Source organism: Thunnus maccoyii, chromosome 6, assembly GCF_910596095.1.
Source record: "Thunnus maccoyii chromosome 6, fThuMac1.1, whole genome shotgun sequence".
NCBI classification, from domain to species: domain Eukaryota; kingdom Metazoa; phylum Chordata; class Actinopteri; order Scombriformes; family Scombridae; genus Thunnus; species Thunnus maccoyii.
The window spans coordinates 7,782,738-7,889,961 of NC_056538.1; the positions used below are offsets into that span (position 1 = coordinate 7,782,738).

Genomic DNA, 107,224 nt, shown 5'->3' on the forward strand with positions numbered 1-107,224 from the left:
ATAGCAGCATGATCTGTGATTCTCTGGGTAAGTCAGCTGGAGGCCTATCTCATATATCTTTATCAGTAAATGCAGACATGATGGAAGTAATGATGTGTAGCTATCATATGATTGGGTTTTCTTCTGACTCCCCCCACCCTTAGTTTGGTAAGGGTACTGGACACACAATACAAAAGGAATTGTCATGAAAAGATTATAAACTCCATGTGAATCAAAAACTCAGTCAAGATATATTAACATCTCTGTTAAGGGTCTTTATATTACCAAAACAACTCGACAAACAAAGGCAGCCTGTACCCTCCCACCCCCTAAACCCTATAATCCTTGGCTGCAAAGAGAAAAAGAAAAAAAATCTATCGTATGATTGTTGATGGAAAAAACCCAACACCACTGGTGACAACTACCTCAGTTTGACACTGCAAGAGTCTGTTAAGTGTTTGACTGGAAAGGAACAAACTGTAAAGCTTCATGCCAGTAGAATCTAAGTCTACTCCACCATGCAGGATTTAAATAAAACATTTGGATTCTGTAATTCAATCTATCTGATTATTTGACAGTGAAAGGAATATGTTTACTGCTACTGCAATCAGTTAGTAGAGGCTTTGAAATGATCCAGGCGCATTACCAATATGAAACCTTTATGCAGAAACAAGACCTCCTCCAACAACAGCTGGTTCACAAACAGTAGCTAGACTCACGATTACAATTCAATGCGACAAAACCTCAAGAAATGGACAAACAGTTTTATGATGAATACTGGCAAAACAGGATTAAAACACACACTTATTACAGTATTACCAAATTATGAATATGGAGACTCTGATGTCATTGGTGAGTTTAATATACTGTGTATACTGTATACAGCAGAAGAGGCATTTGTGCTCTTATGCTCACAATAGATCACAGAATTTAAATAATATAAAAAATGTATTAATTAAACTAGAAAAGCACCTATTTGTCCTGATGAGTAAAAAATACAACATATCTATAAGATTGCATGCTCACCCATCAGCACCTGCTTTGGATTACTGTGTTCATCATCATATGATTTTGTTTTTCATTATCACTATTGTGTTTGTGTTTTGCAGCAATGTTTAATACCAGAGTAAATAAGGCATATTAAGGAGAGAAGAGAGAGAAAGAGGGGGAGAAAGAAATGCAGTAATTGACAGAAAATTGTCTTTATTTGGACCAGCCTGATTTAAGAAAGAAAAGAAATTAAGATTGTCAGTTGCTAGATTTCACAGGCAGAAAGCAAAACCACATTAATGCATCCAGTATGTTATGCATAGAAACTTCCTGTGACAGAAAGTGTTAATTTCGCATTAATGTGTTTACAATTTGTATTTTATACGGCAAGTGATTCAACAGGAGTTTCTTTCAAATATCAAAATAAACCAATTATCCAGTCTAGTGCAGGTATTCATCATGTGACAAGAGCTTTCTGAAGCATCAGTGGCTCAAGCTTAGCCACTTGTTATACAGTAATAACCTCAGACAGGTAAATTATAATCAGTACACAGGTATTTCCATACATTGGAATGTCTATGTGTTATGCTAAAGATTTTATTTTCCTATACCACTTCACGATACAACTGTAAGAGTAATAAAAGCGAGGCTGTAAATTATATTTCTTGATAATTAGGCACAAATATTGTCATTAATTCCTTGCACATGTGGGAGAATCCCTTAAACAAACCTTAGGGGCTTCAGAACATGGGACCACACTTTCTGCCCCGAGTAAAGCGGGCACCTGCAAACTTACATTTGCCCCAAAAGTCTGAACTGCTTTATGTTTTGCTCCTAAATTCCCTCCACAATTTTCATAATCCTCCTTTCCAGGATCTGCAGGTCAGAGATGCTTCAAATGAAGATTGTGACTGTGAGGAAGATAAAAAAGCGAACACCTCAAATGATCTCCACTCTTCTGAAGGCTTTAAAACAGAATCAAATAAGAGTCAATGCAGGTGTTTGTAATGTCTTGATACTTTTTGAAACAGAAGTTTAAAAACTCATATCCTAGTAGTTTAAAATCTCCAACTATTCCCAGTAGATCCTTTTCCTGGTTTTTGTGTCATTTTAGCCCAAATATCAGTCAGATGCAGGATTATGGACACTTCAGTGCAGAAGAGTTCAAACTCCTGTTGTCATGACAATGGAGGGGGCATCTTCTTTTTTCCTGTCAGTTAAAAAACACGTGTCCAGCTTTCCATTAGTGCAGGTTTGACTGATCAAGTGGGGCTGTAGTGTAGATGATCGCTGATCTGTGATGAGTTTTGCCTCATAACTGATGCAGAATTAGTTGGTCAAGTAAGTCAGATGAGATGGAAAGCAGATCCTAGTTTTAGCACTGACAAAACACAAGGTCTGGAGACCAGACGGTGACCATTTTAAGCATCTGAGTAGTTTGTCGTTTCATAAAGGCTGATTCCAGTTCAGCCATTTAGGGCTATACAGCCAACACTGGCTGCCAGGATTCACAGTGTTTTTGTGGATCATCTAAGGAAGACTGAGTGCACTTTGAGAAGTTCTCCTGGTAGGAATGGTTACAGACTATCCGTGCGGGCGTGGCAGCTGTTGCACACTCTGACTGGGTGATCCCAGCCTCGGGAGGGTACAGGCTTGACGTGTGTAGAGCAGGGACCGCACACACCCTGTCCACAGGCCCTGCAGTGGTGCTTGGACATCACCGGAGTGAAGGTTTTGGAGCACTGGTGGCACTGAGTGATGTCCTGGTCTGGCACCCAGTAGTCTGGTCGAGCCACATCCTTCACAAAACCTGAGGGGAGTGGACGTAACTGTCAATATCTCATCTAAGATGTTTTTCATTAGAAAATAAATATCTATATCCTGAACTGAACATGCTATTAGACTGCATAATATTATACACAGATTGGCTGGTGTGAATCACTTCACAGGCTCACAAGCTTCATTAATTTCTATGGAGTAAATCTCCATACATCCATACATAAATATCTCAGACGGATAGATAGCATCTAAGTCATTAGATGTTTATTTATGCTATTTATTCCTGGCAGGTGAGCCATCAATTCAAAGTGGACACATGGTACAGCATGTCCACCTCATTTGCCAGAATTTAGAGTCCACTATTTATTTTTATCCACAAAAATTGTGGGTTTGTTGCAACATGACTGCCATGGCGTGTTCCTACGCAACAGGAAGGCCATGTGAAAAGCTGTGTGGTTGGTTGTTGTTTCCTCCCCTTAACAATGTTGCAGACTGAAAATCTGCATGAGTTAACTTTCAATTCAGTTCATCTAACAGACAAAAAATAAGAATTTTGTTTAAAACTATTTCCACCCATGATTGTGCTGGTGAATCGCAGTTTTGTGCATACATTAGTTTTATCCTTAAAAACAACATCTGTCTGTTCAAATGCTATTTGAGCCAGAGATAACGGCAACCAGCTGCTGCATGTATAATACAGCTGCACTCACAGAGAGGGTAGTCCACAGCTGTGGTGACCATGTCCAGCGTAGACTGAGCCACCTCCGTCACCCTGCGAGCTATTAGACCACGAGGCTCCACCTTACACACTGAAGAACAAAGGTGTGTATATATGTGAGAGAAAGATACATGTCTCTGCAAAAGCAGATGCCAGCAGCTATCACAGATACAATCAGCATTTAAACACAAGAAATAACCGTCTCCTTTCCCACTGTACAGTCTGCATTTAGCATTCTTTAAATATGTAGAAATGTGACTATGATTTCTTACTGTTGATGACTTTAACACATTTTACAAAAGAAAAAAGTTGTAGAATCAAAAACTACAAATTGAGAGGTCAAGCTTCACTAAGTGGGTGTATATGTCTCACCCTGGCTGTTGGTATCGGGTGGCCCTCCCTGTTGGTAGCAGGCCTTACACACCCTGACAGGGCCGCTGCCCCAGCCCCTCTCTGGCACTGGCATCCTGTGGCTGGAGCAGGGATGGCAGAAGCCTTCACCGCATGAACGGCAGTGATGCTTCCTCTCCGCCTCCTCAAACACCTTCTGACAACCATGACAGGCCTGAGGACCACAGGGGAGAGGAGGAGGATACGATGATTGAAGGACAGATACATAATACTGAGTGAATAATTTGTTCAGCAATGTCAAACATCTGTGTGTTAAGATGTAATTTTATCCAGGGAAGCCTTGTTGTCTTCATCGTTATGCTGAGTTTGTTGTATGTCTCAGCTTCAGTTCTTCATACTCACAGTGATGTCTGTGTTGGGTCTCCAGTACGGTGGTGCCACCTGGTCAGTGAGCCAGGCAGCTACAGCTTTGGTGGGGCCGGTGCTGTACTCCGACACTGACTGGATCACGTAGTTCATCCCATCCAGGACCCTCTGGGCGGCGTTCTGGTGGTTGGTCAGGAAGGTGTCGGACTGAAAGAAGAGAGAGGGGGATGTGTGAGGTTTCATATTTTATATTATCTCAACTTTTAAAATGTTCTGGTCTGGCCTTGGGGAACAGTTATTTCTTCATAATCTAAACCATCTGCTGCCTTAACAGTAATTTCAGTATTGAGTCATTTTGTTGGACAGTCTGACACCTAAGGATGCGTTACAGTTTTGGGCTGTGGCTTGTTTGCTTACATTTGTAGAAAAGCCCACAATAGTGAATAAAAAGATAGAATACATGAACATTAAGATAAAGTAAAATAAAAATGATCAAATCAAATCTAGAGTGTATCTCTGAAGATTAAAGGGAGATATATGTATTTAAAGTGTGTAAGTGAATGTTTAAAAAAAAAGTGGAGCAACAGAGAAAAGCTTGGAGTACCCACCCCCTCCCAGACGTGCTTGACCTCAGATCGCACCACACCGCTCTCTGGGTCCTGGTTTCCCATCCAGTACTGTCTGCTGCGGTAGATTACACCACAGCTGGCACACTCCAACACATAGCTGAGACAGAGGAGAGGGGCAGAGGGCAACACACTGTCAACATGAAATGACTGGATGAATGGGAATGAAAAGGTGTGTGTGTGTGTGTTTGTGTGTATGTGTATACCTACCCTGACCAGGCGTATTTTGCGAGTCCAAACCACGGGTTATCAGAGGAAGCTGAAGTCTTGGGCACAACAATCATCTCTCTGCCTCCTTCATAGCACCTCTGAAGACACAACACACAGAAAGGAATATAGAAAATATATTTTAAAAAGTACATACAGAGTGTAAACAGACCAATACACAGCCTGTAACAATAAGTTTGGATGATGATATTGGTGTCAGGAGCTGTTCTTACCTTACAGATGAGGACCTTGTTGTTGAACTGGTGTGCATACTGGCACAGTCCATCTGCCATGTGGGGGACCCGATCTCTTAGGTGGTTCATTCCATTCTTACAGCGAATACTGAAGGACAAACAGAAAACCAAATGGTTCAGACCAACATGGCAGACTCCAGGGTCAGTGATGCGGGCAGGTTCTTGTAAAAGTCTCTGAACTATGTTTACAGTCAACCAGTCCAGGACTGAATCCTTTCAGAAGCAGTGTTATGATTTCTCACACTCAGTCTCCTCTCAGCTTTCCATAAAGAATAAATACAAGGAGCAGGGGAACGCCATTTCTCCTTCCAAAAACATGGAAAAGACATCAAGTTTTATGTGTCCCGCTGGGCAGAAAAGTTAACATCCAGAAGAACAACAATAGATTTCTGCTTCAAAAGAATAAATTCCAATTCTGTGACGACTGGACGATTTTTGTGTTTGTGTCTGTTTTTCTTTCCATCAGGCTTCAAATAAAAAAGGATTTCCTTCATGAAAATTAACATATGTACCTTTTATTGCATTTTAAAAAGATCTGCTATTTAGCGTGGAAATGTTTATTTCTAGACAGACTCCAGAGTGGAAAACGGAGGTGAAAGGGAGGATAAATATCCTGCATAAAACTACCGACAGGTCACCATAGTGAAATTCTAAATATTGGAAGAAATGCTGTTAAAATTATGAAAACTGTATCTGCAATTTGCTGAGAGGATGCGAAGGATCAATGCACAGATCCTTCAACCTGCTGTAGTTTGACCATGAGGAAAATAAAAGCTGGGGCAGCAAGGTTAGATGTCACTAAGGTCAAATTGGAAAATGCTTTTAGGCCAAAAGTCCAGGCTGTCTGAACTGTCTTAATGTCTTGAAGGCTGAAAGAACACTTAAAATTCTTGGGGAGCAGGGCAGTGAGTGACTTCTCATAAAGCATCGGAGAACTCTAAGATTTGCATAAAATTGTGTTCGGTGGTGTTAAACCGCTAATCCCTCACACTACTGTACCACATCTCCACTAAGCCATGTAATTTTTAAAACGCTGTTTTCATGTGAAAACAACTTGTTTGTAGAGACTTACTTGCAGCTGAGGCAAACAGCAGAGCAGGTAAAGTACTCATCAGGAAAGAAGGAGTACAGAGTCATCTTGTCATCTGACAGTTCCCCACAGAAACGCTCACTTAGGGCCTGACGTAACGTAAAGCGGAAGGAAAAGAAGGATGGTCAATAAGAAAAGTGGACACTAAACAAGATACCAACTACCAACAAGACTAACTCAAACAAAGAGCAACATTCTTCAGTTCTCTGTCACAGTAAGTAATACTTGTACTTGATGTCTATCTTACACCAAAGGTAACAGTCCACCACTTACTTCCAGAGCATGAAACACTATCCCAGGCTGGCGGGGGGAGCGTGTGTGAGTGTTCCTCACTTGTTGCTTGACAGCCTCCAGCAGACTGTTGTAGTCAGTGGGAGGTGTGATGGTCTGAGTGCCTACATACTGCACTGAGCTGAAGGCCTCAGTCCCCAAGCCCAGATCGTGAAAACGCTTCTGGAGCTGCGTGTCAGCCTGGCCGGCCATCTTAGCGTCTGCAACAGATGGGAAAGTCACAAAACAGGGGACGGTAAGAAATTAAGAATGACTGAGAAAAAGAATTAGTTAGTAAGTTAGTTCCTTCCCCTACCATGACCCAGCAACTGGGTGTGTGTTGTCTCCTGGAAGACGATGACAGCAGGCCCAAGACATGAGAGGGGCACGTCCAGACCGCAGCGGGTGGACAGGGCCCTCAGCTCAGGGGTGAAGTGCTTCAGGTAGGCCCCTGAGGCACTGCTCAGGAACTGGAACATATCGTTGTGGAGGCGTTCGGCTCGTGTACGATAGACTACAATATCTGACACTGCCAATACCTGGAGGAGAGGGGAGTTGGGAAATATAGGACAGAGGTAGCATCTATGACTATTATCAAGAAAACAGGACATATAAAGAAACGAAACAGAGATGAAAGTGTTCAAGGGTTTGCTGAAAGTGTAAATATAAAGAACACACAATATTGCACAAGACAGCAGCAAGTAACTTGGAGCAATCTAATACTTTGTTAAGCACACAATAGCTGAAAACTACTAACATTCACCACACACTTTCAACATTTTTCCAATAAACTAAATTTACACGGACATACTTGCTATGTGTCCAGTGTGCACCTTCTGTGGTTAAAACCAGCGATCCCAAAAGTGTGTAAACCTTTGACACCTGTATGCTCCTCACTGTAGTGCATTAAAGTGCAATTAAATTTAAATGTGGCAGCATGGTGGCTCAGTGGTTAGCACTGCAAGTTGGTCCTGGGTTTGAACCCCGACTGTCCTTTCTGTGTGGAGTTTGCATGTTCTCCCAGTGTTTGTGTGGGTTTCTGCTGGTTCCCTCCCACCATCAAAGACATGTATGCTAGGGTTAATACTCCTGTCAGTGATCCTGGCACACCACTGGAAAAAGAACTGGAGCTGGTCCCCAGGCGCTGCACTGTGGCTGCCCACTGCTCCTAGTGTGTGTGTACACAGTATGATGGGTCAAATACAGAGGAACCCAAGGGGATTAATAAAGTACTTCTTCTTCTAAAGATTTATAAAGAACTTTAATGGGCCTGTAAATAATAACTAGCCTCCCAAGTGTCTGATACAACTCCCACAAGACATGGCAACAATATATCAGCATGCTATCCCTCACCCTAATTACAAGTCAGACAACTGAACTGAAGTGCAGTGAACTGTAGACTGTGTGATGAACATTTTCTGTGTAAACATATCCAACTGTCAGTTCATGCAAACAAAACCAACCAACTAAAATTACCTTCAGCAGCAGCCGCATTCTCTGGTTCTGATTGGCTGCGGCCCCGAGCAGGCCCTCAGTATCCAGGGCGACCAGACTGAGGTTGGGGTCATAGGCGGCCCACACACCCACCGTACATGAGCTGGGGGATTTGGAGGTATAAAACACAGTCTCGCCATTGAACAGGATGTGATTGAGGGTGTGGGACTTGCCGTCACCGGTGTTCCCAAAGATGGAGATGACTTTGACGCCAGCCACGTCCCCACAGCTGAGCCTGTCCACAAACTCAGACTCATCACGGACCTGGAGGGGGGGAAAGAGGGGACACCGAGCGGAGAACCATTTATGAACAGAGAATTAATTGCTGACCTGTCTTAACATGATATCATTGGCTCCCCTTCACTTGGCTCCCCTGCTGGCTTCACTGAATCAAGGAAAAAGCTTATTGAATTTGAACACAGGGAACCATAACAGATGAAAACATAAAGCTCTAGATTACCTATATACAGATACATGTATGTTCTATTATATTTGAGACTATTTTCATTTAGCAACAACTAAGATGAGTGTGCACACAACCTAGACTAGTTGGAAAAGTCTAAAAATAATCATTAAGGACTGCACTTTGTACTGTTGTGACAATAACACAATGAGAGGGTCAGCTGTGCAGTATGACTCGCCAGGGACTTTCCCAATGTGAAACATTTGCAACTGCAGTTTATGCCTTTCATTTGTTTGAGATATCGGGAGCCTTGTTAGCAAAAACATATCGATGTGACAGATGTGATAGATGTCACAAGTAACATAAAGCTATTAGTTATATTAGCAAAGAGACAAAAGAAAGCTGACTCAGGCTCATTTTGTTGGGTTAAAAAATATCTCCGTGACTTTAGCTCGGTGTTTTATAGCTATCTAATGTAATTTATAAATGTTAGGGTTAGTGGCAACAGGATAGTTTATGGCAATCGTAAGAAATTGTTGTTGTGAAATTTGTCTTCCTCTTCTTAGCTTAGCAGCTAATTATTAGCAACCGTTAGCTCAGTTGACGTCAGCTAACTTTACCTGCAGGTTTTCTTGTTCGTCCACCAACAGGAAGCTCCGCACACCGCCCGCATGCGCCTCTGGCTTCATTGAACTGATCGATATGCTCTCCATTTCCTTCATCAGAATTTCGGACATCGTGGTTTAAGTTAATGCATGTGTTTGTGACGACGGAGAGCAAAACGAAAGTTCGACATGACTCCTGCCTGTCGGTCAATCACAACAACAGCGCGTGTACTGCCGACGCTGCCGGAAGAGTGACGTAGGACGTATTTTGTGCACGTTTGTTTGGTTCGGCGTCTTGGCTGCGGTGCATCAGCACCACCTTGTGGTTAAAACGCAGCATAACATTAGAAGCTGCCATTCAGCAAACTTCCAACATGGGAAAAAGAAAGAATAAAATTAGACGAGATGATGTTCTCACAGACTCATATATTCTGTGTATTCTGTAGTAGAAGTCCCAGATTGAGATTAATTAGTCCTATGCAAACTAAACAAAAAGTCCATATATTTGTTCCACAAAGTAAAGTAAAATTATGCATATTTTAAAACAGCACTTCATAATCACAGCACTACAGCCAGAATCAAAGTTTCCATTTAACTGGCAGAGAGTGTTTTATTGGAGCAGTGCTGCCATGTAAGAGCTGCTTGCTAATGTTCATTAAATATTTGTTAGCACAGATCTATAAATATCACATGTCACTGAATGGCTTCAGAATGGCGCCACTGCTGCTAACATGACATGGAGAGAGAGAAATTCCAGCATTTCAGCTCTACTGTCCTGGCTCTGCTCCATCTGGCCGGCTGTTCTTCCTACCTTCCTTCCCTCCTTCCTTTCTTCCTTCTTTTCGTCCTTCCATCATTCCTTCCTTCCTTCCTTCCTTCCTTCCTTCCTTCCTTCCTTCCTTCCTTCCTTCCTTCCTTCCTTCCCACTGATTGAAAATGAACGTCCAGGTTTCTTGGGAAGAGGTTTTAGACATACAAACAGGTGAAACAACTCAAATATAATACATTCGCCTGTGCAGAAAATAATAGGCAGCCACCTGAGGTATAGCATGTTTAAGGAGGATTCAGGAAGAAAAAGCAGATGGAAAGGAAGGAAGAAAAGAGGGATGGAGTAAAGGATGGAGGAGTGAGGGGTTTGGAGAGGGTCCCAGCCTTTCTCCGGGCTCAACCATGAGAGACAAATGTCTGAAAGAATCAATTATAGGCCTACTCCCAACCCATCGCCCCTGATTAATGAATAATTAAAGCTGCTCAGTGCAGGGCTACCTAGCACAGATAATATAAGATTAACCATGGGTCTATCAACATGCCACCACTAATGCAAGGTCATGTAGACACAACGTCTCTTAATTTGACTTTAAATAGACAGCATAAACTTGCGACTAAAGGGTAACAGTCTATAATTTAATATAATAACCGTAACAAAATCCACCTGACAATGGTATTCTTTCTGGTGTATTAATTTTTTTTATACGAGTTAGTTTATCTAGTTAGTTGTTGTATATAATTTAGCCTTTAATTGCATTTGTTTCTTTTAACTTTTTTAACCTCATTGTTTTTTTTTACCTCATTGTTGGCTATCTATCTATCTATCTATCTATCTATCTATCTATCTATCTATCTATCTATCTATCTATCTATCTATAGTTTATCTTATCAACTTTTCTTTAGGCTGTGACTTTGACTGTAGGGACATTAAGCAATGCTTTTATGAAAATACTGCCTAATAATTATTCCCTATAATAAGCACACAAGTAAGGCGATATCTGGCCTCTATATCTCACTAAATGTATACTCACATTCACCTGCTATCCCTCTGTAAATGCAAACACGCCTATGGATATGTAAAGAAAAACACAACATAACTTCAAAATATTATTTTCACTTTAAAATGAATTCATCATCAGCTTTCAGTATGAAATGTAACAATGCAACTTTGGGGCAGGTAAGTATAGATTCAACCCTCACCCATCATCAGCCAGAGAAGACAACAATGCATGAGAGAAACTGGCATCCAGATTGACAGACAGTCCTGCAACCCAACCTTGACATAACTATAGACGTTTATATATATATATACATATATATAAATTCTGTTCTGGGGGGGCTGGCTTTGCCCTTACAGGTCCGAGGCGGGACTGTGGTACACTTAAACCGCTATCCCCGCTGGTACTTGTAGTGCGCTCCTCCTCGGCATGTTTCATGTTGACATGCGTAAAAAACTACACTTCCCCAAAGCTGTCACAGAGCGCTCCCGCCTCCCATTGGCTGGTCGCTCCAGCCGCAGCCCCAGAGAATGAATGAAATTGAAATAGCTGCTACATTACATGTACAATACCGGGCTCTGCAGTGTTGCATTCTATCATACTATATCAAAATGGCCACAGCGGTACAGAACCCCCTCAAATCGTAAGTACAACACATTTCCGAGCGATTGCGCTTTTTCTATTTGTGCATGCTGTCAGTGCAATTTAAGACCTTTAAATTCCCAGATAATTCTCAGCATGATTACCAACACATCTATACATGCAATGCATTCAGTAGAGATAGAGATAATGTCAGGGGATGCGAATCAGCCCTAAGAAAAGTTACATTTAAAACTGACGGGGGTTTCTCTCTTTTTTTTTTGGCACGAGGGGATTATTGTGCGCTCCGATGCAATTCATATTATCATTTCCCTGAGCCAACAGCAGCGTGTGTGCAGGGATATGGAGGAATGCTGGAGGTAGATTTGGGTGACCCGGTATGTCCCTTGCCAGTGTAGCCAGCCAAGATCACGGTCAAAGCCAGGCTGGAGTGGCAGGCTGGCCGGGAGGCAGGGAGCTTAGATGGCTTTACAGTAGCCTACCTGTGCGCACATTTTTGGACAGAGAGGGGGGAAAACAGGTAGGCAGAATTAAGCTCACTGCTCGGGTTTTAGGCTGCATCGTTACCTTTACTGCCGGACCTCTCGGATATATATAAGCTGAGGTAAATACACTGGTGTAGCCTACGGCTTCAACTCCGAGGCTTGCTTTCATCTTCAGCGCCTGTAATAAAGCCTTTAATAAAATCTAAATTGCAATCCGGTGTTTTGCCTTTAACCTGTATCTTAGCGGATATTTACACCAAGTGGTCTTTAAAGCGGTCGATTTGCCGTGAAGTTTCTCCTTTGTGCAGGTTTTTTTTGGGGGGTCTTTTTTTTTTGTTTTTCTGAGACTGGTTTCAGCGGAATGCAGACGCCTGCTGCCCGCCTGGGCTCCCGGCCAAAAAGGTGGCTGATGTGCGTCTGTCAGCGGGTACTTACAGAGATCTAGCCGGGGAAAAAAGCACAATAGCTCCAATATAAACATACAACCGAGGAGTGTTTGAGCACACAAAAGATCCAGCTTAGGCAGTTTGAAACAAAGAAAAGTCATAGACCTGTGTACAAGGCAGGGGCGCACATCGGATGCTGCACAGGTTCTACCTGAGCAGGGATATGGGATATAGGCTGCCTGTCTGTCTGTCTCCCTGTCTGTCTGTCAGCCTCTCTGAGATGCAGACACAGGCGACATTTCGTGCAATTCCATGAACGACTGCCCTGTACGTGCTTGCATTGAAGAGGACTTCACAGGAAAGAGGAATTGCAATGGTACTGATTGGGCAAATGCGTGCAGCTCTGATTGACTGTGATGGTATTTTTATTCTATTTTGTTTTGTTCAAATATATTTTACTTCTACATTCAGTAAACAAACATCAGTATTAGTCAAATGAAGTGTAAAGTTAATAATTCTAAGATTCAGATATACTCCAATAAATCAATATCAAGTGATGTTCAGAATCATAATCAGAGATACTTTATTGATCCCTGAGGGATAATTGGGTATGTTATGTGATGATTGGACAGGAATTGACAGGTGGGCTGGATGGAGGCTGCAATGTTGGACCGTAGAGTTCCTCTCCTCTCTTTACTTCTCATCTTCCTCTTTTCCTCTTTGGGATGTTCATCCAAGCAAAGCCAAAGTGTGGACAGATTGCTCCCAGAGGCCCCTGGTGACACCACGTCAAGGGGATTAAATTGACTGATTTGCATGGAATATACCAATGTGGTACCAGGACAGAGAGAGCAGAGGGTGTGAAGATAGTGGGAGAGGAAAACAAGAGTATGAAGTAAATGGTTAAAAAGAGGCTCATGGCAAGTAACTGACAAACTAGTGTCAACATTTAAACGTAGGTGGCCTTAGATTTGCATTTTTTGTGCTTGGAAAGTCAGAAAAAAAGAGGAAATATAACGAAGCAGCAAAGTTATCAGCCAGACTCAGTCCTGCAGGGATGCTGGCACAGTGTTTCACTAAAGCATCTGACTCTATGTGCTGAAATAAAGCTGAATGTATTTATTATGCAGGGCCACAGCAATCAACACTGCCTTTAATATCTTACCAACTGTATAAATGCCATCGTTACGCAGTATGGGTTTAACTACGTTCTAGTTACCACACTGCGATCGGCTTTTAAACAAGCCCCAGTAATTAGCATGTCTACAAACAAACTTGCTATTAGAAGCGTACAAATTAGAGGCCTATCCAGTAAAATGGGCCAAACAACTAGCAGAATTTGGTTCAGTGTTTGTCCTAATAGGGTGGCTGGCTGTGTGCCGGAGACAATGCCTGGTGTATCCCTAAATGTCCTTAAACCTTGTTGAATCTCAGCAGTAAATTATAATGAATTCAGTGGATGTAAATTCTGTGGGAAGCATTTACAATTGCTGCCCATTGCCCAGCCAAGTGTGAGTGGGACTTGCAGTGTACAATGCAGTGTGATAGCCAGTTGAAGTGTGTGTGTGTGTGTGCGTGCAAGTACAGTGGAGGGTTCATTTGTGTGTGAAGACAAATCAGTGGAGGAGGGCAGCTAGCTCCAATCTTCTGGGCACTTCCCTACCAGCCCTCTCTCTGTCTATCTCTTTTGGATTAGAGACTTGTTTAATCTCTCTTTCTCCGCTTCCCTCTCCATCTCTCTCTCCGTCTCTCTCTCCCTCTTATTTCCTCCCTGTCCTCCGATCACCCCTGACGCTCCTCTTCCACGTTCCCTCCCTCCTTCATCACTTTCTCCATCCATCACTCTTTTGCCATCTCCCTTTTGTTCAGCCATTTCCTCTCTGTCTTGCTCTCTGTTTTCCATTTTCCTTCTTTTCGGCCTCAAACCATCTGAGCCCTCCAAGTCGCTCACCCTCTACCCCCCAACCCTCCCTCTCCCTCCCTCCCCCCCCGTTTCCCTCCACACTTCTTTACATTGGGTATCACGGCATGTCACTACTTTAATATTCAGCAAAAAGTACTGAAGGAAATTATCTGTGCATTTTTATTTAGATCCCTTTAAATCTAGTTGGATAGCTAATTTCTAAGAGTTCCTTTACAGGGATTTACTGTAGATTTGGACTACAGAAAGCATTTATAGTCTACTGTTCATACTAAATTATATAATCTTTCCATTTGTGCATCACACCGTTGGCATATTGTTTGCAGAGAAGATATGAAGCTCATTTTTCCAAATGGTTGCATCTATTCTGAGTGTTTCCAGCTCATAAAAAAAGATGATAAAATCCTTAAAAATGAAAATATTTCAGGAACAAATGCCTTAGATATTCAGTAAGTTCAATTATATTCAGTTAAAAGTGGGACTTTCACTTGACGGCGATCATTTCAAAGACACAGGTGGCAGAATTCCTCAAAATGGCAGTTGATGTGGCGTATATTCCAGTGATATTACTTTTTTGTGCTGGTTAGAGGGGGGAGATGTAGATAATAGTGTGCTGTGGTATTGGCAGCGGTCGTGGCAGGGCCTATACAATATTATTTCTGCCCTGCCTGACTGAGCCGAGCTAAATGAGTTCCATGTAATAACCGGCTCTGTGTGCAAACAGCCCCGTGTGATGGCTGAACCACAGCCTGAGCATCCATTTCTAGATCTTCCTCTCCCTTTCAATCTCTCCCTTTCATTCCCTCACTCGCTCATTTGTGCCGTATCACCCGTGTGGATGGGGACAGACAAATACACTAACACACACACACACACACGGGGAAATGCACACAGTTGCACTCATTCTCTCATTTCCTTACTTGCCCTTAATTTTTTTTTTCATTCGTATAGGAAAAAGCCTGAGGTCTGATGTTTTTACGGGTATTTCTTTTTCTGAGTTATTCCTTTCATCATCCTCTTATTTAGACTTTCTATCTGTTTTACTTTTTTTTAAGAAGACAGTATAGAGAGAGACCGAGAGAGAGAGAGAGAAAGAGAGAGACATAGATAAGTATTTTTAGCTCAATGACCTATTTCTTTAGTGCTACCTAACTGACTGTCAGTCAGCTCCACTGCTTTGGGACCTTGCGTGATTTCCATCCAGGAAATTTGGAATCTGTAGTTCTGTGGGGGCTCTAACTTGTAGTCCAAAGGAAAAGAAAAGGTGTGGTGAGAGAGGCAAGAGAATGAAGCAACTCAAATCTCTCCTCTCCTCTCCTCTCCTCTCCTCTCCTCTCCTCTCCTCTCCTCTCCTCTCCTCTCCTCTCCTCCTCAGCATTATTTCTTCTCTCGTGTCATTCCCCATTTATATTATTCCCAGTGTCTGTGCGTGTCCAGTGGATCTTTATCAGGAGTTGTCGAGGGTGGAGTTAACACAAACCAATGGCTGCTTTTCTCTGCAGCACTTTAATAAGGATGCAGACTTGGAGGTGGGGGGTGAGGGGGGTGGCAGCTAAGAAAACACACACACACATGCACTCACACGTGCACGCCCAGATACAGAGGTAGGGAATCCATCGCCATAATAAGAGGCCAAGTGCAGTGGTGATAAATCTCACCTGAAGGAGCTGTTCAGAGGCAGATTGCCTTACCCTGATGTACTGCCCTCAATACACACTGCAGCTAGCTATGGGCTATATACACCCACACACACAGACCAGATATGCATGCACACACACAAATACAAACACTCATACTCAGCATGCATAATAGGTTCATAATACGTTCATGCATATGTAGTGTAAAAAGATGCAAACCCACAAACAGGAGATGTTCACACATACATACAGGGAAAAGCCCATGATTCATAGTTTTAAAGTGACTCCTGGATTACCACACCCAGTGGACATCGTGAGATACACACACAGGAAATGATGAACATGCTCACACACACAGCACTTCATTAAAATCGCACAAAGCAGGTAACACAAAGCGCTGACAGGAATGACACAATCTGTTGCATGGCTCTGCCTCTGTCTACCTTCCTCACGCTTCCTTTCTTGTCTGTCACATCTCTCGTCATGTTCAAATATGCAAACAGTCAGTTGCAGATACACACACATGCGCAGACACAGTGCTGTGACAGCGATTTCGGCAAACTGACGTTTTCCAGCTGGTAGTGTGGCAGACGTCCACTCCTGCGCAGACACTGCTACACACACACACACACACACACACACACACACACACACAAACACACACTTCTGTCTGTCACTGTCAAACTGAGTGTGTGGCCTCTTTGTGTTTCTGACCGACATGCACTCAGTCACTACACACACACACACACACACACACACACACACAAACACTAAAACACAGAGGTGTCTATACCCATTTAATTACCCTTAATTCACTCATACTGTAGGAGTTGGACTGCATTTACTCCAACGTGTGTGAATGTGTGTGTTTCCCTCTTTTTATTGTAGAACTGTGTTTGCCATTTTAGTACTCTCTCTCTCTATATAAATATATATATGTATATATATATCTCCCTGCCACTGCAGCCTAGCAATCTTCAGAAGAACAGGAAAATGTGTTCACATGCACACACACACACACACACACACACACACACACACACAGATTGGGGGAAGAGAGAAAAAAGACAAATCATTTCACTGAGAGTGAGAGAGAGAGAGAGAGAGAGAGAGAGAGAGAGAGAGGAGGAGAGTGGAGAAGAAATTGAATTGAGGGTGGTGTGGATGGGGGGAGGTGGAGGGTGAGGGTGAGGAGGAAGCGGGATGAATTGGTAAGGGTGATATTGCATAGTTTAATCTGTTGAGTTCAGCCATGGAAGGACTGTGGTGGGGGGAGGGGAGGAACAGTACAGTAGGCCGCCTGATATTAGTTCTTCACTGTGTGCGCGCGCGCGCACACACACACACACACACACACACACACACACACACACACACACACACACACACAAAGCTCCTTCGGCCAGAAAACACCAATATGTGTGTCTCTATATTATGCATCTCTGTGTGAGTAACTGCACAGATGGACAATGGTGGATGAGACAGGTGTCTAGACCAGGTGTACAGACTAGGCACAAGTGTTTTTTTCAGGCTAAGAACGAACCCATATACACACACACACACACACACACGCACACACACACACACACACACACACACACACACACACATGCACACACACATGCACATAGCGCTAACAGCCATAGTCTCGGCAGCATTTGCTAACAAACCTAAAGTACAAAACACTCCCATACAATCTGCCCTCAGCCCTCATAAAGCCATTAACATGTGGACTACTTCATTTCCTTCCAGTTTAATTACCTCATTTCACCCAGTTGGAAACCACCATTGAAATGAAATCCTTTGTTGGCGTCAACATTTTTTTTGTAATTGTGGACTAATTTTTATAATTCCCTCATATTTCTCATCAGATTTTCCAATGATGTGATTTCACCTCTAGGGGGAGCCCTCTGTTTCTCTTTTAGTCGGAGAACAAGCTAATTGGTGTGGTTAATTGCACCGTAACCAGAAACTGCTGCCGGCAGTGAATGTGTTTGTGTGTGTGTGTGTGTGTGTGTGTGTGTTTAAGTTTTAGTGTGGATGCAACACCAGGCTGAGACTCAGTATGTGCTGAAGTGGACTGCTTCTGCTGGATGGGACTTGAGGGATCACCCAGAGATTCAGACAATAGCTTACCCAGGGTGGGCCTGGTGGGGTGGCTGTGCTTTTTAGGAAGGCTGTATGTCTACTGTCTGTCAGCAGCGCATGTGTGTGTGTGTGTGTGTGCGCTCCAAGTGATACCAGTTTCTACGGTGTTTTCATGGAGGCCTCTCCCTCCCTGCTGTTTGCTTAGTGCAGGCTGAGGCAGACTGCTCAGTGTGGGCTTCAGGATTCATACTCATATACACACACAAACACACACACTACAAGCTCCAGGCATTCTCATTCCCTTTCTTCATCTAATCTTGATTTGGTGTGTATGTCTGTGACGGGAGGTTTATGTTATTGTCTTTACTGTATGTGCAAACATGTATTTCTTTGTTATATTTCTGCATGCATATTAGTGTATGTCCTCCTTGCTGTGCCTAAAGACTGTTTGTACAAGCGTGAATTTGGTAGCATACACTGGTGCGCCCATGTGTGTGCACATGTATGCAGCACGCGTGTACAGAGGTGTCCTTTGTGTTGTTTTTGTGCCCTTGCACAGTGCAGGTCTGTGTGATTGTCATTTCTGTCATGTCTGCCTGGACATTTTTGGTAGTCAGCTCCAGTTTGTTGGAGAGTTGGCACCATGCAGTTAATTACTAAAGCTGCTAGTATTTCTCTCCGGGGGTGACATGCAAGCCAAAATTCTGGGGGTGGGGTGCACAATTAGAGCGGGGGGCATGGGGGTCCTACCCCAGAAAAAAAAAGAAAATGATGACGCAATTTTCTGCAATTTGACATATATAGGACTTTGGGGGAATTATTTTAAAACTTCACTAAATAAGTTTTTGTGACTCAGTAACATCTCACTTTATATTAGGGTAAATGTTGTATATTTATTTAAAGATTTTCATGTCAATTATTTGTCTTGTTACAGTTAATGAAAATGACACTCACTTATTCAATCGCTTCTACACTGCTGCCACTTTTCTTGAAAAAGAGCTAAATCTTGTCTGCTTCACCCCAAAATTTTAAGGGGCATAAATTCACATAAAATGACTATATCCACAATGCAAATTAATTTAGAGAACATAGATAATAAAGCCACAGATGAAATGAATCTGCCAACATGGTAACAGCTGTATTTTCAAACACAATGCAAAGGAAGCAGCATGAGTACAGATGAGCCTGTGCTGACATCCCATAGCAGCGTCTGCTTCATTGCCAATAAAAGCTCAGACTGAGCAGTAGTAACCTATTTTTCAAACTGCTTGAAAAATCCATCATCACCACTAGCAAGTACAAGTACATATAACCTGTAATCACACCTACACACACTGATATAACTAGGGAGAGCGAGAGGGGGGAAGCAAAAATAGCCAAGTGTAGGATTTTCTTGCCTAACTAAAATCTGTCTGCAAGACTCCAAAAGGAATCTCTAACTCTCCCCAAGTTCACTTCCTGGGTTCTCTCTGCCTCGACTGCAATGACCATCAGATCAGTCATCCTTTCTCGCAACATCGTGGTCTGTGGTCTGCTCTTTCACAAGTCACGACTAGCTAGTGAGCCAGAAGGCTAAACAACCAGATTGACGGATGGCTACTAGCTTTAGCTGGTACTAGCCAACCATCTCGCAAGGCAAACTATTCTGATATTTCTAAAATGCAATTGTGTATAACTAATTGCATTTCATTTTCACACATTTGAAAAAGGGGATTGATGCTCTACTAACCACTTCAACAACACACCGTTAAGCTAGTAGCTAGTAGCCTAGCCCCAGCAAACACTGACACTGACATTTGAGCGTTCAATCAAGACGTCACGTTATAGTTCAAAACTACTTCCAAAATGGAAGCTGCGCCGACATCTGTGATGTTACCTGGCCATCGGCTGGACAGGCAAATATTGCTAGCTACATAGGTAATCGTTTATTTTAGCTAAATCCCACATCCATTGGCCAGTTAATTATATTTACAGTAATTATTTTCATATTCCTCAACCCACAACCCAATCCCAATTCAATTTCCAATTTGATTCAATATCGATTCCGTTTTTTATATTTCAGTTACAATACAAATTTTATAAAATGATCATAACTAAATATTGTAAAAAATTAATAAAAAAAAATCTAGATATTCTAGATAATCTGAATGTTGATAACATGGCAAAAATGAAAATGACAGAAAGTGTAAGATTTCACTCTGAACATGTTATGGTTCTGTTCACAGTCTGACTCTGTGTCCCTAGCTATTCTCCACCACTCCTCCAGAGGCCCTCAGACTTTTTTGCCTTTTTGTTTGGACTGGGCTGAGTGGCAGAAAACTGTTTTGAGTTGTATCTTTAAAGACTTTTGGCATGATATCATTTAAGTTGCCTTTATTAGTGAGACTGTATTCATTGTGTTTCTGGGTTTTTGGTTTTCTGTTTGCTCTGGTTTTTTCCTCCTGTGTTCATGTACTCCTCCTCAGGCTGCTCTTCCCCTCACACCTACCCTGCATTCAGTCTTGTTAGCCCTGCCCTGCTCCCCGTGTCTTCCCCAGCCAATCAGCTCCCAGCCTGCCCTTGTGTCTTGCCACCTGTTCCTTGTTGTTTCATTAGTTCAGTTTGTACTTAAGCCCTGGTTTTCAGTTCAGTATTGTTGGCTCCTTTGTTCAGTTTGCTCTGTTTTTGCTGCATTCTGTTTCAGTTTTGCTTTGACCTGCCAGCTTTGTTTATGCCTGCACAAGTCTTAAATAAAGAAGTTATTCTTCAGCCTCGCTCAGCCTGCAGTTTCCTGCATTTGGGTCCACCTGTTCTACCTAACAGAATGATTGGTTTGCCTTCTGTTTGTGTGTGTGTGTGTGTGTGTGTGTGTGTGTGTGTGTGTGTGTTGGTGTAAAATTAGGATTCAGCTTTCATTCATAGGATGTGTGGTTTGATGATGGGCAGTTTGGTTTCTCGATGCCTCTCTCTGTGGTCTGTGTTTTCAGCAACCTGCGCGGCCACAGGCCAGAGTGGTGCAGCTGTTATAACTTCTCCCTCTACCTAGAGGAAAAATCCTCTGTGCTGACATCTGTATGGCTGAGCCTTTCTTCCTTGTCAATGTTAAAGGAACAGTTCAACATTTTGGGAAACACGCTTATTTTCTTTCTTGCAGGGAGTTAGATGAAAACATTAATGGCGCTCTAAACTGTGCAGTAAATATAAAGCTACAACCAGCAACCAGTTAGCTTAGCTTAGCACAAAGACTTGAAACAGGGGAACAGCTAGCCTGGCTCTGTACAAAAACCTATTTAAACAAACAAGATATAACATGTTAATTAGTGAGCTTTGGAGGGGCTGGCAGCTGCATTTTGTTACCTTTGTACAGAGCGAGAGTGGTATTAATCTTCTCATCTAACTCTTGGCAAGAAAACAAATAAGCATATTTACAACAAAATGTCAAACTATTCTTTTAAGTCTCTGCTACATTGCCACATGTAAAACTGACCAGCATTTAGCTGGTGCTTTGATGCTTTCTATTTACATTTTGACAAGTTGTTCAAGAACTCAGCATTATCAGGGTGTCCCTTGCTGAATTACCAGGGAAGGGCTGGGACAAAAGTATAACTTTTTTGTATTTCCCTCTTTGCACAGATATGCATTTATTTAGAGTAACCATATTTTTATTTTGAGCAACATACACATGTCCTCTACCAATATCAATCTTTTTTTATTTTTCATTTTGGATAAATGCGTCGGACGCAATTAGACCGGAAATTGACATTGCGCATTGCTGCTTTTGGCCCTCTCTGTTGGGATGAAAGAAACACAGGCATGGGACAAAAGTAATGGTTGGATAAATCGACCACAAAACAAGTAAGTACTTAATATTCTGGCATATAACGCTCATTAATGCTTCAGTTAGTCATCCAAGCAAATAACTATGTTACTCTCAAATCAGTTTATCATTAAATGTTGCTATTGTATGAAATTAGTGCAATGCATCAAACTCACCTTAGTGCATAATCACCATTTTCTCCTATTAATAACATTGGATTGGAATTTAAGATGTTTAAACTGTCACAAATCCTTACCCATCATGTGCACTCCATCTCCAAATCATGCATTTCTCTTTTTCATGAACAGCAAGAACAGTCAAACCAAACCGACCAGCAACTTCACTTGAAGTAAGTTGTTTCAGGTAATGTTTTTTCTTAGGCTCTGTCCACAAGACATTTTGACTTGTCATAGAGGGTTAATCAGGTGTAGCTATATAGAATAATGAATAGTTAATTATTTTTTAACGGTTACACCTGTGTTTATCCATTTATGACATGTCAAAATGTCTGCAGTGATAAGGGTCCATTATCCTATCAATGTCAGTAGGATATAGGCCTAGACACAAAGATAATCAATTAAATAAATGGACCAGAGAACTTTTTTTTTTTTAACCTATTAACCTATTAATATCAGTTGTGTAGACACAAAGATAATCAATTAAGTAAAACTGATCAACTGACATTTTTCAGTCACTTGTTTAGAACATGAGCCTACATTAAAAACTAATACATAATAGCCTTGAACAATGGATGGTGCACAAACATGTCTATGTTGTACGTGATCCACCCTCTAACGGGCTTTGCTATTGGTTTACCCTACGAGGCTCCGCCTTGGCACCTGAGAAATGTCTTGCACTCACCGCCCATTTGGGGTGTAGCAACCGCGTAACACCCTCTACCTATAAAGCCCAGTGCACTCGCTGCTCATCTCCATTTTCACTCAGCCACTTTTGAGAATGAATCATCACCTGTGAACTTCATTTCACCATCCAGTGTCGCAGAAGAAGTCATCATGTCTACTAGCAAGTCCTGCATCTCGTATGCCTCACCTATGCCGCTGGCAAATTCTTACGAATCCTGTTTCTGCTGCCTGGGTTGGCGGCACCAGGCTGGGGGTGACGCTTTCTTCACCTGCCTTGCGTGCCCCCAAGAGGAACTCAAGTGGCGACACAAATTCACCGAGTCCGTCTGGTCCTGTGCCAGTGGTGGAGAACACAACGACTTGGTCCAAACCATGGGATGAATACGATGAGGAGGATGAATGTCACATCTATGAGGAGGAAGACCCTGCTTCCCTATTTAAAGATGATGACCTGCCAGCAGCCCACCGCTATCTGCTTGACAACCTGCCCTGCCTGTTTGCCTTGGCCCCTGTCAGGATGGTGACTCCGCTGCCACCACAGCCGCCCTCCAAGGCTGCTACCGAGGATTTCACCACAGGCCTCCTGGCCTAGCCATGCGGGAAGCCTCGCCCTTGTGTTGTCATTGCCAAAATGGTGCCCATCTTTGGCTATGCGCAGCGTGAGTGGGCGACTCCGCTGTCTGCTAAGCCCCTAGTGGCTTACAGTCCGGATTCCACTGTTGAGGGCTGGGAGTGGGAAAGGGGAGTGCCTCCCCTCTGCCTCCCTTTGGCCGGGCGGGTGGCCATTGCTCCTGTCTGAGAGGGACAATGTAATGGCCAGCTTCCTCCCAGAGCCCTCTCTGGTTCTCCCTGATGGCAACCGACAACCCCCCCCGCTGGGGGTGGATACGCTAGTCCACCCAGTTTGGCCCCCTGGCCTGCTATATGTCTTCTCACCCCTTTGACTGATGATGCAGCTACACCACAGGGCCTGGACACAGCATCCATCCATGGTAGTCATGGCACCAGAGAGTCTGGGTGTCAGGTAGTTCCTGGACCTTCGCCTCAGGTTTTAACCAAGAGCTAAGCCTGTGTGCCGACTCTTCACAGAACACGCACTGCACCCAAACTTTACCTGGCCTGGAGGAGATGAAGTCACACCACAAACAAGGCATTCTGATTCTTTACCTGCATGAGGAAGACCACTTCCTTGCTTGGTAGGCTTGACAGGCTCTTTCTGTCTGCTTCCACTGCTTCCATCCACTTTGCCTTATCCTCCCACAAGACTTACTGCACAGGGGTGTCAGTGAGGATGGCGGTTGATCTTTTTCTCCCCCTTCTCTGCTCCTTTCAAGGTCCAGCCATGGGGAAAGGCTGGAGCACCTCTGGACTGAAGTCTTCATCTTGAGCCTCAGCAGTGGAGTGGAAAGGACTGGCTGAGATGAGTGATGTGGTTGGTGCTGGTTCATCCTGGGCAGGTGGTGCTGGCTCCATAGTGGTTGATGGAGAAGGTCTATCCATCACATAAGCAGGTGAGAAATCTCACTGAAGATGTTGGAGATAAAGGGCCAAATTCCTGTACACCTGAAGCCAGCTGCTGTGTTGGATAGTCTTGCAGCAGATGGAAGCGCTGTTGCCACAATACCTGGTAAGTCATAAATAGTATTGGTTTTTCCAGGATTTCCCAACATCCAGCAATCCATAGCTGTGTTGATGTATCTTTTCAGGGGGCTGAAAAGACTGTGATCGAGGGGTTGGTACTAGTGGGAGCAGTGGGGGTGGAGAGGTGGGGAGTAGTAGCACTACACTGTTGGCTCTGCAATACTCGATGCCTTCCAGCAAGAGGTGTCACAAAGTGCTTCAGGAATGTCAAGAAATCATTTTCCTGCATCCACCCTGACCCACTGCATAAGCCAATGCAGCCTGTGGGCCCATCACAGACAAAGTGGTCGTGGGAAATCTTGTGAGGAAACACAAAGTGGGGTGGTATGCTGTTACCCTGAATATTGACCGCTAATGCCATGGTGACTAATGTACCTCTCTCCACAGATGTGATTGCTTCAATCTGCTTCATTCCTAAGCTGGCAATTATTTTTTTGGGCTCTTGAACAGTGACTGTGCTGGTCTCATCAACATTCCACACATCTTTTGCTTGGAAACAGTGGTGGTCCAGGACTTTGGACAGGTTTGAGAAAAAGGTTGACACATTATTTGGATTGAAGCTTGTCGCCCCCGAAAGGCTGGTGGCCTGAGGATGATGAATGGAAAGATGGGGATTCTGCTCTAGGAAGCCAGTGAACCAGTTCTTCCCAGTCATCTAGTGGGCATCCCAGGTCTTCGGATAACTGATACATTCATGCCTCTTGGCCAGCTGGTAGGCAAGCCTACAAACCTGAGGACATTAAAGGGCCACAATGAATTATTAACATTTTTGACCCATGAACTATATGTGTTTTTGAACCTAATTATCTCAACTTATTAATTATTTATGCATTTGACAACATTTTTTAACCTATGAACTGTAATATCTATTTATTGTTTTTAACTTGTGACTTTAATTCAATCAATCAATTACTTATGAATTTGCATGAACTTAGGCTAATTTATGAATGATTATGAACTTTGTCATTGAATTCTGAAGACATGAAATTGATTTCATATTTGGTATTGTGGTATTGTAGCCCTGTAACTTGGTGCATGTGCAATGCTGACCCTGTTTTTTTCTCACACACCATGAGCCTTAGCAATAAAGCCTGACATTCTCTAACATGAACTGTCACAATTATCTAAGCTTACCTCATGAGGACTCAGCCCATAGTACATATCTGCAGCCTTTAGCAGATAATCTCTGAGCCTACCCTCTTGCTCCTCAGAGAACTCCCTATTGTGAGCCCTGTAACCTGGAGCATGTGCAGCGCTGTCCTCATTTTTCCTCTTTACATGTCTGTATAATGTGGTGGTGCATACTCCATGAGCCTTAGCAGCACCTCTTACAGACTCTCCCTCAGATAAAACAGCTTGACATGCTCTAGCATACACATCTGGACTGGTTGGATCTCTGTTGTTCTTCCTCACCCTACCCCTAGGCAATTCCTGCAAACATAAAGAGTAAAGAAATACATCTTTAATACAGTAATAGCGTGACAAAAGTAACACCATGTTACTTTTGTAACACCATGTCACTTTTGTCCTCCCAACTTTATCCTGGTTAGCACCAAAGATGGGCTAGCATGATATATTAAACCTTCAGTGATACTTAGCCTACGGATAGGTCTACAGGTTTACAATTTTCAACAAATAAACATTAAAAACAGAAAACACTTCTGTTTTGTATTTTTTACTTACCAAACGAAACTGATCAGATTGAGCTGATTTTTGGCTGCAGACTCAATGCCAGGGTGTACCTCGTGTGTACTTGCATGTGTCTGACTTCTGTGTTACAAGAGAAAAGGTCGGTGTTGCAACCGTCCCCCTGATACTTTTGTCCCAGCCCTCCCCTATTTTACTTAGCAAAATGGCAAGCAGATGAGATAGCATTTGAGAGAATGTTTGCTGATCACGCCCTTTGCCATCCCCACAATGCAATGTTAAACTGAATCAAATCTGAGAGCAGAAGATTATTAATTTCAATCAATAAATGTTGTCTGCTTTTTCTCTGATGGGTATTTGCAGCTGATTTAGAGCTTTTATGGTGCAGAAAAATGTGTTTGCAGCCCTCTCTTAAATGACAGAGAACTCAAAGATGAAGAGTTATTAGTGAGCCACGTCCTTGAAGAGGAACGAGCTTTTCACAGGTCACCCTGCTCTGTCACTCACTCTACCTTCTTCGCTCTTTGTCCATCATCTGTCTGACTTTTTGTCTATCCCTTCTCTCCTTGTCTATTTGTATTTCTGCCTCTCCTTCTGTTTTCTCCCCCTTCTCTCTCTCTCTATACCGCTACTGCCTTTCTGATTCCCTCTTTCCTTCTCTCTTTCTTCACGCTTCTTCCTCTCTTTGAGTATCTCCCTCTCAGCCTCCACTTCTAGTCCTTCAGCTCCTCTCGTGTACAAGCCTCCAAATGTGCAAACAGTCATGCAGCTCCCCTATCACAATATGAGATTGGGAGCACCCAAATTGAAAGAAGCCATTTTCTACAGCCGTCAACTTATTATCGAGGGGGGACCAACTTATTCCAATACCTCTAAAGGCAGCGGAGGAGAGAGGGATGGAGGTGATGGAGGGATGGTGGAGAGTGGATTTGAAGTGAGAGGGTGGTGAGGGAGGAGGTGGATGGGGAGCTCAGTGGTGAGCTGTTTTACATTTTGAATGTTTCTTTTTTTCACTCAGTCTCTCTCTCTCTCTCTCTGGTATTTCAGTTTGGTCACTGGTGTAGCCTTGAAGTCTAAGTCTTTTATTCACCATGTTCCACTTAATATTTAAAAAAAAACAGCATGTAAGGGTTTCTGGGCCTCTGCTTTTTTCAATGTATGTGGGTGTTTCAGCACCCCTCAGTGTGTGTATGTTTTTATTCTCCCTCCTCATGACTATTTATATGCAAACAGCAGGTATAGTTGTGATGACTTTGATGGCTGCCTCTCAGATGACCAGCCTTCTGGTGGTAAAAACTCTTATATGAAATTCAGGCATTTAGGTATTGCTTTTATCCGTAGCACCTTATGATTGGTGAGCAGGTCAGGGGCTCTGGATCTAACCTGCTACTTTTTTGGAGAGACCTCTATTCCACTGCACTCTTCATACACAGCACTAAAACAAAGTGAAATGAGGAGAAGAAAAGTTTTGGTGATGCACCTCCAATGCAGCCATAAAATACTCTAATGGTCAAATGCGCAACCAATTGCAGGCGCTGAGCCGTAAAGGAGCATACAGTATTATCTTCGACAGAGAAGAAAGCAGCTCAGTCCCAACGACACATTAATGGACATGAGCGCAGCATGCCCCACATATTGTTGCCCTGATCACATCCTTTAAATGTCATACGTCTAGCGTTGGCCCGCGAGATTGCAGAACTGGTTTAGGAGGTTTTGAAGATGCCAGACACAAGCTGTCAGACCTCACCAGCATCTGCTGCATCTGATGGTAGAGTTGAATTTGTCCTTATTTCCAACCAGGACAGTTGATTCTACTTGACATTTTCACAATAGGATCTTTTCTTCCCCATCTTCCTTTATGTGAAGAAAAAACTGTTTTAATCCAGCTTTTAAGGACATTAAACTTGAAAATAGTTTTCTTTTTGTTCGAGCGTCTAGTCAAAAAGTCATATCTTTTCAAACATAATTTTGTTTTTATTCCACTCAATGATGAATATGTGCTCATTTTTATTCTTTTACAGTGTGTTGCGGTTTAATTAATCTAATTAGCAGATATCTCAAAAACTATTTAACAAATTTCTGCAAAATTTTGGCCTTGGGCCTAGAAAGAACTGAAGCATTTCCATTTCAGCTTACAACCCCCACATGTGTATTTTCTTGGATTCCTTGGATCAAGATGAATCTTTCAGCACATGCAATGCTTTAAGAGTTAGTTTGCAATTTAGAATTTTTTTGCAAAACTATCCTTTGAACAACAAATTTAATCTGTCCTTTACTAAACTTTGTACATGATGGATGGGAAAAAAGTTTTAAAATTTGCTTTTTGACATGCCATACTGCCGTTGTTTACCCCCCTTTTTAAGGGTCAAACTGCAGCAACATGAATACTAGCAACACTAATATTACAGGTTTTCTCCTCTTGCTTATACCTATTTTCTGCATATGAGCACAATTTCCAAAACACATACCTCTTATATCTCATCTCTAAACTTGCTCTGCACAACACTTAACACATTTCAACAATTGCACTCTCACTGCAAAATTCAATTTATTTGCCCTTTGCCCTTTAATTTATTTGCATGTATTTGTGTAATGAAAAATCAATAACTCAGTAGTGTTAAACTCTCAGCACACCACAAGTAAAGTGATCCTACAATGAATTCATCAAAAAGAAGTGTTTTATAGTACGTCTAAAAGGTATTTCTTTTAATTTCTAATGTCTAAAGTCAAACTTTCTTACAAATCATGTTGTGTGTAGTGTTTTGGTGTTTCATCTGTTCTGTAATACACTATATATCTTCTCTCTGTGCCTGTCTGTGCTCTGACCATCAGCCTGGGACATTTACCTGTCAAAACTTCAGAATACAGTAGAATACCTACAATCATAACCTGTGAACTTTACTTCATTCCAGCATCTATCTGTTGGATTTACTGTAGCTTCTCCATCTGATCACCAGTAATGGAAGACAAGGGAAGTGAGTGTGTGTGGTTTGATGGTGGCAGGCCATTATGGTTAGTGTGTGTTGGGTGAGGCATGTGTGTTTAAAGATGAAGTAGTAATAATTGATTGTGCTAAAAATTTTGGAACGGGTGTTTACTGTATTGGTAACAGCGTTTTATTCTGGTGGGCCAGTGTCACATGGGGGTGGAGCAGGTGAGCCCAAGTGCTGACACTCAGAGGTAAGGAGACAGGAACATGGTTGGACAAGGTATTTATTGCAAGGAGGGAGGAAATGGGATGTAGGCCTGGGGAGGATTGGGCTGGAAGCTGGGAACCTCAGGGTGAGGCTTGGGCTTGGAGTTGGGAATGTGGGGCTGAGGCTTACGGGACTGTGGGGAACAAGAAACGGATGGGAGTCAGAGCAGACGGGACTGCAGGGAACAGGAGACAGGGTTAGACCAGGAACACAGGCAACAACAAGATTACAGGATAAATGCAGGAGAAATAGACTGACTGAGCAGAGGCTACGATCTGACAGTGTGGATCTGACAGGGCTGAGTATGAGTAGAGGTCTTGATTATGGAGCAGGTTGCAGCCACTGGGAAAGTGGCAACAGGTAGGGAGACACGGGAATCGTGACAGACAATATGAAATTTAGTGATATTGGTGCGTATTTTGGGGAAACGTACATGCAGTTTGTAACTTTGCATTTGTGGTTAAGCAATGGAGAAAAAACATAATTTATGATTAGACCCACAAGTTCTTTTGTTGCCTCTTTGTGCAGTTGCAGTCAAATTTTGATGACAGAACCACAACATCTTCTCTGCGTGTTCCTGCAAAAGGCTGCATAAACCAAATTAAACAAATCTTTACTAGCGCCAGCACTGCACTGTTTTTGTGAAGGTGCCGTTGGCCCAGCTCTGTAGCACTGTAGCTCTGTGTGTGTATGTGTGTGTAGCTCTAGTTTTGTGTGTTCTGTATCTACTGTCTGTAGAGCAGAGTGACCTTGATGTCTGCACTCAGCAGGAAGACACAGGAGAGGAGCGATTAACAGGAGAGAGACAAAGAGAAGGGAGGGAAATGCAAAGAAAGGTGAAAATGGGAAAAGAAGTGTGGGAAGAAATGGACAGAGTGTAAAAGTTAAACATACACCCAAAAACAAGGAGGAGTGAAAGCGAGAGTGAAGGAAAGATGTTGAAAAAGAAGCCAAGCGAACGGTGGAGGGGAGAGAGGAAGTAGGGTGGGGTTGAGGAGTGACTCACCACACATCCGTTGGTTTTTTTTTTCTTCTACTTCTTTTCTTCTTCTCCCTACAGGCAATCTGGAGGTGCAGTCATCAAGAACAGGTAAGAGCGAGTATGAGACATTGAGGGGAGAGGAGGGAGGAACAAAGAGAAGAATATTACACTGAATGTTAATTAAACTCACACTCGTACAGGTGAGAAAATACAGCGCATACATTGTCCTCACAGTGAAAAATGTGTTACAGACTCTTTCACTGTGCTGCGTGTATGTGTGTGTGTGTGTGTAGTGGCCAGCTCATCTGCTGCGCCCCAGGTTAATAGGACTGTTCATCATCTACACACACACATAAAAACCTGCCCTACACTTGTCCATGAAAGTCCACTTGAAGCCCCTCCTCTCTCGACTAACACACATACAAGCATGCCTGCGTGTGTTTGTCATCTTATTTTGCTGCTGATGTTTGACTTTCTGTATTCCTTCTTTGTCCTTCACCTGTGACCCACACACACTCCCTCCCTCCTCCCTATTGTCTCTCAGTCTTGGTGAGGAGTTCTACAAGGAGGCCATTGAACACTGTCGCAGCTACAATGCCCGTCTGTGCGCCGAGCGCTCCATGCGTCTCCCCTTCCTGGACTCCCAGACCGGTGTGGCTCAGAGCAACTGTTACATCTGGATGGAGAAGAACCACCGTGGGCCAGGTGTGTGTGTGTGCCTGTGTGTAAGGTGTGTGTTTGATACCTGGACATGATAAATGATGGTGGGTGGGTGGCTGGCTGAAGCTCGAGGAGCGCTCCTCCTTATTGGTGTGTGTGTTGTTTTTGCCAGCTGTTGTACCACACAAATGATTCTCACCAGTCATTTTATCCCGCGGCTTCCTTCCTTCCTCTGCTCTGCTTGTTTCTGTCTCTCTTTCCTTCCTCTCTCCTCTTTTTCATTTCCTCATTCTCTTCTCGAGACCTCTGTCTACCTTTCTCAACTTTTTTTTTTTTTTTTTAACTTTCCCCAAAGGGTGTTTCCTCATTGCTTTCTGTTTCTCTGTAACATCAGTGTGTTTTGGCAGTGAATCAGACACCCCTGTAGGCGATGATACGCCGCTGGCACCAACTATTCCACAGAGAATACATTTATGTATGTGTGTTTGTGTGTGTGTGTGTGCATGAGTGTGTTAACGATCTGAGTTTGTAGGATGCGTCTAGTTTCTGCCAGTACAATGTTTTTGTTTGCTTGTCACTTTTAGTTGGATTCAAGTAGAACAGAACCGATCAGAAGTGAAAATTCAAATGATTTGTATGATTTTTTTAAAAAAATTTCAGGTTCATTTCTATTCTGTTTTTCTTTTCCGTTAATTAACTTCAGTTATTTTTAATGGTTAACTGTTCATCAAAAAAACATCACCCTAAATTATTCCAAAACCAACAAAAAGTAGTTTATATTTAAAAACCTCATCAATAATGATAAATTATTTGCTTTGGAAACGTGTTCAGTACCACAATAGCATCCAGTCATTTCTGTCTTTTAAAATGTAAAACAGCAGTGTAAGACATACTTTCAAATCTCCTAGCACATCAAACTTCATCTCTTTATTTATCTAATCATCCATTTTTTTCATGTACTCATTAATGAATAAATCATGGTAATGTGTCCTACAACTGAGCTGTGTTTCCGTCTGTGTTTCAGGTCATGCTCCAGGTCAGTTGTACACATATCCCGCTCGCTGCTGGCGCAAGAAGAGACGGCTAAACATCCTGGAGGACCCACGGCTTGTACCGATTGAGTTCAAGATCGGTAAGGAGAAGGAGGAAAATACCGGCTTGTGTTTGTATCCTAATTCACATGTATAGTCACAGTTGGCAAAACTCACTATACAGTATGTTTATCTCATTTACTGACATTCTACAGCAGGCACATGAAGAGAAAACTCTGAAAAGAAAATTTAGACATTCCTCCGCAAGCAACACACTCAGTCATGTAATATTTTAGACAAATTGCAGATGATTTCTTCAGCTGCCGTACACTGCAGAGGCTGACGTCCTTTTTTGCCTCAGTGAACCAGCCAAATATTGCTTCCTCAGGGCTCTGTCAGCTCCACTGTGCATGTCAGCGTGAATGTGAGATCTCCGCTGTTTTCTGATTGCGATTCTCTTGTTCTCCAGACTACGAGGCCTCTCTAAAGAAGGAAGGGGGTATCCCAGATGGTCCCGTGTTGGAGTCGCTGCTTGCTGGGGAAACCCTGGACAAGAAGGTAGAAACCAAGGAAGAAGAGCCAATGAGCGAGTGTCAGGTGAGACTCGCGTCTCTCTTTCTTCCCCGTCTCTCATTTAATCTCTTCCTCTGTGTCTTTCCCTCAGCTCTTTGTTTTTCTGTATGTCTTGTTCTTGTTTTCTTATGTCAGGCTCTTTTTATCTATGTGTTTGTTTTTCTTTGTCTGTCTCTGCCTTTGTCTCTCTTGGAGTGTGTGTTCTGGCGGTGACACAGGCTCCCGCAGCTCTGACAACTCCCTCCTGGCACATAGCTCATGTGTGTGTGTGTGCTGACGATTGTGTGTGTGATTGCATTGCAGCCAGTGTTTTTGGACCAACTTTAGGAATGTTAACATTAGAGGAAAGTCCATCGACTGTACCTCTTTGTTGTTTGTCATCCTTCATACAGTGTGTTGCACTCAGTAACTTCTGAGGCAAAACTTAATGCCCATCCGGCTGAGTATTTCACCAGCTAGAGGCCGTTGCTTTCAAAGATGGACAGCTAATCAATCAGCAGTTTTGTGAATGGCACTCAGAGTGGCCCTTTAAGAACTAGAAAAGTGTTCGGGGCCTCTAATCCAGGGTTTCCCTTGACTCTAGCCCAGCTTGAGGCTCACCCAGGCCGGCATGGCTCTCTCACTCTTTTGTGTCATTTCTCCGCATCCACACCTCCCTTACTGTCATTTTTATAGATTATATGTATTTACTTTTGGCATTGACTGCAAACACGTTTATGTTTTTAATATAAAGCTTTCTTACACTAAGGAAAAAAATATGTGAAAGGTTCCTTGTCTCAAGTTCATTGAGGAAGGATTTGTTGTAAATCGATATGTTTATTGTAATAATATGATTACATATTTAGCTATGATTTGTGTTAATGGCTCTGTTCTTAAAGACAAACACCTACAAAAGCAGCAGTACAATTTCATTTCACCCATGGGTCCATGCAGGTCTAAAGCAGACAGAGGCTGAGATAATTGAGAGAAAGGAAAGGAAACTAACCTGTCTGACGATCCATCTGTCTCTCACTCTATACCTCCCCCTTAGAAGTTGCTGGTGGGGGATTTCCCTCATGAGCTGGATGTGGACGAGATGGAGGAAGATGTCCCGAAGCGCAAGAACCGTACCAAAGCACGGGTAAGACAAGGATGATATTTCATAGTTTATTTCTTCTTTCCCTGGTAATTTTATACTGAACTAACAAGCCAGGAAACACATTGTTTTGCTGTCAATGTAGAAAAGTGAAGCCAATGAAGTTGACAAAAATGACTCAGATCAAGCAGATCTTAAAGTTCAGTATCTTTCTCATCAGGCACAGAACACAAACAGATATTCTCATGTCAAAGACTGAAAGGGAGCCGTTTGCTAAATTTTTCAGAACAGTTATTACCTGAAAGTCATCACTTCATAATGGAAAAACCTATCTACTAATCATCTACAGAAATGTCACTTTTATATAATCCCAGGTCTGAGTTTACGATAGATATGATTTATCGTATTTCATATAGTATGTCTGACTTGTGTTCCAGACTCAGTAATGAAATGTCATCTGACAAACGAACAGTTAACTGGGAATAAATGCAAACACATCCAGAGATTAAAATCATGCTGAGACGACCTTTTATTTTTTTACAACCTTGATTAGATCAGATGTTTTTTATCTCTTTCTTTTTGGGCATCCTATGGGAAGATAATCAAGTGTTAACAATGTATTTTAAAAATCATCACACACACACGCACACACAGACAAACGCTGACACACTGACACGCAGACACCAGGGTTGCTAATTGGAGCTGTTGCTCCCCTGCTAGGTGTCATCAGCCCCCTCCTGCTGGAAGTGGAGCTTTTACACTGAGAACAGATGATTAGAATGCAAACGTGTGTGTGTGTGTGTAGATGCGTGAAGTCTTTTTATTGTGTACGCGCGTGTATAGACTTGCAAAGACAAGAGTGGAAGATCAAACTTTCCCTGTGTATCTTACATGTGTGGTTTTGCATGTGACTGTCGTGCTGCAGTTTTCACAAGTTTGTGTGTTCGTGTGTGTGTGTGTGTGTGTGTGTTCTGCAGGCCTACGGTGTCGGGGGCATGAGGAAGCGACAAGAGCCACCCGCCATTGAAGACAGAGACAAGCCTTACGTCTGTGACAGTGAGCATTGCCACATTGTTTCTTTATTCCTGTTTCTCCCGTACACTTTTATTCTTACACTTATACTCTCCCTGTGTGTGTGTGTGTGTGTTCCAGTCTGTGGAAAGCGCTATAAGAACCGCCCAGGGCTGAGTTACCATTACACTCACACACACCTGGCAGATGAGGAGGGTGAAGAAGACTCAGAGCGACACACGCTACCCTTCCAGCGCAAGAACAACCACAAGCGTGAGTGTGCTGCCTGAATATTAAATTGATTTACGTTGGTTTTTTTGTTTTTTTTTGTCCTGTCATTCATCATCTTCCATGTGGAGTGTTTTACACTTACAGGACTAATATGTGGTTTAGGTTTAGCAGTTTCATGGCCATTCCCACAATCCTTAATAATCAGAATATTATCAAGAACTATTGATCGTCCTGGAGTTCCTCTTGCAGCATCATAGATAGCTACAGTGCTGACTGCTGACCGAGCCAAATCCAAAGTGTGCACTTGTGTGGATGAGAGATAAGATTTCTCCCAGCGGAGCACTGGGTTTAGCTGATTTCTTCAGCTCTCTCGGATTCCCTTGTCAGGGTTGCAGCTGATCAAAACAGGTCACCGGAAGTCATCTGACCTGGCCTCTCCACCCAACTCCTGACCTGGGGTGTTAACCAAAGGATCACGCTGGCTGGAACAGACGCGTCAGTTATAACTGGGAATTTTATTTGATGCTATTGATGTTTAAATAACATTTAAAAGCCTATAAAAGAACAAGAGAAAGAGAAAATAGAAGCTCAGTTAGTTACTGACATAATGCAAGTGTACTTCTATTGTTTGAAGCTACAGGAGATTAATCTGTGAAAGCACTCTCATGAATGGGGACAAACAAGGGTTAGTCAGTTTTTGATCTGATGGAAAGGTGCATTGTCACACTTTCATCTGTTGTTTGACATGTCAATAGCCAGAATATGTGACTCCAGTTCTCTTGATGGTTGCATATGGTGCCGCAACATTTGCATTGTTGCCCCAAGGCTAATTTGGCCTGAGGGTAATTTTACCTTTTTTTCGTAGCATTTAACGCTTCACTGTCTGGTCTGCTGTGCAGGACTGAAGTCACTTCTTTTGAGTCAGTTTGAACACAGAATACGCTGCCTGCCAGCAGTGAATGGTGATAATAATGCACAAAAAAGGGCTGAGGTAACTATTTACATATGTGGCAAGTATAATACAGAATAAAATACTGACTTCACATTACAGTTAAACAATCAGTTTTTGGTCTTATTTTGACAGTGTAAAGGTAAACTCAGTCAGTCAACACCTATCAGAGTTAATGTAACGCTCCACACTCCTTACACAGCTGCTGCAAAGACACCTCAGCTCATAGAGAGAACAAACACCTCTTCAATCAAAACTCATCAACACCAGTCTTACTCTCTCCAACACATTTTACATTTACATTTTAGCTTCTTCTGTATGCACACAGTATGGCTGCAGCTTTTAATGGCTTAATGAGTATCCATTAATGTGCTGGTACCATGAGGTAGTTATAATGAAGACACACGGCATCGCTGGCTAATGCCTCCAGCACTTCTTTCCAGACAGTGTAGACATGTATGTAGATGCAGAACGGCAGGAACCCAGATGTTTTTGTTATGAAGAGGCATATTGTAGACTGTCAAATAGCAAGTATTTCCACTAACTCACCCAAGATTTGGATGGATGCAAGACATCATGCATTTTACTTTGTCACAACAATAAATAATTAGCACAGAGGATCACTGTTGTTGCACTGTCATAAGGAGCACACTATTCAGTATAGATTTTGCATGAAGACAACAGCCCAGTATCCAATGAATTATGTCCATATTTGATTCTGCACCTCACAATATTATGTCCAGTGTAGTGTGAACTAGAGAGGTGGAATGCTGGTTCATGTCCCGCCACAGATCTGCAATTTTGTTTACCTTTTCATTAACTGAAAATATTTACAAATATTGAAGAAAACGAGAACTTTAAAAATATTATTGAATGTAATCCAGGGTTTTGCAGGTCTGAAGGCCCACATGAAGAGTGTCATCGCCTTGTGAAGGAAGAGTTTAATCTGCAAAGCCCTCATTTTATAGACATTAAAGATCCCCTCCAGACATTTTTTAAGATGTCTAAAAATACTCTGCTTTGAAGAATAATTTGTGTAATATAGTTTTTTCACAAAAAAGGTTCAGTTACCGCATTCAGATCCTTAAAAAGACATTTCCTCCTTCTCCCTCACTGAGAAATTCAGGATTTCTGAATATGCACATTTTTTCATTTCAAAAGTTTTACTGCTGGGCGCAAGATGTCTCCTACTTCACTGAAAACTCCATTCTCAGTGTTGGTGCTCTGAAGGCTTCAAGTTTCCACATCGCACTTGTTTAAGTTGCTTACTGGACCACGTCTGGCTCCAAATTAGTTGTAATGTCACAAATCTTGCTTGTAGGCCCGCCCCCTTAAACTCAGATTTAAGGCCAATGCAGAGAAAACTCTTTTTGGCAGATGAATGTAAAAACAGCCTTTTAATGTCAAACTCTTTTGAGTGGAGTGGGGGGGGGACTTTAAACATGTTCAAACAAGTTTCCCTCCTCTTTGCTCACAGCAAACATTTTGACTTGTAGCATCAACAGCACAGGTGTAAATAAGATTAATGATGGCTCTGTTCCATTTAGGTTCTCCAATAAACCAGCATGTACAAACCAGGTTGTGGCACTGCATGGAGCAATTTAATAGAATATGTTCATTATACTAGTTATTACTTACACCTGTGTTTGACAAGTCATAATGCCCTTCATGAAACATGTCTCATGTACATCTGACTCATGTGCATTTACTCACATTGAATATCAGTGTGGATTTCACCTCCTGCCGCATCATTCCCTGTGGGACCTTTGGCTTATATTCAATAAGATGAACTACTGGAAGTAAGTATGAGCGTTATTGAGTATTGGCAGACTTCCTGAAGCTGTAAAGCGGCCTGTTGCAAAACCTGGAGGGACTTAAATTTGTACAGGCAATTAAACAGTAGAGCAAGATTGTCCAAAGATCACCAGTGCAGTAAAAATCATTAAATCGTGGCGTATGCATAGCAGCACTGTGGATCGTAGGAAAACTACGGAGACTGCAGATAGCGCAGGGCTACAAACATTCTGCTAAAGGTAACACAGGTGGTATAAGAGAGCAATAAATGCCAGAGAACAACAAGTCAAGCAAATATTTAGGTTTCTATGAACAGGTCATGAATCAGACCTCAAACCTCCACTCTGTCAGCGGCAGCATCCACACTAACCACAGTGCTACTGTCTTTGTTTCTTTGTGGCTATTTATTTTCACCCTCAGGGCCAGTTTTCTATCAGCATGTGGTTTTGCTCATTGTTGTCTTCTGTCTGTGTGTTTTGTTTGCTTTTGAGCACTTCTTTTAAGGACAATAGAATGCATTTATCCTGCGGGAGACTGCATTTTGGTCAGTAATCGTCAGTAAAATGGCTACAGTTGTTCACACTCAAAACACCAAGAGAAATGGCTGTGGACATTTGAAAAGGGAGTGCAGACGATTCATTCACGTCCTTTGTTCCTCCCAGTCTTAAAACAAGCAATTGGCTCAGAATAGAACACAGATAAACACACAAAAACACACATATCCACCTTATCTGTGTATGCTGCACTGCAACAATGTCCACACTGAAACTATGCTGCATCTCAGTTAATTGGCAGTGTGTGTTTTTAAATTGGCCTGTCTGACAGAACAGACTGGCCCAGTATATGTGTGTATGTGTGTGTGTGTGTATGTGTGTATGTGTGTGTGTGTGTGTCTGTGTGTGTGTGTGTGTGTGTGTGTGTGTGTGTGTGTTTGTGTGTGTGGCCATTCTGCAGTCTTAGGTCTCTCCAGTGGAGGAGAGCAAGAGAGACAGCATTTGAATCGTTTAATATCCCCCATCACTCCCTCCCAAACAGTCAGTAATCACACACAGCACACACACACACACACACACACACACACACATACACACACGGCCTCAGAAAATGCAATCTTCTCTGCTGAAATGAAAAAGGAAGCTTAGCCTTTTTGGTTGCACTGTATGTGTGTATTTGTGTGCGCGTGCAAGTGCACATGCATTTGCAAGGCTCTGTGAGTGTGTACATACATGTGAGTGTGGATGCGTTAATGTGTGTGCGTACGTGCCATTATAGCTTTCCCAATCTGCTGGGTGTCATGGAAGAGACTCCACCACCCTTCGGTATATTGCCACATATGTAATAATATTAATATGGCTCCCCCAAATGAGAGCAACTCTGCATGCATAATTCATACTATATTCAGGCTCCAAAAGCTGTCTAGACGCTATAGTATGTATGAATGTATGCAGCATCCACAACACAAAACACACAGAAACTAATCACCAAAACTAGAAAAGTCTGTCTTTCCTGCACCTCCGCTCGCTACCTATTTTGATAAATGACAGATTATTCCACCAGGAGATGACATTTTCCTTCCCTCTCTTTCTCTTTGTCCATCTTTCACTGTTTTCCTCTGCGCTCCTCTTCTTCATCCTCACTTAACCTCCTCCTCTCTCCTCCCTCTCTGCCTCCCCGCTCTCCATTCTCTGCTTATTTTGCTTCATCTATCATCGAGCTTTGGGTTTTCTTTTCATTTATTTCTTTGTTTGATGTCTTCACTCCCCCGGATCACCACCACCACCAAAATCAACCACCACCACTAAACCTCCTCGTATATATAGACCCCAGCCAATAAAGTGTTTACTCAAAATCAGCAGCACCATTAAAATTCAAGACTGCACCACATACTATATATATATATTTTACTCTTCTTCTACTTATTTTCCCCCAAACAGGAGTAGAGGTGGCTGAAGGTGGAGGGAGGGAAGGAGAATAGGTTGTGGGGTGCGAGGGGGGGCTCTGTTGGCACTGATGTGATGGTGGGAGGGGTGGAGGTAGAAGGCGGAGAGGAGGAGGCTGAGGAGAAGTGAATGAATAAGGGGGATGTTTACTTTAGAGGTCGGCCCTGCAGTGTCCACCTGAAAATTGGTTTTGTTGGTAACGGAGAGAGAGAAAGAGATGGAAGGAGGTAGATGAGAAAGAGAGAAAAAAGAGTGAAATAGTGAAATAGCAGGAATAAGATCAATAGATTGCAGGATGAACACAGACTCAGACTGAGAAACAGCAACTGTGAATTAATGAGAGAAAGAGAGAGAGAGGCAGAGAGAGAGAAATAGAGATGCAGAGAGGGGGAGGGAGGGAGGATAGTTGTCATTAAATCCCCCCTCTCAAATCAGAACTGAGATTCAGAGGCCACTTTATCTGGACGGACAGACGGTCCTACGGTGTGGAGCAGCAGGGACGCCGCTCTCTCTCTCTGTGTGTGTGTGTGTGTGTTTGTTTGAAAATGCACACAGCACACACGCGTGCACACACATGTTTCTTTTGGTGTGTCTGTGCTTCTGTGTGCCACTGAGTCGTGTGAATGTGCTGTATGGGCAATCATGCCCAACTTTGAGTGTGTACGTGTGTGTATGTGTGTGTATGTGTGACATGTAATTGAGCCCTTTGAAGGTCAGCGTCCCTCTGTTCCTACTCACCATTGTTGGTTGTTTTTTTTTTCCCCCTCCAGTTTTTTTTGCCTTTTGTCTCAAAATGGCCTCCTCCTGCTGTCTGCAGACAGAGGAGTGAAGGACGAATTTTGATCAACCAACATCAATATAAAACAACACTGAATACCTAAAATGGCCACTCCTCACTCTGTGTCTGTTGTCACTCCATATGTGCAACACTGCTTGTTGTTTTTTTCCTCTGCATCTACCTTTCTATCTGCCTTTCTCTTCCTAATAACAGCGAAGGTGCTGTTGTGTTTATTGCTTTAGCTGTTACATTGCCATTTATAGCGGTGTCACCGGGCAGATCCAGATGTGTCTCTCTGCTGGGACTCAAGTCTTTGTCACTTCACTGAGTCTTGTAAGCTGCTAAGTCTCTGCATCTAATGCTGTTTGCCACCAAAACTTCCCGAATTCTGACTGTGATTTCTGGGGACAAAGTAGCGCAATGAGTTGTGACTTAATATGTGATGTGTTGTTGTTTAGTCAGTGTGATAAATTGTTAAATGGAAGTCACCCTTTGTTCTGAATGTCCTCAATGTTTCAGTACAATTCTGATGATTTGGAGCATCATCTTTGCTGTAAAATGTAATCATCAATGATGAGAATTGAAGAATGGAGGATGCTAAAGTTTGCCAAATTGCCCAAAACTCAAAATGTTTAATGAGTCTCTCCACTGGGTTTCAGCGGCCTGTGCAGAGGTGTAATTGTATGTAAATGAACATATGTGTGCCTGCATCTATGTGTCTTTGTGTGCCTACGCACAGCAACACCTGTAAAACTGGCTGTGTGTCTCATATTTACAGTAGAAACTTTCCCGATGTTCCTTCCTGTCGCTTTAAATAATATTTTTCAGGCCGATTATGTTTCCCTCTTAGGACACATGTTCAGTTTTAATTTCCTGTTCTTTGATGCCAAGACATGTATGTATGTAATATTTCTGCATGTTAAACTAGTACAGGTGTAAACAGGCAGTAATGCCGCCTGGATGTGCTCTGAACTTTTCACGTACACCGGCATTCTTCCTCAGCTTTGGATTGGTTGATTGTTGCCGCTGCTGCACGGCGCAGGAAAGGAAGGGAAACGGCTGTTGCCTAGCAATCTGGTTGCCATAGATACCGCCAGGGCTCCCTCCTAAAGAGTACACTGTTATGTACATTGAAAAGAGAGAGACGGTAAGGGAGGGAGGGATGGAGGAGAAGTATGGATGGAGAGAACAGAAAGGGAGGGATGGAAGGAGGGAGAATGGAAGAGAAGACAGAGGAAAAAAGGTGAAGAATGGAAGAAGTTGAAGTATAGGAGTGGAGAGAGGAGCGGAGGGGGCACAGAGGAGTTCATTAAAAATAACAAAGAATGGGAAGTGAGAGAAAGAGAGAGAGAAAACAGACAAAGAGAGAAGCAGAGCGAGAAGCTGAGAGTTATATAGACTGAGGGAAAAAAACAGAAAAAAAATCTCTTCATGATTCATCATATAGATTCCCCCAGACATTTGGAGTGGTGAAGGCAGGGTAATACTGGAGTCTGCTTCATTTGGTATTCTGTCTTAAGATGTGGTGCTGTGGCTTGCTGGCTGGTTGTTTTGTGGTTCCTCAGTTGTCTTGGCCATGTTTGGATAAGCCCCCACACCACCACAGTCTAACAACCCTCCCCACACCATCACCACCACCACCACCACCCAAATCCACCCTCACCCAGCATCCATCTCTAGCTGTCTGCTTGTTGTCTGTTTGTCTGTTTCTATGACTGAATGTAAACTGTAACTGTAAAACACTGAAGAGAGGAGGAAATAAGAATCAATAATGCAACATGTTCATTCACGCAGTGTTCATGAATGATTTCTGCTATAATATCAATAACCATAGACTAACCGAAGTAATGCAATAGTGATTTAACCCACCAAAGTAATAAAAACTTTAGCAGCTTTTAATCTTAACACTGATATTATAGTGTTATTGCCGTGGGGAAATTCTTTAGTGCACAAAAAATGTGCCTTTTTACAATTCAGGTTTGTTTTAGGTGGTTAGCATGAGCAGCGATAGCCACCAGCACACAAAGAAAAGGGCACCACCTACAGAAACCACAGCAAAGAGCACATAGTACCAAAGATGGGGACGAATCCAATGTGAATTTCCACTGAAAATGTCTTTTTGTAAAACTCCTTTATATACTTATGTTTTGTTTCAGCCTGGCTGGTCAATTTTGACTTCTCCACATGACAGTCAGGGCTGACACGCAGTATAGTAGACCATGTGAGGTTGGGCACAATTCAAACAGGATTTCACAGTCACATTCTCAGCCAGCTCTCCCTGGAACAAAATAGGATTAATAATTTGCATTTTAACTCTTCATCGACAGGGACACAAGCCCGTACTGGCTAAGTGGTTCTTTTTAAGTGTGTGCAAATGTGAGCACATGTGTGCAAAGCATACGCACAGACAGTAGGATGTGTGTATTTGTGTCTATGTGCGATTCCTTCACATGCATGATTTATAGAGGAGTTAGTGTGTCTGTGTGCGCACGTGAGATTTATTTGCATGTATGTGTATTCACCGAATGTGCACATATCTGCAGACTGCAGAGCCTGAAGGATTGTGTGTGTGTGTGTCTCTGTTTCTGCGGGTCAGTGTGATTACAAAGCAGCCATAGATCAAGTTTTATTATGCACCAAAACTGCCTCTGTCCTCTTTACTTTGCAATGTCATCTCTGCACACAAGCTCACATTACACACACACACACACACACAAATGCATGCATCCAGACCCACAATGCACTGGGAGTTACGCAACCTGCTGACTGGACATGAGTGAAAGTAGTACGTGTGTGTGTGTTTTTGTGTATCAGGGTGAGGGGTGGGGTAGGTTTGGTGGTTGCAGGGAGGAAAAGGAGCAGAAATGGGGAAAAGCAGAGGAAGAACAGAGCATGGCACTGGTGCAGGCATTAGTGTGACAACAGATGGATTGCAGGAAAGAATTCCAATTTCCTCTTTGAGAGTAAAGCAGAGGGGGGAAAAATAGATAGAGAGACCAAATAAGGAAAAGGGAAGGGGGAAAAAAAATGAAGCACACAGAAGAGATCGAATCAGAGGCAGAAAGAGCAGCAGCAATAATGAGAACGCATGAAAGTGCAAAGAAGGAAGAGAGAGGAAGAGGATGGGAGAAAAGAGTGAGGGGAGGAAGATGGAGAGAGAAAGGAAGGCAGTGACTTTTCATCTGTGACTGACGGTTTCCATCTGACTGCATCTCTGCCTCCTTGTCTGCATAGAAAACCTGAAGATGTCTCCTTGAGCTTTTCAGCTTCTGTGTCTGAATGTACATGTATGTGCTTTTGATTTGTGCTTGACATGTACAATTGTTTATCCTCGTCTATCTTGATAAAAATATATATAATATCCTAATTATTAATTGTAATTATGTGTGTATGTGTTGTGTGTATGTGTGTGTGTGTGTGTGTGTGTGTGTGTGGCTGGACAAGGGGCACAGGGACTCTCATTCATCATATTAAAGAGAGCAAGTGGGGGATGGGACTGAAACTGGACAGCAAAAGTTATTATGCAAAGGCTTGGTTGTAAATCGTGTGTGTGTGTGTGAGTGTGCGTGCGCTACTCCTGAGAGGCTCTCCTCATTAAGCAGCGAGGCGACAGGAGTGCAGAGTGTGTGTTTTCACACACCACTGCTCCGATACAACGGGAGCCACTTTTTTTTCCGCCTCCTTTCCTTCTCACCCCTTTGTGTTTCCTCATTTTCCTCCTCTTCCTCGTCCTCTTCTCTCTGTTTCTCTCTGTTTCAGTTTCCCCCTTTGCTTCATCCCTTCTTGAAATCCTTCCCTGCCTCCTCCTCATTCTCTTCTTCTTCTTCCTCCTCCTCCTCCTCCTCCTCACCCTTTTTCCCCCATCCTACACCTGCAATGCTGGAGTGTTTGTTGCCTTCTGTAATTGCAAAGAATAGATGCACTCTGAAAGTGAAAACATTCACACTCAACCATGAACTGTGAATTCCCATCTAAACCTCAGCCTTGATTAACCAAGTTTGTATTTTTGTGATGTTGGTAACCATGGCAACTTGTGTTTCTTTGTTAATGGATGAGTTTTTCTGTACTGTATCCACGTGACAGAAAAGAGCAGAATAGAATAGAAGCTTACAGAAAGCACATAAAATCAGTTCAGGCAAATTTTTGTTTAATATGTTTAATCTGCTGTCAAATTAAGGCAAACATACAGATAGAAAAGGGGCCAAATAGAAAAGAAAAAAGATGAGAAAATGAATAAAATGTGAGGTGGAATACAAAGTCAAGAATGTCAACAGGTAGGCCTATTTGTGTGTGTGTGTGTGTGTGTGTGTGTGTGTGTGTGGAGGCAGGGGTAATTCACTCGGATGGAAGCGCTAAGTTGATGAGGCTTCTACTGCGGCCAGCCAGAGGATGAGATTATCGACCAGCCAGAGTCAGGCTGGTAGTATTGGTTCCAGGTCAGAGTCTTGGAGAGAGATGGAAGAGAGAGAGGAAAAGGAGGAAGAAGAAGAAGAAGAGGAGAGATTGGGAGTTAGCGAGACGGGGAAAGACTGGAAGAAGAAAATGAGGGAGAATGCTAGCGACTGTAAAATTTTGCCAGAAGGAAAAGGAAGGAAAGATTTTTTTTTCTAATACTGTAGCTCTTATTGTCTTGCTACTTTAAAAAAAAAAAAAAAATTACACACTGTAAGAAATCTTATCAGGTCACCATTAGTCACATAATCAGTCATATCTTCCTCAAATAAATTATTCTGTCAAAAGGTTGAGATAATGCCAGTTGTTTCAGAGGTGAAAGCGTTTTCAGAATCTTAATTGATTGAAGAAAATGACTTGTGAATGGTCTTTGAGAATGAAGATTTGTATCTAAAACCACAATGTGAACTTCAGACTCAATATGAAAAGTCTAATTTAAATAGATATGCTTTAACAGTTCAAATAGAGAGTGACCGTCGCTGTCCAGTGAACCTTGTCTTCGTGAAACCATGTACTATATCCTCTAATTATTCCGTCAAAACCAAAGGATCAAGTGTCCCTTTATGACTTGAGATCATTCTCCTACGTCTTCAGCTAAATAAACTGACACAGCATCTATGTGGTGTTTTTTTAAAAAGAATAACTACCATTATCAAGTCCCTGAATATATTATTTTTAATAGTAATATATTCATAAAATAAGAAATGTAGGAATATACAGTTATTTTGCTAAAAGTGAGAAGAGACGAGAGAGCGAAATAACAACGCAAGGTAACGAAGGAGCTGCACGGAGGAGGAAAGGAGAGAATGGGGGGGGGGGGGCAGAAATCATAAGCAGAAAGGGGGGAAGGATGGAGAAGGGTAGGTGTTGAGGGAGAAGGGGGTGGGGGGGTGGGGGGGGGGGGGGGTGAGGAGCATTTGAGGATTCATCTCTTGCTGGATAATTCCCAGGAGGATCTCTCTCCAACACTTGAAAGCTGTGAAGTGTGCGGTTCTGCTCATACTCCTCCTGGTAATTGGAAGAGGAGAGGAGGGGAGGGAGAGGAGAGGAGGATCAGGTAGAGGAGGGGAGGTATGGAGGTTCGAAAAAAAGAAAAGCAGAGGAGAGCAGGTAAAGATTTTAGAGAGGAAGAGGAAAAGGAGGGACAGGAGGAGAGGTGAGGATAATGAGGGGGTAAGGAGGAAGAAAAAGAAAAAAGAACCGCCTGACTTGTGCCATCTTTCTTTCTTCAGTCTCTCATTTTTTTTCAACCTGGCTTATCCTTTTTATTTTGCTCATTAGCTCAATCCTTTCATTCTCCGTCTCTCTCTTTCACTGTCCTCATCCTCCCCTCCCTCCCTCCCATGGTCGGCGATGGCGTGTCTATGGTTGCAGGCGGGTTCTGAAACATGGCCACAGGCGTTTAATCATTGATGGAGTTTTTTCCTCCACGCAGGCAGGCCAGTGGGCAGCCCCAACTCACTCACATGCGTCAGGACCTGCTGATTCACTCCTTGGGGCCTCCAAGCACGCACACACACACACACACACACACACACACACAGACACAACACATACACACACATGCACAAATACAAAGGCAAGCAGCAGAGATGCACACACATTACCGTAGCACACACACAGATAAAATGTAACTTCAATGTGTTTCATGTGTGTGTGTGGCTGTATCCACATGTGTGCCTGTCTACTTTATCCCACCAGGGATTGTGAGGCCCAATCAGCAGCAGTGAGCCCAAATAAAAGCAGAGGAGATAAAAGCAATTTATTTGACCAGAACAAGAAGACAAAAACGTGTTTGCATTGGCTCCAGGCCTGCACACCACATATGTCTCTACAGCTTTACACGTCCTTCTGCTCGACTCAGTAAACATCTAGCTATGTTGGTTTCTTAAAAAGTAAATACACTTATATACTGTATGCTCATCCTGCATCATTCTGTTCTTTAGTTATTCTGTTTATCATTCAGAGTAGGAACTCTTCACACAGTTTGCACATGAGTTTCAATGTCCTACTATTTTAGCCATGTTAACCGTCAGGTTGACATTTTTGTTTTTTGGCCACGTCTTGACGTGCATTGGAAGGATCGCCAATATGTAATGAAATTAAATTTATGTCCCCTTCAGGATGAATTAACATCTTTGGTGATAAAGTCAAGTCAGTTTTATTCATATAGTCCATAATCACATATATGCCTCAAAAGGTGAATATTCTCCTCAGGTCAAACTTTTAATTTATCCAAAACCAAAATTAAAATGTATTTTCCAAGACTTTTATTTCGTAGGTATTTTAAATACCTACAAAACTAACGACATTTCCTGCTTCAGTTGTGTTCAGTGCAAATTAGCAAATGTTAGCATGCTAACATGCTAAACAAAGATGGTGAGCACCTGATAAACATCAGCATGTTAGCTTATTGTTGTGAACATGTTAGCATGCTGACGATAGCAATTAGCTTAAAATGCCACTGTGCTAAAGCTACAGCCTCACAGAGTCGCTAGTATGGCCGTATGGACTCTTAGTCTTGCTGAAATTATAGGGACTATATTTTGGGATGTGTTGGATTTATAGTATTTTACATATTTGGGATTTAGGTAAAACTTGACGTAAAATGTTGCTCAGCCACTAGCTTGATGGACAGGGCTAATTGAAGATTATTGGTAAAAATGATGTTTTATTAATTTCTAATTCAATTAACATGTTTGGCATACATACAGACGGTGAGTTTTTCCTTTAGTAGAGAGATACTGTCTGATGATTTTTAATAAAAGAAACACAGACCAGGACATATCTGTCTAACCTGATGATGTGCAGGTAAAGATATTTTCCATAGTGAAAAAGCTGACACAAGCAAAATCTCATAGTATTATCTTTAGCAAAAGAGATTATTGAGAATTATGGGGGTAATGCCATCTGTCTTAAAATACTAAATTGTGAATTTCAGGTAAAGTGGAGAAAGTGATTGTTTGTAATCACAGTCAGTACAACCCACTCAGTTCAGTAGTTTTTTAGTCTCAGGTAGAAGTGCTGTAAATCACCACAGAAAATACTTAGTGTACATCTTGGTAAGTACAGTTTATTATTTCTATTAGCAGTTGATCAACAGTAGTTTACCCTCCTTGTTATTCATTGTTGCACCATTGTTTGAGTCTGAGGTGCAGTTACATTCTCACAGTATAGATCACTGAATCTTGCTTTTGGGTTTTGCTCAGCGTACAGTAACCCTGTTGAATTCTGCAGCAGCAGGTACAGCTTATCATTTCCCTCCCCTGTTCTCTGTCTGTCTGTCTCTCATCCTGATCAGAGAGTATTTTTTATTATTTTATTTCCCAGAGGATTAAAGCCAGACCCTGTGGAGTAGAAACCCAATTGCTCTCTCACTCTCTCACTCCTCCTTTCCTTCTCACCCTCTTTTCAAATTCACCCTCTCCTCACCCTCCCTCCCCCTTCCAGCCAAACAAGACTCCACCCTGGACTGGATGGATTAATGACCTCTCTCTCTCTCTCATGTTAACACACACACAAACACACAGTATCTCCCACAGCTCTGTCTGTCTGTGTGCCTGCGTGTGCTTATCTTTTGTTTTTCTGCAGGATGAATGGCTTTCTGTGTGTGTAGGCCTGTTACAATAGTTATGTTATCGACTTATCGAACGATATATGGACATGACCTCGGTCATTTTGGCTGACCTCGATATTGCCCATTGCGTTTACATGCATGTTTGTTTACATAAGAATGTCACCAACATTTTAGCCAACATGAAGCCAGAATAAACAGCATAACTTATTGTGTGTGGTCTATCTATTTGAGGCTTATAGTCTGTCTACCTGTTTCAGCAGGTTCCAGCATTTTGATAAACTGTGTATAGCTTAACTGAGCGTACATTCATTGACACACATCCTAACATCGTTTTCTTAACCACTTAATTGCTTCTTTGTTTTTTTTTTTATTTGATGGTTAGCCTACTTTGCTCAGTGTTTTTTATTATTATTATAGTCCTCATGTAGTCTAGCCTATGTAGGCTACTCTCGTCACATTATTACTGTTCCTTTCTAGCCACTGTAGGCTACGTGCACATGCAGAGGTAAGATGCTTCTTAGGGGCAATCAATCAACGTAGGATGTGGTATTAGGCTAAATAGGTGTTTTTCTCGATGACTGCATAATTCCAGCCAGAAAGTTTGGAAAAATAAGTCCAAGTTGATTTGGTTTCATCACGTATTCCACATACGCATTCCACAGCGTCAACGAAAAGTGGCAATACATCTAACCTGAAAGCTCATCTAAAACATAATCCCATTCAGTTTTCCGAGCTGGGAACAAAAACCACAGTTGGAGATGGAAAGGGGCCTTCCCGACAGGTATTACGGATGCCTTTGCCCTATGTGCAAATATAAATGTGACAGCACTAAATGGCGCATGCTCACAGATAGCATAACTGGCTATATAGCCAAAGAGATGCAGCCATTCAACACGGTCCAAAAACCAGCATTTAAAGAAGTGCTGCAAACTTTTGACAGGCTAAAGAAAACTTACATCTCACAAACTGCTGTTCCTGCCTTGTACAACAAAGTGAAAGACGCCATTCTGAAGGAGATAAAAGACGTCTGCTTTTACTCTGCCACTACAGATATGTGGTCAAGCTCAAATATGACCCCATACGTACATGAGCTTTACCACACATTACATAACTTCTGACTGGACTCTGCAGTCAAAGTGTTTAGAAACCAGATACATACCCCAGCACCGTACTGCTGACATACCTGCAGAAACCCTTTAGTCTGCTTTAGCAGACTGGACATTGGATGAGTGCAAAATGGTCTGTATAACTCTATAAACTTGGCTGGCCATGGCTTTCTTTGGCCACAACCTCCAATTGGCTGTGTCCCATGGACAGTGACAAGGATCACTTTGGGACTTTGTAGGAATCTTGTCAGCACCTTCAACCTGAGCAGGATAAAGAAGAGAGACCTGAGGAAGGCACAGACTGAAGCCCATCTCCCCCAACACAGTCTATTACTGGTGAGTAATGGATAAATCATTGATAGTTGAGTTAATATGCAACACAAAATATGTAAAGGTTTAATTTAAAGTTAATTTAAAGGGTTGTTATTTTTAACTTATAACTTACTTTGGGGCCTGTCATGTACATACTTTCATGATCATGTATTTATGAGATCATTTGTTACATTATAATATAAACATGTAGAATTATTTGTGATAAATAACGGAAATTTTAAAAGTGTTATTTGTTGAATAATGTTGATATAGATCAACTAATGAAAAAGAACAAATTTTATCTTTCCTGCAGGATGTTGCCACACGATGGGGCACTAAGCAAAAAAAAACATGTCTTGGCCACCTCAACCCAACCTGGCAGGATGTTTCTGTGTTGGAATCCATTAATGCAGCAATGAAGCAATGGCTGATTTCACAGATGTTCTCTCAGGGGAAAAACACATCACTGTGTTGTCAGTAAAGCCTGTGTTGGAATTTCTTGAAGGGGAACTCTTATCACCAGACCCCGATGACACTACACCGACAGCAAAGATAAAGGAAAACATGTGCAGGGTATTGATGGAGAAATACAGCCCACCTGAAATCCAAAACCTCCTGAGAAAGCACGGAGGATGCAGAGGTCTTGGATGATGTCAAACATCAGCTCTGGAGCGCCGTGGTCACCGAATGGTTACAGCGCATGCCGGTCCACCCAGGGACCTTTGTTGCATCTCTACTGTCAACTGTCACATAAAAGCAAAAACGCCTTTAGATAGAAGACAACTACTGGAGATGAAATAGGAAGAAGGAAGTGCCAGTGGTGAGAGCTGCAGTAAAGCTGCAGAGGAAAATGATGGATCTGAACCTCCAGCGCCCAAGAAGAGGCTGAGTGACCTTCTCCAGGACAGGCTGATGCAGAGTTGACCAAGTTCCTCCAGGAAGAAGCACTTGATGCCTCATCTGATCCCTTAATGTGTTGGCGTGATAATCATATCATAGATTTCCTTAAATAGCCAAGTTAGCACAAAAATACATATTTATTTGTGCAACGAGCACTAGCTCAGAGAGAATGTTCAGCACAGCTGGAAACATTGTTACCCCAGAGAGATCCTACCTTTACAAGGTTGGTGTCTTTTGCTTGGAATCTGCCAAACAGTTGAAATACAGATTTGGAAGCAGATATGGCCTGTTGAGACATCTGTGCCTTTGTGTTATGCCCAGTGAGTCCTGAACTGACTCTATGTCAAACATGTTATTTTGTTCTACTTGTTGTTGTTACTGATATCTAACTTATAGCTAATATGTTGTTACTTTGCACTTTTTGTTAACAAAGGTCCCAACCACAGAAACAGGATTGGCAGTATATTGCCTGTTAAGGAATGAATGACTCTCTATACACCATAACATGTTAAATTGCAATTTTTGTTAACAGAGCCCAAGAGTCCATTTGATTTATTGTTTTGGTTGTGTGGTTTTATTCTATTTATTTAGGATATTGTAATATTTTTCTCACATTGCAATTCCAACGTCTGAATATTCATAAGAATTAAAAGTTCATTGCTCCTTGAAATGGTGTATTTGCCTCATTATGCTATTATATTATCATTGTAACAGTGGCATAAAGTGGTCTTAAAATGACAATGATATTGTTTATCGTAATTGTTTCTCGGACAATATATCATCCAACAAAAGTAGTTATTGTGACAGGCCTATAAGTGTGTGTGTGTGTGTGTGTGTGTGTGTGCGCGTGTGTGTGTGTACCTGTGTAATCCACTCTATTGCATTTACTGTTGCTCTGTCCTGCCTGGTGAGTCATTGTGAAGGGCCCGTCCAGTGCATTACATCTTGGAGAAGAAAGCACACATACAAAATAGTCTGCAGTGGTTATGTGATTGCTTCCATTAAAGTGATTATGCAATCAACAGCAGTGAGACAGGCAGACCAGCAGACAGACAGACAGACAGACAGAAGTACAGGAGGGAGACACACACACACACACACACACACACACACACACACACACACACACACTCTCGTACATACACAGCATTCAAGCAGGCAGGGGGAATTTCTCTCTTGTTAATAATTATTATGAAACGGCTTCACGTGGAGCACTTGCTTCCCCGCGCACAGCATGACGGCAGGTCTGTCCCAGCAGCCTCCCAGCACACACACACACACACTTCTCCCTTTTTTCTCCAATTCCCTCTCTTCCTCCTCCTCCTTGTCCTACAATCCTAACAATATTTACCAGACCCCAGGGGCTCCCAGCGGACGTCCCACTTCCTGGGTGAGCCGGGGGTTTGGTGAGTCCCAGGCTCCAGCACCGGCCGGCACCGGTGCTTGTTTTTACCAAAGCAAACAGATGGAAAAAGAGAGAGATAGACGGAGCGTTGCTCCCAGCTGGGATGGTGCACAGTCTGGCAACAGGGACTTACTGTAGATGCAGATCTCCTTTCTTCTTCTGTGTTTTACATCTCAGCATTTTACGTTTCACCTCTAATCACTCTCTGTCAGCACACTACAACTCTGTGTCCTTTGTGTCGACAACGTTTTCTCTCTCTCGGCAGCTCTGTTGATCTGTTATAGTCTTTCTCTCCCTAACTTGCTGTCTAGAGACTGATAGAGCTCCATCACTCTGGGGCAACATTTTATAACACTGACTTATGAGTTTACACTCTGCTCTCCTTCCCCTCTTTCAAGAGCACAGGTGGCAGTGACATGAATTCCTAATTTTTCTTACCTGCTTCTCTTTTGTTTTTCTTCATTCAGCCAAGAAAGCACCGGATGGCTCAGTGATCGCCAACGGCTACTGCGACTTCTGCCTTGGAGGCTCAAAGAAGACCGGCTGTCCTGAAGACCTTATCTCCTGTGCGGACTGTGGACGCTCAGGTAGGGCAAAGCTGAAGGGGATGTTTGGCAGGAGAAAGGCGGTCCTCTGTTGATGCACAGTTTTGAAATGTCTCCTTTGAGTGTAGATTTCAAATTTGCAAAATAAATGAATGCAAGTGTTGATTCCTGTAACACTTAAATTGGATGGACCATACCAATGTTTCTTGTTTTAGCCCATCTTCTACAAATCATGTACAGTATGCCTAACTTTCTGAATAGCCATTTGCTGTAATGTTTCAGGTTTTTGAAGTGTTTTCTCACCTTCCAGTCAGCCATTGGTTTCCTTTTATGTCACTGCAGTATGAAAATAATTTGAAATTGGCATAAGATAGCCATTTCTTTAACTATGGTGGCCCTGAAGGACAAAACATATACAGTGAAAGCATAAACATTAATGGAGATGTTCTCCAAATCCAGAAATGGTGCAAATGCCAAATGTAAGGAACGTTAATAATGCTAACTCTCTAACATTACAGTCTCCTAATTTGACACTAGCCTCAGTATTTGTAAAGTCTGAATTGGTATTGAGGGGTGTTACTTTAGTGAGTTTTTGTTCTTAAGGGCCACCGCACTTAAAAATGACATTCATATAATTTTTGTAGAAGTTTTGAGATTAATTTGAAAAGTTTACACAGTATTACCATTTAAAAGTAACATGATTTAGAAAAATAGCAATACTTCAATTATAATCTTAAGTAGGTTTCAAGTTTTTACAAGTTATTTTTTCTGCTGGAAACCGAGAGGAGTAGAAACTACTGGCCTGGAAGGTAGAAAACTTAAAAATTCTAAATGATGTGCTTTGGAAAACAGTGGCTGTAATGTAATATGTGCTGAAATCTCATTACTCAAACAAACTTCTATTGCTATTTGCTTTAAACCCACGTTCAAACTTTATTTTTAAAGCATCAGCACTCAGTAAATTGCTCATGAACAACAAAACTTTAATGAACAGTTAATGTAGTTTGGGATTTCTGGATGACCAGGCTTAGAGCAAAGTTTTGTATGATGCCAAGAATATCAATATATCAGATAAATCACATGAAATACAATTTAAGATAACAAACAAATTGCATGTAACTCACAGTATACACAATTAAATATGATGATATAGTAAATGCTCTACAGTGTGCCAGAGTTAAAACATCATAATCTGGCACTTATTTAATGGGGTCATGTCCACTGATCACAATGTTCTGGTCTTGGCAATAAAATATGAATGGATTCAATAAAATGTATTCTTGGTGTGACCTTCTCATCTGGAAAACACACAAAATTGTTTAGATCATGTTGTATGCTGCATGCCTTTCCATTGTGTATTTTTTTTTTTTAATTTTGTGATAAAAGGAACCTAAGATACATTTGTGAGAGAATGGTTTCCCCTCACTATGCATTTTGGTTGTGAATGGCTGGAAATACATTTTATTTGCGTATGATGTTTTCTTTTAATGTAGTTGTATCATTTTTTTCTGATTTTAAGTACCTATATTATATATTATAGGTCGATTTTTGTTAGGTTGGGTGTCAGGTATTTACCTGTGTTTGTACATTCTGGATGTATGTATACATGCAGAGATTGCATATGGTGCAGAATTTGTGTATTTATCATTTGATTGTATGTATTGTATATATTGTCACCCCACATGTTTCTTTCTATCTAAAAAAATAAAATAAGAGAACCAAAAAGATGTATGTGATTTGTAGTGTATGGGCTAAAGCATGCAAAACACTGGTATGGTCCTTTTTATTTATAACCACTCAAAAATAAGGCGAATAAAGGTCAGGAAATGAAGACGACATAACAATTTCTGTGTTGTGATCATGTAACAGTACCTGAAAAAAATACCGGAAAAAACTATAAAACTAAAAAAGGGGTGAAGAGGGATAGAATGTAGTGGACATGGTGCATTAAAAAGCAATTTACCTGTCTGATATAACTGCAAAAATTACTTTTTTGATGATTTATATGTGGTAATGTTTTGGAATTTCTTACCACTTTTATTCAAATTTTAGTTTTTTTGTGGTTCTCAAGACCAAATCAAAAGCAAACCTTTAATATTTGTATTGTAATATTTCCTGAGATGGCTCAAGCTTAGAATAGCTCAAGCTTTTCCTTTGTTGAATAATCTTTCCAAAATTCACCAAAAAAATAAATACATAAATAAATAAAAAAATGCTGTCCAAAGATTCTCTCAGCTATCTCAAGTAATGTAATGTTCACATCTGCAAAACACCACTGTTGAGTTCCCCTTCAAATATTAAATATATCACCCGCATGAAAGAAATCAAAATGATGGATAGATACTGTAGAATAGGTAGATGACGGATGGCTGTCCTCAAAACACAGGAAGCGATGGTGAAAATCGTTGTGTGGGCATGTGTGTGTGTGTGTGTGTGTGTGTGTGTGTGTGTGTGTGTGTGTGTGTGCACCCAGGCCACCCGTCCTGTCTGCAGTTCACAGTGAACATGACGGCTGCGGTGAGGACTTATCGCTGGCAGTGCATCGAGTGCAAGTCCTGCAGCCTGTGTGGCACCTCTGAGAATGACGTAAGACTCTGTCCATATACACACACACACACACACACACACACACACACACACACACACACACACACACACACACACATACTGTAGTACATAAATCTTATAACTTATTGCTGGAATATATGTTTTTTCTTGAGTTTTAGATACTGATAGTATCTAGTAGCTCGTTTAAATTCAGCATCTTGCTCACAGACATTAATGCACAAAGGCTGTCACCTCTGAACCACAACACTGTTGACAATTAGTTTTACTTGGACCCATGAAACAGATTTAAAAACCAAAAGGGATTTCAAAGATACATAGATGTCAACCTAAAATAAATGCTGTTTTTTCATCCCTTAACTTTATACAGTCACCAAAGTAAGTCCGCATGGTTTACACATAGATAATGGATTCACAATTTAAAAATAAGACAGGCATAGAGTATGTATGTCGCAGCCCAAACTCTTGATTTGTTTTTCTATACATTAATATCTTCAAGTACCATTCCCACTGTTCAAACAAATGCTGTTGTGTCAAAATCTGTCAAAATCTGTCCCCTCATAATAACATCTGATGATTTGAGTATATTCTTTTGTTTCAGGACCAGCTGTTGTTCTGCGATGACTGTGACAGAGGCTACCACATGTATTGTCTGAGTCCTCCCATGTCTGAACCACCAGAGGGTACGTAACACAGCAGCACTAGTGAGACATAAGTAGAATAAAAGCACAGTGATCTCTTGATAAAACACACTGCATACCTCTCAGTCAAGTTCATATCAAGGACTTCTGAATTCACAGACCTGCATTTGGTCGGACTGCACAGTCCAAAGAAACTCATCTGAGAACATTTTTTATTAGTACAGAATTATGTAACTGTCTGCACGGCAGGTGGTCTCAGTGAGCAGAGTGAAACATGTGGTCAAAATGGTGAAAAAATAATAAAAGTTAGACTTTTCATTGCACTAGGGCCCTCAGGACTCCTTATGCTTCTGCATCGTTGTGGGAGCAGATTTATTTCATCTTAATGTGACTACACAGGGCCGGAGGGACACTGTGGCTATCGTCACAGAAATTTAGCAGCTATAGCTGTTAATAATAAAAATAAAAATAATTTGCTTACTGTACATAAGATGGCTGCCTTAGGATGTTTGATGGCATTGTCATAGAAACGAGTTGTGGAAAAATAATCTGTTTCCATGGCAAAAGTGTCACTTGGCTGAACATACAGTAGCAGTGACACTTGTGTTCAACACTCACTAACAGTGTCATGCTCTGCCTACACATGCAACGCTTTTGATTTACAAGAAACATTTTCTGAAATTCAGCAGTTATTTTAGGTTTACATTCAAGAACAGTCCTGTCTGAGCTGTAAAATTACATATTTATTATATATACTGCACTGTGCTTAAATGCTTACACAACACCTTTAGGCACAATACAGTAGGATCTATATACACATAAGGCTGAGAGTTGTATTTAACATCTGATGTTTAATTAATGTTACAAATCCCATGCCAGAATCCAAACCCAACTAGTCGTCAAATCCCCTCCATCCGCAAACCACAGGCACAGCATGTGGTGTTTTAACATCGAGCTTTAATTTACAGTGTTACTTAACGCTCTGTCTGAAATGAGGGATTAATCCACAAGGCTTTACAATAGCAGTGATTGAACTTCTGATCTGTGATGTGCTCCATGTGTACGTGTGTGTGTGTGTGTGTTCCAGGGAGCTGGAGCTGTCATCTGTGTCTGAGACAACTGAAGGAGAAGGCCTCAGCCTACATCACCCTCACTTAATCTGCGGAGCTGCGCCTCATCCTCTTGGCCCTTCATCCTCTCCCAAACCACCTCTCCGTCCACCCCTCTCTGTGCCTCAGCTGCCCCCCTCCTCCTCTGACTTACCCGCTGCCACTTCTTCTACAATCCGTCCCCGTGCCCTTTGACACGACTGAGCACACAGCACCCACAACACCGCACCCATTCTTGAACGTCTCTTCAGCTGCAAGGCAACCTCCGTCCTTTTGTGTCACTCACATTCCCCCGCTGTGCTTGACCTGAATCCCCCCACCCCCACCCCCCAACCCCTCCTTCCTCCTTCCTCCTCTGTCTCAACAGAGGAATTCATCAGCTGGCAATAAGTTTGCTAGCACGACACACACTCCAGCCTGCCAAGGGCACTTCAGAGGCATACTACTCCACAGGAACCCTCTTAAGGGCCCTCAGAAGAGCCCTAATGATCTTCAGCTGCAACTCAGTCAAGTAGTGAGTGAGAATTAATAAGATGGATAGGTGTTAGGTGGAGGACAGGGCTTGGAAGACCCTGGATAACCATGAAGCAGTATGTTTCAGTGTTAGCCAACTGTGAAATATACACTCCTTCTGTCCTTTACCATGTGTGGCGGAGCTGAGACGTTGAACTGAAACGTTGAGCTCTGCTTCTTTATTTGTCTGCAGGGGCTTGCTGCCCGGTGCAGTTTCAAAGGGGAGTGAATTGTACAGAATTCAGACTGATTCTCTATCTACACACTCTTGAAAACAATGAGCATCTGGTCAGGAACCCAAACCATCTTCGACCTCACCCTGTCCTCTCTCCTTGCATGGGGTTTCCACAAATCAACCACAGTTTGGGATTGACACTGAAGGTTTTAGTGTTCGGATGTCATCCTCGGATGAAAGGAGAGGTGGATTTTCTCTAATCAGCTATCTCTGATCAAACAATGTATTTAAAAATGACAATTTAGGCTTAGCATCTGTCTCACAAATCCTTTACCTGACCTTTATTCGCCCTTCCCCCTCTATGAAACTGACTGTGAAGCCAATGCGAGACTGAAACACTCCTGGTGCTTGGTGTGTATTATCTATGTGTTAAGAATGTAGGATTGATGTGTGGACAATGCAGATGTTTGTCTGGCCCATGCCGAGGCCTAAAAACTTCTTTTTTTATGATTCCCTTTTTAAATTGTTTTTTCATTTGCATGTCGTTATTTCGATTGTTTTTAAGGACTTTTAATTGAAACTGAAAAGAAAGCACACTTAATTCGCAATAATGTGTTTGTGATATGAACTGTTTTGGCCAAACTGGGTGTGTTTTAAACTCTGTGTGTGCCTGTGTGTCTGTTTATGTGTGTGTGTGTGTGTGTGTGTGTGTGTGTGTGTGTATCTGAGCACTACAGTAATTGTAGCCAGCTCCATGCTAGGTGGGATCTGTGAGAGGAGTTGAGTAGCAGAAAGGTAACGTGAATGTAAGGAAAGTCAGCATTTTCCTTTTCAGGCATTTTGTCTGACAGTGATGGAGGCGGGACAAAGTCATTGTTTTGCAAGTCACAAGTAAGACTCAAGTCTTGGCACTGAAGTCCTAAATCAAAACCAAATCCTAATTACTTAGTCTGGAGTCCTAAAATGTCATCGTGACCTTCTCACCAAATTTAATGCCAATAAAATCTTTAACAACACCATAAAGATCCATGATAGCAGGCCTCAGATGAACCAACTAGTCTAATTTAACCATTTATTCATTTTATTTATTCCTAAGCATACTTATTAAGTAAACACATTCTGTTTTTTCGTCCTTTTCTTCTCCTTCAAGTCTTTCATTTTACTACACAACATTCAGGACACCAAATCTTTGATAAACATCACCACAACACACTGACTGTGTCGAGGATCATTGATTTTATGTTAGCAGAGATGCTAAGCTCTTTGTTATTGTAGCTTGAAGCGATACCGCACCTAAAATATGTCCTTATGATCAGATACTCAACACCTTTAGTCTTGAAAAGTGGCTTTTAAAAGACACTAAACCACTCCTGTAACTTAATCCACTTCTCCATCTTCTGTCTGTGTGCTCAGTCTGATATAAACAGTTGCTGCAGTTTCACCAAAATATGGCTGCTGCTGTTTGACACTAGCTAGCATGTGCGCACTCGAGTGACATACAGAAGTATTAGCTTTATTAACATGTATTTAAATCTTTGGGCTTGGTGTCAAAAAGCATAAGTTCGAGTGAGGTCACAGTCGCTGATGTTATTATTGAGCGGCAAGTTAAATTTGATTTTGTCAAGTCGTGTCCAAACTCATCAGATTCATGTGTGGAGTCTGACTCTAATCTAAGTCCACATCTCTAAGCTTGTTTGTTTCTCTCAGAGTTAAACAAGCTGTTCTTATCACCTTTGTGCCCCGCTAAACATGAGGCCACCTGTTTTGTGAGAGTGAAACATTGGTAAGAGAAAATGCTGTTAAAATTCTGCTACCTGCCAGTCTGCTCTGCACGCTAAAAGCCAGTATATTAAATAAGCACTTGAAGACCAAGCTGATATTTTATGAACGTGTTGTTCATAATGAGATGAATCCAACCAGCCAGCATGTATTTTTGTGAGCTTGCACTGAACAAAATGGTTTCTTTGAACCCAAAGGCCCACTATGTTATCTTCAACCAGTTAAACTGGACAACTCAAGGCAACTTTAATAGGCACATCACAGGAAAGCTGCAGTGCAAGTGCTGATTTAAGAAGATGATTTTTAAATAGTTTGTTAATACAGAGAAGGCGTCCATCCAATGATCTGTGAGCTTTAAGCTTGGAGACAATAGCTGTAAATAGGGGGTTGAAGGGCAACAAATTGCCATTTCATACCAGTTTCAATGTGCACATATGAAAGTATGATATTCAGTTGGTGTTGGTTTGAATGACCATCTCATTTTAATGCTGCATCATGTCTCTAAGAGGAACTTGTAAGATCAGATGGCTTGTGAGAATGTACCCGAGCTGTAATTGTGTTTGCCATCTGATAGAGAAAGACATGAGGTGCAAATACTGTGCTACCCCCCATTCAGTGTAAATCCACTGATGCATGAATGACAACTGAAATGTTTCTGATTTCATATTTTGATATTGTCTGTATTGCTTTTTTAAATAACGACAAGAGATAACCTTTAACTTCTATTAATTTCCTGTTTGTTTCCTTGTTTGGTTTTGTAATCTGTCTTTTTTCACGTTTTGCACAGCGTGGCTGCATTTGCTCTCTAGGTGTGTAATGCCTGCGTGGGTGTGTGTCTGTATGTGTGTGTTTTAATCACTTATGATTACAGGAAGGTCAGAGAAAAGCAAAATGAACCAAAATTGTTATTGTTATTATTCTGCAGACATTTTTTTCTCTCAGTGGAACCACTTGCATGGCACAACACTGCTAGAGGATTGTAAAGTTGAATACAGATTACAAGAAAAGTGTATTTGAGCACTTGGATAAAGACGTATGCCGTTTCATTTTACAATGTTTTAAATCAGTGTTATATTTGACAAGAAAACCATTAGTATCCAATCAAAAATGACTTATTCCCATTAACTGAACAGAAGTGACATCTTGATTTGAAGTGTGTTTGAGTGGAAATAGTTTGAGGATGATGTGGATGTTGATGATGATTGTTAGATTGAATATAATGGAGATGTTTGTATCCTGGATGGATGATGATAATGATGTCGATGGTGACTGAAAAGCCTTTATATTGGGAGCTTTCCTGGCACTTAATAGGAGAAGCATGGTGGAGTCAAACTAACTTTGATTGTACTATGTGGGACGGGTGGGGAAGCCATGTTGGGGTCTTGGAAGGGTGGTATCAGTGTGATTGTTTAATGAAACTTGAGCCTCCTCTTTGTACAAATGGACTAACCGAGGTGGTGGTGATGGTGGCTGGTTTGGAGTTTGGGTCAAACAAAGCTGCACCATGAACCTCCAGGCCTCGAGTTGATGCCATTATCCCCATCTCCCTCCCATTTACAGGCTGTTGGGGCGGCTCGGTCAGAGGGTTGAGACTTCTGGGCCACTCTAGGCCTCTCTTGTAAATTGTCGTTCTGTGATCTTGCTTGCACTTTTTTTTTATTTCCCAAAAATAAGAAACTAATTGTAAGTATGTATGTGTGTGAGTGCGAGTGCACTTTTTATTTTTAATCTTTACATTTTTTTCAATGTGATTGTCTGTTGTAAACAACACTGGATAAAGATGAGTTTTTAATTTGTATTTTTTACCTTGAGAGGAAGATGAAATCTTCCTGGACATTTTTTAACCCCCCTCCCTCCCTCCGTCCCTCCCTCCCCTCTTCCTCTCTCTCTGTCTGGTACCTGGGAATGCTTTGAAATGTGGACTGTGACCGCATTGCTGTCATCACTGCTGTCAGTCTTTCTCTGTGAATTCATCCGGCTTTCTCAATTTACCCAGTTTTTTCTCCCTTCCCTTGACTCATTTTTTTCCATTAAAAAGATGAGATTGAAAAATGACCTCTACTTTTGTGTTATCATTTTGTGTGCTTGTGCGTGTGCATTTATTTGCTCTAGTTCCCGCAGCATAAATCACAGAATATTTGTGTGTGTTTTTGGACAGTCTGTCGGACTGCTTTTCTGGTATTTCTGTATTGTTGCCAACTAGGAGGATTTTTTCAGGTGGGGAGGACTTTCTAGCCCACACAATTCTTCCCTCGCATGCAGTAATACTTCTGGGCTGGGAGCTGAGGCTAACACCAACCGTTTCCCATCTTTTCGTTTCGTTTCGATAACAATCTATCAAAGCAGTGTGTTCAAAGTCATCTTTCAAACCCTGAATAACTAATTATCATTTCCAATTTAAATACACTTTGCGGCTAAAACACATTTGGTAGAACCCTTTTTTCTTCTTTTTTTGCAGAGCTCTCCACAAATATTCTAACCTTTTCATGTGTTTGAAAAAGGAACAAATTGGCTATGAATTGACAAAAGATTAAGGGACAGTATTGTTTTGCTTCTGTAGCTGGCCTGAAAAACTGGGAATGGAGGACAAAAGAGCACCATTGTCCACAATTGTTTTCGAACAACACTGCAGAAGAGAGTATACTTTGCTATTCAGGGCAGGTACAGTTTTGCTATTTGTGATGTATTCCTGGAGATGAGACATTCATCATAGCTGCTGTGTTGGCCAGACCTGGCTGAGCAACAGCAGCAGGGTGAAGTGAAGCTGATCAACATTTCCATTTTTTCCTTCCCTGCTTCCTTCCAGACGCCAGAAACCGAAAACTAGTGCACACTTGCTTCCTTGGGGGAATATAGGTATTTTTAACAATATGCTCTGAAAAAAACCAATTCCTCCATCCATCCTTTGGCAGAACTCCAACCTTATCCAAAATCCTGCACAGCCAGCCAGCCACCCACCCCAACCCCCCTCCCCCCCTCAACCCCCGCCATCCTGTGCATACAGAAACCCACACACAAACGCACACACACACACACACATAGACAGCCTAGAGCCCCCATCTTCTCATGAGCTTCATTACTCTGACCCCAGTCTCCCTTTCATATCTCTGAGGATGTTTATGCAGTGTGTGTGTGTGTGTGTGTGTGTGTGTGTGTGTTTATGTGTGTGTGTTTCACTCAATACCCAATAGAATATGTGTATGTATATTTATTTAGGCCCAGAGTAAGCACATGTGTGTGTGTGTATTTGTGTGTGCGTGCAAGGGTGTGTGTACTGTATGTCAGTGTGTAAATACTGTACTATGTGTGTGTTGCGTGTGTGTGTGTGTGTGTGTATTTGTGTGCATGTGCAAGGGTGTGTGTACTGTATGTCAGTGTGTAAATACTGTACTATGTGTATGTTGTGTGTGTGTGTATGTGTGTGTGTGTGTGTGTGTTGTATGACTTCCCAGCCAATTACCACATCTCCCAGACAGACTGAGACTGCCTAGGCCCTGCCAGCCAATCAGAGAGGGGCTGCGCACTGCCGGGCCGGAGGTGGTTGCTATGGTAACCAGGAGGCCTGTTTGCATGGTGGCTGATGGAAGAGTGATGGATTACTGTAATGGGATGGAGGGAAAGAGAGAGAGAGAGAGGGAGGGAGGAAGATAGGGAAGGAGGAAGGAAGAAAGAAGGTGGGAGGTATAGCAAGAGGTGAGGATGGGAGGAGAAGAAGGAAAGAGAGAGAGAGAGAGAGGGAAAGAAAGAAAGAGAGACAAGGGGAGGTGAGGAGGAAAGGGGAGGAGGGAGTGAGACAGACTCATACATAAAGATATTGGAAATGTATGAATGCATCTGAAATGAAGCGACTTAAAAAGATGAAAAAAGAATGAGGGAAAATGATAAAGGGGGAGCAGGGGAGGGGTGAGGGGGAGAAGATATTGGGAAATGGGTTGTGGGGGGGGTGTAAGGGGGCTCTGTGGTGTGTGTGATTGAATTCCTCTCTTTCCTTCTTCTGTCTGGGCTGAGATGTGTGTCTGGCCATCTGTCCTTGGAGTAGACAGAGAGGTAAGTGTGTGGAAAGATGCAGTCTCACCTTTTTGCCTCCTCAGCAGCACTGCAGTCAGACTGTACAAGAACTACTTCAGTGTTTCTCCTCTGACACTATGATCTGCTCCCACTGAAACTCTGTATTATGAAGGCCAAGATGACGCACTGCAATAAGACATATGGATTCCTACAACTGTGCATGTTTTGCCAAATGCCACTGGATACATTTTGCTGTATGAAAATCTTGATGTGTAAATTACGAGCCAGTGTTAAACCCAATTGCAGGAATGTGATTTACTTCATTTTCATTGTAAAAAAAAAAAAAAAAAAAAGAACCCACGAAAAACAGATTTGAACTGGTTGCTTATTAACCAGTGTGTTGTTTTGACATTGGCTTTACTTCATCATTGTTTGGGGTTCCAGAGACCCCACAACGGTAAGTGTAAATATTAATAATAGTAATATTGGCAAAATCAATTTTTTCCCTGGAATATTTTTTTCTTTTCTTCTTACCTGATTAGAAAGGTATTGAAACCATCCCTTACACATGTAAGGAAGGTGACAAAATACAGAAATTACCATAAAGCATGATTTTTAAAACCAAAATAAGGAAATATTTCATATGTTTATAGACCATGCATGAACAAATATATATTAATTTGCCAAAAAGTCATTCACAAAGAAATGTAAAGTTTGTTATCCTACAGAGTGATGCTACTTACAGCGTGTTTGGGCTCAGTTAGACTCCAGAGAACAATGAACATGAACAAACTGAACTTCTAAAACTCCAATAACAGAAATTTGGGAGGAAAAAAAGTGTGTAAAAAGTCCTGTGAACACCGATCACAGATATATAGCTAATCATTTTTTACGGCTGCAGTCTCTAAGACCCCAAACAGAAGTCAGTACAAAATCATGTTTAGAAGCAATCAAGTCAACTTGACAGCCCAAATACAATTAACAATGAATCATGTGACCAGGATCAATGTAAATCAAAGTAGTTAGTTTCCTGGACACATGAAGGTGGTCTCATTAAACAACCTTTACAGAGTGATTTTTGTTTCTTTGTCTATAATCTCTCACACAGTTTCCTGTTGAAGTGCACTGAGCTTCCTCTCATTGACAGACAGCGACTGAGGATGCTTTTGAGTCAAGGATTAGGCTAAATCTGTGTCTGGGGAACCAAACTCCCTGTGATCTTTTCAAGTGACAAAATGCTATTCAAGCGAATTAAAGATGCAGTCCACTCAAATTAACTTCTAGGCCAAATCAAAAACATGAAAGATGTTACTAAAAATCCATCATAGCTGTGGTTCAATATGTTTTCTTGTCATTCAGAGTGTCATCTTTAATGATTATCTGCCAGAATCCACACTTTGAAGGTGTTTAATGGCTTTGAAGCCATTTATTGAGACAAAACTGTAATTTACTTGTTTTTGACTGTTGATAACACAGCCTATCCGTGATTGGATCGTGAGTTTGCAGAATGAGTGTTTTCCAGGTGAATGAACACTCGAATAATCTGCAATGCAATAGTGTTCAAAAGGAGAATAGACTTCAAAGGTAAACTTGAAATCACAAGTCAACACTGCAACCTAGAGGCAGATTTTAGTAATAACATCTGTCTTTTTCCCTCAGTATAAATAAAGCAGGTAAAACCCTCTGTACTTGTGCAACATCAACAAATAAATCAAATACACATGCAGAAAAACGACAAAATCACTAATACATAATTAGATGTAAATGACCAGAAAAAGAAAATAAATGATAAATACATTAATTTATATTGGAACTGCAGGATAAAGCTAAACATACATTTTTAAAAAACATCATCTCTCCTTTTTGCATTTTCACACTTTCAGCAACAACTAAAGGGAGTTTATCAGTCAAAATTATTTGGATCGTGTCTCATTTATACATTGTTATCTGAGTGCGTAGTTTGACTGCCTTTTCTTCATTCTCTGGATGTTTACACTGTTTACATCTGAAATTAGAAAGCCAAATAGTATGCATCATTAATGTAATTATGACATTAATTCCTTCCTCGTCATAATAAAACAATTACACTGAGCAAACACAGTTACAACGTCGTGTACTGTCGCTTACGGTCTTGCAGTCCGATTTACACTGAGTGGTTAATGTGAAAAATGAATGCAGAGCAGAGTAATGGGAAAATACAAGGCTGATTAAATAAAGCCTTGCTCTCTTTATCTAATCCCTAATGTTCTCTGTGTGTTTTCTCTGGCATCCACAGGCCTCTTTGGCTTTATTCCAATCCAATAATATTTGGTCTTCAGTGGGCACTTTTACCTGAGAGGATTTTGAGGATTGACTAGCAATAACTTTATAAATGAAGTTAAACTTTGTTGATACCTGTAGGGAAACCAATTGTCAGAATTCCACCCTGATGACTTAGGGGAAGCCACAAGGCAGCATCCATCAACTAGCTCTGACGGGCAGTAAGGTACCAGAGATCAGAACCAGAGATTTTATTTTGTTGCATGGCAACAGCTGTAATCATTTCTGATATTGGCAATATTAGTGATATTTGTAAAACAAGGTAGCATGGTAAGTTGATGTCTTAACTGTGGGGTAAAAGTGAAAGTCCCCATCTGACTTGTTTCTACACAGAAGTTTTCTGAAAGGATTGAAAATATTCTTCAAAAAGATTGGCAGATTTCACAGAAAGAATAATAAAAAGTCAATGTCCAAAACACTCTGAATATGTCCTATCATAACTAAAATCTTCACAAACGGTAATTACCTCAATTCCAGACAACAATAGGTTCAGCCATCAACATACAGGTAAAATAAGTGAGAAAGATGTTTTCATGTAACACAAAAGATGTAATTTACCTGTTAATGTGAAAAAGAATATGTAGCGAAAACATCAAGAGGACTCAAACACAGAATAGCAGAACATAAAACTACTTATATGGTGTAATAACGAGATCTATCCTGGATGACTAATTTAATTGAAAAATGTATCATCCTGTCTCTTCCCTTAGATATATAGAAATTGAGAAGATATCTCTGTGAAAGAGAGTGGGAGATAAGAAGTTGCTTCTTCAGAGGGTGTTGGGCACTTTAAGCCTAAGATAGTTAATGAGGAACTACTTAAAGCATTTTATTCCACAGGAGTACATTTGTTCTCAAAGAACAGGAATCTTTTTAGAGGGCAATTGGAAATTTAGTTAAAGGGTAATTGTGTTGAGGTCAACCACAGATTGACTTGGAAATTAGTTTAGCTTATCCATAAATATTATGAGATGGAAGAGACTTGAGAATACTGTGTTTTTTAAAATGAGGTTGAAAAGAACAGAACTTTCTGCTTTTTATTGGAAATCAAGATTCAGTCTTTTTACCCATTGATGGATTAAGATGAAAGATTCTGTTTAAAGATAAAGAATATTTTGAAAAGTTGGCTGCAATATTATATGTGTTGTATCTGCTGTATGGTCATTTGTGTTTCTCTTGTAAATTTCTGTATCCACTAGGATGGTGTATTGGAGAAGACATGTTTGTATTTTGGAAAGTCTCCCATAAGAGCAAGACACAGATGTTCTCACTAGCTGCTCTGTGGCTGAACCTGACCTCTGACCTCTGGACACATGGAGCTAAAGATACAGGAGAAGTTTTCACATTTAGTTATGTGTTAGAGAGAGCAAGTAAGAGAACTGAGAGGAGTCCATGTGTGAGGTTTGCACACAACCTGCACTGTGGTCGTGAGAAAATTAACACATGTCCAGAGATATCATGCCGTTACATAACCAAGAGCTTACTGAGGGAGACTGTAAGTAAACGGTCAACATGTTGCAAATATTCCAGGAGGTGATCTGGGTTACAGGAATGAACATCAGTGTATTTTTATTGTATTTGATCTCTTTAGTAGAGTCAGTGCAGTGACTAGCTTAAATATCTCAGCTCAGCATCATCACAGAAATGTAACTCCCTGTATGACGTACAGTAACTGCGGAAAATAAACTAGTTTCCAAGGAATTAGACAGCAGCTAAAAATGGAAATTCATACTGTATTAAGCAAGAAATGAATTGCATAACAGGCTCTCAAACACGATGGATGGATGACATGAAATATTGTCATAGTGATAACAAACAAAAACGATATCTTCATATACAGGATGGTGTATCAGATCCTCTACAAATGTGATCAGGACACATACTTTTGTAGTTTTATCACTTTTTGGTATGACTGTAACATTTTTACACCACTTACATCATCTACATTCACACCTTACCTGGAAGCCAAATTCTTGTTCCTCCCACACACATATCACATGTGAACAGCAGTTCAGATAAATGGAGAGGACAAACAAGGTGAAAGGTGAGGAGAAGTCATATATAAAAGTCAGTTTCTTCTCAGGGTGGGCTGTGGCTACGGACAAGTGCAGCAGCTGGTGAGTAGAAATACACACACACACACACACACACACACAAGCACAGATAAACAAAGTGATTTTCCTCTGTATGCAGGTCTGAGCTGTTACAGCACCTATTTGTTTTGGTTGTATTCCTGCTGTGCATTGTCTTGTGGGATAAAATTAAATTAAAAATATTTTCTGTTTTATTCTATTCTACTTTATAGGACAGTTAAGAATCCCTGATGCCAAAGGTTTTTGCCAGAATGCAAACCTTTGTAACTGTGTGCGCTCTTCTCTCGCTCCTCTTTTCTGTTTATGCAGATGTTGTGGAACGTTTTGAGGTTTGTGTCCTTCAGTCTCTTTAAAAACTTTAAATGAACATTAAATCAGTATATATTGCACAAATGGTTCACTTTGGAGCCTTTGTTACTATGTTATTTTGCCCCAGGATGTACCAGAATGTATGAAGTACTTCTATAAAGAGAAAGTGCCAGAGTGGGGGGCTTCTACACCTGGTGCTGCCCGTCTCTGTCAGCGCTTCGTCAACAGGTAGTGACAGGCTGCAAAGTGGAACTTAGACCTCTATACGTCAGTAAATATACAGCACTAATAATGTGAACTTTATGTAGCCAATTAGATGTACAGTAGCTTGGTTCCTTAATGTATCTGTTTCATTAACTTTGGCTTTAATTAATCGTTTGAATCAATCAACCACTAGTTCATCTTTGCACCACCAGGTACCACTTTGCCACACTGTATGACACGAACCACCGTATTGCTGTTTACTCTTCTTATCAATTCCAGCCCAGCAATGGAGGCGGCAGGGAGAAAAGATGGTTTGTAGAGCCTCAGGTTGGTAATGTGCATCTACTGATGTGGTCAAAATACAATATGAGAAAATAATCATCAGAATGTGTGTCATACATTCACATGTATAAATACGCACAGTATATACAAGTATGTGGAGAGTCCTGATGCATTTATTGTGCTGTTTCTGTCCTTTTAATAGGCTTCAGGTTGTAAAAAGTCAGTGACACCATTTGCATGTTTAAATGTGAATGTTTTTGATGTGTCTTATAGCTTGTAAACATGTCCTGGCAAGCTGAGATGAAGGATGGCTACTGGCTGGGGAAGGACCACCCTGGGGTCTTCCTGGGAGAGAAACAGGCTCTGAATGAGGATTACAAATACTCTGGCTTCGACCGTGGTCACCTCAACCCCAACGGACACCATGCAGGTAGTGGAGGGGGACAGCAGGTGGCAGTAGCCACCAGCCCAAGATGTCAGCTGAGCTTAGTTCAGCAGCAGTGATGTGCAGTATGGGAGACCCCTACTAGTGTTTCATTATTGCTGTAAATTAACACTCTTGCAGTGAGGGATTATCTTCTGTTCACACACTTTTAAATTTTTGGTTTATGAACTGATATAAAGAAAACAAATACACCTACAACTTATTACAGACTCCAGTCCAGTGTGAAGCTTTTTTCAGTGATTTTCCTAATGGCGGCATGGCTCAATCTGCAACTGATACCCCTCACTGTAGAAGTTCACTTACTTGATTTTGGGAGATAATGTGAGCTAACACAATAAATAATATTGTGTTAGCTCAGATTTCTGAGATATGCATTTAGCAGCATTTAAAACTATATAAAAACAGCAGAATGAAGGGAAAGTGAAAGGTATGAGTTAAAAAGCCTGTCATATCTAAACTTGATCTTCACAGTTAAACTTTGCATTAACTAATTACACAGAAGCACAGATGCGTTCTGAATAGCATACTTTTACTTTTTACTTTTAAGTATGTACTGCAGCTGCCCTTACAAAGTTTGTACTGTTGCATGCAGTATGCATAGAATTGGGACATGCTACTTCATGTGTCATTGCTCTGTCATTGATCTGCGCTCTCACGGTGGCTCAGTCGGTGTGACATATCTTGTGCTGTGGAGAGGATTGTGGGTCAGAAAAGCCAGAAAGGCATGCATACCGTATTTGACATACTATGTATTGGGACATGCTAAATCTTTTTCTGGCGAACTAAATAGTGCGGTAGTATGGGTATTGGAATGCACTCCTGGTTTAGGGGTTAATTCTGTCAAAGATGGCAGTGGGTGTCTGTGGCATCTGTTGTCATAGCAACCTGAGGGCAGCTTTGGAGGCAAAATAAAACAGAACTCCTTTCAATTTTCACCTCTAGATTTTTGCAAATATTGATTAGAATATTAAGTGTGTATTTGTTTAAAAGCAAGGGAAGGTACTTCTGTGTGAGTGTTTAGGACTGTCTTATCAACCTTACTGGGTAGTTGTGTCTTCAGATAATCACTCAAATATTACAAAGATAATAATTTGGTGTTTTTTTCTAACTGGAGACAGCTGGTTTCCCACATCTTCAACCTTCCTGAGCATCCAACCAAGCCATCGTTCCACTTTCACACCACATAACTTTATTTTTTGAATCCACACAAACTTTATATCTTGCCTCATTTACTGTGACTGCTTTATCTTTAACTCTCCACTCCTCTTTTTCAGTCCCTAGCCGCAATGCCACCTTCACCCTGACCAATGTGGTTCCTCAGAACCCCAAGCTGAACCAGAACTCCTGGAGGATCCATGAGTCCCAGCTAACTGACCTTTTCCGGAGAAAGTGCTCTAAGGCCTTTGTTCTGGTTGGTGCTATTCCCTCTGCAGACAACTGGATTGTCAAGAACAATGTGAAGCGCGTTAACATCCCCGACTACCTGTGGAACGCCTACTGCTGTGTGGACAACAATGGAAGACCCATTCAGAGTGGCGCTGCCAAAGCAAGGAACACAGAGGACAACTGGGTGGAAAAGCTCTCTTTGGATAAACTGGGAGAATTCCTGCAGCAGTTTTCCAATCAACCAGTAGGGGAACTGTTTTACAACAACTGCAGGGCATAAAATATTAGCAGAGGGATGAAGAACATAGAATTTTAGGTGCCATTGCACTTTGGTTTTACATAAGATTTGTATAACTGCAAAAAGTGTCAAAATTATTTTCAAAGTTATTTTCAAGTGTGGTGAAGGGAAAAAACAAATGGTGTTACCCTTTCACAGCTTTGAGACTAATGCATCCCATTACTCCTCTCAACCACAAACAGATGAATAAAAATAAGTACCAAAGGGATAAAGCAGCTGTTTATTGATGTTTTTTTTCATTCACAATAAAGGAAAAATATCAGCATACACAACTGAAAAACATATCTGTGTATCTTATAAACACAGTCCAAATTGCTGTCATTTGATATAATGTAAAAATGAATGAATCAATGAATGAAATAAAGTTTCTTGTCTTTCAAATTATGCACTACCCTTTCAGGGTTGTAGAAAAAAACAACATCCATGTAGCAAATATAAGTAACTTATAACATGTAGCTTAAGAGCATATGATCTATCAGGGAAAGACACAGCCTACTGATCTGTAAAATATCCACATATCTGTAAGAGGATTAGAGTTAATATACCCCCGAAAGGGGACCCTAGATTTCCTTTTCAATTGAATTATGTTTTTTATGTATGATTGGCTTTTACCAGAGCTGTGGGAAAAAATAATGTAAATAGCAGCAAGCAAAAGGTTGAGAAGCTGAAATTATGTGATTAGATGTTAGCACAAATGAATTACAGCAGCAGAAGGATCGTGATCTTATGCTCATCATTAATTTCTTGATTAGCATTAACTTTATCAACCTTTTTCATGATTTGAAATCACTAAATTAATAATAAAAATTAGCCCATAGTTCATAACCAATTATCAATGCGCACTAGCTGATTATCAACATATCATATCATATCTCATCTCTCTGCACTTGAATCAGCAGCAGTCTACAGTTCAGCCATACTGGATCATGGGGTGGTCACTCCAGGGAGGCAGGTTGGAGAGCTTCTCCTCTGTGGCTGTTTCTATGGGCCAGCCCCAGGCCTTAAAGAATCCAGACAGGTTCATCTCCACAGTCTGGGAGAAAGTCTCAGCATACAGGTTCATCTTTCCTTTGTTGTCTTGGGGAAAGTTGCTCATCTTGTGGTAGGCAGCAAACACCTTCTTGAAGGCATCCCAGCCAAACTTTTCCTGGAGCTACATGGAAAAAGACAGAGGTAGAGGGGGTTGTGTATAGACAGAAAAGGTAGTGCGTTAGTGGAGGGATAACAAATTAATTGCAATAACTAGAAAAGTCTTGAGAAGCGATTTTAGCCATGCTACAACAGAGTTGTGTAGGTTGTGATGTCAGTTGGTCCAGAGTAAAACATATTAACAATTGGATGGATAGTAAGGAAATTTGGTAAAAACATTCATGGTCCCTAGAGTATGTATCATAATGACTTTGGTAAGTTCATACATTTTTAACAACTAGGTCAAAATCTCTACTTTTCTAATGTATAAGACCTCGAAAAACAATGACTGAATTCCTGTCAGCCTTATGCCATGTTCACGTCATTATGGACAGCAGAGATAGGAATGATTTCCAAGTTTATGACTTCCTCACATCAGATATGATTGGATTGAACTATGCAATCCCCTGGTGTGCCCTATCCAGGACCAATAGAGGCTCCAGGAAGCCTGGAAACTCCGAAATACTGTTTGGTGCAGCACAGATAAAGGAGACAGTTGTAGTCCGTTCAAATCTTTAGTCCCCCATTAACAATAACTGGAACTGAATGTGGTGTTGATTAATTCACGCACACTTTGCTGAAAAAAAACAACTCAATACAATAAAGAAGCCAGACTACACCCAGAGCTTGATGAAATGCAGCAAATATTAATGAATATTGTACACTGTACAAAGGATAAACTGTTCCAAATAGTGAACTTATCAAACCAGTCTTTACATCTTTTGACCTAATCCCAAAACTGCAAAATTGTTTCTCCATTTTTCAGCCAACAGTTTTGTTTTCTGTTCCATCTACAGTCAGGGTTTTCAGTCTTTTTCCTGTGTAGTGTTCCTGTTTTGTTTAAATGCAGACTCCAGTGTGACACAAGCATAATTTCTCTACAGATTGTAATATACAGATGTTGTCTTTACCTGCATGTATGTTTCCAGGGCTACCCACACTGTCCAATCGCTGAGTTTCTTGCCCCCCTTAACATACTCCTCTATACCATTCTTCCGACTAGTTAAGGTCATAGTTGGATGAGCCTGTATTGAAGACATAACAATCATCATAGTACATCATGTTAACCAAGCGGAAATAAAAAGACAGAGAAACAATGTGATCATAGGTGAAAGGTAAATACTATGTTGCTTACTGATATGAAAATGTGTTGTGATGCATAATTACATATTTTAATTAGAATAAATAAGATTCACTCCACCTTTGACCTGTTGAGCCCCAGCACCTCTTCATGCACATACACTGACCACAGGTTACATGTGGCCTCTGTGGTGTGTGGTTTGAACTCCCAGCAACTTCTCTGTTGGTTGTGTCCCAGTTCGTGGATTTCTCCCCATAGGCCTTTTATCCTGGCATCATCTGGTCTGACAAGCTCAGCTGCTATAGATGAGTGCATCATGATAGGATAGCCTGAATGCATCCAACCTGGATGGAGAGAAATTGGTAATACAAATAGTGTTATAGGGATGTATCTTTAGGTTTCCATGACTATGGAAATCCACTTTAAGAGAGACTTCTCCCAAACATGGTCTCTGCAGTGGTACAGAGACTACTGCAGAGATGCCATTAGTGAGCTGAGTCACTGTGCTGAGCTCACCATTGCAAACACATCTTACATTAACCTATGTTTTCACATATAGGAATGCTTTTTATGCCTTCTGCCCCTGAAAATTATGGTAATTTATTTTCAATATATAGTTATACTACAGTAGCATTAAAGTAGTAGTAACTACCAAAGCCTTTTAAATATCTCTAATGGCGCTTGTCCAAATCACATAAAAAATGTAACACACAAGATAGATAATACTACATAGAGCTGCACACCCAAAGCTACTATAACACTATATACTGTAACACCCACTGTAGAGCTCAGAATTACACAGCAAGCACATGAGATCTGGGAGACTGAAAATCAATCAAACCTTTTTTCTTTAGATTTATATTTTTATATTTCACAGTTTTAAAACTTAAAATAAACAATAATCTACTTTTACAAGACAGCAGCAGAGAAAACATTCGCTTGAATGTGTGAGAATGTGACCACAAAACACATTTACCAGCAGAAATCTGCACATCTGCTACAATGCGTTCTTTGCGGGCAAATTTGTGAGGTATGACAGCCAGTTCAGCGATGCCCTTCATGATGCTGTCCCAGAGCCCTGCCACCTCATCAGGGCAATCCAGATCCCGAACAACATGTGATGGTACAGTGAGGACAATGTTGTCAAACTCCAACTCTGCCCAAGGTGATTGAGCTGTGCGTAGCAAGGACCAATCAGCTGCTGTTGTTACACCTGAAGAGGACAAAGAGGTGGACATTACATTGAAATCAAAACAGAGCTTTGAATTATTGTAATTACTCATCAAAACCCCATTGAAAATGTGTTTTGTGAATAAAAGGTACTATGTTCATACAAGGCTGGATGGCTCCAGACCCCCAGGGCCCCAACAGTCCCATATTAACTGCATGGCAGTTGGGTTTTACTAATTAAGATCAGTCAGCCAACTCACGTGGAGTAGATGTAAATGTAGAGCATTAATATTTGACGTCTAGGTTCTGACCTCATCACTTCCCACAAGGAAATGTGAGCTATACACCAGCAAAAGACAAATTTCCATTATTGTACAATAAAGTTTATGAACTTTAAAACATTGAGCTCAGCATAGCAGGGAGTGGGGAGAAACAATACTAACTTCCCACCTAGGAGAAGGTAAACTCAGAGCTTACAGGTGTATGCTGGGGTGGAGGTGGCTATATGAACAGCAGCAGCCATAGCAGGCAGCAGCAACAGCTGACAATGTGCAAATGCATTCATGTCCAGCAGACACACAATTTAGATACTCAAGAGAACCACATGTGCATCCACTGTCCAAGTCTGTTTTGGAGTGTTGGCCCTGTCTTGTGGCGGAGCCCCTGTGGTTTTAAAACCTTAATTACTTTAGTTTATGTTGTGCTTACTAGGGGTGTAACGCAAAGCTACTATCTGTAGCTGTAAAAATAAAACTAGTCTAGTAAAAGTAGTAAATGCAGTAAAAAAGTAGAAAGAGTAATACATCATCTGTGTTCATCTCTATAGTGTAACTGGGTGTGGATTATACCAGAGACAGTCTGTCTAGTCTGTTTAATTTTCTGTATTGAATTGTTTTCTACAGCAACTTATAATCATTCATATATCTGTAATATTAGCTGCCAACAAAATAACATGATGTACAAAAATTGATTAAATAATAAAATAGGATTTTAATTTTGAACCTCATCTTCAAAAAGGAGGTCTAGTATAATTGTGGGTAGAAATAAATAATGGAAAAATACAAGTAAGAAGTGTTTTAGCCCATATTGAATAATTTTCTTTAAAAGCTGGAGGTTGTGTATATCATGTGAGGAGGCCCAGATGGAAATAATTTTTGGCTGAATAACATCTTTGGAACATCAGTGAATCTTTAATCTGCACTGCACAACAAATCTTTTGAGACCTAATGAAAAGTTATTGAGGATGAACCTTGTTGTCTGAAAATGGGAGTTAAACCTAAATACACATCAGTGTCTCAGCTTGTTTTTGTTCGCACTGAATAATATTGCAAAATTTTTTATGTTTTTCATATCTGTTCAAAGCAGATTATCTACATATATCCAAATAATGTTGTAGTTTACAGCCCTAGTGCTTACATGGTTCACATTCTTAGTAAAGTCTATTTTAATCTAAATCAAACAAATTTAAATACAGAAAGATACAGAGAGTATCACACAAACTCACCAGATTTATAATATGGTGCACGTACAGCTGTCTGCACTGTGACCTCTACCCCCTCCACCTGTGTGTTGGGTGGAGCCACCAGGTAGATGAGTCCCCCCCACAGGTTCCACACCTGCATCTTCTCTGTGGTAACAGGAAATTGCTCATGAACACGTGGTGCTCTCTTCAACTCTGCAGCATTGAGATAGTCTGTTTGACAGCCTATCTGGATCTGAAGAAGAGATGGAATATGTGTTACTGCTTTGAAAACCTGTATGAGAGGTCTACTGTACAGTTTGGTTTTTCAATAGATGCATATATAAATCAATAAATGCAAGGCATGTATGAATGGAACAATAAAAATGTGAGATAAGAAGATTATTATAAAAGACAACTATATTTATAGATATTTTTCCCCATTTCCAAACAAATACTTTAATTAGTAATTCATTCATTAATGGGGTTTAAACCAGATTTAGCTGTATACATGTGATTGGTCCCTGTATCTAGAGCCATCGGATAAGAGAAGTGATTGGTTCCTAAATAATTGGGTCCAACTCCCAGCTGTGTATTAACTCTGCCCTTGTATATTACCAAATTGAACCTGTATACTCCAAACGCTCCGAAGATGTGAGCCAAACAAACAATGAAACGTCGGTATTTTGTCCTTCTTGACTTGGAAATTTGAGAAGTGCCACCTTTTCATATTTTTTGGAATATACTCACTTTAATTCAGTCATTAATAAACCTGAGAGAGAAGATTTCAGTCCTGTATATAGAGTTGACCTTGTGGAGAAATACAAGCCTTCATTTTGAAGGTTGTCACTGTAAAATGTATATAAACCTTTGATGTTTTTCAAACATTTAAATCGTGTTTTTCTGACAAAGTACAACAGACATTTCCTTTATAGAGCGCTGAAGTGAAGCCATAACTTCCAGGCTGAGTTTCAGAAGTAGGAAAACCTCACTGAATATAAGACTGACATTTGTAATAACATTTGTACTAACAACATCTTATACTAATGGTGTATCACTACAATATGTATGGATACATACTGTACATGTAGGTACAATGGAACAAGATGTGAAGTTAGGGAATAAGGGGTAACAATCATGTAAATTACATTATGGGGCTATAGTACTAAATATATAGTATTACATATGGGGCTATAGTATACTATATATATGGTATTACACATGGGGCTATAGTATGACCTACTGAGCAACAATCTGACGTTTGGTAAGAATATTTAAAGATAATTTATACTGTAAATATTTGTGACTACCAGGTACCCATTCTAAAATTACAGTGTACTGTATGACCATTACTGAACAACATAGCTGTAGGCTTCCCAGTTACACTGTGACAGGATGTAAAATCGATCATCTGCCTTGTTGGCCGTTCGATAGATAGTTCTGGTTTTCAATCCTACATCCATCCTGTTCTCTTTTACTTATATGTTCTGTATGTTTCGGTACATACTGTAGCCTACTGGTGCACACAAAAAATTACACTGTAAATAGTGAATAATTAGGCTGTACGTTGTGGGACATAATCTAAGAATTACACCAATTTAGTCTAGAATATAGAAAGTAAACCCAGGAATTAGATTTTTAGAAAGAAATGCTTAGTGAGAGATTGCATTGAGTAACTAATGTAACAGAGGCTAGCCCACGGCTTGGCTCTCTATTAAGGGTGCATAAGATCTTGTTAACTTGTATTCAGAAATGTACAATGAATTAAATGACTCTGTGTAATGTGACAGGACCGATCACAATACTGATTACAATATTTTAATTTCATGATATGTCCGATATACTAGGTATATATCATTGATGTTTGATTTTAAATACTTTACTCCAATACAGAGTGACATGAATTATGAACTGAAGAACAATAAGCGCAGTTGCTTCCTTTGTAAAGTTTTTCTATATTTTAATTGTTAATCTAAGGACAGAGGGTGTGCATAAAGCCCTTTGAGACAAATTTGTGATTTTGGCAGTTTGAATTGACAGAAAGTTGAAAGAAACACTGTAAACTCTGTAATTATTTGATTTTGTGTACTGTACCATCCATCCCTTGTTGAGTATCTCTGGTGGCATGATCATGTCGGTCTTCATACCAGGAAAGAGGTACAAACCTGTACTAAGCCACTCCTTCCCTCCTGACACACACAAAGAGGAGCAAATGTTATTATGGATGCATGTAAAACAGGCACAAGAAAGATTTCACCTTTTTCATTAATGCAGTGTAATATCACACACAGTACTACAACATATTAAAATGTACAGAGAAAAATTACTGGACTGCAAATTTCTCACATAATTATTTTACATATTTGTTTACAACAACAAAGACTAACCTGATGTGTTAGCGTTAATTTTGATCCTGTGGTTATAGACAAAAGGCATCGTGGGGCTATGCTTGATGAGGTAAGGCAGGAAGGCATCAGGATCTGGGCAAACCTTACATATTTCTGGCCCCATAGTGAGGAGCACGTGTTCTTTGGGACTCTTTACAGGGTTCTTCTCACTCACCTTGGAAGAAAGTGAATATTAATAATTATAAATCAGATTTCTCTCACACAGGCTGATTGGTTGAGAGCCAACAGTTTTCCCGTGGTCACAGGAGGCCTAGCTTAGTGATGAAGATGAAATACATTTGTAGTACAAAACGAAAATGGCTAAATACTAATTATTATTATTATAATTTGATAAGTATTGTATGTTTTTTTGTAAAGACGTCAAGGTTATTGTGAGGTAAATACCTGGCAATATTTTGTAAGCCTGAAAGCCATAAAAGTCTAATAAGCAGATTTACCATACAAGGAACTAAATCATTGAAACTTACTATAACTCAGAAACTAAAAGAGACGCCTTCTTTATACAAATACTAATGACAATCATAGACAATAAAGTCGTTCACTGCCCACCTGTGGCATGCCCGACTTCAACATGTCAGTGAGGATGGACAGCACCAGTGTGTAGGAGTAGCTGTCATGAGCTTTCATGTTCAAGAAGCTGGAACAGTCGCTGCCCAGTTTTTTAAGGTGTTCCTCTTCATGCATGGTGAGTTCTTTGCCCTGGATGACATGGCCAGTGAAGTGGCGTAGAAGATGACGAAAGTGGTAGGTGTCTTTCATGGCCTGACTAGGCACAGGGGCCTTGTACAAACCTCCTCCAATTGTTGTCTCTAACAGGCTCAGGCCCATTTTGTTCAGGATCTTGTTTCCTGAAACACAGATAAACAAATCTGACTTCATCAACTGTGCTGTAACATTCATCTTTTATGGTTAGGGGTTTGACTGATTAGGTCTAATTATAGGCTGCATAAAAAGATGGACGTAGCAAGGTGTGACATCACCCACTGGTTTGCACTGGAGACAGTTATTGACTGTATATAAAGATGGATGCAATGCCAGCTCCCCAAAAGTGAGGCCAAAACATCTCAGTCGCCCCCTGGTGGCTGGCTGCAGTATAGATAATAAATCTCGCCCCCTCCATGATGATGAGTCAAACTAAAAAATCAAAGCACATGTCAAACATATTTTTCCCAAAGATGGTTTCCGTCATATTACGTAGTAGTCTGATCACACTGATGTATGTTCATGTGCTCATTGTTCTGATAAGTTTGTTTTAATTAGTTATATGACAATATAAAAAGGGGGTGTAAGGTCATGATTGACAGCTGTGACAGCCGTTGTCAAACCTCCGTCACATGGCAGGATGGCTCAGGGGGCGTGTTCCACAGGTTGTCATCCCGCTGGCCAACTCTACTGCACAGACTCTGGCTCACTATGACGTCACACAAGCAAAATGGCAGCTCCCGAAAAGGAGATATTTTGGCTTCACCTTTGCATAGCGGTAGGAAGTGGAGACTCGTCCATCTTTATACAGTCAATGGACCCGGTTTGAAGGGTCTGAAACCCAGAGTTGCAGTTTACTGTCTGCGCCATCTTTTCCAATTGGACCCAGGACCTTCCAAATAGGGAGTGTGGTGTGTTCAACCTCTGGAAACATGCCTGTTACCTTGGAAACACTGAGCAGTGCAGACTTGGGCTAATATCAGCTACTTTAGCTAAATTATACTAAAACTGCAGGTAAAGTTATCAAGTAACATTAAACTTGGTGAAATATTGTGATGTGTGCGTGTGTATAGGATGCAGAGGATCAATTTCCTCATGGGGATCAATAAAGTACTTCTTCTCTTCATAACTCGGTGTATGGTGCTGATATTCAACATTTTTCTAGACTTAAGTTTATGCAGGTCTCTTATATACATATAAAACAGTAGCCTGTTAATAAAGAATTATCACTTAGGGTTATGTTTAGGGTATCCCAGAGTAGAGATCTGTGTCCAAAATGTTGGACATTGAGACGTACTTGTAGAAGACCCAACCAAACCCAAAATTAGCACAGTCCGACCTGATCTGAATGAACCTGACAACAATTAGACTGGATCCAAAATGCAGTCCACCTGAACAGATCCTAATAGAGAAAACACCAACACTGGCAGCAGCATAATGTGCTTTCAATTAACAAGCAGCTGGGGTCAAAAATAGCTGCAATATAAAAATAATATAATAATAATATGGATGTAAAGTCCTCAAAACCAATTCCAAAAATAATTTATCTATGATTTAAATACTAATATAAATAACTGAGTTCTATTTTCTGCACCAAAAATAAGACAAGACTCAGTGTTCTCCCCTGTGTGATTGACTTCCTCACCACCAGCAATTGATGTGACAATTACATTGCGTTTCTGCTGCAGATCCACCAGCCTATACATACTCTACCTCCCGCCTTTGCATTCACCTTCACTTGAGCCTGTCCTTTTTGTAGTTTGAGACTGCAAATGTGTTACTCATTTAACTATGTCTGTAGCACGGGTATATGTCAGAGTTCAGTACAACATCACAACATGATCAAATCTTGTTGTGTGTTATCATACCTAAGAATTCTGTCATTGGGTTTTGTCCTTCGTGTGTCTGAGCCCACCACCAGGCATGTCCACCAATCAGGAGGCCTCCTCCCTCTGCCACAAAGTCATGGATTTCCTTCACATGTTTGTCACTGTATACGTCACACACAAATACACTTAGGTCTTTCCTGAAGTTTGTCTTCTCACACTTGTGCTTGCTGTGAAGGCTGAGTTTGGGCTCGACACCAACTACCCCCTTCCGGCCTTGGTCCAACCAAGTAATGGCATTGTTCCAAAATGAAGCCAGTGTCTGTAATGAAAGGAGTCATCCCCAAAGAGATAGTAGTTAATCACACAGAAATATTGGCACATCAACACTGTAACACTGCAGATGCCTACCAATTGTTGGTGGCCTTGAGCTAATATCAAAAGAAATGCACAAAGTTATATTTGTACTATATGAGGTATGACATGACCATACCATATTGATGCTACACAAAACTACATGAGCAAATTTTCATTGTGCTCAATTTTCATTATGTGAAAACCAATTTCTGTTATTTAAAGGAATTCTAAGACTAATCATTAAATCAGACCTCACCTTTTTTGAGAGAAGACATTCATGTGCTACCACAATGACCCGTCCGTGCCCATAGTAGGCTCCTGCCAGGAATGCCTGTCTATCCTTGGTGGTACCAATGGGGAAGGCTAGTGGGCCGTGGACCAGAACCTCAGAAGCTATAGATTCACCCTGGAAGTCAAACTCGGAAACCCCCTTGAGTAAGAACTCTAGGTCATCCTCAAAATCCTTACCAGTACTGTATTAGCAAAGGGCAAATTGAGGGAGAGAAAGAGAGACACAAACAGGGAGATGGAAGAGAAGGAAAAGAAAATTAAAACGTTAGGAACGTCCATCTTCTTGTCTATCAGTATTCTTAAATTAACTTTTCAGTAGGCTGGTTTTGTTTTTGTTTTGATTTTTTTGCAGTATCTTTGATTGCAACCTTTTTAAAGAAAATCTTAAAAATTGTTCATGGTTACTAAGTGTACTAAAGTTAGCTGTATAATGAATAAAACGTGGTGTATTATGCCACTATTGTGGATCATGGGTTAGCATATTATAACCCAGACAGAACCTACATGGGACATTTCTGCAAAACCCTTCAATTACATTTGAATGTGTTGTTGTTTTAATTAATTACTCATACAAAATCCATGCAGGGAAACCCCAGTATGATTAAGATGTGGTTGACTTAGGCAACAAAAACGTATTACGCCTACCACAATGCTAATCAAATATTTTGAATATTACATATGTTAATTAAGTTATTTGAATATTTCAAATAAATTGCTTCAGCAATAGCGCAGAAAATGTAGGTATTAATAATAGTTTCAAAATCAGAAGGATGGCAACACACGGAGCAGTTTTCAGATTAAAAGAAAAGTCATGTATTTGAAATGAAAAAGAAGTATATACTTACGCTAAAGCCATCCAGGAAGATGGGATCTGAGGGTAGACAGGCAGGATATCTACCTCCCCATAATGTGTTGAAAAGTAGATCCCTGCCACCCCAGACACCTTATTTCCTGGAAATTGAGAGATTGTGTTCTCCTTAGGGTTCTCTGTAGCCCAGTGCCACGCCTGCCCAGCTATCAGCACTCCTCCTCCGGCTTTCAGAAACGCCACCAGGTCCTTTGCGTCTGCACCCACTTTGTAGGCATCTGTCACATACACGCCAACCTTTAGATTGTTACTAAAGGCCTCCACAATTTTGGCTTGGAAGCTGGATCTGCTGAGATTATCAGCGACTCCCTTGACATTCTTGTGGACCCCCACGGCCAGGTTTTCAGATCCATCTCCTCGCAGCCAGGTCAGAGCGTTCTCTACCAGAGCAGGAAAGGTGGTCAGGTAGCTCTCGTGACCCAAGACAACAATCCTTCCACGGCCGTACATAGAGGCAGCCATCAGGACCTGGCCTCGGCTGTTCATTACTAAAGGAAAGGCATGGTCTCCGATCAGAACCAGGTCACAGGGAACAGAGGGACCATTGAAGTCCAACTCTGTCAAGCCTCTCATCAGGGAGATGTAGGCCTTTTCTTGGGAGGACTGGGTGAGCTGGGTGGACATGGTGAGAAGGACTGATGCTCTGAAGGTTGGATGAAGAGGATGAAGAGCACGACAGTATAGTTGTGCCTAGATGGAGGTGTGTTGTGTCAGGCAGGCTGTCCTGTGGGGGTAAAATAGAATTAATTTACACATATATGACAATAAAGTTATAACATTAAAATGTCCATCAACTGGCTCAGAGACAAAAGGAAAATCAGCAGTTCTCCAGTTGTAACATTGAGGTCCAAGAGTTTGCAGGTTTTCAATTGATCCAAACAATACAGAAAAACCAAAGACTACAAATTGACTTTTACCTGAAAGTTAAGTTGGTTCTGATTATGGTCTTAGATGTTTCCAAACAGGCAACTCACCAAGAACACTACCAGACAGGAGTAAAGAAAGATAATATGAACAAGAGAGCAGGAAAAGAGGGACTATTTAAAGGGAAAGTTGAAAAGAATAAGAGGAGGGATCTATGCGATGGCTACTTCTCATATTTCTTCACACTAATTCTTTCCTGCTATGTAGTCAGTTGGCGTGGGCTTATCAGTAACAGAGAAGGTCATGAAAACTGCAATTAATTATGGCTTCCTGTCTCCAAAGTGAGACAGGAAGCCATAGTCTGCCAAAGTCTAAGTCAAAGTTTATACTTAATGCTTATTACGAAAACCTAATAATATCAGGTCTGCGTTGGTACTATGTTTTGTATTGTCAGATATGGTTACTGTATAATAACAACAGGAACACAAAGTATGTACAGTAATAATAATAATAATAAGTTTATTTAGTATAGCACCTTTCACAGAAATAAAATTCACAAAGTGGCTCACAAGAATAAAAGTTAAAAATATGACCATGAAACATACAAACAATAGAAACATATGCCACAAGTTAAAGTTAATATAAAAACAAACACAGGCAACAGGGTACCCCAAAAGAAACAAACAAAAGAACAATCACTTCACAACACACACATCTCAGGTGACACAAAGGCCAATTTAAAAAGATGGGTCTTAAATTGCTTTTTAAAGGCTTCTATAGAGACTGCAGGCCGTATGTGTAAAGGAAGAGAGGAAGTGGATTTTAATGTTTTGAGACCCAGAGAGTGAGGATCAATGCTGTACTTTCACTTTTCGGCTTGCTGTATGACTTCAGCAGAAACTGGACTAACATGGGATGGAAATGGAGACCAGACTCTTCAACATAATAGGCTTTTACATTATCATTAAGATATTCTGTATGTATGTCGGCAATAAGAGATCTTTAATGGATGCAAACAAATGAACCATTCTGAAAATTCAAAAGTAGAAATTGCAGGCTTTTAACAGAAGCTGCCATGCAGAGTCATAAGGACACAACGATATCTCATTAGTCCTGAATCCACAAGTGTCAAGCAAGGAGACACTACTGATAGGCACAATACAGATGACCATTTTCTGTTTCACAGGGTCTGTATAAGAGCTCTAACGAGACTGTGAATGACCCTGTTTATTTAGAGGACACTTTAAAGCAGCCAGAGTAGATTATTCATTAGATTATTGCAGTTGAAGAAATTTAACCTGCCAAAGTCAGGTGCACTTCTACACCAGCATGCCTCCTCCATCATCATCTGGTTAGCTGCTGCAACTGCCACAGACAAGAGCAGCATTTCTCCTAGACCTGAATGCCTCCAGGACACTGAGGCAAGCAGAAAAGATCATGGCCGACCCCTAAAACCCCAGACATAAACTTTTTGAAACACTCCCCTCCAGCAAGAGGCTGAGGTCTGTCGAGACCAAAACCTCACGCCAAATGAACAGTTTCTTCCCATCTGCAGCCGGCCTCAACAACAAGGCCCGGGACACAGACTCTACCCCCCTATGATAAGAACTAGGAGTAATAAACACAGCAAAATAAAAAGTAAAAAGTCAAGTAAATGGATTTCAATCTATATACCTTATATATATTATAAACATTACAATACTTAGGCTATTGTTTATAATGTATATCATGTATATAGATTGACAGGCATGAAGGCAATAAAAACATCTAATGACTGGTACACACGCCTGCACTCTATTCTCATGAAAAACATTTCCTGGCAGTTATGACTCACCTTTCTTTTAATTATGACTTCACATCAAGTCTTTTGACACTTACAAGGAATTTGACTCACTCTCAACACGCCAAAACACAGTGCAGAGGACAAATTTACATGTTGATACAGATACAGGCACACTGTACAGTACATGCAGTCTGTATCCAGTCCTCATCAGATTTCAGTTTCAAGTCAAGTCTATTAGCAGGTTTTTTTCCCAAAGTAAAGGGCTCAAGTTCAGGTTCATTCAAGTGATAAATGTTGTCACTTCTTTTTTGCGTGGCATAAAATTACAGATGATGTACATAGCAGTAAGATCTACAGAACAGTTTCTTTACAGAAACCACAACAACAACTGTAACATACAAGAAACTTCTGCTCGTTTGGCTGCTACTGCAGTCTAGTAGCCCAGTAATGTTGCACTAGGAAGTACAACTGGCTCCAAAGCCATGACAAGACAGAGAGAGACGCAGGTTGATGGCAAATAATTAATTTATTTTAATGAAGAGCATAACAATTAACTCAAAATGAAAAAAAATACAGTGACATGTGATAATCAGTAAAGTCAGTGGTGAGATTGTGTGTATGGACGGGTGAGCTATGTGGTGTTAGATGATGATGTTGGATGACATGAAACAAACAAAGATGTGCGGGAGAGAAGAGCTCCCCTCGGACTGAAGAGGGGCAAGGATTTATAGTCGGGAAGCAGGTGCTTCCAACTAGAATGATCAGCGCTTCACCTTCTACTGTTTGCTGCATATACTGTCACATTAATTTAAGTTGGTTGCAGAGTTTCTCCTCAGTGTCTTTCTCAATGGACAGCCCTGGCTCTACAGAATCCAGTCTGGGAGAAGGTCTCATTATACAGGCTCATCTCTCCTGTCTTTTCCCTTTCTCCCTTTTCTGACTGTTGTGACAGAGAACTTTTCTTTCAACTTTAATCTCATGTTCAACATTAAATTATTACATCTGTATCAAATAAACATATTTTCTTGATTGGCATTTATTTCATCAACTTATTTTTTTCTTATTTAAAATCCCACCTTCAGTAATGAAAATAGCACAAGAGAGTTCATTACTGATGATCAACTCACGTTCTTCTCTGTACTTGAATCAGCCGCAGTCTAAAGTTTAGTCATTGGGTGGTCACTGCCGGGAGGCAGGCTGGAAAGTTTTCAGCTGGTTTTCTTTTCAAATGGCTCTACTGAATATAAAAGCTGCATGGTTGACAATTTAACTACTGTTTCTTTTTTTAATACTGCAATAAATGTGGTTAAATGTGGTTAATCATATTATTAATTAAGTAAATAGATAAGAACAGCAGTCAGTTCAGTCAAACTGGACCATGGGGTGGTCACTCCAGGGAGGCAGACTGGAAAGTTTTTCCTCAGTGGCTGTTTGTATGAGCCAGTCCCAGGCCTTAAAGAATCCAGTTTAGCACACCTACTGATCGCACCTTTCAACACCATGGACAGCGCCTCAGCAGATCAAAAGTTATGTTTTGTCTCCCATAATCCACCAAGGTTCACCAGCTTAACAAATCAAGGTACAAATCCCTTTGTGGCCTATAAATAACTTTATACATCCAGCAATGTAGAGCTGAGTTAATTTTGCTCTAAAACACACACACAGGTTTCCTGTTTAGTTTAAATCATGACTCCAGAGTGACCCAAACATAATTTGTCTAAGAATTTAATTCTCTCTAACCTGCATATACATCTCCAGGGCCAACAGAGACTTTCTGTTGGTTAAGGTCATCACTCGGTGAGCCTGCATGGAAAATATGACCCTCATTACATTGTAATGTTAAAGTCTCCCTCCACTCAAAAATGTGTTTGGCTTATTGTCACCAGTTGGATGTTTGAGCTTCACTGTGCAAAATGATGTATGTGCAGAGTGACACCAGAAGACTGTTTTCACATTCACTTGCTGAAAGTGGAAAGTTTCTCTGTGCTCACTGAAAATCTGAGTTTAAGATGTCTACCTACAAGCAGGATTTGTGACATCACAACTAGTTTGGAGCCAGTCGTGGTCCAATATTCAACTTACACAAGTGTGATGTGGAAACTTGAAGCCTGCAGTGCAAAAACATTGAGACTGGACTTTACAGTGAAGAAGGAGACATCTTGAGTCCAGCAGTTAACTTTAAATCTAAAATATTTGCATATTCATTGATTCATGAATTTTTGTAATGGGAGAAGTAGATGTCATTTTAAGGATTTTATGGGAATAACTAAACTTTTAAATTTGTGAGCTGAGTCACTGATGAGCTCACCATGCCTTACACAACTACAATAGCATATGTTTCTAGGAAACTTCTTTAAAATGAAGAAATTTGACTTTCTGCATGGAAACATGTTTTCTATCTATGTACATGGAGAACTAACAGTATCCCAGACGTACTAATGCAAAGACAGGGGGCGCCATCATCAAACTAAAAAATATAAATTCTCCCTTTTGGTTTCTAATTGTTTTGTCAAAGATGAACACTGATGTTTTCACACCACATATGTTTAACAAAGGCATTAAAACGTGTTTGAAGTGCTGACTCTGAATATCCTGGTCTGGGTACAGTCATATATACAGTACAACTCCTTTCAAAGTAACTATTGGCAACAACCATCTTTTCACAGGAGGTGCAGGAGAGAAAACATTTGCTTGAATGTCATTTGAATAAAGATTTAAATTAATAAAAATAAAATACTAAGCAGTGAACAAGAGGCAGGAATATAAAGTATCACAGCCGAACACGCTTACCAGCAGATCTGCACATCCGCCACAATCTGTTCTTTGCGGGGAAATGAATGGCTTTGCAGCAAGTTCAGCAATGCCCCTCTTGATGTGATCTCAGAACAAAGCCACTTCATCAGGGCGGTCCAGGTCCTGAACAACACGTGATGGTACTGTGAGGACAATGTTGTCAAACTCCAGCTCTGCCCAGGGTGAAGGAGCTGTACGTAGCAATGACCAATCATCAGCTGTTGTCACATCTGAAAAAACAAAAGGAAGCTTTGAATTATTATTGACTAATAACTTTGTAAAATGCACCATGGTATGTCCTTATGTGAAAAACTAACTAACTTTAAATCATCATCAAACTCCAGTAATCAGATGGTTATGGCCGGTTATGTAGACTGAGATGCAAAACTGTAAGTTTGCACTCCAGCAACTTCAGCCAAGAGTGACCCAGAGATTAAACAGTGACGTTATTCTTCTAGTGGTTTATACAATCCTGAGAGCCTTCAGCACTCAGCATCATCAGTTGGAGAAGATGCTGATTTATTTGCCTAAAAATACTAGTTTTATCCTCAGGCTTTTAGTATATATATCATGTATAATGATATATATGAATATTTATATGTAAGGTTTTTTTTATATGGCAATATAGATACTAGACCAGAAACTTAGTTGCCAAACAGCAAACAGGTCTATGACCAACTGATACAAATGATGTGTGTGAGGGTTGGCCAAGCAGCCCAGCACAAAAATGAGGTGTTGCAGTCCAAGTGAATTTTATTCGCCATCAGTGGAGTCCCGCGCAGATATTCACAGTGGACATAAATATCTGGCCAAAGTGGAAAGAAATGAAAAAACAAAAATAACTAACTAACCAAAAACAACCATTGGCCATAGGAGAATACACACACAAAAAACTGCGGACTGAAGCTGTGTCTGTCTCTGCATGACCAGAAGCCTCGAGTCACCCCAGACTTCTCCCTTTTATACACCTACTCAAGAGAACAATATCAATTATCTCTTACAAAACACTAACAAGGACAGCAGTGTTAAATAACAATAGACTGTCAAATAGAAATTCATTTAAGTTGACTCTAAAGCATGTTTTTCTTTTAAAAGAGTAATTTAACAGTCAAATCCCCCAAAAGAGGCAAAATACCCCTCCCACTCTACCGCACTTAGTCTCTTCCCCTGGAAACCCCTCTACTTAACCAGGTGGACTGCACAAGCTTGAGTTTGCCAGTCCCTGGTCTGACAGAGGAAGAGAAAGCACAGCGGAGAAAACAGGTGAAGCATAATTTAAAATCAATAAACTGAGTATTTATAACACAACTACAATGTGTCTTCTTTTTTACCACAACGTTTTAAATGTGTGCATTGTACAAGTCAATGTTAGCAAACACCGACATACTAAGTAAACAATCTGTTGGATAAAAATCTCTGACTAACAACAAAATTGAGAGGAGATGTGTGTGTGTGTGTGTGTGTGTGTGTGTGGTATACACGCCTTACTTTAGGGCACAGGGCTTCCCTGTGACAATATGCATTAAATTCTCTACACAGTGTTTTGTGAAGTATGAGCAAGGAGTCTGACACACACACTGACCAGACTAATATGGTGCGAGTACAGCCCCTTCCACTGTGATCTCCACCCCCTCCACCTATGTTCTGGATCAGATCAGGTAGATGAATCCTCCCCACAAGTTCAACACCTGTATCTTCTCTGTGGTAACAAGAAACTGCTCAACGACACGTGGGGCTCTCAGGACCTTTGCAGCCCTTAAAGAGTCTGTCTGACAACCTATCTGGACCTGAGGAAGACGATTGTGTTACTGTTTTGAAAACTTGTATGAAAATCGATTGAGCAGTGTTGTGATGTGTGACTATATATGAGTCAGTGGATCCAGGATGGCAAGATACACTGATGAATGGAGGAAATCACAAATAAAATAAATTAATTTTTAGTGCAATAATAAGTACCCCAAAAGAAACAAACAAAAGAACAATCACTTCACAACACACACATCTCAGGTGACACAAAGGCCAATTTAAAAAGATGGGTCTTAAATTGCTTTTTAAAGGCTTCTATAGAGACTGCAGGCTGTATGTGTAAAGGAAGAGAGTTCATAGTGTTGGAGCCGCTATTGTAAAGGCACGATCACCTTTAGTTTTCAGCCGAGAGTGAAGGACAGTCAGTGGGTCCTTGTCAGAAGACCTAAATGACCTACTGGCAATATAAGGATGGAGAAAATCACAAATGTACTCAGGTGCCTGTCCATGCAAGGCTCTATACGTGTTAACAGGAACCTTAAAATGAATCCTAAACCAGATGGGAAGCCAATATAAAGAACTTAAAATGGGAGTGACGAGAGTCATTCTGCTGGACCTGGTTAACAGCCTTGCAGCAGCAATCTGGACCATTTGTAGACGATTCAGAGATGAATTGCTGAGACAGGTGAAAATGGAATTATAATAGTCCAGCCGGGAAGATACGAAAGCGTGAGTAATCATCTCAAGCTCCAGTTGTGATATGACAGACCTGAATTTTGCAATACGATTGCAGCATAAGAGACATCAGGTATTATAAAAGCCAGTTCTCTCTAACTCTCTATTTAGAAATAGAGGAACTAGAAAAAGGAAATTAAGTGTGTGAAACTGGATTATCTTGAAAAAACACATCCACAACATCGTCATGTACGTTTCTTATCACAGTTCCTTTTCTGAGTAAATGAGGCTGCACCTTATTCTAAAAAACATTTACTCTTTCATTGCTTTGCTTCTTGCTCGTAGTTGGCTTTACTGAAATGCGTATAAAGGCTCAGCATCCAAGGTCCTCATCAAATACATTATATTTACCTTCATTAAAGCTGTATTCCACTTATTTTACACATTATGACCAGCTCATTCATGCAGAGTGCAACTCAGTTGTATACTGTCCTCTAGCTCTGGAGCTAAACCCCTGATGATTACCAGGGTTATCTCTACTTGGATCAGTGGATCCAGGATGGCAAGATACACTGATGAATGGAGGAAATCACAAATAAAATAAATTAATTTTTCGTGCAATATTAACAGTTTTTTTTTACAATTTGTTTTAGAAATAAATAACTTTGCTAACATATTAATTAATTGATTACTATATAATAAAAACAGGAACAAAAAAAAGTATGTACAGTAATAATAATAATAAGTTTATTTAGTATAGCACCTTTCACAGAAATAAAATTCACAAAGTGGCTCACAAGAATAAAAGTTAAAAATATGACCATGAAACATACAAACAATAGAAACATATGCCACAAGTTAAAGTTAATATAAAAACAAACACAGGCAACAGGGTACCCCAAAAGAAACAAACAAAAGAACAATCACTTCACAACACACACATCTCAGGTGACACAAAGGCCAATTTAAAAAGATGGGTCTTAAATTGCTTTTTAAAGGCTTCTATAGAGACTGCAGGCCGTATGTGTAAAGGAAGAGAGGAAGTGGATTTTAATGTTTTGAGACCCAGAGAGTGAGGATCAATGCTGTACTTTCACTTTTCGGCTTGCTGTATGACTTCAGCAGAAACTGGACTAACATGGGATGGAAATGGAGACCAGACTCTTCAACATAATAGGCTTTTACATTATCATTAAGATATTCTGTATGTATGTCGGCAATAAGAGATCTTTAATGGATGCAAACAAATGAACCATTCTGAAAATTCAAAAGTAGAAATTGCAGGCTTTTAACAGAAGCTGCCATGCAGAGTCATAAGGACACAACGATATCTCATTAGTCCTGAATCCACAAGTGTCAAGCAAGGAGACACTACTGATAGGCACAATACAGATGACCATTTTCTGTTTCACAGGGTCTGTATAAGAGCTCTAACGAGACTGTGAATGACCCTGTTTATTTAGAGGACACTTTAAAGCAGCCAGAGTAGATTATTCATTAGATTATTGCAGTTGAAGAAATTTAACCTGCCAAAGTCAGGTGCACTTCTACACCAGCATGCCTCCTCCATCATCATCTGGTTAGCTGCTGCAACTGCCACAGACAAGAGCAGCATTTCTCCTAGACCTGAATGCCTCCAGGACACTGAGGCAAGCAGAAAAGATCATGGCCGACCCCTAAAACCCCAGACATAAACTTTTTGAAACACTCCCCTCCAGCAAGAGGCTGAGGTCTGTCGAGACCAAAACCTCACGCCAAATGAACAGTTTCTTCCCATCTGCAGCCGGCCTCAACAACAAGGCCCGGGACACAGACTCTACCCCCCTATGATAAGAACTAGGAGTAATAAACACAGCAAAATAAAAAGTAAAAAGTCAAGTAAATGGATTTCAATCTATATACCTTATATATATTATAAACATTACAATACTTAGGCTATTGTTTATAATGTATATCATGTATATAGATTGACAGGCATGAAGGCAATAAAAACATCTAATGACTGGTACACACGCCTGCACTCTATTCTCATGAAAAACATTTCCTGGCAGTTATGACTCACCTTTCTTTTAATTATGACTTCACATCAAGTCTTTTGACACTTACAAGGAATTTGACTCACTCTCAACACGCCAAAACACAGTGCAGAGGACAAATTTACATGTTGATACAGATACAGGCACACTGTACAGTACATGCAGTCTGTATCCAGTCCTCATCAGATTTCAGTTTCAAGTCAAGTCTATTAGCAGGTTTTTTTCCCAAAGTAAAGGGCTCAAGTTCAGGTTCATTCAAGTGATAAATGTTGTCACTTCTTTTTTGCGTGGCATAAAATTACAGATGATGTACATAGCAGTAAGATCTACAGAACAGTTTCTTTACAGAAACCACAACAACAACTGTAACATACAAGAAACTTCTGCTCGTTTGGCTGCTACTGCAGTCTAGTAGCCCAGTAATGTTGCACTAGGAAGTACAACTGGCTCCAAAGCCATGACAAGACAGAGAGAGACGCAGGTTGATGGCAAATAATTAATTTATTTTAATGAAGAGCATAACAATTAACTCAAAATGAAAAAAAATACAGTGACATGTGATAATCAGTAAAGTCAGTGGTGAGATTGTGTGTATGGACGGGTGAGCTATGTGGTGTTAGATGATGATGTTGGATGACATGAAACAAACAAAGATGTGCGGGAGAGAAGAGCTCCCCTCGGACTGAAGAGGGGCAAGGATTTATAGTCGGGAAGCAGGTGCTTCCAACTAGAATGATCAGCGCTTCACCTTCTACTGTTTGCTGCATATACTGTCACATTAATTTAAGTTGGTTGCAGAGTTTCTCCTCAGTGTCTTTCTCAATGGACAGCCCTGGCTCTACAGAATCCAGTCTGGGAGAAGGTCTCATTATACAGGCTCATCTCTCCTGTCTTTTCCCTTTCTCCCTTTTCTGACTGTTGTGACAGAGAACTTTTCTTTCAACTTTAATCTCATGTTCAACATTAAATTATTACATCTGTATCAAATAAACATATTTTCTTGATTGGCATTTATTTCATCAACTTATTTTTTTCTTATTTAAAATCCCACCTTCAGTAATGAAAATAGCACAAGAGAGTTCATTACTGATGATCAACTCACGTTCTTCTCTGTACTTGAATCAGCCGCAGTCTAAAGTTTAGTCATTGGGTGGTCACTGCCGGGAGGCAGGCTGGAAAGTTTTCAGCTGGTTTTCTTTTCAAATGGCTCTACTGAATATAAAAGCTGCATGGTTGACAATTTAACTACTGTTTCTTTTTTTAATACTGCAATAAATGTGGTTAAATGTGGTTAATCATATTATTAATTAAGTAAATAGATAAGAACAGCAGTCAGTTCAGTCAAACTGGACCATGGGGTGGTCACTCCAGGGAGGCAGACTGGAAAGTTTTTCCTCAGTGGCTGTTTGTATGAGCCAGTCCCAGGCCTTAAAGAATCCAGTTTAGCACACCTACTGATCGCACCTTTCAACACCATGGACAGCGCCTCAGCAGATCAAAAGTTATGTTTTGTCTCCCATAATCCACCAAGGTTCACCAGCTTAACAAATCAAGGTACAAATCCCTTTGTGGCCTATAAATAACTTTATACATCCAGCAATGTAGAGCTGAGTTAATTTTGCTCTAAAACACACACACAGGTTTCCTGTTTAGTTTAAATCATGACTCCAGAGTGACCCAAACATAATTTGTCTAAGAATTTAATTCTCTCTAACCTGCATATACATCTCCAGGGCCAACAGAGACTTTCTGTTGGTTAAGGTCATCACTCGGTGAGCCTGCATGGAAAATATGACCCTCATTACATTGTAATGTTAAAGTCTCCCTCCACTCAAAAATGTGTTTGGCTTATTGTCACCAGTTGGATGTTTGAGCTTCACTGTGCAAAATGATGTATGTGCAGAGTGACACCAGAAGACTGTTTTCACATTCACTTGCTGAAAGTGGAAAGTTTCTCTGTGCTCACTGAAAATCTGAGTTTAAGATGTCTACCTACAAGCAGGATTTGTGACATCACAACTAGTTTGGAGCCAGTCGTGGTCCAATATTCAACTTACACAAGTGTGATGTGGAAACTTGAAGCCTGCAGTGCAAAAACATTGAGACTGGACTTTACAGTGAAGAAGGAGACATCTTGAGTCCAGCAGTTAACTTTAAATCTAAAATATTTGCATATTCATTGATTCATGAATTTTTGTAATGGGAGAAGTAGATGTCATTTTAAGGATTTTATGGGAATAACTAAACTTTTAAATTTGTGAGCTGAGTCACTGATGAGCTCACCATGCCTTACACAACTACAATAGCATATGTTTCTAGGAAACTTCTTTAAAATGAAGAAATTTGACTTTCTGCATGGAAACATGTTTTCTATCTATGTACATGGAGAACTAACAGTATCCCAGACGTACTAATGCAAAGACAGGGGGCGCCATCATCAAACTAAAAAATATAAATTCTCCCTTTTGGTTTCTAATTGTTTTGTCAAAGATGAACACTGATGTTTTCACACCACATATGTTTAACAAAGGCATTAAAACGTGTTTGAAGTGCTGACTCTGAATATCCTGGTCTGGGTACAGTCATATATACAGTACAACTCCTTTCAAAGTAACTATTGGCAACAACCATCTTTTCACAGGAGGTGCAGGAGAGAAAACATTTGCTTGAATGTCATTTGAATAAAGATTTAAATTAATAAAAATAAAATACTAAGCAGTGAACAAGAGGCAGGAATATAAAGTATCACAGCCGAACACGCTTACCAGCAGATCTGCACATCCGCCACAATCTGTTCTTTGCGGGGAAATGAATGGCTTTGCAGCAAGTTCAGCAATGCCCCTCTTGATGTGATCTCAGAACAAAGCCACTTCATCAGGGCGGTCCAGGTCCTGAACAACACGTGATGGTACTGTGAGGACAATGTTGTCAAACTCCAGCTCTGCCCAGGGTGAAGGAGCTGTACGTAGCAATGACCAATCATCAGCTGTTGTCACATCTGAAAAAACAAAAGGAAGCTTTGAATTATTATTGACTAATAACTTTGTAAAATGCACCATGGTATGTCCTTATGTGAAAAACTAACTAACTTTAAATCATCATCAAACTCCAGTAATCAGATGGTTATGGCCGGTTATGTAGACTGAGATGCAAAACTGTAAGTTTGCACTCCAGCAACTTCAGCCAAGAGTGACCCAGAGATTAAACAGTGACGTTATTCTTCTAGTGGTTTATACAATCCTGAGAGCCTTCAGCACTCAGCATCATCAGTTGGAGAAGATGCTGATTTATTTGCCTGCAAATACTAGTTTTATCCTCAGGCTTTTAGTATATATATCATGTATAATGATATATATGAATATTTATATGTAAGGTTTTTTTTATATGGCAATATAGATACTAGACCAGAAACTTAGTTGCCAAACAGCAAACAGGTCTATGACCAACTGATACAAATGATGTGTGTGAGGGTTGGCCAAGCAGCCCAGCACAAAAATGAGGTGTTGCAGTCCAAGTGAATTTTATTCGCCATCAGTGGAGTCCCGCGCAGATATTCACAGTGGACATAAATATCTGGCCAAAGTGGAAAGAAATGAAAAAACAAAAATAACTAACTAACCAAAAACAACCATTGGCCATAGGAGAATACACACACAAAAAACTGCGGACTGAAGCTGTGTCTGTCTCTGCATGACCAGAAGCCTCGAGTCACCCCAGACTTCTCCCTTTTATACACCTACTCAAGAGAACAATATCAATTATCTCTTACAAAACACTAACAAGGACAGCAGTGTTAAATAACAATAGACTGTCAAATAGAAATTCATTTAAGTTGACTCTAAAGCATGTTTTTCTTTTAAAAGAGTAATTTAACAGTCAAATCCCCCAAAAGAGGCAAAATACCCCTCCCACTCTACCGCACTTAGTCTCTTCCCCTGGAAACCCCTCTACTTAACCAGGTGGACTGCACAAGCTTGAGTTTGCCAGTCCCTGGTCTGACAGAGGAAGAGAAAGCACAGCGGAGAAAACAGGTGAAGCATAATTTAAAATCAATAAACTGAGTATTTATAACACAACTACAATGTGTCTTCTTTTTTACCACAACGTTTTAAATGTGTGCATTGTACAAGTCAATGTTAGCAAACACCGACATACTAAGTAAACAATCTGTTGGATAAAAATCTCTGACTAACAACAAAATTGAGAGGAGATGTGTGTGTGTGTGTGTGTGTGTGTGTGTGGTATACACGCCTTACTTTAGGGCACAGGGCTTCCCTGTGACAATATGCATTAAATTCTCTACACAGTGTTTTGTGAAGTATGAGCAAGGAGTCTGACACACACACTGACCAGACTAATATGGTGCGAGTACAGCCCCTTCCACTGTGATCTCCACCCCCTCCACCTATGTTCTGGATCAGATCAGGTAGATGAATCCTCCCCACAAGTTCAACACCTGTATCTTCTCTGTGGTAACAAGAAACTGCTCAACGACACGTGGGGCTCTCAGGACCTTTGCAGCCCTTAAAGAGTCTGTCTGACAACCTATCTGGACCTGAGGAAGACGATTGTGTTACTGTTTTGAAAACTTGTATGAAAATCGATTGAGCAGTGTTGTGATGTGTGACTATATATGAGTCAGTGGATCCAGGATGGCAAGATACACTGATGAATGGAGGAAATCACAAATAAAATAAATTAATTTTTAGTGCAATAATAAGTACCCCAAAAGAAACAAACAAAAGAACAATCACTTCACAACACACACATCTCAGGTGACACAAAGGCCAATTTAAAAAGATGGGTCTTAAATTGCTTTTTAAAGGCTTCTATAGAGACTGCAGGCTGTATGTGTAAAGGAAGAGAGTTCATAGTGTTGGAGCCGCTATTGTAAAGGCACGATCACCTTTAGTTTTCAGCCGAGAGTGAAGGACAGTCAGTGGGTCCTTGTCAGAAGACCTAAATGACCTACTGGCAATATAAGGATGGAGAAAATCACAAATGTACTCAGGTGCCTGTCCATGCAAGGCTCTATACGTGTTAACAGGAACCTTAAAATGAATCCTAAACCAGATGGGAAGCCAATATAAAGAACTTAAAATGGGAGTGACGAGAGTCATTCTGCTGGACCTGGTTAACAGCCTTGCAGCAGCAATCTGGACCATTTGTAGACGATTCAGAGATGAATTGCTGAGACAGGTGAAAATGGAATTATAATAGTCCAGCCGGGAAGATACGAAAGCGTGAGTAATCATCTCAAGCTCCAGTTGTGATATGACAGACCTGAATTTTGCAATACGATTGCAGCATAAGAGACATCAGGTATTATAAAAGCCAGTTCTCTCTAACTCTCTATTTAGAAATAGAGGAACTAGAAAAAGGAAATTAAGTGTGTGAAACTGGATTATCTTGAAAAAACACATCCACAACATCGTCATGTACGTTTCTTATCACAGTTCCTTTTCTGAGTAAATGAGGCTGCACCTTATTCTAAAAAACATTTACTCTTTCATTGCTTTGCTTCTTGCTCGTAGTTGGCTTTACTGAAATGCGTATAAAGGCTCAGCATCCAAGGTCCTCATCAAATACATTATATTTACCTTCATTAAAGCTGTATTCCACTTATTTTACACATTATGACCAGCTCATTCATGCAGAGTGCAACTCAGTTGTATACTGTCCTCTAGCTCTGGAGCTAAACCCCTGATGATTACCAGGGTTATCTCTACTTGGATCAGTGGATCCAGGATGGCAAGATACACTGATGAATGGAGGAAATCACAAATAAAATAAATTAATTTTTCGTGCAATATTAACAGTTTTTTTTTACAATTTGTTTTAGAAATAAATAACTTTGCTAACATATTAATTAATTGATTACTATATAATAAAAACAGGAACAAAAAAAAGTATGTACAGTAATAATAATAATAAGTTTATTTAGTATAGCACCTTTCACAGAAATAAAATTCACAAAGTGGCTCACAAGAATAAAAGTTAAAAATATGACCATGAAACATACAAACAATAGAAACATATGCCACAAGTTAAAGTTAATATAAAAACAAACACAGGCAACAGGGTACCCCAAAAGAAACAAACAAAAGAACAATCACTTCACAACACACACATCTCAGGTGACACAAAGGCCAATTTAAAAAGATGGGTCTTAAATTGCTTTTTAAAGGCTTCTATAGAGACTGCAGGCCGTATGTGTAAAGGAAGAGAGGAAGTGGATTTTAATGTTTTGAGACCCAGAGAGTGAGGATCAATGCTGTACTTTCACTTTTCGGCTTGCTGTATGACTTCAGCAGAAACTGGACTAACATGGGATGGAAATGGAGACCAGACTCTTCAACATAATAGGCTTTTACATTATCATTAAGATATTCTGTATGTATGTCGGCAATAAGAGATCTTTAATGGATGCAAACAAATGAACCATTCTGAAAATTCAAAAGTAGAAATTGCAGGCTTTTAACAGAAGCTGCCATGCAGAGTCATAAGGACACAACGATATCTCATTAGTCCTGAATCCACAAGTGTCAAGCAAGGAGACACTACTGATAGGCACAATACAGATGACCATTTTCTGTTTCACAGGGTCTGTATAAGAGCTCTAACGAGACTGTGAATGACCCTGTTTATTTAGAGGACACTTTAAAGCAGCCAGAGTAGATTATTCATTAGATTATTGCAGTTGAAGAAATTTAACCTGCCAAAGTCAGGTGCACTTCTACACCAGCATGCCTCCTCCATCATCATCTGGTTAGCTGCTGCAACTGCCACAGACAAGAGCAGCATTTCTCCTAGACCTGAATGCCTCCAGGACACTGAGGCAAGCAGAAAAGATCATGGCCGACCCCTAAAACCCCAGACATAAACTTTTTGAAACACTCCCCTCCAGCAAGAGGCTGAGGTCTGTCGAGACCAAAACCTCACGCCAAATGAACAGTTTCTTCCCATCTGCAGCCGGCCTCAACAACAAGGCCCGGGACACAGACTCTACCCCCCTATGATAAGAACTAGGAGTAATAAACACAGCAAAATAAAAAGTAAAAAGTCAAGTAAATGGATTTCAATCTATATACCTTATATATATTATAAACATTACAATACTTAGGCTATTGTTTATAATGTATATCATGTATATAGATTGACAGGCATGAAGGCAATAAAAACATCTAATGACTGGTACACACGCCTGCACTCTATTCTCATGAAAAACATTTCCTGGCAGTTATGACTCACCTTTCTTTTAATTATGACTTCACATCAAGTCTTTTGACACTTACAAGGAATTTGACTCACTCTCAACACACACAACACAACAGACACACTGTACAGTACATGCAGTCTGTATCCAGTCCTCATCAGACAGTACATGCAGTCTGTATCCAGTCCTCATCAGATTTCAGTTTCAAGTCAAGTCTATTAGCAGGTTTTTTTCCCAAAGTAAAGGGCTCAAGTTCAGGTTCATTCAAGTGATAAATGTTGTCACTTCTTTTTTGCGTGGCATAAAATTACAGATGATGTACATAGCAGTAAGATCTACAGAACAGTTTCTTTACAGAAACCACAACAACAACTGTAACATACAAGAAACTTCTGCTCGTTTGGCTGCTACTGCAGTCTAGTAGCCCAGTAATGTTGCACTAGGAAGTACAACTGGCTCCAAAGCCATGACAAGACAGAGAGAGACGCAGGTTGATGGCAAATAATTAATTTATTTTAATGAAGAGCATAACAATTAACTCAAAATGAAAAAAAATACAGTGACATGTGATAATCAGTAAAGTCAGTGGTGAGATTGTGTGTATGGACGGGTGAGCTATGTGGTGTTAGATGATGATGTTGGATGACATGAAACAAACAAAGATGTGCGGGAGAGAAGAGCTCCCCTCGGACTGAAGAGGGGCAAGGATTTATAGTCGGGAAGCAGGTGCTTCCAACTAGAATGATCAGCGCTTCACCTTCTACTGTTTGCTGCATATACTGTCACATTAATTTAAGTTGGTTGCAGAGTTTCTCCTCAGTGTCTTTCTCAATGGACAGCCCTGGCTCTACAGAATCCAGTCTGGGAGAAGGTCTCATTATACAGGCTCATCTCTCCTGTCTTTTCCCTTTCTCCCTTTTCTGACTGTTGTGACAGAGAACTTTTCTTTCAACTTTAATCTCATGTTCAACATTAAATTATTACATCTGTATCAAATAAACATATTTTCTTGATTGGCATTTATTTCATCAACTTATTTTTTTCTTATTTAAAATCCCACCTTCAGTAATGAAAATAGCACAAGAGAGTTCATTACTGATGATCAACTCACGTTCTTCTCTGTACTTGAATCAGCCGCAGTCTAAAGTTTAGTCATTGGGTGGTCACTGCCGGGAGGCAGGCTGGAAAGTTTTCAGCTGGTTTTCTTTTCAAATGGCTCTACTGAATATAAAAGCTGCATGGTTGACAATTTAACTACTGTTTCTTTTTTTAATACTGCAATAAATGTGGTTAAATGTGGTTAATCATATTATTAATTAAGTAAATAGATAAGAACAGCAGTCAGTTCAGTCAAACTGGACCATGGGGTGGTCACTCCAGGGAGGCAGACTGGAAAGTTTTTCCTCAGTGGCTGTTTGTATGAGCCAGTCCCAGGCCTTAAAGAATCCAGTTTAGCACACCTACTGATCGCACCTTTCAACACCATGGACAGCGCCTCAGCAGATCAAAAGTTATGTTTTGTCTCCCATAATCCACCAAGGTTCACCAGCTTAACAAATCAAGGTACAAATCCCTTTGTGGCCTATAAATAACTTTATACATCCAGCAATGTAGAGCTGAGTTAATTTTGCTCTAAAACACACACACAGGTTTCCTGTTTAGTTTAAATCATGACTCCAGAGTGACCCAAACATAATTTGTCTAAGAATTTAATTCTCTCTAACCTGCATATACATCTCCAGGGCCAACAGAGACTTTCTGTTGGTTAAGGTCATCACTCGGTGAGCCTGCATGGAAAATATGACCCTCATTACATTGTAATGTTAAAGTCTCCCTCCACTCAAAAATGTGTTTGGCTTATTGTCACCAGTTGGATGTTTGAGCTTCACTGTGCAAAATGATGTATGTGCAGAGTGACACCAGAAGACTGTTTTCACATTCACTTGCTGAAAGTGGAAAGTTTCTCTGTGCTCACTGAAAATCTGAGTTTAAGATGTCTACCTACAAGCAGGATTTGTGACATCACAACTAGTTTGGAGCCAGTCGTGGTCCAATATTCAACTTACACAAGTGTGATGTGGAAACTTGAAGCCTGCAGTGCAAAAACATTGAGACTGGACTTTACAGTGAAGAAGGAGACATCTTGAGTCCAGCAGTTAACTTTAAATCTAAAATATTTGCATATTCATTGATTCATGAATTTTTGTAATGGGAGAAGTAGATGTCATTTTAAGGATTTTATGGGAATAACTAAACTTTTAAATTTGTGAGCTGAGTCACTGATGAGCTCACCATGCCTTACACAACTACAATAGCATATGTTTCTAGGAAACTTCTTTAAAATGAAGAAATTTGACTTTCTGCATGGAAACATGTTTTCTATCTATGTACATGGAGAACTAACAGTATCCCAGACGTACTAATGCAAAGACAGGGGGCGCCATCATCAAACTAAAAAATATAAATTCTCCCTTTTGGTTTCTAATTGTTTTGTCAAAGATGAACACTGATGTTTTCACACCACATATGTTTAACAAAGGCATTAAAACGTGTTTGAAGTGCTGACTCTGAATATCCTGGTCTGGGTACAGTCATATATACAGTACAACTCCTTTCAAAGTAACTATTGGCAACAACCATCTTTTCACAGGAGGTGCAGGAGAGAAAACATTTGCTTGAATGTCATTTGAATAAAGATTTAAATTAATAAAAATAAAATACTAAGCAGTGAACAAGAGGCAGGAATATAAAGTATCACAGCCGAACACGCTTACCAGCAGATCTGCACATCCGCCACAATCTGTTCTTTGCGGGGAAATGAATGGCTTTGCAGCAAGTTCAGCAATGCCCCTCTTGATGTGATCTCAGAACAAAGCCACTTCATCAGGGCGGTCCAGGTCCTGAACAACACGTGATGGTACTGTGAGGACAATGTTGTCAAACTCCAGCTCTGCCCAGGGTGAAGGAGCTGTACGTAGCAATGACCAATCATCAGCTGTTGTCACATCTGAAAAAACAAAAGGAAGCTTTGAATTATTATTGACTAATAACTTTGTAAAATGCACCATGGTATGTCCTTATGTGAAAAACTAACTAACTTTAAATCATCATCAAACTCCAGTAATCAGATGGTTATGGCCGGTTATGTAGACTGAGATGCAAAACTGTAAGTTTGCACTCCAGCAACTTCAGCCAAGAGTGACCCAGAGATTAAACAGTGACGTTATTCTTCTAGTGGTTTATACAATCCTGAGAGCCTTCAGCACTCAGCATCATCAGTTGGAGAAGATGCTGATTTATTTGCCTGCAAATACTAGTTTTATCCTCAGGCTTTTAGTATATATATCATGTATAATGATATATATGAATATTTATATGTAAGGTTTTTTTTATATGGCAATATAGATACTAGACCAGAAACTTAGTTGCCAAACAGCAAACAGGTCTATGACCAACTGATACAAATGATGTGTGTGAGGGTTGGCCAAGCAGCCCAGCACAAAAATGAGGTGTTGCAGTCCAAGTGAATTTTATTCGCCATCAGTGGAGTCCCGCGCAGATATTCACAGTGGACATAAATATCTGGCCAAAGTGGAAAGAAATGAAAAAACAAAAATAACTAACTAACCAAAAACAACCATTGGCCATAGGAGAATACACACACAAAAAACTGCGGACTGAAGCTGTGTCTGTCTCTGCATGACCAGAAGCCTCGAGTCACCCCAGACTTCTCCCTTTTATACACCTACTCAAGAGAACAATATCAATTATCTCTTACAAAACACTAACAAGGACAGCAGTGTTAAATAACAATAGACTGTCAAATAGAAATTCATTTAAGTTGACTCTAAAGCATGTTTTTCTTTTAAAAGAGTAATTTAACAGTCAAATCCCCCAAAAGAGGCAAAATACCCCTCCCACTCTACCGCACTTAGTCTCTTCCCCTGGAAACCCCTCTACTTAACCAGGTGGACTGCACAAGCTTGAGTTTGCCAGTCCCTGGTCTGACAGAGGAAGAGAAAGCACAGCGGAGAAAACAGGTGAAGCATAATTTAAAATCAATAAACTGAGTATTTATAACACAACTACAATGTGTCTTCTTTTTTACCACAACGTTTTAAATGTGTGCATTGTACAAGTCAATGTTAGCAAACACCGACATACTAAGTAAACAATCTGTTGGATAAAAATCTCTGACTAACAACAAAATTGAGAGGAGATGTGTGTGTGTGTGTGTGTGTGTGTGTGTGGTATACACGCCTTACTTTAGGGCACAGGGCTTCCCTGTGACAATATGCATTAAATTCTCTACACAGTGTTTTGTGAAGTATGAGCAAGGAGTCTGACACACACACTGACCAGACTAATATGGTGCGAGTACAGCCCCTTCCACTGTGATCTCCACCCCCTCCACCTATGTTCTGGATCAGATCAGGTAGATGAATCCTCCCCACAAGTTCAACACCTGTATCTTCTCTGTGGTAACAAGAAACTGCTCAACGACACGTGGGGCTCTCAGGACCTTTGCAGCCCTTAAAGAGTCTGTCTGACAACCTATCTGGACCTGAGGAAGACGATTGTGTTACTGTTTTGAAAACTTGTATGAAAATCGATTGAGCAGTGTTGTGATGTGTGACTATATATGAGTCAGTGGATCCAGGATGGCAAGATACACTGATGAATGGAGGAAATCACAAATAAAATAAATTAATTTTTAGTGCAATAATAAGTACCCCAAAAGAAACAAACAAAAGAACAATCACTTCACAACACACACATCTCAGGTGACACAAAGGCCAATTTAAAAAGATGGGTCTTAAATTGCTTTTTAAAGGCTTCTATAGAGACTGCAGGCTGTATGTGTAAAGGAAGAGAGTTCATAGTGTTGGAGCCGCTATTGTAAAGGCACGATCACCTTTAGTTTTCAGCCGAGAGTGAAGGACAGTCAGTGGGTCCTTGTCAGAAGACCTAAATGACCTACTGGCAATATAAGGATGGAGAAAATCACAAATGTACTCAGGTGCCTGTCCATGCAAGGCTCTATACGTGTTAACAGGAACCTTAAAATGAATCCTAAACCAGATGGGAAGCCAATATAAAGAACTTAAAATGGGAGTGACGAGAGTCATTCTGCTGGACCTGGTTAACAGCCTTGCAGCAGCAATCTGGACCATTTGTAGACGATTCAGAGATGAATTGCTGAGACAGGTGAAAATGGAATTATAATAGTCCAGCCGGGAAGATACGAAAGCGTGAGTAATCATCTCAAGCTCCAGTTGTGATATGACAGACCTGAATTTTGCAATACGATTGCAGCATAAGAGACATCAGGTATTATAAAAGCCAGTTCTCTCTAACTCTCTATTTAGAAATAGAGGAACTAGAAAAAGGAAATTAAGTGTGTGAAACTGGATTATCTTGAAAAAACACATCCACAACATCGTCATGTACGTTTCTTATCACAGTTCCTTTTCTGAGTAAATGAGGCTGCACCTTATTCTAAAAAACATTTACTCTTTCATTGCTTTGCTTCTTGCTCGTAGTTGGCTTTACTGAAATGCGTATAAAGGCTCAGCATCCAAGGTCCTCATCAAATACATTATATTTACCTTCATTAAAGCTGTATTCCACTTATTTTACACATTATGACCAGCTCATTCATGCAGAGTGCAACTCAGTTGTATACTGTCCTCTAGCTCTGGAGCTAAACCCCTGATGATTACCAGGGTTATCTCTACTTGGATCAGTGGATCCAGGATGGCAAGATACACTGATGAATGGAGGAAATCACAAATAAAATAAATTAATTTTTCGTGCAATATTAACAGTTTTTTTTTACAATTTGTTTTAGAAATAAATAACTTTGCTAACATATTAATTAATTGATTACTATATAATAAAAACAGGAACAAAAAAAAGTATGTACAGTAATAATAATAATAAGTTTATTTAGTATAGCACCTTTCACAGAAATAAAATTCACAAAGTGGCTCACAAGAATAAAAGTTAAAAATATGACCATGAAACATACAAACAATAGAAACATATGCCACAAGTTAAAGTTAATATAAAAACAAACACAGGCAACAGGGTACCCCAAAAGAAACAAACAAAAGAACAATCACTTCACAACACACACATCTCAGGTGACACAAAGGCCAATTTAAAAAGATGGGTCTTAAATTGCTTTTTAAAGGCTTCTATAGAGACTGCAGGCCGTATGTGTAAAGGAAGAGAGGAAGTGGATTTTAATGTTTTGAGACCCAGAGAGTGAGGATCAATGCTGTACTTTCACTTTTCGGCTTGCTGTATGACTTCAGCAGAAACTGGACTAACATGGGATGGAAATGGAGACCAGACTCTTCAACATAATAGGCTTTTACATTATCATTAAGATATTCTGTATGTATGTCGGCAATAAGAGATCTTTAATGGATGCAAACAAATGAACCATTCTGAAAATTCAAAAGTAGAAATTGCAGGCTTTTAACAGAAGCTGCCATGCAGAGTCATAAGGACACAACGATATCTCATTAGTCCTGAATCCACAAGTGTCAAGCAAGGAGACACTACTGATAGGCACAATACAGATGACCATTTTCTGTTTCACAGGGTCTGTATAAGAGCTCTAACGAGACTGTGAATGACCCTGTTTATTTAGAGGACACTTTAAAGCAGCCAGAGTAGATTATTCATTAGATTATTGCAGTTGAAGAAATTTAACCTGCCAAAGTCAGGTGCACTTCTACACCAGCATGCCTCCTCCATCATCATCTGGTTAGCTGCTGCAACTGCCACAGACAAGAGCAGCATTTCTCCTAGACCTGAATGCCTCCAGGACACTGAGGCAAGCAGAAAAGATCATGGCCGACCCCTAAAACCCCAGACATAAACTTTTTGAAACACTCCCCTCCAGCAAGAGGCTGAGGTCTGTCGAGACCAAAACCTCACGCCAAATGAACAGTTTCTTCCCATCTGCAGCCGGCCTCAACAACAAGGCCCGGGACACAGACTCTACCCCCCTATGATAAGAACTAGGAGTAATAAACACAGCAAAATAAAAAGTAAAAAGTCAAGTAAATGGATTTCAATCTATATACCTTATATATATTATAAACATTACAATACTTAGGCTATTGTTTATAATGTATATCATGTATATAGATTGACAGGCATGAAGGCAATAAAAACATCTAATGACTGGTACACACGCCTGCACTCTATTCTCATGAAAAACATTTCCTGGCAGTTATGACTCACCTTTCTTTTAATTATGACTTCACATCAAGTCTTTTGACACTTACAAGGAATTTGACTCACTCTCAACACACACAACACAACAGACACACTGTACAGTACATGCAGTCTGTATCCAGTCCTCATCAGATTTCAGTTTCAAGTCAAGTCTATTAGCAGGTTTTTTTCCCAAAGTAAAGGGCTCAAGTTCAGGTTCATTCAAGTGATAAATGTTGTCACTTCTTTTTTGCGTGGCATAAAATTACAGATGATGTACATAGCAGTAAGATCTACAGAACAGTTTCTTTACAGAAACCACAACAACAACTGTAACATACAAGAAACTTCTGCTCGTTTGGCTGCTACTGCAGTCTAGTAGCCCAGTAATGTTGCACTAGGAAGTACAACTGGCTCCAAAGCCATGACAAGACAGAGAGAGACGCAGGTTGATGGCAAATAATTAATTTATTTTAATGAAGAGCATAACAATTAACTCAAAATGAAAAAAAATACAGTGACATGTGATAATCAGTAAAGTCAGTGGTGAGATTGTGTGTATGGACGGGTGAGCTATGTGGTGTTAGATGATGATGTTGGATGACATGAAACAAACAAAGATGTGCGGGAGAGAAGAGCTCCCCTCGGACTGAAGAGGGGCAAGGATTTATAGTCGGGAAGCAGGTGCTTCCAACTAGAATGATCAGCGCTTCACCTTCTACTGTTTGCTGCATATACTGTCACATTAATTTAAGTTGGTTGCAGAGTTTCTCCTCAGTGTCTTTCTCAATGGACAGCCCTGGCTCTACAGAATCCAGTCTGGGAGAAGGTCTCATTATACAGGCTCATCTCTCCTGTCTTTTCCCTTTCTCCCTTTTCTGACTGTTGTGACAGAGAACTTTTCTTTCAACTTTAATCTCAT

At 40.7% G+C, this 107,224-nt stretch overlaps 4 protein-coding genes across 8 annotated transcripts; 2 read left to right on the forward strand and 2 right to left on the reverse strand.

Annotated features, from left to right (window-relative positions):
* Positions 1 to 1,165: 1,165 nt before the first annotated feature.
* si:ch211-11n16.2 (zinc finger FYVE domain-containing protein 1) lies at positions 1,166 to 9,385 on the reverse strand. The gene is made up of 12 exons (XM_042415023.1): positions 9,148 to 9,385; positions 8,107 to 8,388; positions 6,947 to 7,169; positions 6,634 to 6,851; positions 6,343 to 6,449; positions 5,250 to 5,358; positions 5,020 to 5,117; positions 4,792 to 4,909; positions 4,220 to 4,390; positions 3,839 to 4,031; positions 3,459 to 3,557; positions 1,166 to 2,779 (listed from the first exon to the last, which is right to left on the reverse strand). The coding sequence occupies exons 1-12, from the start codon at positions 9,262 to 9,264 to the stop codon at positions 2,547 to 2,549; spliced, it is 1,968 nt and encodes a 655-aa protein (XP_042270957.1). The 5' UTR covers positions 9,265 to 9,385; the 3' UTR covers positions 1,166 to 2,546.
* A 2,006-nt stretch (positions 9,386 to 11,391) lies between these two features.
* On the forward strand, positions 11,392 to 57,105 carry dpf1 (D4, zinc and double PHD fingers family 1). 3 transcript variants are annotated; one of them, XM_042415310.1, is made up of 13 exons: positions 21,840 to 21,849; positions 22,120 to 22,160; positions 30,220 to 30,249; positions 30,686 to 30,846; positions 31,826 to 31,933; positions 32,302 to 32,429; positions 33,436 to 33,525; positions 34,458 to 34,536; positions 34,633 to 34,764; positions 52,403 to 52,522; positions 54,954 to 55,066; positions 55,647 to 55,728; positions 56,774 to 57,105. In XM_042415310.1, the coding sequence occupies exons 4-13, from the start codon at positions 30,762 to 30,764 to the stop codon at positions 56,842 to 56,844; spliced, it is 1,008 nt and encodes a 335-aa protein (XP_042271244.1). In that variant the 5' UTR covers positions 21,840 to 21,849; positions 22,120 to 22,160; positions 30,220 to 30,249; positions 30,686 to 30,761; the 3' UTR covers positions 56,845 to 57,105. The 3 variants fall into 3 exon arrangements, with proteins under 3 accessions (XP_042271242.1, XP_042271243.1, XP_042271244.1); XM_042415308.1 differs by lacking the exons at positions 21,840 to 21,849; positions 22,120 to 22,160 and adding an exon at positions 11,392 to 11,541; XM_042415309.1 differs by lacking the exons at positions 21,840 to 21,849; positions 22,120 to 22,160 and adding an exon at positions 11,392 to 11,541 and having other exon boundaries at positions 33,439 to 33,525.
* Positions 57,106 to 67,616: 10,511 nt separating this feature from the next.
* On the forward strand, positions 67,617 to 70,780 carry si:dkey-243k1.3 (endonuclease domain-containing 1 protein-like). The gene is made up of 6 exons (XM_042415173.1): positions 67,617 to 67,706; positions 67,895 to 68,011; positions 68,119 to 68,219; positions 68,408 to 68,522; positions 68,751 to 68,907; positions 70,197 to 70,780. Exons 2-6 carry the CDS (start codon positions 67,913 to 67,915, stop codon positions 70,586 to 70,588), a joined length of 864 nt encoding a protein of 287 aa, XP_042271107.1. The 5' UTR covers positions 67,617 to 67,706; positions 67,895 to 67,912; the 3' UTR covers positions 70,589 to 70,780.
* Positions 70,781 to 70,814: 34 nt separating this feature from the next.
* On the reverse strand, positions 70,815 to 87,506 carry LOC121898864 (TRPM8 channel-associated factor homolog). Of its 3 annotated transcripts, XM_042414341.1 has the most exons (13): positions 87,394 to 87,506; positions 82,874 to 82,938; positions 81,934 to 82,680; positions 81,054 to 81,270; positions 80,483 to 80,762; positions 78,462 to 78,760; positions 77,892 to 78,066; positions 77,599 to 77,693; positions 75,550 to 75,760; positions 73,852 to 74,088; positions 72,996 to 73,219; positions 72,706 to 72,819; positions 70,815 to 71,759 (listed from the first exon to the last, which is right to left on the reverse strand). In XM_042414341.1, exons 3-13 carry the CDS (start codon positions 82,578 to 82,580, stop codon positions 71,517 to 71,519), a joined length of 2,742 nt encoding a protein of 913 aa, XP_042270275.1. In that variant the 5' UTR covers positions 82,581 to 82,680; positions 82,874 to 82,938; positions 87,394 to 87,506; the 3' UTR covers positions 70,815 to 71,516. The 3 variants fall into 3 exon arrangements, with proteins under 3 accessions (XP_042270275.1, XP_042270276.1, XP_042270273.1); XM_042414342.1 differs by lacking the exon at positions 82,874 to 82,938; XM_042414339.1 differs by lacking the exon at positions 87,394 to 87,506 and having other exon boundaries at positions 82,874 to 82,949.
* Between the last annotated feature and the right edge of the window lie 19,718 nt (positions 87,507 to 107,224).

Coding starts and splice junctions, on each gene's coding strand:
- si:ch211-11n16.2 (XM_042415023.1), bottom strand. CDS start 9,264: ATGTCCGAAATTCTGATGAAGGAAATGGAGAGCATATCGATCAGTTCA. Junction 5,118..5,249: donor ACAAGGTCCTCATCTGTAAG/GTAAGAACAGCT, acceptor TTGTGTCTTCAG/AGGTGCTATGAAGGAGGCAG. Junction 4,910..5,019: donor GCAAAATACGCCTGGTCAGG/GTAGGTATACAC, acceptor CCTCTGTCTCAG/CTATGTGTTGGAGTGTGCCA.
- dpf1 (XM_042415308.1), top strand. CDS start 11,429: ATGAATGAAATTGAAATAGCTGCTACATTACATGTACAATACCGGGCT. Junction 34,537..34,632: donor CAAGCCTTACGTCTGTGACA/GTGAGCATTGCC, acceptor TGTGTGTTCCAG/TCTGTGGAAAGCGCTATAAG. Junction 52,523..54,953: donor TGCGGACTGTGGACGCTCAG/GTAGGGCAAAGC, acceptor GTGTGCACCCAG/GCCACCCGTCCTGTCTGCAG.
- si:dkey-243k1.3 (XM_042415173.1), top strand. CDS start 67,913: ATGCCAAAGGTTTTTGCCAGAATGCAAACCTTTGTAACTGTGTGCGCT. Junction 68,220..68,407: donor TGTCAGCGCTTCGTCAACAG/GTAGTGACAGGC, acceptor TTGCACCACCAG/GTACCACTTTGCCACACTGT. Junction 68,908..70,196: donor CCCCAACGGACACCATGCAG/GTAGTGGAGGGG, acceptor CCTCTTTTTCAG/TCCCTAGCCGCAATGCCACC.
- LOC121898864 (XM_042414342.1), bottom strand. CDS start 82,580: ATGTCCACCCAGCTCACCCAGTCCTCCCAAGAAAAGGCCTACATCTCC. Junction 80,763..81,053: donor AATGTCTTCTCTCAAAAAAG/GTGAGGTCTGAT, acceptor CTTTCATTACAG/ACACTGGCTTCATTTTGGAA. Junction 72,820..72,995: donor TGGGGCTCAACAGGTCAAAG/GTGGAGTGAATC, acceptor TCTTCAATACAG/GCTCATCCAACTATGACCTT.